This window comes from Balaenoptera acutorostrata, chromosome X (genome assembly GCF_949987535.1).
Source record: "Balaenoptera acutorostrata chromosome X, mBalAcu1.1, whole genome shotgun sequence".
In the NCBI taxonomy this organism is placed as follows: domain Eukaryota; kingdom Metazoa; phylum Chordata; class Mammalia; order Artiodactyla; family Balaenopteridae; genus Balaenoptera; species Balaenoptera acutorostrata.
The window spans coordinates 129,504,967-129,649,145 of record NC_080085.1 but is presented as its reverse complement, the minus strand read 5'-3'; the positions used below and the strand labels follow the sequence as shown (position 1 = coordinate 129,649,145).

The 144,179-nt window shown below is 45.1% G+C and overlaps 2 protein-coding genes and 1 non-coding gene across 5 annotated transcripts; 2 read left to right on the top strand and 1 right to left on the bottom strand.

Annotated features, from left to right (window-relative positions):
* Positions 1-11,490: 11,490 nt before the first annotated feature.
* TRNAK-UUU (transfer RNA lysine (anticodon UUU)) lies at positions 11,491-11,563 on the bottom strand. Its single transcript has one exon. It is a non-coding gene; the product is annotated as a tRNA-Lys (tRNA).
* Positions 11,564-24,361: 12,798 nt separating this feature from the next.
* Positions 24,362-24,745, top strand: LOC103004410 (translationally-controlled tumor protein-like). Its single transcript, XM_057538600.1, has one exon. It carries the CDS (start codon positions 24,362-24,364, stop codon positions 24,737-24,739), a length of 378 nt encoding a protein of 125 aa, XP_057394583.1. The 3' UTR covers positions 24,740-24,745.
* An 8,719-nt stretch (positions 24,746-33,464) lies between these two features.
* On the top strand, positions 33,465-143,557 carry CD99L2 (CD99 molecule like 2). 3 transcript variants are annotated; one of them, XM_007178959.3, is made up of 12 exons: positions 37,878-37,957; positions 38,264-38,419; positions 90,430-90,489; positions 100,066-100,134; positions 101,197-101,271; positions 117,191-117,259; positions 117,374-117,469; positions 119,824-119,889; positions 134,139-134,177; positions 134,640-134,759; positions 139,705-139,770; positions 140,929-143,557. In XM_007178959.3, the coding sequence occupies exons 2-12, from the start codon at positions 38,323-38,325 to the stop codon at positions 140,991-140,993; spliced, it is 822 nt and encodes a 273-aa protein (XP_007179021.1). In that variant the 5' UTR covers positions 37,878-37,957; positions 38,264-38,322; the 3' UTR covers positions 140,994-143,557. The 3 variants fall into 3 exon arrangements, with proteins under 3 accessions (XP_057395123.1, XP_007179022.1, XP_007179021.1); XM_057539140.1 differs by lacking the exons at positions 37,878-37,957; positions 38,264-38,419 and adding an exon at positions 33,465-33,742; XM_007178960.3 differs by lacking the exon at positions 117,191-117,259 and having other exon boundaries at positions 37,876-37,957.
* The last annotated feature ends 622 nt before the right edge of the window (positions 143,558-144,179 follow it).

Sequence of the window (144,179 nt, the reverse complement as noted above, 5' to 3'; positions counted from 1 at the left end):
TCGTGGTCACCTGCACGGAGGAGAGGGCGCTTAACGACTGCAGAATCCATGGGGTTGAATGGGGCCCATACGGATGAGCCTTCCTTCAGGTGACAGAGGGTTGGGATCTTCCTGCTGGATGATCTCCCGGGGGGGAGGGGGGGTTGGAATATTCACTGGAGTTAAAGGACAAGGGCCACTCTAGAGGCCCAGGATGGCTGAGACAGCCTCCTGTCTTGGGGATGGTGCGTCAAGGCTCCACGTGGGGATCTGGCTCAGCCTGGGCGCGTTGCTGTTCAGGGCGTGTCACACTCTCTCCTGTCCCCCCTCCTTCCCTCCCCGGGCTCTCCTTTGTCTGCCCCACGCTCCCACCACCCCAAAATGCAGGCCTTGACCTTGGGCCTCACACTATCTGGCCCTCAAAGAGCTCACCCCTTCCCATGGCCTTGGTGAACTGTCCCCGGTAGAGTGCCTCTTCTGTGTTCTGCATCCTCATCTGCGGTGCGGAGGCTTTACTTTGAAGTCCTGCTGTCGTCTCCAAATCAAAAGAGTCCTTCCTTTTCCCTCCCTCTGCCCTTCCCCTCCCCGCAGCCCTCCCTCCCAGTCCCAGGCTCTGACTGAGGCTTCACCATTCAGGTTGGCCTCTAAGTGCCACAGAAAGGAAAGGGTTTCCCTGAACTTGGCCATCCCTCTCGTTTGCTCCTCTTCTGCCATGGCCACTACCTTAGTTTCTACTTCCATTCCCTCTCCCTGGCCTCTTGCAGCAAACTTCTGACTGGTCTCTGCCTTCTGTCTTATCCCTCTCTCCCATCCGCTTGCCCCTTCCCCTCACACTCTCCCAGGACTGCCAGAGCCTCCAAAGAAAATACACATTTGATCTCCTCCCTCCAGCTCACACTTTTCCTTACTCCTCTGGAGCTGTCCAGCCCTCCCTCTCAGTCAGCAGCCGCCCTGGGGACTCTGTGAGGCCCAGTTTGAGAAGCGCTAACTCACATCTCTCATGCTCCAGCCTTTCCCTAAGCTCTAGCCCCACACATTGCTTGGAAGAGGCACAGATTTCTACCTGCCACTCCTGTTGCCTGGGTGAGATGAAGGGAGCGAAGAGAGGGGGCCAAGGTTCCACAGCACGTTGATGTCAGGTCCAGCGGCGTTGGGCAGGGCCAGGGCAGGGCCTCAGCAGGTCCAGCTGGCAGGCCCAGTGGACCACAGCTGAGACGGCCTTTGTGACCAGGACATTAGTGTCATATGGGGGAACCGAGTGAACAAGTTAATATGTTGAGAATAATAAGGACCAGGTTTCTCATTATTGGAAAAAGGAAATGAAGATATGGAAAAGTGGAGGGCAAGAATAAACTCTGGGTTGTTGGATTCGAAAGGCAGGAATTGGTGTGTATTCCCGGTTTGAGATACAGAGATATGGGTGTAGATGTGTGTGTGTGCGTACACGTGTGCGATTATAGACACATATATTTCCTTGCTCTGTCCGTTGAGAGGGCCTAGACACCATGACATCCCAGTAACAACGAGCACACCTAGCCCCTAGATCTTAGCTTCTAAATAATTTTAAATGAACCAGAGTTAGAGAAATTGTTGACTCCCTGGTGGCAGTAAAGTTGCCAGATGAGCCTAGAACATCTTGTATTGCCAAGAGTGTAAGGATGGACTCAAAGAATGATGGGGACAGGTTAAGAGGATGCAGAAGCCAGTTTGAAGGGGCTCCCATGGACCAAGTCTGGGACAATGTGAGTGTCAAAATAAAAAATGATAGTAATGAATGATATATTATCTGTTGAATAAAATAGGAATTCCCGAGCCCATACTGATATAAACAAACAAGTGGGAGAGGAGGGAAAGCACTTTCTATAGTAGAATGCCAATTAGTAAATGTAGAAGGAATGATGGAATTGGGAAAACCTCACTTGGCAACCATGATAATAATAATTGATTCTTCAGGCAAGAATTATGAACGGATGCTAAAACCAGTGGGTGAAAGTTTAATGAGGAACAGATATCTAATAATCTCGAAGTATTTCCCCCAATACCTATTAACTACTTATAAATTAATAAATATAAAATCCTTGCTAATTCAGCTTACAGAGGAAAAACCTGGCAAACAACACTTTAATCAAGTGATCAAAGTTAATTTTTTCAGTAATGGGACAAACCAAGATCCTATACCTCCTGATATGATGTCCTGAGGACACATCATTCCTCAGCTGTTCCTGAGGAGACATCAGCCAAACCCAAATGGAGAGACAATCTACGAAATAACTGGCCTGTGCTCTTCAAAAGTGGTCAAGGTCATAAAAAACAAGGAAAGACTGAGAAAGTATTCCAGATTGAAGGAGACTAAAGAGAAATGTCAACTAAATACAACATATGGTTGAGGATTGGATCTCAGACCAGAAAGGAAAGGGGAAAAACGAAAGGGTTTTTTGTCGGGGGTTGTTATTGTTGGTGGCCAAGGTGGGTTTTTGTTGTTGTTGTTGTTGGAGACCCATTTAATGTGGACGCTCAAGGCCTGGGCAGCGTGGGGAGTGTCCAGGAGTTGGGCGGGCAGGCAAGGTGGGTGGGTCGCTGGCCTACACCTGGCCGCAGGAGAGGATGCCCGGAGGAGGGGTGGGCCCAGGTACGCCAAGGGAAGTAGCAGAAGGGTGGCCTAGGCAGGCAGACCCCCCAGGAGATCTGTAGGCCAGCCCCTGAGAAGGTGTCTAAGCCAGGTGGTGAGCACTCAGGCCAGAGCCTGGCCCAGTGAGGCAGGGCTGGGGCCTGGCTGGGGGCTCCCAGAGCCAGGGGCTCGCATTGCGGGGGGCCTCCCCAAGCTGCTGCTGGAACTCAAGGTGCGTCTGCCGGTTGAATTCAAGCAGCTCCTGGAGGCGGGCGTGGAGGTGCTCGTCCTTCTCCTCTAGGTCGTCCAGACAAGAGCTGATCTGGTCCAACATGGAGTTGATGGCAGCGTATCCTGCTTCCCCAAAGCCGTCGTCCTCGCCTTCTGTGCCCGCCTCGCCTCCACCAGCATGCCCAGGTCCCCGGTGGGGCCCGTGTGGGCTCGGGCGCCGCCGCAAGGGCCGCGCGACAATGGAAGGTGGCGACAGTCGCACTGACAACCGGTGCGGGGCAGAAGGTGGAGGCGGTGGATGGAACTCGGGGCTGCAAGGATGGACCGCCGCGGCGGAACGCGCCCGGGAGGCCGGGACCCAAGTAGGTTTTTATTTGTTCGTTTGTTCTTTTGCTACAAAGAACATTGATGACTGGACAATCAGAGAAATTTCAATGGGGTCTATGGATCAGGTAGTAGTGTTGAATGTTAATTACCCGCTTCAGATGTGTATACTGTGATTATACAGGAGAGTGTCCTGGGTTTTAGAAAATGCACATTGAAGTGTTTAGGGGCAATGGAGCATCACATCAGCAACTTACCTTCCAATGGTTTGGGGAAAAATGACAACGAGCGTGTGTGTGTGTGTGTGTGTGTGTGTGTGTGTGTGTGTGTGTGAACACGTGCTGTCAGGCTGGGTCTCCCTGTCTGGAGTGTTCTCAGCTGGCCTACTTGGGTGGCACCCAAAGGGGCTGCTCAATTGAAGCCTTGTAGGGTGGACAGAATAATGACTCTCCAAGATGTCCACATACTAATTCTGGGAATGTTTGGATATCATACCTTACCTGGCAAAAGAAACTTAGCAGAGATGATAAGGATCTCGCGATAGGACAATTATCCTGGATTATTTGCGTGAGCCCAGTGTCCTTATAAGAGGGAGGCAGGAGGGTCAGGGTCAGAGAAGGAGATGTGACGACAGAAGCAGAGGTTGAGCAATGCGGTCCCAAGACAAAAAATGGGGGCAGCTCTAGAAGCCGGAAAAGGCAAGGAATTTGCCTGTCCCCTAGAGAGAAGGACTCTCTCTTCTGGAGAGAAGGAACATAGCCCTGCCAACACCTTGCCTTTACTCCAGGGAGACCCATTTCGGATTTCTGCCCTCCAGAACTGTAAGGTCGGAAATATGCGTTGTCTTAAGCCACTAAATGGTGACAGTTGGTTACAGCAGCGATAGGAAACTTATATACCCCGCTTCCTCTGCTGCGCAGAACGTGGGGCCCTCCAGGGCCTGAAATGTCCTGCTCACGTCCACATCCCTTGCGGGGCCTCCCCACCTGAGCCCTGGCCCTTAGTAGACGTTCAGAAAACATTTATTTGAATTCACTCAGCCAGGGGAGGCAGTGAGGGCCACAGGGGCAGGGCAAATGTGTGAGGCCGCCCAGGGGCCCCTCTGAAGGAATCAGCATTCCTAAAGATGCTTACACTCTGCTCTGCTTGCCCAAGATGGGCCACACCTCCAGCTGCAGGCACGGTAAGTGTGCCTGCGGTTGGGGAGGGGATCATTTTACTGCCTGGGGAAGGAGTCCCACACCCAAGCACTGTGCCCAGGAAGCCTCTGGAGCCTTCCATGCCCCTGCTCTGACCTGTGCAGGTGCCAGCTGGGCCCAGGTGCTAGGCTCTCGACCTGCAGGGTTCTGCAGCTCCCTCATGCCAGGGCAGAGATGCCCGCACGGTGCCGGAGCTGGAGGGCCCTCCGAGGGACAGCCACGTCCCCTCCCCAGTGCCATCTCGCCACCTTCCAGGAGGGAAAACTGGCCGGAGAGGGGAACGGCTTCTCCATGGTCACACAACCACTCAGTAGCAGAGCTGTGGGGAGGACCCGGGGGGCTGGCCCCCAGGTCACTGAGCATTCACCTCCAGGAGCTGGGAAGGGGAAGAAAGGGGACATTTTGCACCTCTGGGTTTATCAGAATACGGGGGCAACGTGGAGTTTAAAAGACATATTCAGTGATGGAAATGTTCTAAAAAGTGATTGTAGTGATGGTTGCACAACTATACAAACTTCCTAAAAATCACTGAATTGTACACCTCAGTTTACATTATCTATATTAAACCTCAATGAATCTGGGGAAAAAACAAAGACATAACACCTTTTTGGAAAACCCATAAAGAACCCTATTATTTTCCCAGCACAGACGACTGGAAGTAAAGGCTTGCATTAGTACTTTTGTCTAGTGTGGGGAGGGCTTTAAAAAGCGGGGCCCCTCGGCAGCCCTCCAGGGCCTCTCTGGGGCAGACACAAGCGATCGTCTGTCTGCAGCTGCCCCTCTCTGCCCTCCAGGAGCTCACGGTGGGCAGGGAGATAAGGTGCAAACAGCAGCATCAGGAATGCCAGGGGGAGCCGGGCGACAGGGATCAGTGTGACCTGGGGGAAGGGACCAGGTACCAGGGCCTCCAGAGTGGGAGTGCGGGGAGCCAGAGGTCCGGGACTTAGGCCCCAGTCCCCAGTGCCCAGTCTAGCACGGAGCGTGCCGGTCACCACATCGGCGTCCCACTTCCCAGCCCCCAGCTAGCTGCCTTGGGGGCCGTGCGGCCGGGCCTCCCGCGCTGCCTTCCCGCTAGCCCTCCTTCAACTCAATCCATTACCTCCTGTTTACAGCCTCTTCAGACAGTTTTTCTTGGCCCGATGCCAAGCCAATTTGAATTCATTTTCCAAGCATGACCCTGTGAGTCACTGTATTAAATGCCTTCCAGAGAGTTCTCACCGCTGTCTGCACACAGTGTGCTTGGCCAGCCATCTGCAATCAGATTGCGGCCGCCCGGCCCCGTGGTGCAGCCCCTAGCGCCAGTGACAACAGGCCCGAGAATGACGCCCATGCAGGCCAGGCACAGACAGACAGACCCATGGCATGCATTCCTCTGAGAGTTCTTGGAAATTTCAAAAGAGGTAAGTCAGCTAACAAAGGACTGCCTTTAAAAAAGGCTTTCTTTAAAAAAAAAAACCCAGCTTTACTGACATATGCCACATACCATACAATTCACCCATTCGAGGTGGACGATTCAATGATTTTTAGTAACTTCACAGATATGTGTAACCATCACCAGAGTCAATTCCTCTCACCCCCTAAAGACACCTCATACCCTCTCCATCCTGCCAGCTCCCCCGCAGCCACTCATCTACTTTCTGTCTCTATAGACTCCCCTAGTCTGGACTTTCATATGAATCTAATATGTGAACTTTATTTTTTAAAATATCTTTATTGGAGTATAATTGCTTTACAATGTTGTGATAGTTTCTGCTTTATAACAAAGTGAATCAGGTATACGTATACATATATCCCCATATCCCCTCCCCCTTGCATCTCCCTCCCACCCTCCCTATCCCACCCCTCTAGGTGGTCACAAAGCACCGCACTGATCTCCCTGTGCTATGCGGCTGCTTCTCACTAGCCATCTATTTTACATTTGGTAGTGTATATATGTCCATGCCACTCTCTCACTTTGTCCCAGCTTACCCTTCCCCCTCCCGTGTCCTCAAGTCCCTTCTCTACGTCTGCGTCTTTATTCCTGTCCTGCCCCTAGGTTCTTCATAACCTTTTTTTTGTTTTAGATTCCGTATATATGTGTTAGCATACGGTATTTGTTTTTCTCTTTCTGACTTACTTCACTCTGTATGACAGACTCTAGGTCCATCCACCTCACTACAAATAACTCCATTTCTTTTTATGGCTGAGTAATATTCCATTGTATATATGTGCCACATCTTCTTTATCCATTCATCCGATGATGGACACTTAGGTTGCTTCCATGTCCTGGCTATTGTAAATAGAGCTGCAATGAACATTGGGGTGCATGACTCTTTTTGAATTATGGTTTTCTCAGGGTATATGCCCAGTAGTGGGATTGCTGGGTCGTATGGTAGTTCTATTCCTTAGTTTTTTAAGGAACCTCCATACTGTTCTCCATAGTGGCTGTACCAAGGTACATTCCCACCAGCAGTGCAGGAGGGTTCCCTTTTCTCCACACCCTCTCCAGCATTTATTGTTTGTAGATATTTTGATGATGGACGTTCTGACTGGTGTGAGCTGATACCTCATTGTAGGTTTGATTTGCATTTCTCTAATGATTAGTGATGTTGCGCATCTTTTCATGTGTTTGTTGGCAATCTGTGTATCTTCTTTGGAGAAATGTCTATTTAGGTCTTCTGCCTATTATTGGATTGGCTTGTTGTTTTTGTTTTTGTTTTTCTGCATCTTGGTGGTCACATTTATTGAAAGGGTTGGAGAAAAATAAAATTGTTTTTTTGACATTGAGCTGCGCGAGCTGCTTGTATAGGCAGAGCACTCTATGACACAAATCACAGCAACATCTTTTTTGACCCACCTCCTAGAGTAATGGAAATAAAATCATAAATCAACAAACGGGACCTAATGAAACTTAAAAGCTTTTGCACAGGAAAGAAAACCATAAACAAGACGAAAAGACAACCCTCAGAATGGGAGAAAATATTTGTTAATGAAGCAACTAATGTGTGAACTTTAATAGTCAACTTTTCAACAGGAAACTTGCCCAAGGCTTGAGGAGCAGGATTTGGGGAATGGGGCTGGGTTCCTTGGTACTGAGGGCAGAACACGACTCCATCATTGGAGGAGCATTCAGAGGTAAGGCCTGAAGGCAACCCGCCTTCACTCGGGGGCGTGGACCAGCCCCACTCCGCCCCAGCCTCTCCCCCGGGGGAGGGGTCTGTCCCCGCAGACACCTACCCTTCCCTGCGTCCTCACCCCGCACCCCCCAGGCTGGCCTTCCCTGGAGCTGCGTCCCAAGAGAAGAGGAGAAGGAGGGCTACCTGTTTAATTCTCAGGAGGAGGCTGGAGCGAGCAGGGTTTTCTTTGTACCCCAGGAGGAGGGCCACACACGCTCAAGCATGCGGACAGCCATCTCCTTACAGAGTCTGTTTCCTGAACGGGGCCTGTCACCGCGTTATTTACTGTCGTTCTCCTCCAGGTCACGAGAGAGCGCCGTCCCCTGACTCACTGTGGAATCCCTAACATTGAGCTGCCCAAGGTTGTCTGGCTCAGACCGGCCCAGGACCCGTCCAGGCTCTGCTTGCACACCTCCAGCGACCTGCTCCTCACTACCTCTCAAGGCGGCCCACTGCCTCCTGGGTAAAGCCCTGTAGAAAATTCTCCCCAACATCTTTCAATGAATAGTTCCTCGTTTTACTGGTCAGGTCTCAGGGAGCAGAGACTGAAAGCAGACCTTTCAGCAAGCAGCTCAAGGGCACTGGCTAGGAAGGGAGGGAGTTGACATTTGAATCCGTGTCCCTCCGACTCTGAAGCCCATGCTCTTGACCCATGCACCCACCACACGCCCTCAGTGCGGCCCGTGCAGCTTATTTTTATTGAGCTAGAATTCACATACCATGACATTCACCCTTTTAAAGTGGTTTTTAGTGGATTTACAGGGTTGTGCAACCATCACTGCTATGTAATTCCAGAACATTTTCATCACCCCCAAATGAACCCTCATACCCGTTAAGCGGTCACTCCCCATTCTTCCCTCCCCCAGGTGCTGGCAACCACTAATCTATTGCTGTCTCTTATGGATTTGCCTATTTTGGACATTGTGTATGCGTGGAATCATACAATCTGTGGCCTTTTGGGTCTGGCTTCTTTCACTTAGCATGATGTTCTCAAGGTTCATTCATGTTGTAGCATGTATTATACTTCATTCCTTTTCGTGGCTGAATAATATTCCACTGAATGGATACACCACAATTTGTTTATCCATTCATCTATAGGTGGATACTTATGTGGTTTTCCACCTCTTGTGAATAGTGCTGTAATGAACATTTGTTTACAAAGTACTTGTTTGAACACCAGTTTGCAATTCTCTTAGATATATACTTAGAAGTAGAATTGCTGGGTCATACCTTCTATGTCTATTTTTTTGAGGAACTGCCAACCTGTTTTCCACCATGGCTGCACCATTTTACGATCCCACTAGCAATAGAGGAGGGTTCCAATCTTTCAATTTCTAGATAGTGTCCTTGAAGCACAAAAGTTTTAAATTTTGATGAAGTCCAATTTAACTACTTTTTCTCTGGTCACTTGTGCTTTGGGTGTCATATCTAAGAAACCACTGCCCGCTTAATCCAAGGTCATACAGATTGGCACCTATGTTTTCTTCTAAGAGTTTTATCATTTTAGCTCTTATATTTGGGTCTTTGATCCCTGTTGAGTTAATTTTCATATATGGTGACAAGTAGGGGATCCAAATTCACTCTTTTGCATGTGAATATCCAGTTTTCCCTGCACCATTTGTTGAAAAGACTATTCCTTCCCCCACTGAATTGTTGTGGCACAATTGTAGAAAATCAATTGACCATAAATGTGAGAGTTTATTTTTGGACTCTCAATTCTATTCCATTGATCTCTATGTCCATTCTTATGCCAGTATCATACCTATGCAATTTTAAATTCAGGGCTATCGAAACAATATAATGGCAAAGAAGTACCCTTGCCAGGATATATCCTTGCCAGGATGTATCCTTGAAACAGAAAAGATTTTAATTTTCAAGAAGTCCAATCTATCTTTTTTTTTTTTTTTTGGTAGCTTGTGCTTTTGGTGTTGTATCTAGGAAACCATTGCCAAGGTCATGACAATTTGCCTCTGTGTTTTCTTTTAAGAATTTTATACTTTTATAGCTGTAGCTCTCATATTTAAGCCTTAATCCATTTTGAGTTGATAGCAAGGATGGCTGGCCTGATTTACATCCTGTCTGGCTCAAAGTCTTACTCGCTAAGGCTGTTGTTTCATTTTGAGTTTCTAAAGGTGATGTTCAACCAGTGCTAAGTTCTGCTAGAAGTTGATCAGGAGGCTTGGGGAACAAAGCAAGACTCGTCAGCAGGGCCGGAGGAGCCTCTCACCCCTTTGGAGGGAGGGGCTGAGCCCTGGAATTTTCAACCACCTCCCACTCCCAGCCCCAGCCCCCTTTCAAATGAAGAGATAAGGCTCTGGAGGAGAGGTGGCTGGCTGAGGGTCACAGCCAACAGGTTCACGGCTGAACTCCAATTCATGTTTTCCGACTCCAAATCCCACGTTATTTCTATTCTGCTGTGATGCCTGCCTTCAGTGAAACAAATAGGAACCGGCAGGGGACAGAAACCCAGTGGGAAGAGATGGAAGGAAGGGGAGTTCACAGCAGACCACTCAGTGGGTATCTGTTAACAGTGAGAGATTGGACGTAGGAGAACTTCTGGGTCTTTTAGGAAAACTGGAGTAAAGCTTTTTGCAGTGTGGGTAATTCCTGAGAAAGAAGGCCCTGCACAGAAAGCAGAAAGGAGCTGAAATGATTTCACCTGCTCAAATGGCCTAAGTAAATTAGTGGTGCTTTCCCAGTCTGTGCATGCTCTGTTCGGAAGCGATCGTACACTTGCCTTAAGAACTACACAAAAGCAAAGTAAACTGGCTTCCATCGTGGTAGGAGAGATTTAAAATAGCTCCAGCAAAGAGCTTCCATGAGGGGAGTTGTTAACTGAGAAGTTTCCTTAGTGATGACCTTGAAACAGCCCATCAACCGGGACCCAGTCAGCCTTGAGCCAGCGGTTACCAAGCACCTAGTGTGTGCAAAGCGGTGTGGCCAGGACTCAAGGCAGCAATCCTTCAGTTGGTGGCGAGCCTGCACACGGGAAAGTAGATTTACCTCATGGCATTTCCAAATGGGAGAGGCATCTACAGAAGACGCAGAAGGACTTCACTGTGGTCAGCTGAGTAATGGCCTCACAAGATGTCCATTCCTAAGCCCCAGAATCTGTGACTATCTTATTATATGGCAAAAGGGACTTTGCAGATGTGGTTAAGTCATGGCTCTTGGGATGTGGAGGTTATTTTGGATTATTCAGGTGGGCCCAATGTAATCACAAGAGTTCTTGTAAAAAGGAGGCAGGAGGGTCAGAGTCAGAGAGAGACAGATTGGAAGATGCTGTTTCTAGCTTTGAAGGTAGAGGAAGGGGCCATGAGCCAAGGAATGCGGGTGACCTCTAAATGCTGGAAAAGGCCAGGGAACAGATTCTCCCCGAGAGCTTTCAGAAGGAATGCAGCCTTGTTGACACCTTGATTTTAAGACTTCTGATATCCAGAACTCCAAGATAATAAATTTGTGTCCTTTGAAGTCACTATGTTTGTGGGAATTTGCTACAGCAGCAATAAGAAACTAAAGCATTCACTAAGCTAAAGGCCAGCCTTAATACTATAGAACAGAACATAGTGCAGGTAAATACCAATTATCTTAAAGAACTAAGTGTAGGTGATTTAGTAAAATTAGATTTCTTTGTTGCATGTCAACTGAATCCAAGTGATAATTTTAAAATAAACCCAAATTAATTAAAGAAAACAACCATGTAATGACAAGAAAGTTGAGTCTGAGACCTTCATATAAGCATAACTGAATGGGAGCAATGTAATATATATATAGTACCTACTATGTACAGATAGCAAGAATTTGTAACGTATGTTTTTAAGCAGCTTTATTGAGATATAATTCACATATCATACAATCCACCTATTTAAAGTGTTCAATTCAATGGTTTTTAGTATATTCACAGAGTTGTGCAACAAACACCACAGTCAATTTTCAAGCTTTTTCTTTTTCTTTTTTTTTTTTTGGCCACACCCAGTGGCTTGCGGGATCTTAGCTCCCTGACCAGGGATTGAACCCGGGACCTCGGCAGTAAAAGTGCCGAGTCCTAACCACTGGACTGCCAAGGAATTCCTTGATTTTAGAGCATTTTCATCACCTTAAAAAAGAAACCCTGTACCCTTCAACTATCACTGTCTTTTACCTCCAGCCCATCCCCCCACCCAACCCTAAGCACCTACTACTCTACTTTCTGTCCCTATAGATTTCCAGTTCTGGACTTTCCTATGAATGGAATCATACAATATGTATGTGGTCTTCTGTGTCTGGCTTCTTTCCCTTAGCATGAAATTTTCAACGTTCATTCATGTTGTAGCACATATTAGTACTTCATTCCTTTTGATGGCTGAATAACATTCCATTGTATGGAGAGACCATAGTTTCTTTATCCAGTCATCTGTTCATGGGTATTTGGGTTGCTTCTACCCTTTGGCTATTATGAATTGTGCTGCTGTGAATATCAGTATACAGGTTTCACTTGATCTAAATTTGGGGCAGGGGAATAAGCACCATTGCTGACAGCCCCTCCTAGCTAGGCCTGCTTGATTGAAGCCAGCCAGGAGATTATGTTTAGAGCCCAGCCGGATAATCCAGGATAATCTCCCCATCCCAGGGCCCTTAATTAAATCACAGTCTGCAAAGTTTCTTTTGCTATATAAGGTAATGTTCACAGGTTCTCAGAGTTAGGATTCAGATATTTTTGTGGGCCATTATTCAGCCTCCCACAGAAATGGAGGTGAAAACGTCTGCCTGTGGGTTTAGAATCTACAATGACCAACCCAAACCTTCTCCCCTAAGTAGCAACGATAGAGACTCCAGGATCCCTCAGGAGGCTCCCTTTCTGCTGGTCTGAGTTACAATGACAGCAACTGTAACTCCCGTGTGGAAAGCGAGCAACCACCTGGTGGGCCTGAGTTGACTATAGATCTGCTCCACCCCTGGGGCCAACAGTGACCACCAGTCCCAGGCCTTGTGGATCCCCGAATGGTGAGTCAGCCCCACGTCCCCTGATTATTGTTTGTAAGCTGGTGCTTCTCATCAGAAGGCCACCTGCTTTTCTTGTCGATGTATCATTGCACTTTCCAGCCTTCATATATGTAACTGAGCCGTTACAGACACAGCAGAGCTGGGCACATCTATTCCCCCGAGGAAAGTCCTACTCTCAACACCTAAATTTCTTGCAAGGGCATAATGGCATGCCAGCCTGCCAACCGGTCTCTCTGATGAACACCCTGACCCCTCACCGCCCCAGCGTGAACTTGCTCACGCCCATGTCTCCCCACATCACACCTGAGAAGTCCTTCAGTGGCTCCCAATTGCTGACTGTGAGACCAAAATCGACGTCCCCACTTGGCTTCAAGGCATTCCATGATCAAGCCCTGCAAATGGGTCAGCCCCGTGTCTACCAACACCTCCCTTTACTACCTGCAGCCTTTACACCTGCCTCCCTGGACTACTTTTGTCTCCCATCAGGACTCAATTTTTTTTACTGAGATAAAATTCACATAAGATAAAATTTACCAGTTTAGAACTTTTGACACACGCTACAACATGGACGTACTCATCCACGACATGGATGAACCTTGAAAACATTATGCTCAGTGAAAGAAGCCAGACACAAAAGGAAAAATAGTCTGTGATTTCATTTCTATGAGGGACCTAAAACAGTGAAACCCATAGAGACAGAAAGTAGAATGGAGATGACCAAGGGCTGGAGGGAGGAGGTCATAGGGAGTTATTATTTGATGGGTATGGAGTTTCAATTTGGGGTGACAAAGAAGTTCCGGAGGTGACTAGTGGTGAAGGTTGAATACCAGTGTAAGTGTAATTAACACCATTGAATCGTACACTTAAAATGGCTACATTTTATGTTATGTGTATTTTGCCACAATAAAACAAAATTTTAAAGACAAAATTTACCACTTTAGCCATTTTAGAGTGTACTATGTCATTGGTTTTCAGTACAGTTGCAGAGTTGTGAAATCACCATCATAATCAATTTTAGAACATTTTCATCACTCCAAAAAGAAATCCCACCCTTATTATGCAGTCCTTGTTCATCCCTCCCCTTCCCTCTACTTTTTGTCTCTATGGGTTTGCCCATTTTGGACACTTCATAGAAACAGTTTCATGCAATATGTGACCTTCTGTGATTGGCTTATTTCTCTTGGCATAATGTTTCCAAGGTTCATCCATGTTGTAGCATGTATCAGTACTTCATTCCTTTTTATGGCTGAATAATATTCCATTCTCTGGATAGACCACATTTCGTTTATCTATTCATCAATTGATAGACATTTGATTTGTTTCCACTTTGTCTATTATGAATAATGCTGCTGTGAACACCCGTGTACACGTCTTTGTGTGGACAGATGTTTTTATTCCTCTTGCGTAGATACCTAGGAATGGAATTTCTGGGTCAGATGGTAACTCTAGGTTTATCAAGATGCACCTTGCAGTAGAATCCAGTGCCTCAACTCTGGATTTCTATGCTGATGGAGGATACAGACAGCCTAGAAAACAGAAAAACAAAGGTAATTGCAAGAATTTCCTTTTTTAGCTCCTACTTCCCTTTCTCTCCCCTTGGCAACCTGCTACTGGGGCTGTTATTGTGTTACAAAATTGACTAGTGTGCATCTTAGCTCCCCTCTTGAGCCATGAAATGACCCCCAAATCAGATTTCAGGTGTGGGGGAGGACAGGGGAGGGGCATCAACTGGTAAATCTGGAATTGACTTTGGCTATTATCTTTTTAAATCATTGCTTTAGACTAGAAAACCTTTACCTGCAGACCTCCTAGACCATAATCTAAGATCAACCTGTGAAAGGGCTGCCCCACAGATTCCCTATGTGGTGAGAATGTGTCCACATTGAATGCAGGAATAACTCTTTTGTTATTGACTGTTCCTCAACCTAAATCCATTCAAGTGAATCTCCTTGAAGACATACTACCTACAGGTCAGGGTAGTTCAACATCAGCTGAACTCTTTCCAAGTACAACCTGTGACAATTTCTTCGTGTTTACAAATTTACCCTTTGAAACAGGCCTTGAGCTTGTGCGTTGAAAGCGGGGAGTGGGATTTAACGAATGGCTAGCAAGCTAAATGGTTTGGCTTGGTTCATTCTGTTCAGTGCCCATGAATAGCACTTGATTCGTGGAGCGCAAGTAGACGCCGCACATGGGCTCATCGTGGGGCGCAGCAGAAGTAGACTCCGCACACTTTCCACACTTCTCTCTCTCTCTGAGCAGATGGGCAAGCCAAACCCAAAGTAGGCACAAATCCTCTGATAAAGGGTAGTATCGTTTGCACTTCCAAACTGTCCACAAGAAACGGCACTAAGAGAAACAGCATGACTTGTAAATTACAAGTGTTAACTTACTAACATTTAAATCAACGATGATCACCCCTTCAAACGCTGGGCCCCATTCGAGAGAGTCGAGTTGTTCCTCTGTCGGGTCAGTAGCTGGTCTCTTCTGTGGTTTATTTACAAGTGAAAACCCTGCTGCTGGTTAGAAACGATTCTGCTTGAGCTAAACTTGGCAGAAGAAGCTGGTACAAATGAAAGGCCTTAGAGCTGGGAGATCGGGGAGGCAGGTGTGGCCCCCAGGGTGCTGTTGAGCCGCCACAAGCCACAGCGCAGGAAGCCATGCCACCCACAACTCCACATGAAGGCAGGAGGCCTGGTTTACATTGCCGATGCCTCACCGTGTGACCGTGGACAAGTCGCTTCCCCTCTCTAGGCCTCCGTCTCTTCATCTGTAAATGAGGAGCTGCTGAACTAGGTGACACTGAAGGAAGGCACCTTCTTCACTATTGGGCTGTGTTCGGAAAGCATCCCATGTACCTTTCAACACCAATCTGAACGAAGAACTTTGTAAAAGACATGGATCACATTTAAACGCCAGGATTTCATTTTCAAGAGACGAAGGGGCGCATTGAGAAATGCACTTTAGAGTGGGGTTCTCTGGAAAGGATGGACCGGGCTAGCAGCTAGACACTGGCCTTGATCTAGATAGGATCCCAGGAATTATTTCCGTACATATGCTCTCCCCTTCACCCACTCATCCTGTATCTAAAGACAAGATGACAAGTAAAAGCTCCTGGCAGAAGCTCCCTCCCAGCCTCGCTCCCTCAGCTTGGGCTCACAGGGCAAGAACAGAAGGGCGGCGGGGGGATGGAGGTCAGGAAAAGCAGCTTATGTTCAGCTTGGCCACAGGTGGCACGTGGCAGAATCTCAAAGGTGTGTCTCAAATTCGGGCTTAGACTAAACAAAGGACCTGCCAAACCCTCTGTTTGCTTTGCTCTAGCGGTTCTGGAAACCAGCCCTTCACTTTTGTCTTGGCCCAAACCTGGTGGGGGAGGGGAGTGATCCACAGGGTCTCCAGGTTAGAAGAGGCATCCAAGGGGGACCAGAGAACCAGACCTAAGCATCCCCAGGAGGCCAGCCGGCTCTTCCATCTTCTAGAAGTTCCCAGAATCCATCGTCCCATAGCTTGTCCCCTTTATCCTTGTTTCCAAAAGTAGAGGACACACAGAACAGATCAAATCCTTCATGACTCCTCCCAGGATTCTCCGTCATCACTCTTCTCCCTTTCATCCCTTAAAGTCATCTTTTTCTCTTGCTTAAACACTCCCCAAGATGATTGCTTGGATGAGCATCCTGAGTTCCCGTTGACATCCTGATCACTGGTTCCTGAGGTAAATCCAGCTTGTTAACGTCTCTCAGCGAGGTTACTGGGAGCCAGAACAGGGCAGGCGGCCAGGCACTGTGACCGTCAGACTGTCACCTGCCTCCCTCTAGACCAGAATGAGGCCCGTCAAGAGGATATATGGAAAAAAGATGTCAAACTATTTCTGTGGTGATTCAGGAAGCATCTATAACCCAGATGTATCTCTTACTGTGTCTCCTTCCCTTCCCATCTGATTAGCCAAAATAATAACAGTTAAAACAAGATGAAACAAAAAGCTACTACTGTTGGGAGCATACGCTGTGCCAGGCACTGTTCTGTGCACTTTGCATGCGTGTGAATGTGTTTCCTCTCTATTTCATATATCCTGACACTGACGTCCAAAAAGGCAAGGTGACTTGCCCCAGGTCACACAGTATGTGCTAGTAAGTGGCAGAACCACAGCTGGAAGCCAGAGTTGGCTGGCTGCAGAGTCCACGCTTTCTACCTTTACCTCTCCGGCTGAATGCCATCCTCTATACACTGAGTGACCCCATGCCTTTCATCTCCCACTAGCAGCAAGCTGTGCCAGGCCCCAATATCGGCTTCAGGACCCCCTTTCCTTATGCCTCTGGTCCATGATGCAAGGTCCAGCACATACAGAGGCCGAGGCCCAGCCCTTGACATCAGGAAAGCCGAAGGCCAGTAATGCTCACCCTGGCTCTCTCCTGGCCCTCCAGAGCACGTCCCCTGGGATGACCAGCACCCCTGCTGGCTTGGCTTGCTCTACTGGCTCAAATTTCAAGGCTGAGGATGGATGGAGGGCAGCAGAAGCATATCTCTTTGTAAACAGGATCTGGGGGCTTATTCTGCCAGAACCCCCTGGGACAAGCAACTTTTAAGGGTTGGGAACCCCTTGAATCCCTCTTCTGGAGTGCAAAGGAGGAACCAATTCTTCCTTTTCTGACCATGAACCCCTAGTAGCACGTATCTGTCTACCTGAGAGGCAGTCAAGTGCAGGAGTTTGAAAGCCAGGCTGCCTGGGTTCACATCCTGGTGCTGCCCCTTATGGGCTGAGTGACACTGGGCAAGCTACTTTACTGTGCCTCAGTTTCTTCAGCAGTAAAATGGATATAAACATGGTACCTACCTGTCTTAGTCAGCTTGAGCTGCTATAACAAAATACCAAAGACTTTGTGGCTTAAACAACACATATTTATTTCTCACAGTTCTGGAGGCAGGAAAGTCCAAGATCAAGGTTCTGGCAATGTTCACTTTCTGGTGAGAGCTCTCTTCCTGGTTTGCAGACGGCTGGCTTATTGCTGTGCCCTCACATGGAAGAGAGAGAGAGAGCTGCAGTGTTTCTTCTCAAAAGGGCACTAATCCCATCATGGGGCTCCACCCTCATACCTCCTTTAAATCTAATTACCCCCAAAGGGTCCCAAGTCGTAATACCATGACATTGGGGATTAGGGCTTCAACATATGAAGTTAGCAGTGATTCATTCAGTCTATAACACTATCTCATAGGATTTTCTTTTTTTTAAAGAATTTATCTATTTATTTATTGGCTGCCTGGGGTCTTCATTGCAGTGCTCAGGCCTCTTATTGTGGTAGCTTCTCTTGTTGTGGAGCACGGGCTCTAGGTGCACGGGCTTCAGTAATTGTGGCACGCGGGCTCTAGAGCGCAGGCTCAGTAGTTATGGCGCATGGGCTTAGCTGCTCCACGGCATGTGGGATCTTCCCGGACCAGGGCTCAAACCCCTGTCCCCTGCATTGGCAGGCAGATTCTTAACCACTGCACCACCAGAGAAGCCCCTATCTCATAGGATTTTGATGAGAATTAGGGACTTAATGCCTGGAAAATACTTGCTCAGTGTTGGGCATGGAGTAACTGTTCAATATACACTTGCCAAGTGGTTTCTTTATTTTTTTTAACAGCTTTATTGACATATAATGCACACACTGTATAATTTCCTCCTTTAAAGTGTACAGTTCAGTGGTTTTTAGTATATGCACAAAGTTGTGCAACCATCAGCACTATCTAATTCCACAACATTTTCATCACACCCAAAGGAAACCCTGCCCCTCGGTGCCGTCACCTCCCACCTCCGCCCCACCCCCAGCCTCTGACAACCGCTCATCTTTTTGTCTCTATTGATTTGCCTATTCTGGACGTTTCATATATATGGAATCATATAATATGTGGTCTTTTTGGTCTGGCTTTTTTCACTTAGCATAATAATATTTTGAAGGCTCATCCATGTTGTAGCATGTACCCATACTTCATTCTTTTTTATTGCTTAACGGTATTCTATTGTATGACTACACTACATTTTGTTTCTTTATTCATCAACTGATGGACATTTGAGCTGTTTCCACTTTGGCTATTATGCATAATGCTGCTATGAACACTCATGTCCAAGTTTTGCATGGACATACGTTTTAATTTTTCTTGGGTATATACCTAGGAGTAGAATTGCTGGGTCATATAGTAAGTCTACGTTTAACTTGATGAGGATCTCTCAAATAGTTTTCCATAGCGTCAGCAACATTTTACATATGTCGTAGACTGAATGTGTCCCCCACCAAATTCACATGTTGAAATCCTAACCCTCAATGGAACCGTATTTGGAGGTGGGGCCTTTAGAGGTGATTAAGTCATGAGGGCAGAACCCTCATGAATGGAATTAGTGTCCTTATAAAAGAGACCCCAGAGAGATCCCTTGTCCCTTCTGCCATGTGAAGACACAGTGAGAAGACAGCCCTTTATAAAACAGGCTCTTACCAGACATCAAATCTGCTGGTGCCTTGATCTTGGACTTCCCAGCCTTCAGAACTGTGAAAAATAAATGTCTGTTTTTATAAGCCACCCAGTCTATGATATTCTGTTATAGCAGCCTGAACTAAGACAATGTTCCCAGCTGCAACGTAGGATGTGTCCAATTTCTTCATAACCTCAACGACACTTGTCATTATCTGCCTTTTCATTATAGTCTCCCTAGCGGGTATGAAGTGGGATCTCACTGTGGCCTAATTGCTTTTTTCAGAGACTATTTATTGGCTTCATACTGTAGCAAAGCCCCAAGGTGGGAGGAGAGCTGAGGAAATAGAGCTTAGAGAGGAGGTGAACCTTTCAGAATCTGTCTCAGATGGTCAGACGTTCCAGGAGGGGAGACTTGCCTGGACTGAGCACCAGAGGCATTGATATGTCCATTTCATTTTAGAAATAAACAAATTGTGACATAAGTGAAGTATCAGAATCATAGGAGTTATGACAGGGGATGCATCTTGGGGGTCAGATGGTCAGAGTGCCTGGAACCCCAGTCTCAGGATCTTGGCTTTTTTCTCGGAGACAAATTGCCATTTGTCAGCGGGGGAGTAAAAGGAAGAAATCTGTTTTAGGACAGCCACCCTGAGTGCCATGTGGAGCATCGGTTCATGGGGGCAGCGCTGGAGTCAGAGGGACCAGGGTGCAGCTGGTCCAACAATTCTGATGCAAGATGGTGACAGATGGAACCATGGCAGAGACAGCAGTGGCAGTGAGGAGGAAGCAGTCCCAGAAGACACAGTAAGGCGTCTGAGTGGGGTACTTTCATTCAGTTCTTTCACTGTTTTTCGCCACAGAAAGATAGTCTTGGAAAAATTCAAAGGTCAGAGTTTCTAAAGAAAAATTCCCACCGATGAAGGGTGGGGGGGACTACTGACCTCCCTATGTTCTGAGCCCAGGTCCCAACCCCCTGCTGGAGTCTGATGGAAAGTGTGAAGCTGGCACAGGAAGGAGGGACCGAAGTGCCAGGAGCACCAAATATTTAGAGGTACCCTCCTCTCCACCAAGTCTGCGTGGAAACAATGTTCATTTCATGTCAATGAAATGCAGGGCTCCCAGAGAGAAACACGAAATAAGATGTGTCCTTGGCTTCCACAAGCTTTCTCGATAGATAAAATCAACATCAGGGTATATTTGAAAATAACAAAAGATGGAAATGCCCACCCAAGGCAGTAACAAATGATTCCTTGTTAAATAGATAATATTTGGCCTCCCAAGGCTTCGAGAAAGAGGTTTATGTTGACCTTGCGCTTAGGGGCCATTAGCGTTTGGATATCAAGATAGAGGGGATAAGGGAAGGCATGATGGGCAACAGAAACCTCATAAGAAAAGGCAAGGAGGCAGGGAGGCATGAAGCCTCTTCAGGAGACGGTGAGGTCACCTGTTGAGCCAGATGCACTAAAGCGGGGCAGGCTGGGAATTGAATGCCAGGTCAAGGCATGCAGCTTGATCACATAAGCAACAGGGAAGCAGGGGAACGTTACATCCAAAGGAGGAGATGATTGGGGTGGTGGACGCTCTCAAAGACAAGCCACCACTCACCAGCAGCCAGAGCGTGTGGAGCAGCAAGATGGCAAACGTCACACTCAGGGCTCTGTCAGACTGGGGCAGGGGACCAAAGAGAAGTGACAGGAAGTGGGTATCTGTGATCACAAGTGGGCGGGATGTAGAGGACGATAAAGAGTGATGAGAATAAAAGAAGGAGATACAGGTACATGAAAACCTCTTTCTCCTAGGACTCTGCCTAAGCAGAAAAAAAAGGGTGAAACCCCAGGGAAAGAACCAGCTTCGGGGAACATTCACGGGAGGCAAGGCGAGGCGGCAGGAACTGTGCCCAGCTGGCTGTCATGCATTCGGAGAGCCTCGTGTTTTCTCTTCCAAAATGCTTTCCTTGAAGCTCATATGGTTTGTTTTCTTTTTAAACAGTCTTTTTTTGAAGAAAAAAATTGTGGTAAAATATAGTACATAATATTTATCATTTTAACCATCTGTAAATGCACAATTCAGTGACATTAATTACATTCACAATGTTGTGTAACCATCAACACTATTTATACCCAAAACTTTTCATCATCTCCAACATAAACTCTACCCAGTAAGTAATAACTTCCCTTTCCCCCAACCCCCAACTCATGGTAACCTCTATTCTATGTTCTGTCTCTATAAATTAGTCTTTTCCAGCTAGATACTTCCTGTAAGTGGAATCATACAATATTTGTCCTTCTGTATCCGGTTTATTTTGCTAAGCATAACTCTCCAAGGTCCATCCATGTTGTAGCATCTATCAAAATTTTGTTCCTTTTTATTTTTATCGAAGTGCAGTTGATTTACAATGTTGTGTTAGTTTCAGGTGTAGGAACTTTGTTCCTTTTTTGGCTGAATAGTATTCCATTGTGAGTATAGATCGCATTTTGTTTATCCATTCAACAGTCAATGGACACTTGGGTTTTTTTCCACCTCTTGGCTATTGTGAATAATGCTGCTATAATCATGGATACACAAGTAACTGAGTCTTTGCTTTCAGTTCTTCAGGATATATCTATATCTATATCTATCTATCTATATCTATCTATCTATCTATCTGTATGGAATTGCTGGATCATATGGTAATTCTATGTTTGATTTTTTGGAGGAACTGCCAGACCGTTTTCCATAATGGCTACACCATTTTGCATTCCCACCAGCAATGTACTAGTGTTCCATACCTTTGTCTACATTTATTATTTTCAGTTTTTTAAAAAAATTATAGTCATCCTAGTAGGTGTGAAGTGGTATCTCATTGTGGTTTGGACTTGCATTTCCCTAATAACAGTAGTGTTGAGCATCTTTTCATGTACTAATTGGCTTTGTATATCTTCTTTGGATAACTGTCTTTCCAAGGCCTTTGCCCATTTTTTAATTGGGTTGCTTGGTTTTTTTGTTCTTGAGCTGCAGGAGTTCTTTATATTAATCATTTGTCAGATATACAATTTGCAAATATTTTCTCCATTCTGTAGGTTGTTGCCTTTTCACTCTGTTGATAGTGTCCTTTGACACACAAAAGTTTTTAATTTTGATGAAGTCCAACTTATCTTTATTCTTTTGATACCTGTGCTTTTGGTGTCAGAGTCATGAAGTCATTTCTAAATCCAACATCATGAAGAATTTGACCAATGTTTTCTTCTAAGAGTTTTATAGTTTTTAGTTCTCAAGTCTAGGTCTTTGATCTAATTTGAGGTATTATTTGTATACAATGTAAGGTAAAGGTGATTTGGGTTTTTTGTATATCTTTTTTTTCCTGTCTATGAGAACTGAGGCATTAAAATAATACAGGACTGGGCATTGGTTCCTAAGTCACTAAGGAGCTAGCTAAGGGGGTAACTGCTCTCATGTCATGAGAGTGGGCTTCAGCTTTCTCAACTGTAGACTGAGAATAATATTTCCCCCTGTAGTGAGTTGAATTGTGTCCCCGCAAATTCATATCCACCAGGAACCTCAGAATGCAATCTTATTTGAAAATATGGTCTTTGCAAATGTAATTTAGCTAAGGATCTCCAGATGCACTCATACTGGATTTAGTGTGAGCCCTAAATGCAAGGACCGGTGTCTTTGTAAGAAGGCTGTGCAAAGACAGAGGCAGAGATTGGAGTGATGCACCTACAAGCGAAGAAACAGCAAAGATTGCCTGACAGCATCCAGAAGCTGGAAGAGGCAAGGAAGGAGTCTACCCCTTGACTTTGAACTTCTCACCACCAGAACTTGGAGAGAAGAAATTTGTGTTGTTTTACCAAATTACCAGAGTTTGTGGTAATTCATTACAGCAGCCACAGAAAAACTAATCCTCCCTCACGGAGTATTTAAATTAGTAAATATGATCCTAGTCAAGTACATATCACGGTGTTGGGCGCATTGCCCAAGGCCTCTCAAGAATTTATTCTTCTCATCTTGGGTCCCACTCACAGCTGCCCACATCCACAACATAGAGCCGAACCAGCCACCACCTGCCAGTGTGCCCTTCCCAGCAACCCCAAGTTCTCTGAGATCTCATCAGCTTAAACAATAGGCACTTGGTACATCCATCTTGCTAGACAGGGTGAGGTGGGCTGGAGTTGAGTTTGAAGGCCACAGACTTGCTGGGCAACCTGGCCAAAGTCACTTTTCCTCTCTGAAGATTTGTTGTGTCTTCTGTAAAATTGTGATAATGATAGAAATGGCGCCCTCCTCATTGGGTTGCTGGGAGAACTCGACAAGGTGATGCAGGTGACAGTGCTTGGCACTATGACCACCAGAGAACTCAGAACTGCAAGGGACCTCAGAGACAGGCTTGTCCAACCCAGAAGGAGAGTGAGCTGCCCAAAGCCTCCGAGTGATCTCCTAACACCTTCCCCTCACCCTCACACACACCCCCACCAGCGCCCACATGAGGGGTGGAAGTGGCCCAGCTCCCAAACACTGGGCACCCGGATCCACCCCCATGGGGCTTCCCCAAGCTCCAGAGAGGCAGCTCCAGGAGAGAGCGGGTTTCCAGCTGTCAAGTGAAGCAAGTATCTCAAGCAGTAGGGTGATCAACGGTGCCGACCGCTGCTGAAAGACCAAGTATGAGAGGACTGTGAATGGATGAAAGCAAACTTTTTCTGTAAAAGACCAGATAGTAAATATTTTCAGCTTGGTGGGCCACACGGTCTCTGTCACAACTACTTAACTCTGCCCTTGTCTATAACAAAAGCAGTTATAGACAATAGGTAAATGAATGGGTGTCACTATGTGCCAATAAAACTTTACTTATAGACATGGAAAGTTGAATGTTGCATCATTGCACGAGTCACAAAATATTCTTCTTTTTAATTTTTCTCAAGCATTCTTAGCTGGCAGCCCATGTGAACACAGGCAGTAGGCGACCCTTGGCCCCGGGGCCCTAGTTTGGCCGGTCATGGTCTCAGTCAGTGATTCTCAGCCTTTGCTGTGTATTAGAATCACCAGGGGAGGCTTTAGAAAAACACGAGTGCCTTACCCCACCCTGGCCAAGCACATCAAAATCTCAGAGTGGTGCCTGGCAGGGGATAATTTTAAAAGCTTCCCTGATACCTAGCAATTCAGTATAGACCCAAGAGAAGTGAAAACATACACCCACACAAAAACTTTTACATACATGTGCATGGCAGCATCACTCATAATAGCCCCCAACTGGAAATAACCCAATATCCATCTATTGATGACTGGATAAACAAAATGTGGTGCATCCCTTTTTCCGCCCTCTCCCCCCCCCCCCCGAGCACCGCTCCGGCTGCACCGCGCTCGCTCTGAGCTCCGGGCTCCTACTAAGCTAGCACCGCCATCGTCTCCGTCCAGTCGCCATCAGGATCATCCACCAGGACCTCATCAGCCATGAGGAGATGTTCTCCGACATCTACAAGATCCGGGAGGTCGAGGACGGCCTGTGTCTGGGGGTGGAGGGGAAGATGGTCTGTAGGACAGGGGGTAACATTGATGACTCATTCATTGGTGGAAACGCCTCCGCTGAAGGCCCCGAGGGAGAAGGTACCGAAAGCACAGTCATCACTGGTGTGGATATTGTCATGAACCATCACTTGCAGGAAACCAGCTTCACAAAAGAAGCCTACAAGAAGTACATCAAAGACTACATGAAGTCAATCAAAGGGAAGCTTGAAGAACAGAGACCAGAAAGAGTAAAACCTTTTATGACAGGGGCTGCAGAACAAATCAAGCACATCCTTGCTAATTTCAAAAAACGATCAGATCTTTATTGGTGAAAACATGAATCCAGATGGCGGGGCTGCTCTGCTGGACTGCAGTGGGGATGGTGTGACCCCGTGTATGATTTCCTTGAAGGATGGTTTAGAAATGGAAAAATGTCAACAGATTTGGCTGTTCCTTTGGATCTATCACCTGCTCGTCATAACTGGCTGTCTGCTGCCTTTCATCCACACAACACCAGGACTTAGACAAATGGGACTGATGTCGTCTTGACCTCTTCATTTTGATGTTGATTTGTTTGGAGCGGAGGCATTGTTTTTGAGAAAAAAAAAACATGTCATGTAGGTTGTCTAAAAATAAAATGCATTTAAAGTCAAAAAAAATGTGGTGCATCCATACAATGGAATATTATTCAGCCATAAAAAGGAACGAGATTCTAATACACTCTGCAGCATGGATAAGCCGAGAAAACATTATGCTGAGTGAAAGGAGCCAGACGCAAAATGTCACATATTATGTGATTTATTTGTATGAATTGTCCAGAATAGGCAAATCCACAGAGACAGAAAGGAGACTCATGGTTGCCAGGGGTTGGGGGAGGGGAACTAGGGAGTGAGTGCTAATGGGTTTGGGGTTTCCTTTGGGGATGATGGAAATATTCTGGAAGTATTGTAAATAGAGGTGATTGTCATGCAATATTGTGAATGTACTAAATGCCACTGAATTGTATACTTGAAGAGTGTGAAATTTACCTCAATTTAAAAAGAAAGAAGGCTTCCCTGATGATCCTATCGTGTCACTAGGGTTGAGAACCAGGGGACCAGTGGAAGGAGACAGTAAATTTCAAAGCAGCAAGCCGGAAGTGAGGTAGAGTCCAGCGCAGAGGCCTTGGGAGTAGAAAGAATGGGCCCTTAACCCTTCCTGGGCTGGGAGCGGCAGTACGTTCTAGTAAGGCCTGAGGGGTAAAGTGGAGCCAGCCAGAACGGGAGGAAGGTCACTGCCGACAGTGGCAACGTGTAGGAAAATCTGGGGGCACGGAGCAGTACAGCAGGCTCAGGCCAGCTCATGTAGGGCTTTGTAGGCCGTGGGCAGGAGCTTAGATTTGCTCTGATTGAGATGGAGAGCCCTTAACATGAGATTGACGGATTTGAAGCAAAGGAAAAACATGATTAGATTTACCTTTTAAGAGGCTCCCTCTGGCTGCTGGGTGGAGAACGGGCTGCAGTTATTCCCGACAGATACGGGTGCGCGCGTCCAAGGCTGGTTAGAGGGCAGAGTTTGCGGGCCTTAGTCATGGAGTGGGTGAGACTAGGAGAGGGGTCGACGCTGCTTCCTAGCTTTGGGGCCCCAGCAACTGGGAGATCGGTGGTGCCATTTCCTGAGGTGGGGACCACTCGAGGGGGTGGCAGGATGATTTCGGGGACAAGGCTGGACAGTCCTGTTTTGGACATTGCGGTGCCCTCTGAAAAGCCACTAGACAATGCAAAACAGGCCTTTGAATGGACATATCTGGGTTCACAGGAGGAGCAAGTGGGTGTGATCTGCCCGTACGTGTGGATGAGATGGCCCAGGGAGCGGGGATAGAGCAAGAGGAAGACGGGGCCTGGTAGACGGGGCAGTGTGAGCAAAAGCACAGAGGCAGGAAGGAACACCGAGCTTTGGGGAACAGGGAGTGTTCTGGTAAGGCTGGAACCTGGGGCCAGGAGTGGTGGGAGGGAGACCATTTGGAGAGGTCATCTGGGCCCAGGGCCTGCAGAGCCTTGAATGCCGAGCTCAGGAGCTCAGACCCATCCCAAGGACAATGGGACAAAGGCACTGCGGGGCTTGAGTGGGGGAGAGCAGGGAAAGAAGAAGGAAGGACCCCAGTTAAGATGCTCTGTTTCCACAGGTGTCCTTAGTGGGGATGGAGAGAAAGGGGAGCTTTGAGAAGTCTTGAAGACCTCAGTGGATACATGTTCATCATGTTTTTCTTCAAATTCACATAGTCTGTGAGAGGTAGATCCACACTGCCCTCATTTTTCCTTGCCTTAGTTTACCCAGGCCAGGTGAGAAAAGTCTGCACTCAAACAGAGCTTTGATGTTTGCATAGGAGTTAAGGGAATCATTCACTTGTTGGTTGGACTGGGATTGGGCTCCCATAATATCTGAATTCACATACACTAATGCTCCGTGTGTGTGCACGTGTGTGTCTGTGTATGTGTGTGTAGGGAGGTGTTTGATGTATTGGTGCCCCAAACGGGAGGCGACGCCTATTGAAAACCAACAAGAGGTATTTTTTTAATTTTTTTAACTTTTTATTTTGTTTTTTTTTAATTCGTTTTATTTATTTATTTTTGGCTGCGTTGGGTCTTTGTTGCTGCGCGTGGGCTTTCTCTAGTTGCGGCAAGTGGGAACTACTCTTCATTGCGGTGCGCGGGCTTCTCATTGCAGTGGCTTCTCTTGTTGCGGAGCACGGGCTCTAGGCGCGCGGGCTTCAGTAGTTGTGGCTCGTGGGCTCAGTAGTTGTGGCTCGCAGGCTCAGTAGTTGTGGCACACGGACTTAGTTGCTCCGTGGCATGTGGGATCTTCCCGGACCAGGGCTCGAACCCGTGTCCCCTGCATTGGCAGGCAGATTCTTAACCACTGCACCACCAGGGAAGTCCGACAAGAGGTATTTTTGAACACAATGTTATTACTATTAATCGGATGCTGTTTCCACACTTGCGTTCTGTAACTTTTTCCGGGAGGTTTCGTCAACTGCTTCGATGACATGCAAAGACATAAAGAGGCCAAACGCTGGTTTCTGTGGTTTGAGTCTCCCGAGTGCTTCAGGGAGACTTCACCGGGTGCGTTAAATAAGGTCCACGTTTGGGAGGCAAATGTTAAGTCCTAGTCCTTCAGAGGTCAGGGTTCAGAGTGGGAAATGCTACCTCACAAATATTACAGAGAGATAAGTTGTTTTTTGCCAAGTGCTTATGCAAATTCCATATTAACTCGACTGAGCCCTAGAAAGAAATTTACAGAACAGTCTCTCGAATTAGGAAAATATGCAGGTATAAGGCTTTGCCCTGCTTGACTTGGCACGCAGGCTTCCAGAAGACGGGTTGGTGTTCTGCATTTAGATTTCCAGAGCAGAGGACTCCTTCTCATGGTAATGAGCCTTGAAACTAGGTGGTGACCCACTGGCATTTTGCACCTATCTTCTTTTCCTTCTGGATTCTTGTCACCGTGACCATCATTGACATGATCGTCACTGTAGTATGGTCCTTGTTGTGTTAAGAAAACACTTCAAACACGCAGTGGGAATTCTAACAGGGATCAAAAAGGATGAGATGATTTGTGTCTCCTGGGAATTTGTTGCACTGGATTACAAAATGCTCCAGTCAAAGGGTCCCTTCCAGGAGTGAGCAACTGTCGCATGCAGTAGCCATGGGAATGAATGAGGGAGGGGGGTTCTGTGGAAACACGGGATGCAAATCTGCCCACTGTCTGTGAAGCTGAAGCTCCTGACCGGCCACACTGCCTTGTCTCTGGGCGACAGAGCTGGAGAGCGGAATCCCAGCCCGCCCCCTTCCTGAGCCCATCTCTCAGGACCCCTGCCCTGGCCTCCTCACTCTTCCCCCTGCCTCCATGTCCCTGCCCAGTCTCTTCCCCACTTCTCCTAGCTTTTCACTCTTCAATGGCTCTGGCGCCTAGAGCAGCATTTTCCAAGGCAGATGCTGGGTTCTGTACAACAGAGTCCTGAGTCTCCTGAAAGAAATGGAACCATGAAATACCAATCTGATCTCGTCACCCTGCAGCCTCACCCGAGCCCCACTTAAAACTCTTTGGGGTTCCCAGTTGCGTTTGGATAGAGTCCAAACCTCACCTGCTCTAGGAACCCTGCATGACCTGGCTCCAGGCAGTTCAAATTCAAAGGCTCATTTCTGGGCTTTTGCTTCAGCAGTTCTCTTGGAACTCACACGCCCCGCCATCTGCACGGTGAACTATTCCTTTTCCTTTAAGTCAGCTCGTCCATGCTCCCACAGTGCCCTGTGCTCCCCTCTCTAACTGCCTCTATCACCTGACTGCTTGTTGTCTGTTTCCTCCCCACAGGGCACCCTGGACATCCTTTGTTCCCTGAGAACAGGGCCAGGTGGACACAGCCATCCCCTCCTTTCTATGGCCACTGTTGCCTCTGCCACATACATAGCCTGAATCCAGACACTTCTCTTCAGCCCCAGGCTCCCAGCTTCTCTGCCGAGATGATGCCAGTAGCTATTCCTGTGGACCACTTTCTCTGCCCCTCACTTTCCCTGTCTTTCTGCTGCTTAATGCTTACAACCCTTCAGTGGCTTCCCTCTGTTCTCAGGATCAAAGCTCTGCTCATTAGCATGGCATTCAAGGCTCTGCCTGACCTTGCCTTACTAGAAAATCCAAGAGAGGAGAGAATACGAACATTGTGGAGAGGAGGAGGCAACGGAGGGATAATTTGCTTACAACTCAAAAAATATGAGAGGGAACATTGTTTTAGAATCCATTTTCAGGGCTTCTGTTTACATATGGGGTGTGTTCCAAAAAATCCCCATGTATCAGGGCCCTGGATGGGCTAAATATTGCTGGCATAGCCAGGGCTTCACAGACTTGTGAGTTTCACTGGTGAGTAGATTTCTTTATTTTAAATTTGGGGACGGGCAGGGTTGCCAACTTTTTATTTTGCAAAGCAGGCACATTGAACAAAACACTGCCATCTTTTTGTGAAATAAAGGACTTCTGTGTACCCAGAAAAGTCCACGATTTCAGGATAAAGGTCAGCCCTCTTGCTTTATGGGGGCGAATTACCGCAACAGTCTCACTTTCTTCTTTTGCCTGAGACTGGTAAAGACTCGCCCCTGCTATCAGGCATTTGGGGAACTGTTGTAGCCCCTGGTGCACCGGCTCCCACCGCTGGCTGTCCGCATTCCAGTGCTTCGCAGGGAGGCTATGTCTCTTAGTTGGCCTGCGTGGTGGGAAGCTGGGTGGGTGGGGAGAGTGCTGGCCCCTTTCCCACCTACTCTGGAGCCCATCCCGGCCCCTCAAACTACTTTGGTTAAAGGGATTAGGACCCAAGGCTGTGGGAGGAGAGGAAGCAGATAGAAGGGCTGCTGAAGCCCCGAGCACAAGCTGAGCTGCCTTGGGCCCCGGGGCCAAAGGGTGACCCTGAGTCGGGGCAAGTCCTTTGTCCCCGCCCCTGCCCTCATGTGGACTCCCTCTTCACTCTGGCGCCCCAAGGACCAGGAATCGGCACTGCCGACATGGAGAGTGGTGCTCTCCAGACGGGCACCTTCAACAGTGATGGGGCTGATGGCAAGGCCATTCCAGAGCCCTGGTGGGCAGATGCTACCAGGTGGGTCTAATTTTGGCCACAGGTGAGGGTGGCCCCCTTGGGGGACTTTGCAAGGAGTGGTTTGTGGCACTTGGGAGCAAGCACGGGAACTCTGCGCTAATAGTGAGAGAACAGCTGTTTTGGAATTTAGAACACATCTTCCTCAGGATATGGTGGGGTGTGACGGAAGACCAGGCTTGCCCTCAGAAGCCTACGTAACTCAGATTAGTGTAAGCCCTCCCAGCTCCATCTGTGCCTCTCCTGTACTCCCAGACTAGCCTGGTGGCCATTTGTCCATGTCACACTTCTCTGCCTAGGTCAGTGCTGAGGCAAGGTGGGCGTTTTAGGAGAGGAGCTCGTCAGGCCAAATGGCTTCCCAAGTGGTGAACATCTGCAGGATATGAGAAGTTCAGGAAGGGGTGAGGAGTAGCAAGAGGGTGAGGACAAGGAGGGTGATGTGGAGACAAGGCAGGCTTGGCCAGGAGTCAGTCCCAGCACCCACATGCAGTGGCAGTGGGGAGTGTGTGTATTCGGGGGGCACAGAATCATGGTTTCTAAGTGTAGAATTTCCTGTATGTAAATCAGCTCCACCATCAATTGCAGTTCAGCAGGGTAGCAGCTACTTGAGAGGCTCACCAAGTTCCAGGGAGGTCCTCAGCCTGGTAGGCTCAGGGCCTGATGTCATCGGTTCCCTCAGACTCACACTAACCTAACTTATAAGAGACTGAGAGACAAACCAGGCCTCAGATGAGTCATTTTACATAGGGAGAGTTATCTGGCAGGATAACTGACCTCGGACATTTGCAATATTTTGACTAAAGGCCTGTTTTTTTGTTCTTTGGGTTTTTTTGAGTGGGTGTCTTTTGGCACATGATAAACACGATCCTTTTCTGTTGCTTCTTGTTCCCGTGCCAGCTCCTGTGCTCATCCCCTGTTCTACAGGAGCACACTCTTTAGGCCCTGCACCATCGCCTGTTACTATTCATCCTTGCTATAGTTCAATCTGCTAGAATGGAGGCCAACACACTTTTTCTGTAAAGCGCTAGGTAGTAGATATTTTAGGCTGTGTGGGCTCCATGGTCTCTGTTGCAACTACTCAGTTCTGCTGTGGTAGCACAAAAACAGCCGTAGACAATACAGAAACGAATGCGCGTGGCTGTGTTCCCACCAGCTTCGTGGATCCTGACACGTGAATTTCGTCTAAATGTCCCCTGTCACAAAATAACCTTCTTTTGATTTTTTCAACCATTTAAAGGTACAAATACCATTCCTAGTTTGCAGGTCATACAAACGGGCGGGTGGGCTGGATTTGACCTGCAAGCCAGTGTGCCAACCACCCCTGAGCTAGAAAACAGTCTTCCTGCATGTTACACTGTGGCCAGTGTCTTGCTGCTGGGATTGAGGTATCTCTACTACACATTGACCAGTTAGAGCCCCAACTGCGGGTGACTGAGATGCCTCACTTAGAGGCTGCATTTTCCTCACCTCCTCAAGCCTCCTCAGTGTAGCTGAGTGTGTAGGTGCTGAGGTTCACCCATCAGAGCCTCAAGAGCTCTAAAAGAGCATGATGTCTAGTGCCCTCCTTACAGGTGGGACTCCTGAAGCCCGAGGGCAAGGGAATGGCACAGGGCACCCAGAGTTAGTGGGAAAGTTGGGGCATATTCGCATCCTGGAATACACAGCAACTGCCCAACCTCACAGTAGCCAGTATTTCTTTAGCTGTTATAAGAGTAACAAGTAATGCGTCTCCACTCACTGTGTCCGAGACCACTTGCTTTCCAGTATCTCATTTAATCCTTAGCACGACCTTATTGCGTCCAGCCAGGATCGCCACTCTGTCTGGCTCGGAAGCACATGTTCTTAGCCATTCACCTGCTGGGGTTCCTGGTGATCCCCGTGCCCCCCTTTGACACTATGGGACTGGACCTGGTTAACTCCCCAACCTCAAGGAATCTCCATTTTGCTCCTTTTCCCTCATTAATTATTGAGGTGATACATGAAGTTGTTGTGGGAATAAAAAATAAGAATAAAATGCCTGGAATATGCCATGTATATCGTGTGTGTTCAATAACCACTAGCTATTTCTGTTAATTCTCCTGCTAGTGTCATAGAATAAGCACTGCCCTGAAAATCAGAATATCCGCTCACTCCTTGTATGTTTTGGTTTTGCAGCCCCAAGATTCAGAGCAATGGATACAAGTCACAGAGGGAAAGATTTTGGCTCCATCTCAGGGAGACCCCCGCCCCCTACTATGGCTCAGAGGGTGGGGGAAGCCTCTGGGGGGGTATGGAGGTGTGGCCCTGTGGGAGACACAGGAAGCCTACCGAAGGGACACTGGGGGGAGATGGTAGTAGCTACCCTCAAGGAGGATGTGGCCCAGGGCAGCCTGTGTCGAATAATGGCAGGGACAGGCTCGACGACTCCGGGGAGCAGCGGCGCTTTCTCTTTGTCTTTGAAAGCCGGCTGCAGCCGGAGCCCTTCTTGAGAGCGTTCACGTCAAAGGCTGCAGCGGGCATTTTGCTGTTACAGTCAGTGTCGGAATCTGATTTCACCCGGTCCCGGAGATGGGCTCGGTTGGAGGGGTTCATGGGAAAGGACTGCAGCGCGTGTGTCGATCACTGAGCACGTTTACAGATCGACTCTGCAGATGTGAACTCGCGCTTTCAGCGCATTCATCAAAGCCTCGGGGGAGCTGACCCTGTCCCTCCTCCTTCCTCCCCCGGGCCCGCGGCGCTCGGCTCCAGGTCACCCCGCAACTTCCCTCTCGCCTGCCCCCCGCGCCCCCGGCCTCAGGCTCGTTTCCTCCAGACGTGCCGCTGTTTGCCAACCGCGGCCAGCCACGAAAATGGCCCTTTTCTTTCATCTCTGGGCAGGGCTCCACTGCAGGATCAGCTAAGTGGGAGGGCAGCCGGCGGTTCTGACAAACAAGTTCCGCCAAGGCGACGGGGGCAAGAGCGCGGGTGCCGGGTCCTGGAGCCGCAGCTGGAGGGACCCCTAGGGAACAGCCCTTTACCGGGAGGACACCAAGGCCAGAAGGGGAAGAGCCCTGTTCAAGGTCACCCGGCTGGCAGAACGCACCAGGTTTGTGCGCCGCCTTGGGTCCTGCTCCAGGCCCTAGAGGAGTCTGGCGCGCCGGGTGGAAATCACCGCATACCCTTGCTGCCAGCGCCTCCGGCTCCCCAGCCACTGTTGACTCAGTGCTCCGGGCCCGCAGGGCCCACCTCTGAGACTTCCCTTTCGAGGGCGGGGTGTGAAGGGGCCCGCGAGGCGCGGGCCGGCGCTGGCCGGGACCCAGACAGCCTAACCTGCTGGGTGCCCGCGGGCTCCGCCCCTCAAGCTCCAGCCCCGCCCGCAGGCTGCCGTCCCGCCCCTCGCGCATAGGCCCCGCCCCCGAGACTGCAGGCTCGCCCCGCCCCTCGCACCACAGTCGCAGTCCCACCCCACCTCACCTCGTCTCCGTCGGGCTCGCCCCGCCAGAGCTCGCGCGCGCCCCTCCCCCGCCCTCCCGGGGCCGCGCCGCGCGCGCGCCGGTTCTGGGCGAGGCCCTGCAGTAGCAGCAGGGTTCCTCCCTCTTCTGCTCCTCCTCCTCCTTCCCGGCTCCTCCCCGACCACCCCCTCGGGCGCTCTCGCGCTGTGCTCCTCTGGGCCCCGTCCGTCCGCTCCCAGCCATGGTGGCCTGGCACTCGGCGTTCCTCATCTGCCTCGCTTTCTCCTTGGCCACTGTGGTCCAGAGAGGTAAGGCGGGCGGGGGGCACGCGGGGACCCCGCCCTCTGGGCCCGTGGGGCGGGGGCCCTGCGCCCCGTGGGCCCGGTGGTGCGCATGAGCGGCTCGGCCCCCGCCCGAGGGCCTGCTGCCGAGGCTGCCGGCGGGCAGGCGGGGCCGTGCGGGAGGATGGGGCGGGGGTGCTAGCCCCGAGCCCGCGGGGGCTGACCGTGCCGCAGTCCATGTGGCCGGTGGGGAGGGACCGGGACCCCTCCTGGTGCTGGGCTAGAAACAGCGGGATACTCCCCCCTTAAAATCCTGAACAAGGTGTCTCCGCCGGTGACAACACCTGTCCCCGGGAGATTGCCGTTGGAAAAACCTTGAAGAGAGCGCTCATTCCCTGAGCAGGGCTTCTCAAAATGTGTTTCCAGGCCACCTGCAGCAGAAGCACCTGGGGAGCTTCCTGTGCTCACTCCTACTTTGTCAGGATCTCGGCGGGGATGGGGGGGTGGACGGGGGGTGGACGGGGAACGGCGGTGTGTAAGTCTAACCAGCTCCCCAGGAGCTTCTGGTACCCGCCCCAGTTTTCGAGCCATTGGTGATATTTTGCCAAGGAGGAGGAGAGAGAAATTCTACCAAATCAAGGAAGCAAGTTTCTTAGACCCTCGCTACTCAAAAGTGTGGTCCAAGGCCCGCAACGACATCTCTTGGGACTTGTTAGGAATGCAGCATCTCAGGCCCCGCCCCTGACCTACTGAGTCAGATTCTGCATTAACTAGATCCCCGGGTAATTCGCAGGCACACTTAAGTTTGAGAAGCATCTTCTTAGAATAAATGCAGTCTGTGGTTAAAAATAGGGTCGCCAAGGAGTCCCAGCAGAATCTTCTTACACTTACTTATCTCATCTCCACATCAGAAAAAGAGGTTGAGGAAAACAGTGCAGTGAGCACAGAATTGTGCTCTGAGCTTCCTGACACAAAGGCAGATTCAGCTAGTTAAAAACACATGAGCTCAGCAAAAACAAAACTGTGTCCTATAAGTGCGTTCTAGTGAGGGTTATGTTACTTATAAGGAACACTGGAAAACAGTAGACAGTCCAAAGCAGTTTTGCAAAAGATGTAGAAATGTTTCTCATGCGGGCAGCCCTCCTGGAGTCTGTACAAGAAGAGCCATTCAGCATTCTACAAAGGTGCCAGGCTCTGTTCTAGACACTGATGCTGCAGCAGTGAACAAAATTCAGGCTCTGTCCTCGTGGAGCTGACATCCTGATGCGGGAGAAAATAAGTGCAAACATCGCAATCTATATACAATTAGTGCAGTGAAGAATAATAAAGCAAGTTACAGGGTTGTTGAATTTTGTTTCATTTTTCCCTTCGGGGTTAAGATTTTTATTTTGTTTATGATGCATTTGTGGGGAAAAGTATGATCACTTGATTAACTTGCATCTAATGATATGGGACATTTGAAAGTGGAAGTGCAAAAAAGTTCGAAAAATGCTCCCTTCAAGGCTGTCTTCTGCAGGTCTTCAACATGGTAGGCACATTGAGAAGGTGAGGAATTTAAATGATGAGGTGTCAGGTTTTCATCATTACGGGTTACACTAGGTGATTTACAAAGTGGTGGGGGAAACTGCAAATGGGTGCAGCCATTTTACAGATGAGGAAACGGAGGCGCACAGAGGTGAAGTAACTTGCCTCAGGTGGCAAAGCTAAGATTTGATTCCAGGCTCGTCTGATTCCACTGTCCTTGCTTTTAAGTATTAGGCATAATGCCTTTACACCTGGAGGCTGCCCTCCTCCTACGCCTTACTGGCCAAGTGGCCTTGGGAAAGTGCTCTGAACTTGGTTCGGTTTGCTCATCTGTATAATGCCTAACAACTCATAAAGGTATCTCGAGGGAACCAGGCGTGTGTCACCCTCAGATTTGCAACCCTGCCACCAGCTACCATCTCCTGAGAGCTTGCTGTGTACCACTTCACATATATATTTTTTAATTGCCCCAGGAGTTTGGCTTGTTAGGTATAATCCCCGCCTTCCAGATGAGGGGTCCCTGGTCACATAACTCGGAAGGATAGAGCCAGGATCCCACCCATTTAAGATTGCTAGCCAGTGATCTTTTTAAATTTTAATTAACGCTGAACCAGAAGAAGCTTTTGCTTCAAGGTAGGGCCCCAGTTTCCTGGATCTTTTGTGCAGAACAACATGACAAATACGGGTTTTGCATTGGTGGTCCCCTCTGGGGATCCGGGCAGTTAGTTTCAGAGCTACTGTGTCAAAATGAACAAACACAAAGCAGGTCTCAGTTAGGTACCCACTGGCTCTCTGGGAGCCCCCAGGTGGTGGATCAGGTGGGTCTGCCCAAGAGCCACTTTCTTCTTGGTCCTGGTCCTCAGTAATGAGGTGTGACCTAGAAAGCCTGGCAGGCCTCAGGAGACGCTCAGAACCTCGAAGCACGATTGTGAAATCCGCACGGACTCAGGCAAGTTGAGACAGATTTTAGGCTCCCAGGAGTTTAAAAGGTGGTTAACAAGTCATTCCTGTTCTAATTACAGATGGGCTTTTAGTTCACTGTGTATTTTACTAGTTCTGAAAAATCGTCTGAGGACAGGTATGTCCCCTGTCTGCACCTACAGAAATGGAAGCTGCGCTTTTGACTTCCGGGGAGAAGAATCTCAGTGGTACGGGTGGGTAACGATCATACGAGGGCTCCACTTCCCCAGTGTCTTCCACGTGCCAGGCCCTCAGGGCCTCACACACATTTACACCTCCTAACTACCCTGAAAGCTTGGCACTGTGACCCATCTTGTCTCCTGATGTTCGTAATGGCTGTTTGCATACAGCCTTGAAAAGTAACTGAGCGGTAACCCATAACTCAGATGAAAAATGTGGTCCAGTGAGGTTTTGGACTTGAACTCAGGTTTATCTGAGTAACCAAAGGAGGGGTCATAAATGCAGATATATCCAGGGATGGGGCAGGTGACAGAAATGGGAGCCGTGGCCAAGAATGTGTGATGAGCGTGCTGGCAGATCTCCAAGTTCCTGCTCCTTTAAAGAGAGGCAGACTGGCCAAAAGAGGGAGAGTGCCAGCTGCGAAGCAGGCCTGCCCAGCGCGACCACGGTGCAGGGCAAGTCACTTAACTGCTTGTTGCCTCAGTTTTCTCATCTGGAAAATGGGGATAATACCACCATCTGCCTCATGGGGCTGTTACTAGGATTAAATGAGTGCAAATGGATAAAGTACTTAGCACAACACCTGGCTCCGAGTGAGCTCTGTGCTAGTAACTATTATTCCAAGCCACATTTAAAAAATACACAGTGCAAACCTTGAAAATATTATGCTAAGTGAAGGAAGCCAGACACAAAAGCCCACATATTGCATGATTCCGTTTATATGTAATGTCCAGAGTTGGCAAATCCATAGAGACAAAAAGTAGATTAGTGGATGCCAGGGTCTAAGGGGAATGAAGAGTGACTGCCTAATAGGTACCAGGTTTCCTTTTAGGGTGATGGAAATGTTCTGGAACTGGATAGAGGTGGTGGTTGTACAACCTCGTGAATGTACCAAGAACCACTAAATTGTATGCTTTGAAAGGGTGAGTTGTATGGTATGTGGATTATATCTCTGTTTAAAACATTCACTGCAGTCCAAGCAGAACAAATGAGGGAGGTGGCAGCATGTGACCCCTGGGTTGGGGTTGGTCTTCAGGGCCCCCGAGTTTGGTCGGGCCAGGGAGAGTGAGAGCAGGGGGGGCCCTGAGTGCTGGTGGCGCTGGGATCCAGGCAGAAGCCCTGTGGGCTGACTTGGGCTATTGGGTTTGAGCCAGACAGACCCCTGGGGCACCTGCAGGATTGGCTCGCCTGAGTGCAGCAGTGGCCCCTGCAAAGGTGCACCCTGGGCAGGGGGGACCTTCCCTGTCCTGCGTGGCTCAGGGTTGCCCTTATGCACCCCGGTCACTGCAGTGGACCGACAGGGTCTAGGGACTGTTTGCCTTTTAGTCTCACCTGTTTTGACTGGTTTGCAGCCCCTTCCTCACTGTCAAAGGTCACATCCCATCCCCTCCACCATTTTGGATACCAGGTAACAAAAATGTGTGTGTTTCTTAAACAGGCGCACACACACAGAAATCACCCAAGAGTCAGTGCCAGCAGGCACCGAGGAGGGGCCTCCAGCAGAGGTGACGGCGATGAGGGTGAAGAGGCTGTTGGCAGCTCGCAGGGGAGTGTGGGGAGCAGCTGATTTTGGTTTTCGTGAGTTCAGGAAAGATCCTTTCCAGGCGCACTGACTCCCGTTCTGGGTTCTTCCCCCACCTGGTGGTGGTGCTTTCCCTGCTGTGTGTCCACTCCTCCCCTTTGCACTTGGCATGTATTCCTCTGCTGCTCTTGGCGTGTGGGGGGAGGCCCGGCTCTGTCTGGAGGTTCCTGTTCCCCAGCCCAGGCTGGGCCCTCCCTGAGGCTGGCTCACAGGTCCACTGACTGGCCAATCTTGGTTTGCATGTAAAAGCCTAAAGTCATCCTAAACGCGTAATAGAAACAGGGGAGAAATCTTTCATGCAGGTCAGTGTTCCAAATGGCCCCCAAAGATGTCCATGCCCTAATCTCTGGAACCTGTGACTATGGGAGGTTACATAGTGATTTCGGCCGGCAAGAGGACCTCAGTCTTTGTCTTCTTTGAAGAGAGAATTCAGCAAAGAGACCAAGACTGCAAAGCAGGTACAGACTTTATTAGAAGCACAGTACGTGTGGGAGAGCACACAGGCAAACTCATGGAGTAGGGGTAGCAATGCCTTGCGCTCTGGGGTAGCTTAGGTAGTTAATATGGGGTTAGTCTTCTGGGGTTTAGATGAGGGTGACCCTCCTTTTTTCTCCCCTATGATCATGTCATCTGCAATTCCTTATTTGGGCTTCCACCAAGCACTATTTTTTTTTCTTTAATAAATTTATGTATTTATTTATTTATTTTTGGTACGTTGGGTGTTCGTTGCTGCGTGCTGGCTTCCTCTGGTTGCGGCGAGCGGGGGCTACTCTTCGGTGCGGTGCGAGGGCTTCTCATTGCGGTGGCTTCTCTTGTTGCGGAGCACGGGCTCTAGGCACATGGGCTTCAGTAGTTGTGGCTCGCGGGCTCAGGAGTTGTGGCTCGTGGGGTCTAGAGCGCAGGCTCAGTAGTCGTGGCACACAGGTTTAGTTGCTCCGCAGCACGTGGGATCTTCCTGGACCAGGGCTTGAACCCGTGTCCCCTGCATTGGCAGGCGGATTCTCAACCACTGCGCCACCAGGGAAGCCCCTCAAGCACTATTTTGAATCTTTCTCGTGAGCACCTAAGCAAAACCCAGGGGGAGAGGGGGAAGGGTCAAAACTGCAATGCTAATGATATTACAGTGTGGCCAAGGTTACTAGAGGATGACCTGGGACCCCTTCTGCACATGTGTCGGGCTGGGAAATCTTGACCACAAAAATGAGGAGGCTGTGGTGGGCTGCTTTGTCTTTCAGCCAATCACGGTGCTTAATTCTTGTAGTTCATCTCAAAGGGTCAGCATGAAACCAGTTGAAACCAGTTGCAGCAGGTTAACCCAGGGCCTATCTATCTCCTTCCTCAACAGTAGAGGGGAATTAAGGTAGCAGGTGGAATTAGGTTGCCAATCAGCTGGCCTGAAAATAAGATTCTCCTGGGTTATGCTGGCTAATTAAAGGATGAGGTTCCTTTAAATATCGAAGAGGAAGGTAGAGGAGTGAGGGTCAGAGTGATGCCACGTGAGAAAGAGTCCACTGCCTTTGCTGGCTCCGAAGATGGAAGGGGCCGGGAGCCAAGGAATACACAGACTCTGCCCTAGAGCTTCCAGAAGTAATGCAGCCCTGGCAATACCTTGATTTCAGCCCAGTGAGACCGCGTTGGACTTCTGACCTCCCAAACTGTAAGATAAAAGTGTGCGTTGCAGGGCACTACGTTGGCCATCATTTATTACAGCAGCAAGAGGAAGCTAGGAGAAGCTAAGGGGTGGATATTAGCGTCCGCTTCATTCTTTGAAAAAACTAGCTTGTGGTGTTTCTTTACATTGTTTCAATTTTGCCATTTTAAATCAACCCCCAATCTGCTCTCAGTTCAGGATTTTAAAATAAATGTGCAGAAAATTGGATTGTGGTGGTGGCCTTGGTACGGCAATGAATGCTTTGAAGCACCTCTGAGGGCCCTGGAAGGCAGCTGGATTTCTTTTGCCTGGGTTTGATCTTAAGCTACTCCTGAAGGAGACTGCAGAGTGCGCCCTGTGCAGTGGGCCACCTGTATCGGGGGCCCCCGGCTGTGTCCCAAAAGGCCTTTCCTACACCCGGCCCCCCCCCCCAGTCATGATGGCTGCATTTAAAGCAGGTGCAGTCTGGGTACAGCAGACAGGCTTTCTTCTTTGTCTGAGCTGTGCCTGCCCCTTTGCTGAGGAGGAAGAGTGGGCTGCCGGCTCACCTTTGTCCCCAGGTGGGTTGGGGGAAAGGACCAGAGCAGAAATGGGTGGGCCTGGACCGCCACTCCACCTTCAACTAGTTTTTTTTTAATGAATTTATTTATTTTTGGCTGCGTTGGGTCTTCGTTGCTGCGTGTGGGTTTTCTCTAGTTGCAGTGAGCGGGGGCTACTCTTCGTTGCAGTGCGCGGGCTTCTCATTGCGGTGGCTTCTCTCGTTGCGGAGCACGGGCTCTAGGCGCGTGGGCTTCAGTAGTTGTGGCACGCGGGCTCAGTAGTTGTGGCGCACGGGCTTTGTTTCTCCGCGGCACGTGGGATCTTCCCGGACCAGGGCTCGAACCCGTGTTCCCTGCATTGGCAAGCGGATTCTTAACCGCTGCGTCACCAAGTAAGCCCTCAAGTAGTTTTGAGCTCTGTTTTTGTTTGTTTTCTACATGGGGTTGCTCATCAGATGTCAGAGGGTTCTGCAACTTTAAAACAAAAACACTTTGAAAACTGTAGTGGAATCCCACAGCGAGGAGTGCCACAGCTCAGTGAACATCTGTTTAAAGGAGCGGCCAGACAGCCTCTGGCTGTCATTGCAAGGTGGTTCTGTTTGGGCCTGTTTTCCAATTTAGAGGGGGTACCCTCAGCAAGAAACATTGTTGCAGTGTGGAATTCATGACCCCCAAAATAGTGCCAAGGCACTCAGGGCTCATTTTGACCTTCTTTTTATTTTTATTGCTGCTTCAGCTAGCCTGGGATGATGGAATTAACACGGGCCTGCATTCCAGCGTGGCCCCACCGTTTGCTGGCCACAGTTGCCTTATCTGCACCAAGAGGCTGCTGACCTCTGCTTTGTCGGCCTCACAGAATTGTTGGAGTAGCCAATTAACTGCTAATGCAAATAGGCTGTGTTGTCCAGCTATTAGCCAAGTTAGGCTCCCCAGAGGGGAGGAGAATGGGAAAGAGGCCACCTGCCCAAGGGCTGCCTTCTTTGCTTGCTTGCATTGCTTCTAATGAGCATTCAGGGGCTTTCGTTTACAAAAGCCTTTATTGACCAGAACCAAAGTGCCCACCGAATTACTGAGCTGGGCTCAGAGTCCCAATGAGCTCAGAGGAAGAACTGTCCCGGGAGCAATTCTAATTTAGTTGCTCTTCATATCCCGTTGGCCTCCTGCAGAGTTCTGGGCTATCTTTCGGGAGCAATCCCTTTTACTTTCTCACCATTCATTCATTTGGCTCTGTCGTTCAGCTTAAAAAAAAAAAAAGCAAAAATCCAAAGTAGTGCCTAAAAAGAAACAAACAAGAACTATATTTTAATCTTTCATTCGTAAAATACAGTATACCATGTGGACTTGTAGAAGTTTGGGGCTCCCATTAATTTCCTCCCAACACTTGGCTTCCCACCCCTCCCCCGCAGCTGCTCCTGGCCAAGGTTAGTGGTGACCTCAGTGTGGCTGGGTCCAAGGGTCATCTGACACCCTCCTCTGGAAACACTTTCTCCCCTTGGCTTCTGGGAAGCCGCACTGGTCGTTCCTTGCCATTCTTCCTCACCTCTGACCTTAGGGCTTGTGGGGATGCCTTGGGCCTAGCCCACCTGCTTTACTTGCACTCGCTTCCCAGGTGCTTTCACCAGCCTCATGGCTTTAAATGAAATCCCATCTGCATACTTTTGACTCTTCAGTTTCTAGCCCCAGCTCTGATCTCTCTTGACCTCCAGGCTCCTGCATTCAGCATCCCCACGTGGTCCTCTGATGTCTTGCTGGTGTTAAGTTACTGAAATTCTTCCAATTCATCTGTTCTCCCCTCCCACCAACTGAGTCCTCACCCTTCCCTCAGGATTCCTGGACCTCCCCATAATCCAGCAACCAAAGGGTCCATGCCGTGCGCAGCCATGTTAAGTTATTTTGACTATTACCCTTGCTCATACGCGTCACAGAAGACCCAGTGCAAACCTGAGCTGCTGCTGGCTGCCTACCAGCCTGCCCCTCCCACCTGAGTAACTGGCAGCCGCATGCTGCTAGGGGCTCTGGCCACTCCTCCATGGCTTCCTAACCTCATGGCCCCCGTCTGATCTGTCAGCGGACCACGCCTGTGACCACCCTCAGAATCGTCCAGACTCCCACCTGTTTCACCTCCTCTCTGGCTACCTCCCTTGGCTGGGCCACTGTCCCCTCTCGTTGGAGCCCTGGCAGTGACCTCCCAACAGGTGTCTCAGAGTTCACTTCTGCCCCCTACGGTCCAATCTCTACATTGCAGCCAGACCATCTTTAGAGACCTAAATCGCATTGCATCCCTCTGCCCAGAACCCTCCAGTGGCTTCCAGTTGTAATGAAAATAAAACCTAAACCCCTCTGTGGCCTACAAGTTCCAGCAGAATGGGGCCTACGCATGCTCTGACCTTGGCTCCCACCCCTGCCCGGGGCTGGCTTGCTGCTCCTCCAGTATGTTAAGTCCAGTCCATCACCTTGGCATCTTCTTGTTTGCCCTCTCCTCTGGCTAGAAGTTCCTCCCCCAGGTAGTTGCATGGTGGGTCTCAAGGGCTTTGGAGTACCCCCATCAAGGTGGGACAGCTCGGGGCTTTGACTGTTTCTACTTGGAGAAGGGTCACAAAAGGTGGAGCAGTTTTACCCCAGGTAGAGGCTATTGAGCAGGGATTCTCAACAATGGCACCGTTGACATTTGGGGTGGGAGAATTCAGCGGGAGGGCTGTCCTGTGCATCATGAGATACTTAGCAGCATTCTTGGCTTCTCCCCACTAGGTGCCAGTAGTACCCCCTCCCAAGTCAGCCAGCCCCAAATGAGTGCAGACATTGCCCAATGGCCCCTGGGAGCAGAACCGCCCAGGTTGAGACCCGCTGCTGAACAGACAGACGTATTCTTTGTGATTCCACTCTCCATTTTCGGTTCCTCATGAGTCACTGGAGTTTTCTGTCACCGTCACATTGCCTCAGGATACACGTGTGAGAGTAAATCCGATCACAGCCAACCAGGAAAACACCGTAGGCTCCTTGGTGAGCTTTGAGCTCATCCTAGTTAGATCAGGTGCATCACCAATCTCCTTAGGTAGTTATTTTCTGCATAGAGTCCCACAGATGGCTTGTCCCATCTAGTTTGTGTTGATCCTTATTAGCTTCAGTTTTAGCTGACGACCTTGTCTTTTTAAATATGTTTTACCATTTTCTGAGAACCGGTGAAAAAGAATAAACAGAAAGATGAGCCAAAGACTTGACCAGGCAATTCATAAAAGAAGAAATCAAATTGGACAACAAACATATGAAAAGATGCTCAACCTCATTAGTAATTGGAGAGATGCAAATTAACCTGTAATAAGATAAAATTACATACCCTCCAGTAAGCTGAAAACTATAATGAAGTCTGACAATACCAGGTGTTTACATGGTTACATGAGTAATATGTGCTCTTTGTAGTAAACTTTGAAAATGTAGAAAGGTGTCGAGAAAATGCAAACCCCATAACCCAGGGTTAACCACTGTTAACACGTTGGAATACAATACTTTTTTTTTTTTTTTTTTGCCGCACTGCATGGCTTGCAGGATCTTAGTTCCCCTACCAGGGATTGAACCCGCGTCCTGGCAGTGACAGCGCTGAGTCCTAACCACTGGACCACCAGGGAATTCCCTGGAATACCGTATTTCAGTAGTAGTTTTTTTCTCTGTAGAAATATATATTTCACATTATTAGTATTGACCTGTGTATATAGCTTTTTCCCTTATTGTGAAATATGACATAGATATAGAAAAGTGTGCAAGGCCTTTAACAAATAAGTATAAAGTGAAGATCTGTGTCATCACCAATCAGGCCAAGCAATAGAATGTTGACAGCACCCAGGTGGACCTCTGTGTGCCCCTCCTGATCACAGACCCACCCTCCCCCCAGAGGTGACACTAGCCTGCCTTTTGTGCAGTCATTTTTTTTGCTTGATACTTCTAACACCTATGCATGTGGCCCTAAATAGTTTAGTTTGGCCTGTCCTGTAGCCTTGTAGAAATGGAATTACACTCTACGTAGGCTTTTGTGTTTTGCCTCTTTCCCCCACCATTGCTAATGATCTGTTGTGTGTATTTGTGGCTTATTCATCTTCATTGCTATGTATTACTCCACTGTTTGAATATACCACAAGTTTTTTTAAAAATTCATTTCTTCTTTATTTTTTTAAAATTTATTTATTTATTTATTTTTGGCTGCATTGGGTCTTTGTTGCTGTGCACGGGCTTTCTCTAGTTGCGGTGAGTGGGGGCTACTCTTCGTTGCGGTGCGCGGGCTTCTCATTGCCATGTCTTCTCTTGTTGTGGAGAGCAGGCTGTAGTGCACAGGCTTCAGTAGTTGTGGCACGTAGGCTCAGTAGTTGTGGCGCACAGGCTTAGTTGCCCCGTGTCATGTGGGATCTTCCCAGACCAGGGTTTGAACCCATGGCCCCTGCATTGGCAGGAGGATTATTAACCACTGTGCCACCAGGGAAGTTCCTTGTTCTCTTACTGATGGATGTTTGGGTTGTTTCCAGTTTTTGAATGTTTCAAGCAGTTCTGTCATAACCATTCTTATGTAGATATGTACAAGTTTCTCTAGGGTACTGGTTCTTTTTTTGTTTTTAACTTATTGAAGTATACTTGGTTTAGAATGTTGTTAATTTCTGCTGTACAGCAAAGTAATTCAATTATATATACATTCTTTTTCATATTCTTTTCCATTATGGTTTATCACAGGATACTGAATAGAGTTCCCTGTGCTCTACAGTAGGACCTTGTTGTTTGTCCATTCTATATATAACAGTTTGCAACTGTTAATCCCAAACTCCCAATCCAGCCCTCCCCCACCCCCCACCCCCTTGGCAATCACACGTCTGTTCTCTATGTCTGTGAGTCTGTTTCTGTTTTGTAGGTAAGTTTATTTGTGTCACATTTTAAATTCCACATATAAGTGATGTGATATTTGTCTTTCTGTGACTTACTTCACTTATGATAATCTCTAAGTTCATCCATGTTGCTGCAAGTGGCATTTCATTCTTTTTTATGGCTGAGTAGAGTTCCATTGTATATATATATCTAGGGTGCTGGTTCTTAAACTGTGGTCTGGGGACCCTTGGAGGGCCCCCAAAGTGTTTTCAGGAGTCCACAAGGTCAGGCTGTTCTCATAATAACACTAAGATATTAAATGCATTTCGCATTATTTTCTCATGAGTGTATCTTGTTTCCAGAGTTGATGTGATGTGTAACAACATTACTCTGATGGCTAATGGAATGTGGGCTTGCATCTTCCTGTGTTTTACATTTTTCTCAGTTTTAATTTCTAATATGATAAATGTCAATGGATATAACCCACATAAACAAAAGCTTTTTGAGATTCTCAAGTTTTGAGTGTATAAGGCCAAAAAGTTTGAACATTGCTGTCCTCGGATTCTACCTAGGAGTGGAGTTTCTGGGTTATGTAGTATTTGTAACTTCAGTCTTAGCAGGTGATGCCACACCGTCTTCCAAAGTGGTTGTGCCAACACTTGGCACTGTCAGACTTCTGTATAATTTTAGCTACTAGTGGGTGTGTAATTTTATATTTTTATGGTTTCGTTTGCATCTCTCTGGTTACTAATGAAGTTGGGCATCTTTCCATATGTTTATTGTCCAATTTGATTTCTTTATGAATTGCTTGGTCAAGTCTTGGCTCATTGATCTATTCTTTTCCTATGGTTCTCACACACGATGCTTTATTTCCTCATGTGCTTGGTTATTTTTGGCTGTGTACTACTCATTGCCCTTGAACTATATATGTGGGGATGCTTTGAAGTCTAGGATAAATGTACCTTCTTCCAGAGAAGATTTGTATTTGACTTTGTCAGGTGCCCTTAGGACATTATTAGCCTGGGACTACTTAAAACAAGTGTCTAATTTTTTCCCTTTGTTTCCACAGCACCAAGGCAGCCTTCCTTGCAGTCCTCTGGAGGTTGAATTGGGAAGGGGCAAGTTTGTTTCTGAGTCACCCTTACCCCAAGGGTATAGTCCTCTGGTGTCCCAGTTTAATGTGGGAAGAATTTTTCTATTAACTAGATTCCTCAATTTAGGTGGTCATGGTCCCAAACTACAGTCCCCTTTGCCTGTCTTGGAAGGTTGCCAAAATCAAAGGCAAAGTTTGTCCAGCTGGGTGTGCATGGGTTCCCGCATCTCCGGATTTCCTGCTGTCTCTTAGGTTTTGCCATGTTTGTTGTTGTTTTTTACCATTTTGTCAGTTCTTCAGTGTTTTTAAGGGTATGTTTTTTAAAATCACCCATTTTAGTTGTTCTTAATTGGAAGGTTGCTCCAAGTAATCTATCCTGCCATTACTAGAAACACAAATTGATATATCTTTATCCTGTTTATGTAACCTTACATTTTCTTGTGTAATTAAAATTGTTTTCAATACATGATTTCTGATGGCTATTAAGGTGGACTCCAGGTCTTTGCTGTTATAAATTACATTTCAGTAAACGTTTGTACATAATACTTGGCTGACGATAATGGTACCTAATGACAGGGTGGCTGGGAGAGGGCGGAGAGAGAGGGTGTGAACCGTAGTGCTCCATTCACGTCAACTGTTGCTCCTTTTCTTATCACCTACACACGTGAGGTGGCCAAGGGGGCCTGCGGACGAGGAGACAGTCTCGTGCCGAGCGTGTGGGGAGCCAGCTAGACACTTAAGGGTTAGAGGAGTAATGTCAGGTGACAAAGGGAGCCGATTAAGGAACGTGGATTGCCAAGGTACCCTGAGGGCCTGGCTCGAGTCACAAACCCTGAACTGGCAGCTGTGCCAATGCCAGTCAGCACAGGGGTGTGAGACCTGCTACTGCGGGGAGGCACCGCCCCACGGCGTGGCCAGGCTGGTGGTTGCTGGGCATATGGTCGGTCCCTTCCAGGAGGTGTTAATTAAGTGCCTCCAGGCACCCTGCTCGGTGCTGGGCCAACGGAGGTGACTCGGGCACTGGCCTTGCTTCCAGAAGGTCCCAGCGTAGTGGGGCTAGAGAGTGGGTTCTCCTCTCGAGGTTGGGGATTAGTAGGGTGAGAGCAGAACGTTGTGACATGGATTGCTGATGCTCACTCGGGTCTCTGCCATGACCACGCTGGGGCTGTACCCCAAGAAGAGCAGGAGGGGCCGCCAAAGGGCTGCCTGGCAGGCTCTGCAGGTCAGCTGGGGCAGGAGGTTCGGCCAGGAGTGGGAAGATGGGGCCAAGACCAGAGAGTGGGATTTCCAAGGTAGTGCAGTTTCTTGTGCAGAGTGGGGATGCAGTTGCCTTTAGCAGAGTGAGGTGGGTGAAGGGTTTTGGAGATGCGGAAGGTGGTGAAGGGGCCGAGGGCAGGATCTGGAGGATACCCAGGCCGCAGTTAGCATACTAGGTTGACTTGGGCTAGAGAGAGAACCCAGCCACTGCCGGGCGGCTCCACTCGCTGCATGACTCAGAGGGAATATGCTGGAAGTCAGGAGAGGATGGCCTTAAGGATAGGGGCAGCAGCTAGGTAGCTGCAGCCTCACAAGAGGAGGGAGGGCTGACTGAGGGTGAGGGTGGGTTTCTTGGAGGGCCTGATCTTCCCTAGAGAGGAGGAAACAGGCAAAATGTCGTAAAGGTACTTGCCCATGGTCACAGATGGTAACCTTTATAACCACTGCCTCTGAAGTGCAGAAGCCTTTGTGTAGCAGGTTGACTTCCCTTCTCCTCCCACAAGTTGAAATAGTTCTATTTTCACATACCGTACAATTCACCGACTGAAAGTGTAAAATTCGGTGGGTTTTAGTATATTCAGAGTGGGGCAACCATCACATTGCATTCTGGAGCATTTCTGTCACCCCAAAAAGAAGCCCCATGCCCTTCAGCAGCCCCTCTCCCAATCCACCCCCCTTCCTCCCTGGCAGCCACTAGTCTGCTTTGTTTCTGTGTATTTGCCTATTTTAGAGACTTCATAGGAGTGGAATCATGCAATGTGTAGCCTTTTGTATCTGGTTTCTTTCAATCAGCATAATGTTGACAAGGTTCATCCATATTGTAGCACGTGTCAGTACTTCATGCCTTTTTATGGCTCAGTAGTATTCCATTGTGTGGGTACAACACATTTTATTTACCCATTCCTCAGATGATGGACACTTGGGTTGTTTCTACTCTTTGCCTACTATGAATACTACTGTAAACATTCATGTACAGACTTTTGTGTGGATGTAAGTTTTCAGTTATCTTGGGTAGAATTGCTAGGTCATATGGTAATGCTCTGTTTTACTTCTCTAGGAACTGTCAGGCGGGTTTACAAAGCTGTTGCATCATTTTACAATCCCACCAGCAGCGTGTGAGGGTTCTAGTTTCTCCACATTCTTACCAATGCTTATTTTCTGTTGTTGTAGTATCTCATTGTGGTTTTGCTTTGCGTTTCCCTAGTGACTAATGAAGTTGAGCGTCCTTTCCTGTGCTTATTGGGTTATGTTCTTGAGTGAAAGTCTCTCCAATGCAGAGGGCACTAAAGTGGGAGCCAGGAGGCTTGGAGCTAACTCTAGCCGTGCTCTGTTTCACAGTGGGCGCTTCTAACATTGCTTGTTAGATTGATTGAGTCACAGGTCCTTTATGGTATATTGTTCCTGTTATAAATATATCCTACCATCCCCATCCCTTCTTGAGAGCAGGGACCTTGTTAATCAGATCCATCAGTTACTGTCTGTGTTTCAGTCAGCACCCTCTCCCTTTCCTTGGTTCTCTTCACTCACCTAAGAACATGCTTAAGTTTTCTTTCATCCTGCAAAATCTCTCCTTCCCTTGCCTCCCTTTTAAGCTAATACCCTATCCCTTCCTCCTCCAGATCTCCAGTCCCTGCCCTTCCTCTTCATCTCCCTTTTTTTTCTCAGTCAAACTGGAGTGTGGCTTCCGTCATTTGCCCCACTGGTCTACTCAGAGGTTTCACTGAGGCCATCAGGGCAAATGTATTTTTTAAGTAGATATTGAAGTAGCAGGTCCCAGATCATTGATACCGGTGACCTCACTGGGGTGTGGAATTGGAAGGAATGGGGTGATTCTCCCTTGTTACTGTAGGGTTATTTGGGAAGATGTATACAGGGAGCTTCTTGAATTAGTTTAGTAGAGAGCAGGCAGTGGAAGTAGGGGTGCATAGAACTGGTGGCAGGAAATGTCTAGACTAGTGATATTCAAATAGTGGGCCCCTGAGGCCTTTGAACTGACATTGGGGTCCAGTGTTGTCTGTAAACACAATCAGTGATGCAGCTGGGTCATTCATGTACTGGAGTTAAAAATGTATTTAGATGTTGCTCTGATGAAACAAATTGCAGAAATTTTAGAATCTGATAGGACAGGCTTTTCTTAAACTACTCTTTCTAAAACTTTCTGTTCCCATATGCAGACTATAGGGTCAAATTTTCAAGTTAAAAAAAAAAAGTCTGTTGGGATTTTGATTGGAATTGCGTTGACTAGGTCGATTTTTAAGAAAGCTGACTTTTTTTTTTTAACAACAGTATTAAAATTTCCCATCCAAACTGGTTTTTCAATTTAGTTCTGTGTTCTTCTTTCACATTTTGTATCTTTCTTCGTGTTCTACCTGACATTTCTTATTAGACTTATTCCCAAGTACTTTATATTCCTGTTATAAATGGGATGTTTTTCTCATTAAATTTTCTAAGTAATGATTGGTGTCTGAGAAAGCTACTGATTTTTGTACATATATGTAATTTTTTATTACTAACCACCTTACTAAACAATCTTTATTTCGTCTAGTTTTTCACTTGATTCTCTTGGCATTTCCAGGTATATGATCATATCATCTGCAAATAACAATGACTTTGCCTCTTTTCCAGTTTTTTTTTGCCCCTTAGTAGTCTCTTATCTGATTCTCCTGTCTACCACACCCAGGACTGTGTTAAATAACAGTAGTGGTGCTAAAGGACCTCCTTGCTTGTTTGTGACTTTGGTTTGTGATATATTGCTTTGTCTTATTAAGGGTAAATCCTCCCTCCTGTTTTACAAAGGATTGGGATTTTTGAAAAATCAGAATTAGACACTGAATTGTCTCTAGTGGTGGTTTGGTATCTCAAGATCTGTGTGTTCCCCTTTAACCCATGAATATAGTAAATCCTATCCCTAGGCCTCTCCTGGTGAGCATCCGGGTGATCCCACTGTGCTGTGGACGTATTCATTTTGAATATATGTTGGGTTCTATTTGTGCACACTTTTTTTTTTTTTTTAAGATTTTTAGAAATTTCATGTAATGTCTGAAACATTTATATTAACATATTTCCATACAAATAACCCAATGAAAGTTTAGTATTAGTTGTTTTGTTTGTTTTTTTATACTGCAGGTTCTTATTAGGCATCAGTTTTGTACACATCAGTGTACACATGTCAATCCCAATCGCCCAATTCAGCACACCACCATCCCCACCTCACCGCAGTTTTCCCCCCTTGGTGTCCATATGACCATTCTCTACATCTGTGTCTCAACTTCTGCCCTGCAAACTGGCTCATCTGTAGCATTTTTCTAGGTTCCACATACATGCATTAATATACGATATTTGTTTTTCTCTTTCTGACTTACTTCACTCTGTATGACAGTCTCTAGATCCATCCACGTCTCAACAAATGACTCAATTTCATTCCTTTTTATAGCTGAGTAATATTCCATTGTATATATGTACCACAACTTCTTTATCCATTCGTCTGTTGATGGGCATTTAGGTTGCTTCCATGACCTGGCTATTGTAAATAGTGCTGCAATGAACATTCGGATGCATGTGTCTTTTTGAATTACGGTTTTCTCTGGGTATATGCCCAGTAGTGGGATTGCTGGGTCATATGGTAATTCTATTTTTAGTTTTTTAGGGAACCTCCATATTGTTCTCCATAGTGGCTGTATCAATTTACATTCCCACCAACAGTGCAAGAGGGTCCCCTTTTCTCCACACCCTCTCCAGCATTTGTTGTTTGTAGATTTTCTGATGATGCCCATTCTAACAGGAGTGAGGTGATACCTCATTGTAGTTTTGATTTGCATTTCTCTAATAATTAGTGATGTTGAGCATCTTTTCATGTGCTTCGTGGCCGTCTGTATGTCTTCTTTGGAGAAATGTCTATTTAGGTCTTCTGCCCATTTTTGGATTGGGGTGTTTGTTTCTTTGATATTGAGCTGAATGAGCTGTTTATATATTTTGGAGATTAATCCTTTGTCCGTTGATTCATTTGCAAATATTTTCTCCCATTCTGAGGGTTGTCTTTTCGTCTTGTTTATGGTTTCCTTTGCTGTGCAAAAGCTTTGAAGTTTCATTAGGTCCCACTTGTTTATTTTTGTTTTTATTTCCATTACTCTAGGAGGTGGATCGAAAAAGATCTTGCTGTGATTTATGTCAAAGAGTGTTCTTCCTATGTTTTCCTCTAAGAGTTTTATAGTGTCCAGTCTTATATTTAGGTCTCTAATCCATTTTGAGTTTATTTTTGTGTATGGTGTTAGGGAGTATTCTAATTTCATTCTTTTACATGTGGCTGTCCAGTTTTCCCAGCACCACTTATTGAAGAGACTGTCTTTTCTCCATTGTATATCTTTGCCTCCTTTGTCATAGATTAGTTGACCATAGGTGCGTGGGTTAATCTCTGGGCTTTCTATCTTGTTCCATTGATCTATGTTTCTGTTTTTGTGCCAGTACCATATTGTCTTGATTACTGTAGCTTTGTAGTATAGTCTGAAGTCAGGGAGTCTGATTCCTCCAGCTCCATTTTTTTGCCTCAAGACTGCTTTGGCTATTCGGGGTCTTTTGTGTCTCCATACAAATTTTAAGATGATTTGTTCTAGCTCCGTAAAAAATGCCATTGGTAATTTGATAGGGATTGCATTGAATCTGTAGATTGCTTTGGGTAGTATACTCATTTTCACAATGTTGATTCTTCCAATCCAAGAACATGGTATATCTCTCCATCTGTTGGTATCATCTTTAATTTCTTTCATCAGTGTCTTATAGTTTTCTGCATACAGGTCTTTTGTCTCCCTAGGTAGGTTTATTCCTAGGTATTTTATTCTTTTTGTTGCAATGGTAAATGGGAGTGTTTCCATAATTTCTCTTTCAGATTTTTCATCATTAGTGTATAGGAATGCAAGAGATTTCTGTGCATTAATTTTGTAACCTGCAACTTTACCATATTCATTAATTAGCTCTAGCAGTTTTCTGGTGGCAGTTTTAGGATTCTCTATGTATAGTATCATGTCATCCGCAAACAGTGACAGTTTTACTTCTTCTTTTCCAATTTGTATTCCTTTTATTTCTTTTTCTTCTCTGATTGCCGTGGCTAGGACTTCCAGAACTATGTTGAATAATAGTGGTGAGAGTGGACATCCTTGTCTCGTTCCTGATCTTAGAGGAAATGCTTTCAGTTTTTCACCATTGAGAATGATGTTTGCTGTGGGTTTGTCATATATGGCCTTTATTATGTTGAGGTAGGTTCCCTCTATGCCCACTTTCTGGAGAGTTTTTATCATAAATGGGTGTTGAATTTTGTCAAAAGCTTTTTCTGCATCTATTGAGATGATCATATGGTTTTTATTCTTCAATTTGTTAATATGGTGTATCACATTGATTGATTTGCGTATATTGAAGAATCCTTGCATCCCTGGGATAAATCCCACTTGATCGTGGTGTATGATCCTTTTAATGTGTTGTTGGATTCTGTTTGCTAGTATTTTGTTGAGGATTTTTGCATCTATATTCATCAGTGATATTGGTCTGTAATTTTCTTTTTTTGTAGTGTCTTTGTCTGGTTTTGGTATCAGGGTGATGGTGGCCTCATAGAATGAGTTTGGGAGAGTTCCTTCCTCTGCAATTTTTTGGAAGAGTTTGAGAAGGATGGGTGTTAGCTCTTCTCTAAATGTTTGATAGAATTCACCTGTGAAGCCATCTGGTCCTGGACTTTTGTTTGTTGGAAGATTTTTAATCACAGTTTCAATTTCATTACTTGTGATTGGTCTGTTCATATTTTCTGTTTCTTCCTGGTTCAGTCTTGGAAGGTTATACCTTTCTAAGAATTTGTCCATTTCTTCCAGGTTGTCCATTTTATTGGCATAAAGTTGCTTGTAGTAGTCTCTTAGGATGTTTTGTATTTCTGCGGTGTCTGTTGTAACTTCTCCTTTTTCATTTCTGATTTTATTGATTTGAGTCCTCTCCCTCTTTTTCTTGATGAGTCTGGCTAATGGCTTATCAATTTTGTTTATCTTCTCAAAGAACCAACTTTTAGTTTTATTGATCTTTGCTATTGTTTTCTTTGTTTCTATTTCATTTATTTCTGCTCTGATCTTTATGATTTCTTTCCTTCTGCTAACTTTGGGTTTTGTTTGTTCTTCTTTCTCTAGTTTCTTTAGGTGTAAGGTTAGATTGTTTACTTGAGATTTTTCTTGTTTCTTTAGGTAGGCTTGTATAGCTATAAACTTCCCTCTTAGAACCGCTTTTGCTGCATCCCATAGGTTTTGGGTCGTCGTGTTTTCATTGTCATTTGTCTCTAGGTATTTTTTTATTTCCTGTTTGATTTCTTCAGTGATCTCTTGGTTATTTAGTAACGTATTGTTTAGCCTCCATGTGTTTGTCTTTTTTACGTCTTTTTCCCTGTAATTCATTTCTAATCTCATAGCGTTGTGGTCGGAAAAGATGCTTGATATGATTTCAATTTTCTTAAATTTACTGAGGCTTGATTTGTGACCCAAGATGTGATCTATCCTGGAGAATGTTCCGTGCGCACTTGAGAAGAACGTGTAATCTGCCGTTTTTGGATGGAATGTCCTATATATATCAATTAAATCTATCTGGTCTATTGTGTCATTTAAAGCTTCTGTTTCCTTATTTATTTTCATTTTGGATGATCTGTCCATTGGTGTAAGTGAGGTGTTAAAGTCCCCCACTATTATTGTGTTACTGTCGATTTCCTCTTTTATAGCTGTTAGCAGCTGCCTTATGTATTGAGGTGCTCCTATGTTGGGTGCATATATATTTATAATTGTTATATCTTCTTCTTGGATTGATCCCTGGATCATTATGTAGTGTCCTCCCTTGTCTCTTGTAACATTCTTTATTTTAAAGTCTGTTTTATCTGATATGAGTATAGCTACTCCAGCTTTCTTTTGATTTCCATTTGCATGGAATATCTTTTTCCATCCCCTCACTTTCAGTCTGTATGTGTCCCTAGGTCTGAAGTGGGTCTCTTGTAGACAGCATATATATGGGTCTTGTTTTTGTATCCATTCAGCCAGTCTATGTCTTTTGGTTGGGGCATTTAATCCATTCACGTTTAAGGTAATTATCGATGTGTATGTTCCTATGACCATTTTCTTAATTGTTTTGGGTTTGTTTTTGTAGGTCCTTTTCTTCTCTTGTGTTTCCCACTTAGAGAAGTTCCTTTAGCATTTGTTGTAGAGCTGGTTTGGTGGTGCTGAATTCTCTTAGCTTTTGCTTGTCTGTAAAGCTTTTGATTTCTCCATCAAATCTAAATGAGATCCTTGCTGGGTAGAGTAATCTTGGTTGTAGGTTCTTCCCTTTCATCACTTTAAGTATATCATGCCACTCCCTTCTGGCTTGCAGAGTTTCTGCTGAGAAATCAGCTGTTAACCTTATGGGAGTTCCCTTGTATGTTATTTGTCGTTTTTCCCTTGCTGCTTTCAGTAATTTTTCTTTGTCTTTAATTTTTGCCACTTTGATTACTATGTGTCTCGGCGTGTTTCTCCTTGGGTTTATCCTGCCTGGGACTCTCTGCGCTTCCTGGACTTGGGTGGCTATTTCCTTTCCCATGTTAGGGAAGTTTTTGACTATAATCTCTTCAAATATTTTCTCTGGTCCTTTCTCTCTCTCTTCTCCTTCTGGGACCCCTATAATGCGAATGTTGTTGCGTTTAATGTTGTCCCAGAGGTCTCTTAGGCTGTCTTCATTTCTTTTCATTCTTTTTTCTTTAGTCTGTTCCGCAGCAGTGAATTCCACCATTCTGTCTTCCAGGTCACTTATCCGTTCTTCGGCCTCAGTTATTCTGCTATTGATTCCTTCTAGTGTAGTTTTCATTTCAGTTATTGTATTGTTCATCTCTGTTTGTTTGTTCTTTAATTCTTCTAGGTCTTTGTTAATCATTTCTTGCATCTTCTCAATCTTTGCCTCCATTCTTATTCCGAGGTCCTGGATCATCTTCACTATCATTATTCTGAATTCTTTTTCTGGAAGGTTGCCTATCTCCACTTCATTTAGTTGTTTTTCTGGGGTTTTTTCTTGTTCCTTCATCTGGTACATAGCCCTCTGCCTTTTCATCTTCTCTGTCTTTCTGTAACTGTGGTTTTTGGTCCACAGGCTGCGGGATTGTAGTTTTTCTTGCTTCTGTTCTGTGCACACTTTTTAAAATTTTTTTAATTTTTATTTTATTTATTTTTGGCTGTGTTCGGTTTTTGCTGCTGCGTGCGGACCTTCTCTAGTTGCGGCGAGGGGGGGCTACTCTTCCTTGCCGTGCATGGGCTTCTCATTGCTGTGGCTTCTCGTTGCAGAACACGGGCTCTAGGCGCACAGGCTTCAGCAGTTGCAGCACGCGGGCTCAGTAGTTGTGGCTCGCGGGCTCTGGAGTGCAGGCTCAGTAGTTGTGGCGCACGGGGTTAGTTGCTCCGCAGCATGTGGGATCCTCCCGGACCAGGGCTCAAACCCGTGTCCCCTGCATTGGCAGGCGGATTCTTAACCACTGTGCCACCAGGGAAGTCCCAATGCACACTTTATTTTTATATCAATATTCAAAATGAGATTGGTCTATAGTGTGCTTTTTCTATGCTACCTTTTCCAGGTGTCACTAAAAGATGGGAAGTTTTTCTCATTTCTCTGCTCTAGAAAATTTGAACAGTTGAGAAATCATCTGTCTTTTGAGGATTGAAATAATTCTCATGTGGATTGAGCCTGGTTGATTCTTCTAGAGCAGTATTCATACACAGCTTTCACAGTTTTTTCCTCATGGTGCTCTATTTAGGTTTTCTCTATTATATATATTTATTCTGTCTATATGTTAGGTTTTCTTTCTTCTTAACTAAATTTTTAAAATTTATGTAATTCTAGAATAATATCCATTTAATCTAGTTGAATATAAGCTCCATAAAGGCAGGATTTTTTTGTCTGTTCACTGGTGTATCCTTAGGACCTAGAACAAGGCAGGGCACATAGTAGGTATTTATAAATATTTGTATTATTATTTTGATTTCCTTTGTATTTTTTCTCACTCCTAATTTGGGTATCAGTTCTTTTTTTTTTTTCCATGATTACCTTGGTGAGTGATTTAGCGCTTTTGGTGATGATTTTTTTAAAGAAACCTAGGCAGAAGGAGCAAGTCGCCTATTAGAGGAAAGAAAAATAAGTCCAGTTCACTTCACCCTGCTTCATGACAGTATTTGATGCTGGAAGACATGGGGTTAATACCTCTACACAGTTTTGAGGGGAAAAGTTTGGATCAAGTTGTCATTCTCATGGAGAGGCAATACAAAGGCATTCTGAAAAATGTAAGGCTTCCTATACCCCGGTGTTGATAGCTTTATTTGTAATTAGCAAATACTGGAATCAGCCCAAATGCCCTTTGATGGGTGAATGGATGAACTGTGGTACACCTACCCTGTGGAATACTACTCAGCAATGAAAAAGGAACGAACTGTTGATACACACAACAACCTGGATGAATCTCAGATGTAGTATGCTGTGTGAAAGAAGCCAGTCTCAAAAGAATACATACTGCATTATTCCATTTCTATGACATTCTTGAAATAACATCAATATAGAGATGGAGAACAGATTAGTGGTGGTCACAGGTAGGGGAGGTGAAGAGGAAAGGTGGGAGAGAAGTGGGTCTGCTTATAAAAAGGCAGCATAAGGGATACTTGTGCCAATGGAACTCTTCTTTATCTTGACTGTGGTGGTCACAATCTACACATGTGATAAAACTGTATGGTAGTTAATAAACGCACAAATGAGTGCAAGTAAAACCGGGGAAATTTGAATAAGATGTGTGGGTTGTATCAATGTCAGTATCCTGATTGTGATAGTATACTATTTTGCATAATATGACCTTTGGGGAAACTAGGCAAAGTATATGAGGGATACAAGGGATCTCTTTATATTATTTCTCTTTTTTAACATTTTATTTTTTGTAGTTAAATATACAATATTTATTAATGTAATACTAACAGAGAATTAGGTTAATAGGTGTGGATAACAGTATTTTTATTCTTTTGACTATTTAAATTAATTTTTTAAATTGAAGTATAGTTGATTTACAGTGTTTGTTTCAGGTGTATAGCAAAGTGAATCAGTTATACATACATACATACATAGATTCTTTTTCCGATTCTTTTCCCTTATAGGTTATTATGGGATATTGAGTAGAGTTCCCTGTGCTATACAGTAGGTCCTTGTTGGTTATCTATTTTATATTTGGTAGTGTGTATATGTTAATCGCAAACTCCTAATTTATCCCTCCCCCCGTATTATTTCTGATAATTGTATGGGAATCTATAATTATCTCAATAAAAATTTCAGTTAAAAAATGGAATGCTTTGGAAGCTATATGTCACTCAGCAACCCTCCTGGAGACATCTACTTAATAATACAAAACAGCTAAGCAAGAGGTGATTCAAAATAATGATTCTGAACAGGGGACACACAGGGAGAGAGAGGTGTCTGGCAGGAAACCCTGGGCCCAGAGCTCAGAGCCACTTTGCCCGTGGGGATTTCTGTTTGGTGTGGTGGGCATTAAGAGCTGCAGTCACAGGAGGAGGTGGGATCTGGCTGGGAGACTGGGTGAGCGTGAGCGGTAGCTATCTGGGGAGCCCCAGAATTGAAGAGGGGGACAGAGCAGGACCAGCTTCAGGACACAGATTTCAGGGGAGGTTGCTCAGTGGTGTCAGAGCTGGTGGAGCGTCAGGAGGAGCCCTGAAGTCCACCACATGTGAACCTGGACATGGTGTTTCTCCCCCAGGCTGACCTCTCCCCCCGTGCTCCCCAGCTGGGCGGATGGTGTCGCCATTCTCGTCCATATGCCAAGGGATACACGTAGGTCATCCTTGCACTCCTCTCCCCCGCGAAACCCCTCTTAAGTCTCCCCACTGCCCTTCCCCAGCCTGGCCTTCCTCATCTGTTGCCGCCTTCTCTGACCACTCCCTGCCGCATACTCTGTTCCAGCCCTCCTGACTTCCCCCTGCTCTCTGCGAATGGCCGGCCCCTGCACCCCTGAGGCTTGACTCGGGAGGCTGCCTATGCCCCAAGGCCCTCTCCCTCTGCTCCCCTTTCCGACCTGAGCTCAGCTGCCGCCCCCTCCCTGAAGCCTGCCACACAATCACAGCAGCCGTCACCAGCTCCGCCTGGCACACGCAGCTGTCATAACCCCATTTGTTTAAATATCTCCACCCCTGGACTGAGGTCAAGAACTCTGCTTTTCTCATCTTTCTCTCTCTCCCAGTCCCTGGTCCCTGGTGTTTGGTGACTGAATAGTCCTGCGCTAACTTTTTGGTTCTATAATCCCATGAAAAGCATTCACCGAAGGATTGCCTTCAAACGAAAACTACTTAGGTCATTGACGATATGATTTGGATTTGCAGAAATTTGAATCAGACTTGTGTTATGTCTGAGCAAACCCTAGCAGCCCCTGGAAGTACGCCCTGTTTCGTGTTTGGGCAGTCAGGCTCCGAGCCTGGGTAGGGGCCAGGTGTATTTATAGAGAGCAAGACATCTGCCCTCTCCTCCCCCTCACGCCCGTCCTCCCACTCCCCATCCTGTGGGCTGGCTCCGCCTGGTTCCCTGTAGTCTCTGACTCAAACCATCTTTCCACTGGCTTCCCTGTGAATGTCATCCTGAAATGCAGGTTTCCTTTTTTTTTTTTTAAATGGCTTAAGAAATTGATATATAATTCACGTAACATAAAATTCACCCCTTTAAAGCGTACAACTCAGTGGCATGTAGGACATTCACCAAGTTGTATGACCGTCACCTCTGTCTAGCTTCAAGACATTTTCATCGCCCAAAGAGGAAACCTCATACCCATTAAGCAGTCAGTCTACATTCTCCCCTCCCGCAGCCCCTGGCAACCACTCATCAGCTTTCTGTCTCTGTGGATGTATGTATTCTGGATGTTTCATATAAATGGAATCATGCACTATGTGGCCTTTTGTGTCTGGCTTCTTTCACTTCGTATAAGGTTTTCAAGGCTCATGCAGGTTGTAGCCTGGCTCAGTCCTTCTTTTCCTTTTTATCACCAAATAATGTCATGGCACGGATAGACCGCTCCCAGTAGAATTCTGTGCTGTGAGGCCACCGTTTGTAGCTGCCTTTTTCGTGGACGTTTCCCAGGGCCGAGATCAGAGCTGAGCACCCCGTCCTGCCCATCAGGAACTATTTGTTGGGTGAATGAATGGAGCTTCCTGTTCAGTGATTCTGGGGGTCTGCTTGTATTTGTCAGTGGAGACGCAGCCGGGATCTCCTCGCCCGGGGCTCGGCGGTGGGCTGCAGCCCGGTGGATGGGAGCTCGCGGTGTGGAGAGGGGAAGGCTGTGGGTAGGGACGGGACCAGTGAGCAGGCTGGGGCTAGCCTGAACAGGACCCTCTTCCAGGTCCCAGGCCCGTTTGGGCCGCCGGCTCCTCCTCGCCAGCTTGCTCAGTTTCTTTGGAGGGAAGATGTGCAGCTTCTCTTGTCGTGAGGGGGCTGCACAGGAGGCCGAGGGGAGAAGCAGGTCTGCACACGGTTCCCTAGGCTCCGCCCCTCCCCTCCCCTCCCCCGCTGTCTTCCACCCAGCTTCCACGTCTCCTTCTGGACAGGGAATGTGCTCCTGAGCTTGGCGCCTTCCCACATTTGTTGTCATTCCCATTTTTACTGGAAACATGTCATAGTTAGAAATTTGGGAGAATTAGCACCTGTATGATATCGCATCTTCCTATCCACAACCTAGTCTTTTCATTTGTTCAAGTCGTCTTTTGTGTTTTTCAGTACGGTTGACCCTTGAACGATACGGGTTTGAACTGCGCAGGTCCAGTTATACACGGATATTTTTCAGTAGTAAATGCTACGGTACCAGACAGTCTGTGGCTGGTTGAATCCGTGGATGCACAGGGCTGACCGTAAGTTGCATGCGGATTAACCCCTGCATTGTTTGAGGGTCAACTGTACTGGTTTCATTTTTTTCCTTCACTTAGTTCTAGTATACGTCTTAAGTATCTTTTTAAATTGAGGTATAATTTACATACCTCAGATGTTAAGATTTTCAGGAATGTTCTTCAGTAGCGTTTTAAAAATTTGTGTGCACTTGGTTCTAGTAAGGCTCTTAAGTATTTTTTATTGAGGTATGATTTACATATAGTTAAATGCTAAGGTATTAAGATCCTTAAGTTCAATCAGTTTTGACGAACGCATGTCAAGACAGAACATTTTCATCATCCCAGAAAGTTCCTTCATATCACTTCCCAGCATCCCTCACCCAAGCAACCACTGAGCTGATTTTTACACCGCAGGTTAGTTTTGTCTCTTCTAGAATTTCATAGAAATAAACCATATCATATTTACCCTTTTGTGTCCAGCTTTTCTCATGCAGTATAATATTTCCAAGGTTCATCCATGTTATAATACGTGTCAGCTGTTCCTTTTCCACGTCTCTTCAGCTCCTCTGACTTTGATTTATCTGTTGTTCTGATATCATCCACCTTTGCTCTTCTGGAAGCTCGTCTCCCCACCCCCTTGTTCCTAGCGCTCGTCTGCATGTACTCACTTGTGCGCTCCTTTCCTGATACTCCCCAGTGGTTTTGAGAGACAGGGGTATAAATGTGCTTGGTGTCCACCGTCCGGAACGGAAAATCTGGGCAGATTTTTCGTTATCCGAGGAGTCTCTAGTGTGGCATTACATCTTGAAGGTCTCTGTGAGAAAGGACCAACTGTTCTCCCGTTTTGTATTCTTCCTCTTTTCCACATTTGTTTTCAAAGCAGCAAAGAACAAAAGTGATGATGTCTGTTTCCTCCAAGCCTTCTGATAAAGGAGTATTAACCTTTCAGCCTAAACTTTACTGCAGGTCCAAGAATAACTTATTTAAGAGGAAATGGGACTGTTGACATTTTACATGATTTTAAATGTTAAAGATCTTTTCATGGGTAGGATTGAATGGAAAATCTCTGTATGAGACGGAGGTCGAAGGCAAGGGGTAGGAATTGTTTCGCTAGGTTCTGGGAATACTCAGCCCCCAGCCTGCTTGTCACATGGGCGACTGGTACCATCTCCTGGCTTTTCTCCCCCTTTTTAGGAGTAGAAGTGCGCATGGTCCTGCTTGTAATGTCTTCAGAAAAGTAACTGATGCTTTTCCTTCCCTCCCGGGGTAATGCAAGCTCTCCCCAGAGGGTTAGGGACTCTAGGGCTGGTAGGGAGGGGATGCAGTGGAGTGAGGCAGTGGCTCTGGCTGTCACAGCCCCTGTAAGACAGTGGTAGGAGGTGGGGCCTTGTGGTAGCAACGCCTGGGCCTGGGCTGGCGGGAGCCTGTGACCAGACATTAAAACGTGTCATCAACAAAACTCTAAGTTTGGGGTTTGAGGTATTGCTGAGGTTGTTATGGTTTCAAGAATAGAGTATGATGGACGTATAGACACTACCAAACGTAAAACCGATAGCTAGTGGGAAGCAGCCGCATAGCACAGGGAGACCAGCTCGGTGCTTTGTGACCACCTAGAGGGGTGGGATAGGGAGGGTGGGAGGGAGGGAGACGCAAGAGGGAAGAGATATGGGGATATATGTATACGTATAGCTGATTCACTTTGTTATACCGCAGAAACTAGCACACCATTGTAAAGCAATTATACTGCAATAAAGATGTTTTAAGAAAAAAAAAGCAGCAGCAGAATAGAGTATGCTACGTCTTCAGAGCGGGATGAACAAGTTTGCACGGCGCTAAACTGCCAGGAAGCAGCTCCAGAAGCTGGAGGTGTTGCTACTTTTTTTGCCCCCAGCTCTGCAAGGGCGGCTCAAAATCTCCGCCCTCTGTCGTTTGTCCGCCTGTCTTTGGCTGTCTGTTAGTCCATCAGGGATGTGTTGGAGAAATGGGAACATGCTCTTGGAAAGGAGTACTCCAGCCCGGGAGGGAAGCGCACGGTGTCAGCCCAGGTTGTCGGCCTGCCGACTCCACACGCCTCCCTTCAATAGAACCTCTCACAGCCCGAGAGGCTGGGGATGGGAGTGGAGAGCAGGGGAGAAACCTAATTATGCAAATTTTGATCTTAAAGCTTTATTCGTCTGTTTCCTGGCAGGCTGTTCTTTAATCTCAAGAGCAGGATTGCTCAGAATTACCATATATTCCCGTTAATTGCATTAAAATTATAGCAAAGGTTGTTTTTGCTATAATCAAGAGTGATTTTGATTAATACTCATGAAATCAAATGCCTCGCCAGCGGTGGGGAAGAGAGCAGCCTTCTCAGTCCGCTGGGCCTTCTCTTCGCTTCCACCCATTTTTCCAGAGGCCAGAGATGCAAACACATCTGAAAGGTTTTTCTCTTTTAAACCAACTTGCTTACACGGATAGTCATTTTTCAAGACAATCTCTCAAAGAGGGGACCTGATTATTTGCCTCTGTCCTTAGTGCAAAGGTTATAGGATAGCTCTTTATTGAGGGAGGCAAGGAAAGGGCCCGAGCAGAGGTCTCAGCTGGTGACAAGAGCACCTGCCATCTCATGGTGGGCTCTGTGTGACCTGGCAGAGATTCAGACCGTCTAAAGAGTGTCTTCTGTTGGGTCATTGAGCACCTCGGGAAGATGTGCAAGAAGCCTGACCACACGTATGGACAAGGCATTAGACTCACATACAGATGAGACAGACACAAAATGCAAGGTAACTCTAGAGCATGGTGGTGACGGTGGGCATGGAAGAAATGGCTAGATTCCAGAGATTTCTTTTCAGGTGAATTGACTGACCTCATTGATGGGTGGGAGGGGGAGGGGAAGGGGTCAAGGGCAAAATGATGCCCACATTTCCGGCTTGGGCAGCAGTAAGTGGTGGTTCCGGTTACTCAGTTGGCGGTCATTGGGGGAGGGAAAGAGGACGTCTGCTTTTAGCCCCACACGGAGGCTCTGGAGTCATGCCAGGCTGTGCGCTTTCACCCCAGGGCTATGCCTGTGCCTCTCTTAGCCTTGTCACTCCCCAGTAAGGGCTGGGATAAGGCCCACTTGGCAGGGGTAGTCACGAGAGCATTTTGGGACATTATGGATGATGCAGAACACCTCACACGGTGCCTGGTATGGAGGAGGCCCTCAAACACCAATGAGAAGCCTCTTCCAGAGCCTTCCATCTGCAGTAACAACCCTCAGAGGGAAGACAGCCCGTCTTCCCCATCAGCAGAGAGGTTTAGAGTTGGAGTTGGCAAGGAGGCCCAGAAAGTGTTAGCCCAGTGGAACGATTTGCCAATACTGACAGACTGATAACCTCGAGATGCTTTGTGTTTCAGAGCCCTTTTACTTCCTAAGTATTTTAGCACATGCTGTCTGATTTTTGCACCTAGGGCTACTGTCCTGAGTACCATGTCCTTGAGACGTGGCGAACTCGAGGGAGAAAGAGGTTGAGGGCCTGCAGAGGGTCACACGGCACATTAGGTCAGAGCTTTGGAGTCAGCACCTGCTGTGTGCCAGGCACAACAGCAGCTCTGGCATTACCGTTGCCAGTGTATTGAGGAGGAGACCAAGTCTCAGCAATGACTGTGCTTGTGGGAGAGGTGATGGTGGCCTGGGCTAGGGCTGGAAACAGGAGTCTGGAGGTCTCAACATGAGGTGGAAACCAAGTCATGGGCCTGGACCACATCACCCAGGGAGTGAGTGGAGAAAGAAGGAAGGATGGATGGAGAGGGTGACAGCACAGGTTAAGGCTGAGGAAGAGTTGCCAGTCAGGAGCCAGGGTAGGGATGGCCACAGAGGCGGAAAGAAAATCAGAAGAAAAAGAAGCCATGTCCGAGTTCCAGCTCACATTCCTGAGAACGGTTTCCAGGAGCGGTGGGCAAAGCCAGCCTGCAGGGGGTGATGGAGTGAGGCCACCCTAGGGAAGGAGGCCCAGAGTCCCTACTCCTGCCACCTGTGAGGGGCAGGATGGAGAGGGTAGCAGCCAAGGGGCAGGAGGGGCTGGGAGGCTTGAGCATTTCACAGGCTGCAGAGAACGAGCTGCCGGAGCTGGAGGTTGGGGGGAGGGTAACGTCGCCGGACGGGGTGCCCCCTGCATGCCAGGCGCACTCACATCCCTGTCCACGATCTCGTTTTGTCTTCCCAGTAGCCTCAGGGACCTACAGTGATGAGCCTCAAAGGAGGAAACGGAGGTTCTGGGAGACGCATGAAACCCACCCAAAGTCCCGTAGCTAGTGAGTGGCAGGGCTGGGTTTGGATGCACTTGGCCTAGCACTTTGGCCTTTGACCGGGCTGCCAGCAGGCACTTGGACAGGGCCCCCAGTCTGTCTGTCCTGCACAGGGGACACACTCCCCATCCCCTTGGTTGGGCTGCCTCCCCCTTCCCGATCGGGTGAGTGTGGCAGCTGTGGGATTAGTTATCCCTCTGTCGGTTCATGTTAGTTACAAAGATGAGGGAACCACAGGGCTGGGCTCTGGGCCTGGGTGACCACTGTTGGGGGTGGGGACTCGTGGCTCCCAGGCTGCTTCTGGGGACCTGTGTGTCAAAGACAGTTCAACTCCAAAACTGGGTCCTGAGCCTAGCAGGTCCCCTGTGCCTCTTCTGCCGGTCACCCCAACCAAAGCCCCTAAAGCTAGCTACTAGATTCATGTCAGGCCTACTGGTAATGACCTGACGTACACAGGGAAGCCCAGATGCTACTCAGATCCCCAGGGGTCCAGTGAAATGTATTACAGGGGAGCTCTGTAAGTGAGCTAGAAACTTCCACATCCTCTCGTATCACCTTGCCTCTTCACTCTCTCATCCTTGTCCCCAAGTAACCTTCCCAGTTTCATTGCTCAAGTTCACCCATGCATCTGTTGTTTTTCTTTGAGTTATAATTCACATACCGTACAGTTGACCCTTTAAAGTATACAATTCCGTGGATTTTTTTAGTACGTTCACAATTGTGTAACCATCGCCACTGCTAATTGCAGAACATTTTCATCACCCCAACCTGAAACCTGTACCCGTTAAGCGGTCACTCCGCATTTCTCCCCTCCTCCTCCCAGCCCCTGTTACCCACTAAGCTGACTTCTGTCTCTATGGACTTGCCCATTCTAGACATCTCACATCAATGGAATCATACGATATGTGGATTTGGGGGTTTGGCTTCTTTAATTTAGCATCACGTTTCCAAGGGCCATCCATGTTGTAGCATGGATCAGTACATCATGCCTTTGTATGCTGGAATAATATTCTGTTGTAGGGATGTACCACTTTTTTTTTCTCCATCGTCTGTTGATGGATGGGTTTTTTAAAATTTTTATTGGAGTATAGTTGATTTTACATTAATGCCATTATACTCTGTGTATCACTGCTCCACTCAGTTGTATGTCTTGAGGATCTTGCCATGTAGATCTCTGTCATTCATATACACTGCTGGCTCACGTCCACACTATTGCTGTACCTGATTAGATGGAGGTACTGCTCCGTTGATACTCAGCTGGGCTGTTTCCAGCGCTTCTGTGTAGCGGTGCTGCAGCAGGCATCCCTGTAGAAACCTCCCTGTGCCAAGTACTGCAAAGACAGTGTCTCCCCTGGAGTTGATGCTTTCGGTAACTGCTGTTAGTTAGGTTCTTTTTTTTCCTGTATGTTTTTCCTGTTTTGACCTGACTTCTGAGGGTAGGGCAGCCCTCTCTGAGCGGAATCAGAGCTGCTGATCACCACAACTGAGGCTGGCGATGAGCCTGGGTGAATTGTCTGTGTGGTGGAGGCAGAGTCTAAAATATCTGCAAGAGCTTAGACCCTGCCTGAGACAAACGAAAGAACATTTCAAGGAGGTTTCTTAGGCTGGACACGGAACCCAATTCAAGGCCTCCAGGCTTTCCTGCTTGTGACAGCCTCCTCGAGGACCCAAGGAGAAGCGCAGGGACCATCAGGACCCACGTCAGGACAGGCTCATTCCCAGAACCTTTCAACTGATCATCCAGGAAAGTCCCATTCATTTGCCTTGACCGTGAGAGAGCCTATAGAAGAACGGAAAAGCCAGCAGACTACAGAAGAAATCATAGAAGTCCAACCACTTATTGATTCGGTTTTAATTATCTTCTGTAATGAGACCTTTGCAAATATGCTTCCATGGGCTCTATTCAAAGGAATTAAGTCTCCATAGGAAGCCACCTACGTCCTTGAGCTTCTGTCCTCCTTTAAAGTTGGGGTGAGAAGTGGGATGAAGTAAGTCTAGGGCCCTGCCTGGACCTTTTTTTTTTTTTTTTTTTTAATACTTTTTAGACCAGTTTTAGATTTACAGAAAAACTTCAAAGATAGCGTGGAGAGTTCCCATATGCCCCACACCCAGTTTCCCCTATTATTGACGTCTTACATTAGTATGGTACATTGGTCACAATTAATGAGTCAATATTGATACATTATTATTAAAGTCCAAGCTTTTATTCAGATTTCCTTAGTTTTTCCCTTATGTCTCTTTTTTGTTCCAGGATCTAATCCCCTACCTGGCATTTTGCCTCTGAGAATTACTGGGCCAAATAGTCAAGAATTCCAAGATTGGAGTTCCCAATGCCTTTGGGTCCTCCACAGTCTGAATGGTTGAAGGTTTCCTAAATTGGGTTTTTAAAAACACTACTACCCAAACTTCAATGTAGGTTTCATCTTCTTTTTCTTGTTGCTGTTACAGTTGATGGAGTTCAAGGTTACTCCGGTTGCCGTTTCCGGAGGACCTCTTGTGCACCAGTCACTGAGATGGGCCAAGGTCATCTTTGCCTCGTTAGTCTTTCTCTCTCGGCTCTCTAGTGAGGAGAATGGAGTTCCTCTCGCTCCAGGGTCCTGGCCCACTGTCACCATGGGGGCCTTGCGAGGACCTCTTTCAGTTCATAGTTTCTATGCCCCTTCATCTCCCATCCCCACTTTCTTTCTCTTCCCCTCATTAAGCACTTATTCTTGATATGTGTCATTAAGTATGCACATGTCCCTTTGAAATATGTAGAGAGAGTGTGGGATTTGCATAAATTGTACCGTGCCCTTCTGTTTCCTGTTTGCATTCAGTATGGTGTTCTCAAGACCTCTTCGTGTTGCTACGTTGGGTGTGTTGCTTCCAGCTGCCCTAGGGTATGGATTTTTTTTGTAAGCATCACCATGTGTACCTCCGTGCTCTGCCAGTCATGGACCCCCACCCAAGTTGTACCCAGTTTCCCACCTTGTGCTCAGCACTGCAGCAGGCACCCTCCTCTGTGTCTGTGGGCCCTGTGCACAAGACCCTCCCTGGGATTCGTGCCCAGGAGTAGGGCTGTGGGTCATGGGGTGCACACATGTGGATTCGCCCAAGTGCTGCCAGCTTGTTTCTACAATGGCTGTGCTGGTTCATACCCCTACCAGCAGGACCCAGAGGTTCCCGTGTTCCCACGTTCTTTCCAGATCTCAGCTTTATCCGTCATTCTCACTCTTGCCTTCACCATAGGTATAAAGTGGTATCTCATTGTGCTGAGCAGCTCTGATAAAGATTTCACCTCTGTGGTCCTACCCATAGTGCTTCATGCACGCCTGTGCAGATGTCTTGTTATCTCCTGGCTGGGGAGGGAGTCTGTATTCTGGTTGAATGTCCTTTGTCCCCTGTCCTTCTCCTTCCCAAGCTATGTTCTTCCTACTGTTAGAAGCTTCTCTTAAGGTTACAGCTTCCAGGAAGTCTTACCAGATTAACCCTACCTTCTCTACTCCTGACTCTGAATTATTCTAGAATGCTTAGGTAATGTGTGCTTATATTGCTTTCCTAAGGCTGCTCTAACAAAGTACCACAAACTGGATGACTAAAAACACCACCAGTTTATTTTCTCAGAATTTTCAAGGTCTGAATCAAGGTGTTGGCAAGACTGTGCTCCTTTGCTGCATCTCAGACTCTGGGTAGAATCCTGTCTCTTCCTAGCTTCTCTCGGTGGCTGGCAATCCTTGGCATTCCTTGGCTTGCAGCTGCACCGCTCCAGTCTCTCCCTCCATCTTCATACGGAGCTCTTCCCTGTGTCTGTGTCCAAATTTCTCTCTTCTTATAGGAATACCAGTCATTGGATTAAGGGCCACTCTAATCTAGTATGACCTCGTTTTAACTTGATTACATCTGCAAAGACCCTGTTTCCAAACAAGGCACATTCACATGAATTTTGGAGGGACACTATTCAACCCAGTACAGTGTTATAGGTAGACTTCATTACAGCAAAGAGAAGTACAGTTGACCCTTGAACAACACGGGGGTTGGGGACACCGACCTCTCTCGCAGTTGAATATCAAAGTATAACTTATAGTCAGCCCTTGGTATCCGTGGTTCCTCCACACCTGTGGATCATGTAGTCCTTTAATATTTACTATTGGAAAATATTCATGTGTAAGTGGACCCACACAGTTCAAACCCATGTTGTTCAAGGGTCAACTGTGTACAAAAACCACCAAAAGAAGACTGTTCATGTCCTGATGGAAAGGAAGTCCACATGGCTGCTCATGTTGAGCCCGTACTGCAAGATCTACATGGAAATGTGAGACAGGTACCCGCTGAATTCTCATTTCTTAACTTGCTGCCTTTGACTGGTTTGTGCTTTGGTCTTCTCACCTGAAAATGGGAATATAGTCAGCCTGCCTTTACATGAGTATTGTGATAATTCACAAGATTAGCAAATCAAGTTCCTTGTGGATAGTTGATCCCCACTGAAAGCCTGTGTGTTTTGGGTTAGAGTCACCAAAAGATGTTTTTCTCAGGTAAATGAAAGGCTCTGGTAGTTGGACCACTGTCCATTGTTTTTCACCTTGTATTGCACTAATGCCCTGCAAGTACAATAATTGGAGAAAGCTGCACAAATGACAGACCAATGGTGTAATGCTCACAAATGCCAACTTGTAGCAAGGGTCTAATAATATACTAAGTGTGAATTATGGACCATAATTAAGGCCTTTGTCAGTCATATTACCCAATTAGAATATACATAATTGTAAGTAGGACTTTTTTTTTTTAAAGAATAATTGCCTGTTGAAATAACGACATTACAGGGTTAGCAGAATAGGATCTGGAAAGATTTCCAAGTGAATACTGCATGATGGTTACAAACAAAGGTGGACACTTGGCTTCTTTTGAACAGATGCCGGCTGTTCTGGTGACTTTTCTGGGCAGGTATTCCCCAGGCCTAGGATGATATCTGACACAAGTAGAAGCTCAGCAAAGTTTTGTTGGCAGAAGAGAGAAACCTGTACATAGAAGAAAGGAAGGGACTCTTAGTCTCCTGTAGCTGCTGTAACAACTTACCACCAACTTGGAGGCTTAAAGCAGCACAAATATATTCTCTTACATTCTGGTGGTTGGAAGGCTGACTTGGGTCTTGCTGGGCTAAAATGAATGTGTCGACAGGGCTGTGTTCTTTCTGGAAGCTCTAGGGGAGAATCTGTTTCCTTGGCTTTTCCAGCGTCTGGAGGTCACCTGCATTCCTTCTCTCATGGCCTCCTTCCTCCCATCACATTGACTTTGACCCTCCCTCATCCCTCTTTTTACTTATAGGGGCCTGTGTGATTACCTTGGGCCAACCCAGATACTCCAGGATAATCTCCTCATCTCAGTATCCTTCATCCCTTTTGCCATATAAGATGACATATTCACATGTTCCAGGGGTTAGGATGTGGACATCCTTGAGGGGTCCTGCCTGCCACAAAGGGTATTGGTTGTTATGACATTAACTTTGCATTATGTTACATTGCTTTTAAAAAAATAGTTTTGTTTTTGAATGTAGAATTAATAGATTCTCAGAAAATAGGCATCATCTGTGGATAACTACAGTTAACATTTTGGTATATATTATTCCAGACTTCATGAAAACAAGAAATGAAAAAACCTAGAAGAAGAGGTTCATAAGCAGGGGCTTATTGTGAGGACTTAGGCACATACATTTTTCCTCACAAGGGATGTATATCTCATTGTTTTTAAAATTTAAAGTGTACAGTTTGATCAGTTCTGGCATATGTGTACACCTGTGAAACCATCAGTACAGTCGAGATCATGACTGTCTGCATCAGCTCCAGAAGTTTCCTTGTACCCCTAGTAATCCTTCTCTGCCCTTATTCCCATCCCCAAGTATTGCTTGCTGTCACCACAGGTTTCCATTTCCTAGCATTTTATAGAAATGGGGTCATACAGCACTTACTCTTTCTTTTTGGTCTGGCTTCTGTCACTCAGCATAATTATCCTGAAATTTATCCATGTTGGTGTGTATATCATTCATTCCTTTTCCTCCCTCAAATGAGGCAAGTCTCCTTTTTGAAGGTTTGGTGTTAATAAAAAAAATATATATATATATATAATATATTTATATTATACATATAATATATATATATATATATTATATATATACAGGCTAGGTGACCTCATGCGAAAAATGTGCTGAGTACCCAGTGGACCTGTGCCACGCCCAGCCTTGCCTCAGACCTTCCAGACCCCCTTTCTGTGGAGAACATGGCCATGAACAGAGTTAGAATTCAACTTGCTGAATCTGTTCCTTTGTCTGGCAAAGCTGCCAAGACAGTTCAGCCAGTAGCACTGTGTTGCAACATTGATTGCTACATAGATGTCTGCTGTCTGCTGTCTGCTGGTTGCTGGTTGCTGGTTGCTGGTTGCTGGCTGCTTGCCTGTACTGGTTGGGGATGCAAAGTACGTTTCTAACTGTGGGCGATCCATGTCAGGTGCAGTTGGGGAATAAACATAGTCTAAGTTGCTGAGGTTCTTAAAGGTGAGCATGCCTGCTGCTGAGCCTGGGTGGTTCATGTTTCAAGGGACGCACTTGGGCTGGAAAGAAGCTTAGAAAGTGGATAAGTTGGATTCTGCTCCGTGGTGCACGTCTATATTCCTAGCACCCACCACCAGCTTGTGTGCAGAGGCACAAGCACAGAGTGGTAAAAAGGGGAAAGGTCAGCTGAACAGCTGTGATTTTATTTTGCATAGTATTAATTCACTTATTTGATTTATACTCCCCCATAGAACTGGCTGATTTAGGGATTTGGTTGGCCAAATCAAGCAAACACAGGCTTGGATAAGTTCTTGGGAGTTGCTGGGTAACCCAGGACAGCAATCTCTCTTTTTCCACAGATGTGAAAAATGGCAGCCATGGGGGTGGGGGACCTCACTCCTTCTGAGAATTCGTGTTGAAGGATGAGCCAGATTGATTGCCTGCTCCAGTGGTAAGCTAGCCCCAGAAGGAGGTTACGGAGCGGGATGTATTTATACCCACAGGCTGACTCGTTCTGTGTTTTGACACTGCTCCTCGGATTGCTTAGTCACTTTTTACAGAGCACCACACAAGTGCCAAGGGCTGTTGATAGAAGCAGCAATCTGCCGTTGGGTATATCAGGGAAAGAATTAGGGCAAGCCATTTCCTGCAAATATGATGCACGTGGACAAGTTCATGGAGAAAAGTCGTACAAGTCAAAGGGGGAAGGTGTTGAGGAAGAAGCGAGGAGTATAGTAGGATTCAGATGTCTGAAGGACTGTCATGGGTAACAGGGGATGGGCTTATTCTTTATAATGCCAGGGGATCAGGGCCAGTTTTGAGGTGAACACAAAGAAGAAGTTTCCAACAACCTGACTCTTCCAACGAATGACCTTCAACAGCACCTGCCTGGTCCCCCAACCCAGGTGATTCTGGGAGGGAAGAGGTTCCTAAACTTAACCTGTCCCTCCTGGCTGAGAACCTCCGAGTTACACAGGGAGATGAGTTCGCTGCATTTTAAGGGACGGTTGATTAGATGACATTACAGATTCTGCCCAAAGTTAATATGCCCGAGGTGGTTGTCTTTGTGAAGTTTCTTTTTAAGAAACCATCACTTGCTGTTATTTCTTTATTTTTAAGTGTGGTAAAAAACCCCACATAACCTTAAGTTACCATCTCAATCACTTCTGAGGGTACAGCTCGGTGGTATTAAACATGTTCACGTTGTTGTGCAACCAGTCTCCAGAACCTTTTCATCTTGTAAAACTAACAACTAATGTTGTTCCCATTAAACATCGACTCCCCCTCCCCCACCCCAGCCCCTGGCAACCATCATTTTACTTTCTGTCTGTATGAATCTGACTACTCTAAAGTACCTCGTGCAAGTGGAATCATACAGTATCTGTCCTTTTGTGATTGGCTTCTTTCACTTAGCATGATGTCCTCAAGATTCATCTGTGTTATAATCACTTGCTTGTATTTTTTTTCTTTTCTACATTTTCTAATGTTTCCACAATGGACATACCTTACTTGAAAACAAGTAACAAAAATCACATGACAGTGAGAGGCGTAGTACAAGAGAGGCTTACAGAGAGAGTTAGGCGGGGCCACATTGGGCTGGGCCTCGCAGGCTGTAATCAGGCATGTGGAGTGTATACTCCTTGTAGTGAGGAGGTCTTGGAGAGTTTTGAGCAAGGAAATGATGTGCTGTGATATTTGTTTAAAAAAATAAAAAAGCTTGTCTCCCTGGCTGCTGTGCGGAGAATGGGTTGGGATGGGGAGCAGACCTGGGAGCACCAGGTAGGTGGCTCCTGTGGTTGTCTAGGTAAGAGATGATGGCTGCAGCGGAGATGTGGAGAAGTGGATGCAGATGGCCGAGGGCATGCGGTAGAATTGACCGTGCTTCATGGTGTGGCTGTGGGGCATGAGAAGGGAGCTGTCCAGGATGATGTGCAGGTTTCTGGCATGGACAGTGGAGCGTGTAGCTGTACCATTCAGTGAAACAGGTGAACCCAGAAAGGGGTCTAGGTCGGAGGGCCAAGGGCAGGCGTTTGGTTTTGCACCTGCTGAGTGTGAGGTGGCTGTGAGACATTGAGGAGTGATTGAAAGGGGAGGGGGTTGGAAGCATCGAGTATAAACAGCCACTTTATAAGTTTGGTTATGAACAGGAGGAGAGAGAAGGCAGTATCGGGCTAGGGATGTACAGTCAAAAGAGAGATTTGAGCATGTTTAAAAATAGACGGGATAATACTTCCCAAGTTGATTTACAGATTCAAGGCAATCCCAGTCAAAATCCCAGCTGCCTCTTTTGCAGAAAATGACAAATAGATCCTAAAATTCATTTGGAAATTCAAGGGGCCTAGAATAGCTAAACAGTCTTGAAAAGCAAGAATGAAGTTGGTGGATTCACACTTACTGATTTCGAAACTTATTACAACACAGCAGAATTCAAGACTGGATGGTACTGGCACAAGAATAACCATATAGATCAATGGAATAGAATTGAGAGTTGGAATATAAACCCTCAAATTTACGATCAGTAGAACTTTGCCAAAAGTGCGAAAACAATTCAGTGGGAGAAAGAATCTTTTCAATAAATGGTTCAGGTGCAACTGTATTTCCATATGCAAAAAAAAAAAAGGTGTAGTTAGACCTCTACCTCGCACCATACACAAAATTAACTCAAAATGGGTCATAGGTCTAAACGTAACAACTGAAACTATAAAACTCTTAGAAGAAAATATAAGAGTAAATCTTCATTACCTTGGTTAGGCAAGGCCTTTTTAGATATGCCACAAAAGCATATGTGATAAAAGAAAAAAAATTAATTGGACTTCAAAATAAAAAATGTTTGTGCTTCACCAGAAACCATCCAAAAAGTGAAAAGACAAACCACACAATGGGAGAGAACTTTTACAAATCACGTATTTGGTAAGAGACTTGTATCCAGATTATATAAAAGAACCCTTACAACTCAACAAGAAAATACAACGCGATTGAAAAATGAGCAAATAATCTACATATTTCTCTTCATGGACCTTTTTCTCTTTTCTTCTCACTTGCCCTATGGCATAGAGGACTCTTTGGTAAGAGAAGTTTTCACATCTTTTAGGCCACTAATCAGGGGAGTATTTTCCCTGAAAGTGACTTCTGTTTTCTGACTGATCCAAAAGGTTGCCATTTGATTCAAAGACTTATCATCAGGAACAGATGGATTAGTAAGGAAGCATTTCAGAATTGAGGTTTGACAAAAGATAAGCCAAGCCTGAAGTTCAAAAGTGTTCCCAGGATCCTGTCAAATATTACCATTTAAAACAAAAAATCTGAATAAATATTTTAAATTGTTGAACTTTAGTAATAAAGAATGTTTTCAGCAACCAAGAAGGGGTAGATAACGTTTAAAGAAACACCCCCCCCCCAAAAAAATTGAAGTTTGAGGCCTATACGTTCACTGTCTTCCTAAGTTGCAGACACCAGCTTGTTATAAAGTTATTTATCAAAACTTCAGTGCTTACAGGAGAAACTATGGATTTCCTTGGCAGAAGATCTGTCTGTTCACTAATTTAAAGAATAAGTTGTAAGTGTTGGTTCCCTGAACGTAGATGGTCTTGGGTTTCTGATCTAAGCATGTGCTAGAAGAGTAGGAGTTGATTTGGGGCAGTGAACTGAGTGATATTATAGGACAAGTCCTTGTGCTTTTCTCCTGTCTTCAAAGAGGTTACAGTCAAATGTGAGGGTGACAGGCCCAGATGTATCTGATACAGTTAGAGTGAAAGATGGATGACCCATGTGACAAGTTTTACTTGGCAAAGGGGGCGGGCATCAATGGGCTCCATGGAATGGGCACCTCTGAGGATGCTGACGGCATCTATAGGAAGAGAAGGGGGTTTGGGAAAAGAGAGCAGTGGGCGGGGAGGTAGAAAAGTGCAGAGAATGTTTGGGTTTTGAATGATATGCAAGGAGTTTGGACTTGTTCTTTAGGCAAGAATGGAGAGAAATTGGTAATTTTTGAGTAACAAGGGTTACCCAACTAGATCTTTTGATGTAGCATATTTTTCTGGCAGCAGAATAGAAGGCTCAAGCTAAGGAGGGCACTTAGAGGTCAGTTATAATAATTGAGGTGAGAAATTAAGGGAGTGACCACAAAAGTGGAGGTGATGGAATGGGTATGAGAAATATTTGGTGGTAAAATAGATAAAATTTGGTCTTGGATGAATCATAAATGAGGAAGGAAGAGCCAAGAATATATATAGACTAATACGTATAAAATGGATAACTAATAAGAACCTGCTGTTTAAAAAAATAAATAAAATTCTAAAAAAAAGAATAATGGCCATGCTTCTGACTTGGTGCCTAGGTAGGTGGTGATGTGTTCACTTGAGCTCTTCTGTGCAAAAGGAGGAAGCCAGGCTAGGAAGACAAGGGAAGACAGAGGCCAGTTTGGGCACGTTTCTTTGGAGTTGTGGAAATCTCCCCTGGGTAGCGTGACCTGCAGGACTGGATTTCAGGAGAAAGATCTGGGCTGTGGATGTACAGGAGCCGCCTTGGGCTGGCGGCGCCTCTCTCCCGTTGTGCTGGCCTGGCCAGGTGGTAAGGCCGAAATCTTGATGGGCCTCTTAAGCGTAGACTCAGATTCCACCGCCGATCCTACTCATGAACACGGACAGGGAAGCCCCTAGCTTAGTGCCGTACCTCATGACATGATTGCTTGGCTTTGCCCTTGAAGTTGACTGGGTAGATCAGGCTCTCGGTCCAGGTGGGCTCTTTGAGGGCCCATGATGCAACCCGGGCTTCATCAGAACGCATGTGTACTGCATAATGAGCTGTATTATAATGAGATTCTCCTGTTTTTGTTTAACCAACTTGAAACAACCCACCCCCTCAACTCTATCAACCTTTTAATGGATTCTCTTTACCTCAGAAATGAGTGGGTTGGACTAGACGATCTCTGAGGTCTTGTTCAGCGCTGCCTGGCTCTGATTAGGAAATTTCCATCTATGCAACATCCTCACTTAAGGAATTACACAGGATTAAAAAAAATTTTAATTACACCAATATCCACTTGTGTTTATGTTTACGTTGGCTAAAGGGGAAGGAAATGCCATGCGCATTGATGATTATTAGTCAAGAGCCTGTGACTTCCAAGTGTTTCGGGATGGCCTTGTGATGTTCTTGTGCCTCGATTTCCCAGGCTTATATCACTTCAGTAGGATCTAGAGGTTCATCAGACACTGGGTAAGTTCAGATCAGAATGTGACTTTGTTCTGTCTGCATCTATTAAGCTTTTGAACATTTTAATACTCTCCTGTAAGCTATTTACTCATACATATTTTTTGAGGGCCTTCTACTTGCAGATCTACCAGGCGATTCTACTTTACTTAGTACCAAATATAGTAATAGTAGCTGATAATTGAGAGATTCCTATGTGTCAGATAGTGGGCTAATCACTTTATATATAATGATCAATTTATTCCTCGCTTCAGCCCACTGCAGTAGAATCTCTTGTTATCTCCATTTTACAGATGAGGAAACTGAGGCACAGAGCTGTCGAGGCTCTTGTCCAAGGTGTCTCTGCTGGTGAATGGCAGAAAGGGACCTGACCCCAGGCTCTTTAACTCCAAAGCTGGTCATCAGCGTTGATATCCTCATGTGTTGTCTTGAAATGGCCTTGGACCAGAGTCGGGAAGCCTTAGGCTCCAGTTTTTGATGTGACACCAGCAGGGTTGCTTTTGGCAAGGCACTTAGTATCTCACATTGCTTCTCAGAAACTGTGACCCCAAGAGCAGTGTGCTCTTGTCGTAGGGCTATCCTGAGACCCCTAGCCTCCTGGTACATCATCTTGGCACTTTATTTATTTGTCCATGGTGACTTTGTTTCCATCATGCCATCCACCTTATTGCTTTGGGGGTTGAGCAACCAGATGTGGTAGCTTCAGTTTACGTATGGGAAGCAGGTCCCTTCTACAAGGTCAAGTGAACACTGCAGGACCCCCAGTCAGTGAGTGGCAGAGCTGTGACGAGACATCGTATCTGCTGGCTCCAGGACCATTTCTGTTTCTGCTGCCGAATGATTAACTGCTGTGGTCCTCACCTCCCCACCCTGATCTCTAAGGTCCCAGGGTACCCCCTTGCAGAGCTGAATGTTGGGGATAATACCTGGTGACAGCTACTGCATTTTTAAATCGAGATATAATTCGCATAACATAAAATTCACCAACTGGAAGTCTACAATTCAGCGGTTTGTAGTATATTCACTAGGTTGTGCAACAATCACTACTATCTACCTCTAGGATATTCCCATCACCCCAGAAAGAAACCCCATACTTATTAGCAGTCAGTCCTCAGTCCCCCAGCCCCTGGTATCCAGTGCAGTTTTCTTTAGCTGAGGAGTCCCCTAGCTGTTAGCTCCGACTTCTGTGGAAAAGGTTATCCTTGCAGGCTTTCCGAGAACCTTTGGAATTTCCTCTGAACAGCCATCATAGGCATGTACCTTTCTTTGTGGAAAGGAAGAAACTGTCCTTTCTTTTTTCTTAATTATTTTTTGAAACTGTCCTTTCAATCAGCAAAGTGACTTATGCAATTTGTAAAACAAACAAAAATCCTCCCCCGACATTGAAAATCAAGCTACCTGCCATGTATGTAGGACACTTAGATGCTTCCTGGAAATACGTAAAAAGACTTTTAGCCACGTCACCCGCATCTACATACTTCCCTGCGTTACCAAGTTCCCCTTTACACAGCAGGTGCCTGGCAAGAGGTGTGCCCTGTGAATACGGGCAGCCAGCTGCCTGGGTTGGACACTGCGGATGTGTTGATGGTGGTGGCTGTTGGGGACTGAAATGCTGATCCCTGCCTTCTGGTGAACTGCTGCCTTTGCGCTATTATTGTCCTCTCCGGGACTGCTTTAAATTTATTCATGAAACTGGTGCGAGCTCAGGTGGCAGTAGCTAAATCCGTTTAGTAATCGGAATCAGAGGAAAGCCATTTTCATGTTCCCTTGCAAGGCTGCAGCGTCTAGCTAACCCAGAGGATATTAATTGCTCAGCATGCTTGGAGGTGTAAAAGCATAAATTTATCAAGACACATGCGTTTGAATCTAGGTTGAGGCAACGAGAGTTAAAATGGTGCAGAAATTCGGGGAAATCGGGGACGAGCCTAACAGCGTTTTCAGTTTGCTCCCACCCTCTCTAGCACGAGGCGGGAGACAGAGAAAGTGTGTTCAAAGAGACGCTTGTAAAATTGACCATGCGTGCCGATGAGTTTGTTGCGGAGGTTCCCCACAGGCAGTTTTCAGGAGCATCTCCGTGGTCGGCAGGGAGCCCCTGCAGCAGAGGGGCGGGAAGTTGTTTTTCTGACCTGCAGGTTTGCTTTTTATTACTCGCGGCCCAGTGGTCCCCGGCCAGAGGGCTGGGGAAATGCATGGCTTTACAAGCAGCCGTGTCAGCCGAGGTCTTTATCATATTAAAGTGTAGAACATCCTTATTCCATGGTTCATTTCAGCTTCAATCAAGCTGTCCCCCCACCCCTACGTCAGGAGGTTCAGTCTTCTGGGGCTGATTTTAGTCTTATTCCCCAAACTCAGATGATCAAGGGGCTTGTGCCGCGGTTATATTTACTGGGTTATGATTTGACCCCTCCAGCGTGAATTTCATTTTGACCCGTCTTCTGGTGTGGATCTTCTCTGTATTTGTTAACAGCCTTGCTGTTGACCGAGTCAGTTTCCTCTTGGATAAATAACTCTATTCCTTTGCAGTTGTGGCATAGATGCAGGCACTAGCCCCGATGCCAGGCAGGTGGGTGTTGTCCTGGCTTTCTCGGACAAACTTAAATGTAGTTTCAGTATTTATGGAAGCTTCACTCGGACAGACAAATGGGAAATCCTAAGATGAGGCATCTACAATTTACTAGTCTCAGATGTCCCTTGGGTTCTTTTTTTTTTTTTAAACATCTTTATTGGAGTATGATTGCTTTACAATTGTGTGTTAGTTTCTACTTTATAACAAAGTGAATCAGCTATACATATACATATATCCCCTATCCCCTCCCTCTTGCGTCTCCCTCCCCCCTTCCCTATCCCACCCCTCTAGGTGGTCACAAAGCACCGAGCTGATCTCCCTGTGCTATGCGGCTGCTTCCCACTAGCTAGCTATTTTACATTTGGTAGTGTCTATATGTCCATGCCACTCTCTCCCTTGGGTTCTTATTCAGTCACAGAAAAAGGACAACATTTGAAAATTTGAGAACCAAAGCAGTTTGGGTGAATATTTATTCATTTAGGATTTGTACCGGACCCATTCCCCAAAACTTGAAAACTGCTTATACGTACAAAAGAAAAAGGTGGAAAAGAAACCATCCTCAGAGAGCAGGGCGATGGATGTGACTGGGCACTCGAGAGGCACGCATCTCCCTGGCCGGGTTGTGACTTTGCCTCTGAAATCCTCAGTAAGCAGAGATCCGGCTGCCCCTGCAGTTCTGAGTCCAGCAGAGAGAGCAGTCTCTCCCTCTGCAGAGATGACTTTGCTCTTGGCATGAAACCCAAATGGATCTGTTACAAAGTCATATCAGGTGCGATCTACTGGTAGCCCTCTCACAGCACGGGGACAGAGTTTGGATGGTCACAGGGAACACACCTTGAGGGAGGGCCTTCTCGCTGCCAGGCCTCATCCCTGCTTCCAGCAGCTCACCGTCTAGAGCGGCGATGATGGGTGGTTCTCTGTCGGCCTGTCCAACACAGTCGCCAGCAGCCACTCGTGGCTGTTGAGCACTTGAAGGTGGCTAGTGTGACTAAGGAACTCAATTTTTAAATTTTTTATTGAATTTTATTTAATTTAAATAGCAGCATGTGGCTAGGAGCTACCATGTTGGACAGGGCAGGTCTAGAGAGGATGAACATAACACCTGACGGGGGTGGGTGTGCTTTCAGGATGAGCTCAGTAGAAGGGTGGGAGGACGACAGGGGAGAGAGGGAGGGAGGGAGGGAGGGAGCAAATCCATGTGAAAGGTACTTAAGGGGCGCATCAGATGGGCTCTCTCGTGGATGAGATGTTTCAGTCAAGGCTTGGGCAGGTGCTGGATCTCAGCCACTTCATGGCAGAAACCTCTAACAAGGGCCTGCTGTGCCTGGTTTTATAGCCCTCATTAAATGTGCCCTTACCCTCAGACACCAGTCACCCAGGCACGGTGGGTCAGGTTGCAATATAAGGTCAAGTTTGTGTTCCCTCCCAAAGGGACACAATCCACTTCAGGACAGACTCAGGCTGCCGGGGCATCTGTGGATAGAACCGGCACTTTCCTTATTAGATGTATCTTCTCAAGGACACACACAAGCCTGTGGGTACGATTTCCAAAGTTCTGCCATATGTTTTCAGATAGGTGTGACCAGCTCACTACATGCTTTTTCCATTAAAAGAAATTTGTAGCCCTCTGCAGTGGAACGAGATAACTTTTCTGCTGGATGCCGGAACACTGGCCCCCCAGGTACAGTGATTTGGGCCTTGTAAATTGAGCCTCCGATGAGTCAGCTGCTTTCTAGGGTGTGCCTTGTGCCAGGGGGTGAATCTGTCCCTAAGGCACAGGATTCCTGTCTGCTATGCCCAAACTGAGTCGTTGAGTTATACGTTACATAGAAGAGCTGTGGGATACAACCCTTTTTTATTTCTCTTTTTCTGATATGGAGCTATCTCCCTGGTACAGTTTTATTTTTTTATTGAAGTATAACTGACCTACAACTCTGTTAGTTCCAGGTGCACAACATAGCAATTTGATATTTCTGTACTTTACAAAATGATGACCACAATACAACCCTATTTTAGACCATTTGAGGTGTGGTATCTCTCATAAGAATATTTGTTCCCATCTTGATTTTAGCAGCTGTGCTTGGTTATAGACTCTGAAGTCTTAATAGCTCAGGATGTAGATTGAGATTTTGAATGGTTTTGTCCACAGATGGTTTGGGTCCATTGAATCCAAGGTCAACGAGGGATTAATAAATACTGCAGAATTGTGTTATTGCTCTTTTTTTAAAATTGAGGTATAGTTGATGTACAATATTTTATACGTTACAGGTGTGCAACATAGTAATTCACAATTTTTAAATGTTATATTCTGTTTATAGGTACTACGAAATATTGGCTATATTCTCGGTGTTGTACAATATATCCTTGTAGCTTATTTATTTTATTCATACTAGTTCGTACCTCTTAATCCCCTACCCCTATCTGGCCCCTCCCCTGTTTCTTTTTTCCCCACTGGTAACCAGGATTTTGTTCTCTATATCTACGAGTCTATTTCTTTTTTGTTATATTCACTAATTTGTTGTATTTTTTAGATTCCACATATAAGTGGTATCATACGGTATTTGTCTTTCTCTGTCTGACTTATTTCAGTTAGCATAATACCCTCCAAGTCCTTCCATGTTGTTGCAAATGGCAAAATGTCATTCTTTTTTATGGCTGAGTAGTATTCCATTGTGTGTGTGTGTGTGTGTGTGTGTGTGTGTGTGTACACCACATCTTCTATCTTCTTTATCCATTCATCTGTTGATGGACACTTAGGTTGCCTCCATATCTTGGCAACTGTAAATAATGCTGCTCTGAACATTGGGGGGTGCCTGTACCTTATTGAATTAGTGTTTTCATTTTTGGGGGATATGTACCCAGGAGTGGAATTGCTGTGTCATATGGTAGCTCTATTTTTAGTTTTTTAAGAAACCTCCATTCTGTTTTCCACAGTGGCTGCATCAGTTTACATTCCCACCAACAGTGTAGGAGGGTTCCCTTTTCTCCACACCCTCGCCAACGTTTGTTATTTGTGTTCTTGTTGATGGTAGCCATTCTGACAGGCGTGAGGTGATCTCATCGTGGATTTAATTTGCATTTTCCTGTGATTAACAATGTTGAGCGTCCTTTTATGTGCCCACTGGCTATCTTCATGTCTTCTTTGGAAAAATGTGTGTTGTATTGCTCTTAACTCTTAATGACATATAGCAGGATATATCAGCAAACAGTAGGGGAATGGCTGAGGCTAAAAACATTATTACTTGTACAAGGTGTTATTTGGAAGAACCTACTCTCTCACTTCTGGGGTGAAAAAGTAGGGATAGAGTTTTGTAGGATGATTGGCTTATGATTTTGGACGGGTTGATACAGAACTTTAAAAATTATTTATAATAATAATAATATAAATACTTATACATGATTAAAAACAAAAAAAGAGAAGGGTTTTAATTAATAGTACAGTGCTCCTCCCTGACCACTTTTCTCATTCCCTGAACATAACCACTGTTACCAATTACTGTGTGTAAGCTACCTTCCAGAAGATTTTTACAGCTATAAATGTAGATACACACTCATGGAAAAATACTTCTCTGCACTTTGCTTTATTTAGTTAATACTGTATCTTGGAGCTTTCTCCCATGTCAGTATATAGGCTTATGCCATTCTTTTGTTCAAAATAGACTTAAGTTTTTTATATCAGTTTTAGGTTCACAGCAATATTGAACAGAAGGTATAGAGTTTTCTCATATACCTCCTGCCCCGACACATGCACAGCCTCCCTCATTACCAACACCCCCCCCCCCCGCCACGAGAATGCTACCTTCGTTACAATTGATTAACCTGTATTGAAAATATTATTATCACCCAAAGTCCATAGTTTACATTACGGTTCACTTTTGGTGGTGTACGTTCTGTGGGTTTAGGCAAATGTATAATGACATGCATCCACCATCAGAGTATCATACAGAGTAGTTTCACTGCCCTAAGAATCCTCTGTGCTCCACCTAGTCATTCCACCCCATACAGGCTGTGGCAACCACTGATCCTTTTACTGTCTTAATGTTTGTCTTTCTAGAATGTCAGATAGTTGGAATCATACACTGTGTTACTTTTACAATTGGCTTCACTGAATATGGGCATTGAAGGTTCCTCTGTGTCTTTTCATGGCTTGATTGCTTATTTATTTTTAGCACTGAATAATATTCCATTGTCTTGGATGTAACACAGTTTATTTATCCACTCACTTACTGAAGGACATCTTGGTTGCTTCCAAGCTTTGGCAATTATGAATGAAGAAATTATAAACATCCTTGTGTAAGTTTTTGTTTGGACATAAGTTTTTAACTCCTTTGGGTAAACATGAAGGAGCAGAATTGCTGGATCATATGGTATGTATGTTTTGTTAGAAACCACCAAACTGTCTTCCAAAGTGACTGTACCATTTTGTATTCCTAGCAGTAATGTGATTTCCTTTTGTTCCACATCCTTGTCAGTGCTTGCTGTTGTCTGCGTTCTGGATTTTTGGCCATTTGGATGTTTTAATTCGATTTTCCCTAATGACAGGATGTGTAACATGTTTTCATATGCTTATTTGCCATCTGTCTATCTTCTTTGGTGACGTGTATGTTAAGGTCTTTGGCCCCGTTGTGTTTTTCTTGGTCAGCTTTTGTTTATGTGTATAGTTTTACAGAAACATTCCAACAAGGCATACACCAACTCTGACTCACATGGTTCATATCTTTAATTTTTCTTTATCTCTTTTTTCCCCAGCATTATTGATATAATTGACAATGTGATGATTTGGTACACATATATATTGTGAAATGATTACCATGATAAGATTAGTTAACACCTCCTCACCTAATTACCATTTTTTGTGTGTGTCTGGTGAGAACATTTAAGATCTACCCTCTTAGCAATAGTGTATTATATACCTGAAAATTGCTAATTATTGTCACCTATATTACTGTCTAATAATACTGTATTAGATCCCTAGAACTGATTCATCTTATAACTGGAAGTTTATACCCTATGACCAACATCTCCCCATTTCCCCCACCCCTGCAGCCCCTGGTAACCACCATTCTACTCTGTTTCTATGAGTTTGGCTTTTTTAGACTCCACATGCAGGTGAGATCATACAGTATTTGTCTTTCTCTGTCTGACTTATTTCACTTAGCATAATACCTTCTTAGATATATCAATGTGTTGAAAAGGCAGAATCTCCTTCTTTTTAATGGCAAATAAGATTCTATGGTGTGTATTTATATACCACATTTTCTTTATCCATTCATCTGTCAATGGTAGTTTCCGTGTCTTGGCTATCGTGAATAATGCTGCAATGAGCATGGTGTGGGGGGGTGCAGATATCTCTTTGAGATAGTGATTTCATTTCCTTTGGCTGTATACCCAGAAGTGGGATTTGCTGGATCATAATTCTCTTTTTCATTTTTTGAAGACCCACTGTTTTCCATAGTGGCTGAACCAACTTACCTCCCACCAGCGGTGCGTAAGGATTCCTTTTTCTCCACATCCTCACCAACACTTAGCTCTTGTTTTTTTTCACTCTAGCCATTCTGACAGGTGTGAGGTGATAACTCATTGTGGTTTCAATATGCATTTCCCTGATGATTAGTGTTGTTGAGCATCTTTTCATATACCTGTTGGCCATTTGTATATCTTCTTTGGAAAACATCTTTTCATATACCTGGGCCTGGATCCCAGGTCTGCAGGAGAAGACTAGTCACCAGGGACCCTTGGGATGTGGCCCATTTTTAATGGGGTTCTTTGTTTTCTTATTGTTAAGTTTTAAATGTTCTTTGTATATTTTGGATAACAGTCCTTTATTAAATGTGTCTTTGGTAAATATTTTCTCCCAGTCTGTGGCTTGTCTTTTCATTTTTTGGCAGTGTCTTTTGCAGAGCAGAATATTTTAATTTAAATGAAATCCAGCTTATCAATTTTTTCTTTCGTGGATCGTGCCTTTGGTTGTATCTAACAAGTCATCACCAAACCCAAGTCATCTATATTTACTGCTGTGTTAACCTTCTAGGAGTTTTATCACTTTGTGTTTTATATTTAGGTCTGTGATCCATTTTGACACTGATGCAAGAAATTGAAGACTACACAAAGAGATGGAAAGATACACTGTGTTCTGGGTATCAGTATTCTGTTTAATAGTATTATTAAAATGATGATACTACCCAAGGCAATCTACCAATTCAGTGCAATCCCTATCAAAATACCAATGGCATTTTTCACAGAACTAGAACAAATAATTTTAAAATTTGTATGGAAACACAAAAGACCCCAAGTAGCCAAAACAATCTTGAGAAAGAAGAACAGAGCTGGAGGAATCATGCTTCCTGGCTTCAGACTATACTACAAAGCTACAGTAATCAAAACAGTATGGTGCTGGCACAAAAGCAGACACATAGATCAATGGGAGAGAATAGAGAGTCCAGAAATAAACCCATACACTTATGGTCAATTAATCTATGGCAAAGGAAACATGAATATATGATGGAGAAAAGACAGTCTCTTCAATAAGTGGTGCTGGGAAAACTGGACATCTGCATGTAAAAGAATGAAATTAGAACATTCTCTAATGCTATATTCAAAAATAAACTCAAAATGGATTAAAGACCTAAATGGAAGACCATATACTATAAAACTCCTAGAGGAAAACATAGGCAGAACACTCCTTCTCATAAATCGCAGGAATATTTTTTTGGATCCGTCTACTAAAGTAAAGGAAATAAAAGCAAAAATAAATGGAACCTAATTCAGCTTAGTTCCCTTTGCTGTGCAAAAGCTTTTATCAACAAAACAAAAAGACAATGTACTATGATCCATTTTGAGTTAATGTTTGTGAAGGGTGTAAGGTCTGTGTCTAGATTTTTCCCATGTGGTTGTCCAGTTGTTCTAGCACCATTTGTTAAAAAGACTGTCTTTTCTCCATTGTATTGCCTTTGCTCCTTTGTCAAAGATCAGTTGACTATATTTATGTCGGTCTATTTCTGGGCTCTGTATTCTGTTCCACTGATCTGTTTGTCTGTTGCTAATACCACACTATCTTGATTACTATAACTTTATAGTAAGTCTTGAGGCTGTGTAGTTGTCAGTCCTCCAACTTTGTTCTTTTCATTCAATATTGTATTGGCTATTCTGGGTTTTTTCCTCTCCATATAAACTTGATCAGTTTGTCAGTCACAAGATCATTTGCTGACATTTTGATTGTGATTGCACTGAATTTATAAATCAAATTAGGAAGAACGGAAATCTTGACAGTATTGAGTCTTCCTATCCATGGAATATCTCTCCATTTATTTAGTTCTCTTCTGATTTCTTTCATCAGAGTTCTGTAGTTTTCTTTATATAGATCTTGTGCAAATTTTGTTAGATTTATATCAGGCGTTTATTTGGGGGGGCCGCTAATGTAAATGGTGTTGTGTTATTTATTTCAAATTCCATTTGTTCATTGCTGGTACATAGGAAATTGATTGACTTTTGTATTAACCTTATATCCTGCACCCTTGCTGTAGTTACTTATTAGTTCCAGGAGTTTTTTGTTTTGGGTTTTTTTTTGGGGGGGTGGTGGATTATTTTGTATGATCATGTCCTCTGCAAACAAAGACAGTTTTATTTCTTCCTTCCCAATCTTTATACCTTTTTTTCCTTTTCTTATTGAAGTAGCTGGGACTGCCAGTATGATGTTGAAAAGCAGTGGTGAGAAGGGACATCATTGCTTTGATCCCGATCTTCTAAAGCTTTGGTTTCTCACCCTTAAATATCATGTTAGCTGTAGGTTTTTTGTAGATATTCATTATCAAGTTGAGGAAATTGCCTTCTAGTCCTAGTTTACTGAGAGTATCCCATTCTTTTAAACAGCTACAGAACATTTCATTGTATTGAAGAACCATATTTACCATATTTAATTCAACTATTCTTCTTTGAACACTTGGTCTGTTTCCATTTCTTTTTGCTGTTGTAAGCAGTGCTGCTATGAACATCCTGTACATAACTCTTTGGGCACATGTATAAGTATTTTTCTGTAACACGTACCTGGAAGTACAATTACTGGATTAAGAAATATGCATATTTAAATTATTTTAATTCTTTAAATGTTTAAACAGTTACAGACCTGCAGGAAACTTGCAAGTACAGTACACGGAACTTTTTTCCCCCCAATAATTTAAGAATGTGTTACAATGCCCTATCATCTTTTCTCCCACAGCATACTTTCGAGTCCATTTCCTACAAACATCCTTTTGTATATCATCAATGTAACCATCTGAATCAGAAAATTAACATTGATCCGTTAATACTACCTAATCCTAAGACTTCATTCAAGTTTCACCAGTTGTTCCAGTAATATCTAATACAAGGAATTCCCATTTACTATTCACCTAGATTTCCCAGTTTTACCACATTTGCTCTGGTGTGTATATGTATCTCCAAATACTTTTCTTCTGAACAATTTCAGAATCAGTCCCAAACATGATGCCCATTACCTCTTGATACTTCAGTGTGCATTTCTTAAAAACAAGGACACCCTCCTCCACAACCAGAGTACGTCCATCAAGATCAGGAAATTGACAGTGATCCAGTATTACCATCTAGTCCACAGACCTCATTCAGATTTCACTGATTGTCCCAATGATGATCTTTATAGGTTCAGGATCCAATCCAGGAACACCTGTTGGATTTAGCTGTCATGATTTCCCTGATCTCAGGGACTGCGGTCTCTCAGTGCTTATTCAATGCTGAAAGCTGTTGCCTCGTGTTTTGTCTATTTTATGGTCGTTTATGATGGGAAAGCTAATCTGATACCAATTATTTCATCATAGCAAGAAGCAGAAGTCTACTTTAGAATCTTAGAAGCTAGGTTATTAAGTGTAGGACTTTTATTTTATTGGTGGATTATATGCTTTATTCCCATAAAATATTGCTCTTTTCCTGTTTAGAGGTTTAGGTCTTAAATTTTATCTTTGTCTTATATTAATATTGTTTCCTTCCTGTTAGCATTTGCCTGATATATTTCTCTATTTTATATACATATATATATGTTTATATATATGCTTATATATATGTTTATATATATATGTTTTGTTTTAGGTGTATATTTTGTCAACAGCATATAGTAATTTTTTATCCCATTTATCTTTTTTTAAAAAATTTATTTGGCCGCGTTGGGTCTTCTTTGCTGCGTGCGGGCTTCCTCTAGTTGTGGCGAGCAGGTGCTACTCTTCATTGTGGTGTGCAGGCTTCTCATTGCGGTGGCTTCTCTTGTTGCAGAGCATGGACTCCAGGCACGCGGGCTTCAGTAGTTGTGGCACACAGGCTCGGTAGTTGTGGTGCATGGGCTTAGTTGCTCCGCGGCATGTGGGATCTTCCTGGACCAGGGCTTGAACCCGTGTCCCCTGCATTGGCAGGCAGATTCTTAACCGCTGTGCCACCAGGGAAGTCCGCATTTATCTTTTGATAGGAGATTTACTCTATTTACACTCACTTTTTACTGATATGATTGTACATATTATGTTAAAGTCCATGTTTTCTATTTAACATGTTTTTGTTTCTTTTTTCTGTGTGGTGACTTTTGTTGAATTGAATTTTAGTTGTTGGTGTTGACCTTTCTTTTTTTTTCTTGAGTAAGTTAGAGGTTATATATCATATAACTCTTCTTTTAGTGATTACCCCTTTTTTTTGCTGTAGAAAATATATTTTTAAAAATAAACTTTTTAAGAACAGTTTTAGATTTACAATGCAAAGCTAGTACAAAGAGTTCTAATGTGCTCTTCACCCAGTTTCCCTCATTATTAACATTTTATATTAGCATGGTACGTTTGTCACAATTAATGAACCAACATTGATACACTATTATTAACTAAAGTCCATACTCTATTCATACTTCCTTAGTTTTTACTTAAAGTCCTTTTTTTGTTCTAGGATCCAATCAAGGGTACCACATGACTTTCCATCATTACATCTCCTTAGGCTCTTCAGGCTATGCCAGTTTCTCAAACTTTGTTTTTGACAACCTTGACAGTTTTGAGGAGTATTAGTCAGGTATTTTGTAGGATGCCCCTCAACTGGAATTTCTCTGATGTTTTCCTTATGATTATACTGGGGTTATAGAGTTACACTTCCTTGAGAGGAAGACCACACAGGTATAGTGCCCTTGTCATCACATCATATCAAGGGAATATAGTATCATTATGACTCATCACTGTTAAAGTTAACCTTGATCGCCTGGCTGATGTAGCGTTTGTCAGGTTTCTCCACTCTAAAGTTACTATCTCTTCCCCCCACCTTCTCATACTGTAATCTTGGAAGGAAGTCAACACTTACGGAGAGGAGAAATATCTATATAAATTAATTTGAATTCTTCTATTCCCTCCTTTTTATGTTTTTGTTGAATTATTTATATCAGCCTGGACTCATGGAAATTTATTTTATACTTAGGGTCATAATCCAATACCACTTTATTTTGCTGCTTAAAATTGTTCCAGCTTTAGCCATTGAGAACTCTTTCAGTCGGCCCTGTGGTCCTTTGACATATACCAACCAATATCAATATATTTTAAAGTACTTCCTAGCACTGTAAGGTGCTCCAAACTCATCTAGATATTTCCTGCCCCAATTCTAGAATCAGCCATATCTCCAAGGAGCTCTGGTTCCATTTACTGGAGAATGGTATTTAGAAACCAGGATCTGGGTGCTCGGTGTGTTCATTGCTACTGGGGTGTTGTTGCTTCTAGGTCTTTTCACCTGACAGAGCGAGGGAATATATATCTGCATACTAACCCATGTATATACACATGTTTATGAATATTTCTGTATGTAACCATCTGTATATATATTAAGCTAAATGTGGTTCATACTGAGGTCTCCAACTCCGATCCACTATCACATAGATCATTCTAGCCTTCTCTTCTTATCTGTAACCTCCCTCTCCAACAGTGAGAAACCTGGCTTTTATAATCCACTGTCCATTTACTTATTTGTTCAACTTCAGTATACATGCATAGTGGTTTGCTTGAGAGTTAATGTATATACTCCCGTGGGAAACTACATGCCCATCTAGAGGGAATGAAAGCTGTCAAGTTCAATAGCAGTCAGGGTTGGGCAGATGGGTCCACTTCGGAGGACAAATTCTCTTGTGAAAAACTCTTCCCCAGTGCCTTTTTAGTTATGTGTAATTAGTCAGAGATACTAGTCTAGGTGTAGTTGCTGGGATCAGGGGGGAAGGTGCCCTGGGTTGCCAAAATGCAGAGCAGCCTTTGTGTGAGAGACGGGATGGGGTGGAAGAACTTGTCCATCATCAGTGGAGTTTTGGGGCTCTGATACTCCCTGTTGCGAAAGTCATACTATAAAGTTTTTTTTTAGTAAGATTGTACTTCATGTTTCATACAGTTGAGCCTTCAGCCTTCAAGTAGACTGAAGACTTTTGTTGTTGTTGTTTTGGTAGCAGTAGGTTACTTGTCAAAAGATATCAATTCAATATATCTTTGGGTGGTTTCAACTGATTTCCTTTTGTGGCATTATCTTCATGACACTGTCTAAAGGGAAGTGACCATTACAAGAGTATTTCAGTATTATTTTGTGTCTTGCAAAGGCAGTTACATTTAAAAATCTTTTTTTTTTTTTTTAATTTTTAGGATCTGGGGACGTTGGTTTCAGTCTGGAGGATGCATTGGAAGAAACTTCCTCAGTAAAGCGTGAGTAGTAAATCAAACTATTAATAGCAAATAATAATGCTTAATAGGCATTACCCATTCAGAATACACATTCAGGGAAAACAATAGGTGGCCTGTATTTCACTTGATCAGATATAACATGGTTATCATAAATTGCATTATTTAAAGAAAATCTGAATATTTAAAATCCTTTGTTTCCTTTGTGGAGAATACCAAAAATGTGCAATAACTGATACAGGATTTTCTCTGGCTCAAGTCATAGCCTTTACTGGTGTGACACCTCAGCAGTGGCCTCCAAGGACTATCTTTTTCTAGCTCAGAAAAAGATACTTGGAAATGGATAAAGGATTTGTTTCTCCTTTTAGATCTTTTTATAACAGGTATTCTTAGAACGGTAGCTACAGGTAATCTCTCAAATGCTAAGCTTTGTCATCAGTTTCTCTTTACATTTTTTTGAGAAAAAAATTTAAACCATTCTTTTAAAAAAATGCATGAATGCTTAGAAAGTAAAGTTGATATTTCCATAGATCCCTCCCCATCCTACAACACCCACTCCCATCCCAAGAGGGAGCTTCCTAAGTCAGTTTGAGATATGCTGGTCCCAACTAGTTTTCTCTGCTGTTGTGAACATCTGTACTCATAGATTATTCAGTGATTTTGTTTTACATAACATGTGTAGGGCTTTTTTTCATTTCAGTTATATGTATTTCACAACTTTTAAAAAAACTGAATATGTATTGAAGACCTGAGTGAATATAGCTATCTATGTTAGTTTCCTTTCTTACAGGCAGCTGTAACAAAGTACTATAGACTGGGTGGCTTAAAACCACAGAAATTTATTCACTCACAGTTCTTGAGGCCAGAAGTCCAAAATCAAGGTGTCAGTAGGACCATACGCCTACTTGAAGGCTCTAGGGGAAGAATGCTGCCTTGCCTAGCCTAGCTTCTGGCGGCTCCAGGTGATCCTCGGCTTGCAGTTGCATGGCTCCAGTCTCTGCCCCCGTCTTCACTTGGCCTTCTCCTTGTGTGTGTGTCTTCTCCTCTTCAGTCTCTTATAAGGACACTTTTTGTTGGTTTTAGAGCCCATCTGGATAATCTTGAATGATCTCATCTCAAGATCTTTACTTAATTACATCTGCAAAGACCCTTTTTCCAAATAAGGCCACATTCATAAGTTCTGGAGCTTAGGACTTGACTATATATTTTGGGGGGCACTATTCAACACACTATATTATCTGTATATCTATATTTTTATACCTATATCTCATTCACAAACGTATGCTTCATGGAGCTGGCATTCCAGTGGTGTGGCTTTGGCCATGGCCAGCGATGCCACTTCTTACTGGCAGGCACGTGCTTTGCTTCTGTTTTGCACAATTACAAATGGGACTTCAGTGAACATTCTGGTCTATTTCCTTTGTGTCCAAGTATAATGAAACTATCAGGCCAAAGGGTATATGTATTTTATATTTTAATAGATTTTGACAAATTGTTTCCACAATGCATGTGCCATCGTCTACTCCCACTGATACTGTTACAAGAGTACCTTTTTCCCCCAGACCCGTACCATCACCAGATTTTACCAATCAAAAACATTTTACCAGTATCATGGACAAAAAAAATCATATATTTTTTTGCCATTTGCATTTTCCTCTTGGTGAATTGTCTGTTCATATCCTTTCCCCATTTTTCTGCCAGGTTGCTTGTATTTTTTTTTTAATGAGTTTGAGAGGTCTCTTTGTACATTCAGGACTGAGAAAGGCATGGGCTCTGCAGTTAGACTGCCTGTGTCTGAACCCTGCCTCTGCCACTTATTAACTGTTACCTTGGGTGAGTTATCTGACTTCTTTGCACCTCAGTTTCCTCATCTGTTGCATGAGGTTAATAATAATAAATTAATAATAATTGTAAGGGTTAGATAAGATGGCCCCTGTGAAGTGTTCAGCAGAGGACTCGGTACAAGGTGAGTGCTCAGTGTCAGCCATTATTATTGTTCTTTAACTGATTTCATTGGAAGGACTTACTGTGGCTGGGTCTCTGGTGTAAGAGTCAGGCATACATGAGGAATGCTCACCTGCTTACATTGATCAACAAATTCAACATAATTCCCGTCAAACTTCCAGATAGAATTTTTGCAGACAAGCTGATCCTAAAATACATATGGAAATTCATGGAACCCAGAATAGTCAAAACAATCTTGTAAGAGAAGAAAAAGTTGGAGGACTCGCACTTCTAAATTTCAGAACTTACTACAAACCTGCAGTAATCAAGATAGTGTGGTACTTACCATAAAGATAGACATAGAGCTCAATGGAATCGAATTGAGAGTCTAGAAATGAACCATTACATCTATGGCCAGTTGACTTTTGACCAAGATGCCAAGACTATTCAATGGGGAAAGAATGGTGTCTTTAATAAATGGTGCTGAGACAATTGGATATCCACATGCAAAAAATGAATTTGGATCCCTGCCTTATACATTATACAAAAATTAACTCAAAATGGATCATATACCTAAAAATGAACTTATAAGAGCTTTATAGTTTTGTGTGTGGTGTGAGGTGAGAGCCTTGAGCATTCTCAGGTCTTTCCTGAGCATGTCCACAGTCCTATACATGCAGGTGGCCTTTTAGCTTCTCAGGAAAATAAATATACTTAATTTATTAGCAGTGATGGTTTTAATGGAATTGTTTAACATTTCCAAAACCAAACATGACCAAACAACAAAACAAACACAGTAAGTATAAACAGACCCCTGACTAGTAAATTTGTTAATTTCCTGATGGAGGACTTTTTAATATTTATATCCCTTTGTCAGTTGTGCACCGGCTTTTCTGATCTTCATCAGCACCCATCAGCCAGTGTGTCTGGGACCTGTAGGACCACCAGCACATGGTGTCTTCGGTTGAATGACATCCTTCAAGACCACATCACTCTGCCATCCTTTTTTTCTATTTTGGCTTGCATTTCATGCAACTGAGGTTTCAAAGAGATAGGCCCGTCCATCTCTCCTTGGCTCAGTTGTTTTTCTGGTTGGAGAACATTCTACTTTGTACATTGTACATTTCTTGTTGAAAAAGTCCCTGACACCTTGCTCAGGATATTTGTACATGACATTCATTCATCCATTCAACAGTGTTTGTTGAGTGCTTGTTTGTTGCCAGGCAGTTCTCCAGTTGCTGGGCATACCATGTGGACTAGGTCATTGCCCTCATGGAGCTGTTCTCTCCAGAAGGACTCAGACAGTACATAAAATCATTTCAGATATTATAGAGTACTCTGGAGCAGATACAGTAGGGTGATGGGGCAGGGAGGGCCCCAAAAGGGTTTGGCTACTTTAGATCAAGCAGTAGAGACCTCTCTGAGGAAAGGTGACATGCAAGAGCAGGGAAAGAGCCTTCAAGGCCAAGGGATCAAGTGTAAGAGCCCTGAGGCAGAAAAGAACTGGGTTGACTCAGGCCTGGAAGGTGGCCTGTGTGGCCAGAGTGTGGAGAATGTTGGAGAAAAGGAGAAGTTGGCAGGGGCTGGATCATATAGGGTGTTATTGGGCATAGTGACCACTTTATTCTAAGTACAAGGGGAAGCTCCTGCAATATTTTTTTAAAAGCTTTTATTTAGAGATAATTCCCATACCATACAACTCACCTATTTAAAATGTACAGTTCAGTGGCTTTTAGTATATTCACACGGTTGTGCAACCATCACTATAGCCAATTTTAGAACATTTCTATCACCTTAAAAGAAACATTGTACCCTTCACTTATTACCCTCTGGTCCCCTGATTCTTCACCTCCCCACCCCCAGCCCCTGGCAACCACTGATCTCCTTTCTGTCTCTCTGGATTTCCCTGTTCTGGGACATGTCAGTGGAGTCATATAACATGTGGACTTACTTTTGGCTGCCTTCACTTAGCATAACGCTTTCAAGGTTCACCATGTTGCTTTCAGAATTTTGCCCCTCCCTCTCCCCTGCCTTCACTCCCCGCTTCCCTCCATCTCTCCTGTCATCTCTCCCTTTTTCTCTCTGTGTGCAATCATCTCACAGGGGGAACCCACTTCTGCTTTTGCTGAATCAAGCTTCGTATGAGTGCCCCGATTTTCTCCAAATGCCGTGGCACTGTCGTTAAGCCACACCCAGGGGTGCGGCACACCTTGCAAAGAGGCGCTCCGGGCAGGGGTGCAGTGTTGCTGGCAGCATTTGCTGAGCATCAGAGAATCCTTTCTCAGTTTGTCGTTTTGAGCAAGGCTTCACAGAAACAGATGTCTTTATTTTAGCAGCTCTTTGCTTTGATGACGGTGACCTACTATTCTAATTCCTTGATAAGTAGCTAGACTTTGCTCATCTCAATTATGGATGATAATAAATCCCATTCAAAGGCTCACAACAAGAAAATCTGTAGTTAATGGTATATTAAAAGTGCACAAATCCAAGGTCATGCTCTGTATCACTGCAGGCTCAGGCTCTGGCAGAGCATCGGGTTCCCTAGACATGTAAGGAGCACTCTCTCTTGAACTGGCACCTGCAGATCTTCCGAGAAACCAGGCTCCTCAGAAGCTGTGAGTAGTAGGGCAGAGCTCCACAAAGCTATCGTGATCAGGACAGTGGGGCACAGCATAAGGACAGAACAGAAATCAGAGTCCCCCAAGTAAACCCTTCACATCTACGTTCAGTTGATTTTTTTTTTTAAGCTGGAAAAAGAAATATTTTTACACAAGCACTGCATGAAGCATACGGATTTTAAGCTAATATCATATAAGTGGCAATTGCTTGTCTGAAAGTTGCACAAATAATGGTTTCAGTGATGTCATTTCTCTTTCCTAAGTGTACATATCACCATAATATAAGGTATACATAAGGAGCCTTATTTAGACAGGTAAGCTGTACTTCTTCGTATTATAGGTGAAAAGTCAAATGGAAATTATAGATATAAAACTATCTCTAAACTGATGATCTAGATTTTAAAAAATACATAATGACAACAGATTATCACTTGTGGTTCCCTTACCGTAAAAATCCATCCACTGGTGTGGCCTCCACATTGAAGTAGGCATTCGTGTACCCAAAGCCTTCGCAAAGAGTGAAGGAAGTATGATCATTTTAAGAGAAAGACTTTCCATATTCTCAACTTCCCTATATACTTTTACTAAAACTGAATTGTGGTAGAATGCACATGCAGTTGTGATGATGTTCTCCTTTCCCACCCTTCCCTCTTTGTAAATAATCTATTGAAGTAAAATTTACGTAACATAAAATTAACCATTTTAAAGCGAACAATTCAGTAGAATTTTAAGACATTTCACCGTGGTGCAACCACCACCTCTATCCAGTCCTAAAACATTTCCATTACTCCAGAGTAAGAACCCTTACCCATTAAGCAGTTTCTCCTCATTTCTACCTCCCCCTAGCCCCAGACAATCATCAGTCTACTTTCTGTATCAGTTGACTGGTCTCTCCAAGATATTTCATATAAATAGTATCATATAATGTGGGACCTTTTGTCTTTGGCTTCTCTCACATAGCATAATGTTTTGGAGGTTCATCCACCTTATAGCATGTATCAGTGTTTCATTCCTTTTTATGTCTGAGTAATATTCCATTGTATGGATAGACCACAGTTTTATCTATTCATCAGTTGATGGACATTTGACTGTTTCCATCTTTTGGCTATTATGAAGAATGCTGCTATGAACATGCATGTACATGTTTTTGTTTGCATGTACATGTTCTTGTTTGAATACCTGCTTTTAATTCTTTAGGGTATATACCCTGGGAGTGGAATCACAAGGTCATATGGTCATTCTGTGTTTAACTTGTGGAGGAACTGCCAAACTTTTTTCCACAGTCGCTGTACCATTTTACATTCCTACCAGCAGTGTATGAGGATTCCAATTTTTCCACATCCTCACCAGCTTATTTTCCTTTTTCCCCCCAGACTTTTGTACCCTTTGACTGACACCTCCTCCATTTCCCTCTCTCCCAAGCCCCTGGTGACCACCATTCTACTCTCTATGAATCTGACTATTTTAGATTCCTCATAAAAGTAGAGTCATGTAGTATTTGTTCTTTTGTGTCTGGCTTACTTAATTTAGCATGATGTCCTCCAAGTCCATCCATGTTGTCCCAAAGGGCAGGATTTTCTTATTTTTTAAGGATGAATAATATTCCATTGCATGTATATGCCACGTTTTCATTATCCAGTCATCCATCAATGGACACTTGAGTTGTTTCCATATTGTGGCTATTGAGATTAATGCTACAGTGAACTTGGACATGTTGATACCTCTTTGAGATCCTGATTTCATTTCTTTTGGATATATACCCAAAAGTAGGATTGCTGGATCAAATGATAGTTTGTTGTTTTTTTTTTTTGATAGTTTTTTTTTTAAATAAATTTACTTATTTTTTATTTATTTATTTTTGGCTGCATTGGGTCTTCATTGCTGCGCGGGCTTTCTCTAGTTGCAGAGAGCAGGGGCTACTGTTCGTTGTGGTGCGCAGGCTTCTCTTGCAGAGCACGGGCTCTAGGCACGTGTGCTTCAGTAGTTGTGGCTCACGGGCTCCAGTAGTTGCGGCTCATGGGCTCTAGAGCTCAGGCTCAGTAGTTGTGGCGCACAGGCTTAGTTGCTCCGTGGCAAGTGGGATCTTCCCAGACTAGGGCTCGAACCCGTGTCCCCTGCATTGGCAGGCAGATTCTTAACCACTGCACCACCAGGGAAGTCCCCAAATGATAGTTCTGTTTTTCATTTTTTTGAGGAACCTCCATACTGTTTTCCATCGTGGGTGTACCATTTTACATTCCCACTGACAGTGTAGGAGGGGCTCCTTTTTCTCCACAACCTCATCAACACATTATCTTTTGTTTTTTTGATAGTAGTCATCCCAACAGGTATGAGATGATGTCTCATTGTGGTTTTGGTTTGCATATCCCTGATGATTAGTGATGCTGAGCATCTTTTCGTGTACCTGATGGCCATTTGTATGTTTTCTTTGGAGAAATGTCTAAGTCCTTTGCCCATTTTTTAAAATTGAAGTATAGTAGTTGATGTACAATATTATGTAAGTTACAGGTGTACAGTTTAGTGCTTCACAATTTTTAAAGGTTATACTCCATTTATAGTTATTATAGAATATTGGCTGTATTCCCTGTGTTGTACAATATATCCTTGTAGCACATTTTATATATAATAGTTTGCACCTCTTAGTCCCCTACCCCTATCTTGCCCCTCCCCCCTTCCTTCTCCCCACTGGTAACTACTCGTTTATTTTCTATATCTGTGAGTCTGTTTCTTTTTTAAGTATTCACTAGTTTGTTTTATTTTTTAGATTCCACACATAAGTGCTATGATACAGTATTTGTCTTTCAGTTAGCATAATACCCTCCAAGTCTTTCCATGTTGTTGCAGATGGCAAAACTCCATTCTTTTTTATGGCTGAGTAGTATTCCATTGTGAGTGTGTGTGTATGTATGTGTGTGTGTGTATATACACATCACTTCTTTTTCCATTCATCTGTTGATGGACACTTAGTTTGCTTGCATATCTTGGCAATTGTAAATAATACTGCTGTGAACATTGTGGTGCATGTATCTTTTTGAATTAGTGTTTTGGGGGGTTTTTTGGATATATACCCAAGAGTGCAATTGTTGGGCCATATGGAAGTTCTATTTTTAGTTTTTTAAGAAACCTCCATACTGTTTTCCACAGTGGCTGGACCAATTTACATCCCTACCAACAGTGTAGGAGGATTCCCTTTTCTCCACATTGTTGCCACCATTTTTTGTGTGTGGTCTTTTTGATGATAGCCATTCTGACAGGTGTGAGGTAATATCTCATTGTGGTTTTGATTGGCATTTCCCTGATGATAAGTAATGTTGAGCCTCTTTTCATGTGTCTGTTGGCCATCTGCATTTCCTCTTTGGAAAAATGTCTATTCAGTTCTTCCCATTTTTTAATCGGGTTGTTTGTTTTTTTGATGTTGAGTTGTATGAGCTGTTTGTATGTGTTGGATGTTAATGCCTTATTGATCAGTGATTTGCAAATATTTTCTCCCATTCAGTAGGTTGTCTTTTCGTTTTGTCAGTGGTTTCCTTTGCTGTGACAGAAGTTTTAATATGTTGTGTTTTTATTTTCATTCATCTCAGTTTATTTTATGATTTCCCTTGTGATTTCTTCTTTGAACCATTGGTTATTAGGAGTGTGTTGTGTAATTGCCATATAGCTGGAAATTTTTCAAATGCCCTTCTGTTAATGATTTCTATTTCCATTCCATGGTGGTTGGAGAACACAATTTGTATGATTTCAGACTTTTAAAATATATTGAGATATGTTTTGTAGCCTAGCATGTGGTCTTTCTTGGAGAATGTTCCATGTGTAATTGAGTAGAATGTGTTTCCTATTTTGAGGGCATGCGTTCTATAGATGTCTGGTAGATCTAGTTGGTTTATAGTGTCGTTCAAATCTTGTATTTCCCTTTTGTTCTATTTATGATTGAAAGGATTGTATTGAGATCTCCAACTATTGTTGAATTGTCTATCCTTCCCTTCAGTTTTGTTACGTTTTGCTTCATATATTTTGGGGGTTCTGTTGTTAGGTGCTCATGTTTAAAATTTTATATCTTACTGCTGGGTTTATCCTTTTATTATTATAAAATGTCACTCTTTGACTCCTATGACAATTTTTGTCTTAAAGACTATTTTATCTGATAATAGTGTAGCTACCCCAGCTCTCTTATGGTTGCTATTTGCATAGTATACCTTTATCCATCCTTTTACTTTCAACCAATTTCTATTTTTGCTGTTTTTTTCTGAGTAGTTGATTAATTATTGAATGGTTGCTGTGCATAAAGCCAAACCTGTTTCATCTCTGCCTCTCCCATTACTTAAATTTCATTTCCCTCTTCTACCTCTAATTGTAGGAACAGTTACAGCATAGTCTTTTTTTGGGGGGCTTCATTATTTTTATTTTTATTTTTTTAACAACATAGTCTTGATGTTTAAGGAAAGAAACTATTGGAAAACTCATGGCATGCTACGTAATTGATGTGCAAGAAGTCCACAATTTTAAAGGAATATGGTTGAGCTGAAAGACCTAGTATTAGCAGCAGTAACCACACTTATATAAAATATTTTGTTGGTGTTGTAACCACTTTCAGTTTATGAGACACTCCCATACTCTACTGGGAACATAACGTCACTTCATCCCTGGGCAGTATTATCTGTGATTACGGTGCCAGGTTGAGAGTGGTGACAACCAAGGCTTGGAGCTCTCAGGGGTTGTGCTCAAGCTCTGGAACCCCCTGAAGCATGTGGTCATCTCCTGTCGATCTGGGCTCAAGTCCCAGCTCCACTAATCACCAGATCAAATGTGGGATGTCCACCTCACCACCCATCCTGTGAAGAAAAGCAAGCAGAACTCGTCTCATGTAAACCTTCTTACATCTCTTTGTCATCCTCAAGGTGATTCTTCAGAGGCATTAGAGGGGCCTTAAGGACCAGGACAGGAGTGCTGTACTCAGGCTGTGACTTCCCTGAGCCGTGCAGTGTCTGCTGTGTGTTGTTACTAATGGTGCTCCCCTTGCTGTCCCCCTTCCTCCTTTTAGAGAGATGGGACCATGTCACCACCACAACCAGAAGACCGGGAGCGACCAGAGCTCCAGCAAAGCCTGCAGGTAACACGGCTGTTCGGAGGAGAGCACTAAGGAGGGACCCCATGGAGCTCCCTCTGGGGTAGTATCCAGTTGAACTACCCATAGTTTTAAGTCCTGTGTGTGCAATGCCAACCAAGACCTTCATCTGAACACTGGGTTTAACTTAATAGAGTATGACCAGTCACTATGACTTCTGTGTGTTTTATGAAAAGTCCTGCTTGGGAGAATTTCAAGAGAAAAATGCATTTGGACTTCCTCCCCTTTTCAACCATTTTACACTCTAAAATCAGGGAAGATATACTTGTTTAGGTTTTATGAAGCCCATCAAACATTTTCTTTAGGCAGATGGAGCATTTTGAAATGGCATTTGCTTTACAGTGTCATCTTTCACTGAAGGATTTTGGAACTTGTTGCTTCTTTGTGACTCTTTCCTGGAGCTGTTTTAACTTTTCTCCAGATGGGCCATTTTACTATTCAGATATCTTCACTGATATAAAGAGAAACGTAGCCTCGGGGTGGGGAGCGCAGACATTGCTTCCATCTGGCAACTTGTTACTAGTACTTAAGGAGCATGCTACCATGTTCCTTGAAGTGGATAGCTACCTTTCTTCTGAAGAGACAGTCATGACCCAAAAGAGTGAGTGCTGCTTTACAGTTTGCCCTCACGTCTTCACATCTGCACCCTCAAAGAGGTGCATTGTGACCACGTAGCCTCCCTCTTGATTGTCCAGTTTCTGACTCTATGCAGCTGGTTTTGAATCTTGGGTTAATACCTATAATCAGTGAGTTTACTGTTAAAATGGTCTGACTGCTGGCCTAAGCAAAGCATGTGTGGGAATATAAAGTAGTGGAAAATTGGTAATATATTGCAAAGGCAGAAAGCAGTAACTTGCTCCATCCTGTTGGTATTTTCATTATCAGTGTCTGTAGAAGGAGTCAGACCCCAATTTAAGTTTCTTTGTCTTAACTCATTGATTTTGCTGATCAGCAGAGCCCATGAATGTTGACTTGTTTTTTTGGAATCTTGTACCCAGTTGTTAATCAGTTGGCTGTTTTTTTTTTATGTTTTGGGGCTCACTGAAGGTAGTAAATTTGACTTGGCTGATGCTTTGGATGATCAAGATCATGGCCACAGGAAGCCGAGTGCAGGAGGAGGAGGTAAGTCATAGCTGGTTGAAGGCACAGGCCAGTGCTGCAGCTCCCTGGTCAGGGTGTAACTCATTAACTACAACAGCCCACAGAGCCACTCCTGGCCTGGCAGAGCTGGGGGCACTTCAAGGCCCAGGAGAACCCTACAACAGTGGTTCTCAAACGTTTTGGTCTCAGGACTCCTCAAATTATGGAGGATCTCTATTGAGGTGTTGGTCACGTCTATCAATATTTATCATCTTTGAACTTAAAACTGAAAAAAAATTTTTAAATATTTTTATTAATTTTAAATGAACAATAATACAGCCATATCTGTTAACATAAATAGCATATTTTTATGGTAAATGACTATGCTTTGCAAGACAAAAACAGAATTTAGTGGGAAGATTTTTTTTGTATATTTTTGAAAATTTCTGTGATCTCTGTCCTAGTGGAAGAGCTGGACTCTCACATCTGCTTCTAGATTCAATTGTTGTGATATATTGTTATGGTTGAAGTATATGAAGGAAATCTGGCTTCCTATAAATATGCAGCTGGAAAAGGAGGAATATTTCAATAGACTATTCATGTAATTATGGACATTCTTCTTTGATACGAGACAAAAATTCAGCCATTGGTTGGTTGTTTCTTACAGGTTAAGGGCAGTGTGGAGTATGAAACCGTATTAATGAATCTTCCATCCTTGACCCCATTGAACCCCCTCTCTTATCCTTTGAGTGGATCTTTTACTGGTCGTGGTTTGGGAGCATCGTGCACTGGTCCCTGGGAAAATGTCGGTGCCCTGCCTTATGCAGACCTACCCTCTGTTGACGCATTTCATTCTACATCAGAAGATCACATTTGTTACTATCACCACCCATCTCATTGGAAAAAGTCTTTAAGTATCGGGAAGCTGTCAAGCTCACAGTAGTAGTTTTTCAAAATTCTTAATGTTGCTTGAAATCTTAAATTTTACCATTGGCAAAAAATACTGTTAGTTGTTTCCCTTGAAGTGATAGGCTCACTTCATTCATTTTCAAGAAAATGTCTGTCAGATCTTCAAGTCAGTATAACCGTAGTCGTACTACTGAATCTTCAAGGAAGAATCTTGTATGAGAGAAGTGGCTAGCACTGCTTAGAACTGATACAGTCGCGCAGATGCTTTTCCTGTGTCAACCTCTGTATTTTGAGGTGGCACAGAAACGCTTTAAACATACTTGCTGTTTTATCAGAATATTAAAAGGGCACACTTTCATAAAAGTAATAGTTTTTCTGCTCATATTCGTTTTCCAGTGCTGCCTAACATATTACCACAAACTTGCTGGTTTAAAACAATTTTCAATTATTGGGTTGGCCAAAAAGTTCGTTGGGGGTTTTTGGTTTTTTTTTTTTTTTTTTGCCAATCCTATATTTTCTTTTTTTTTTTTTTAGCATCTTTATTGGAGTATAATTGCTTTACAATGTTGTGTTAGTTTCTGCTTTATAACAAAGTGAATCAGGTATACGTATACATATATCCCCATATCCCCTCCCTCTTGCGTCTCCCTCCCACCCTCCCTATCCCACCCCTCTAGGTGGTCACAAAGCACTGAGCTGATCTCCCTGATCTCCCTGTGCTATGTGGCTGCTTCCCACTAGCTATCTATTTTACATTGGTAGTATTTATAAGTCCATGCCACTCTCTCATTTCGTCCCAGCTTACCCTTCCCCCTCCCCTCAAGTCCATTCTCTACGTCTGCATCTTTATTCCTGTCCTGCCCCTAGGTTCTTCAGAACCTTTTTTTTAGATTCCATATATATGTGTTAGCATACGGTATTTTTTTTTTCTCTTTCTGACTTACTTCACTCTGTATGACAGACTCTAGGTCCATCCACCTCACTACAAATAACTCAATTTCATTTCTTTTTATGGCTGAGTAATATTCCATTGTATATATGTGCCACATCTTCTTTATCCATTCATCTGTCGATGGACACGTAGGTTGCTTCCATGTCCTGGCTATTGTAAATAGAGCTGCAATGAACATTGTGGTACGTGACTTTTTTTTTTTTTTTCATACATGACTCTTTTTGAATTATGGTTTTCTCAGGGTATATGCCCAGTAGTGGGATTGCTGGGTCATATGGTAGTTCTATTTTCTGTTTTTTAAGGAACCTCCATACTGTTCTCCATAGTGGCTGTATCAGTTTACATTCCCACCAACAGTGGAAGAGTCCAACCCTATATTTTCTAAGTTTCTCTGTGCTGCTGAAGTCCAGATGTTTAACTGTCAAACCTTTTTTGACAAAATGACCTTGATTCTCAACTTTCCCTTTGCCTACTTTTATTTTTTATTTTTTGTACTTTATTTATTTTTATTTATTTATTTTTGGCTGTGTTGGGTCTTCGTTGCTGCGCGCGGGCTTTCTCTAGTTGTGGTGAGCGGGGGCTACTCTTCATGGCGGTGTGCGGGCTTCTCACTGCGGTGGCTTCTCTTGTTGTGGAGCACAGGCTCTAGGCACGCGGGCTTCAGTAGTTTTGGCACATGGGCTCAGTAGTTGTGGCACACGGGCTTAGTTGCTCTGCGGCATGTGGGATCTTCCCGGACCAGGGCTCGAACCCCTGTCCCCTGCATTGGCAGGCGGATTCTTAACCACTGCGCCACCAGGGAAGTCCCCTTTGCCTACTTTTAAGAAATTTATTTTTAGATAATTACAGATTTACATGTAGTTGTAGGAAATACTACAGAAAGAGCCGTTATTCCCTTCACCTAGTTTTCCCCAGTGGTAACATGTTGCAAATTGTACTATAATATCACAAACATTTTTTTTGTTTGTTTTTTAAAAAAACTCATATGTACTTTTAAAAATTTGGTTTTTATTGAGGCAACATTGGCTTATAACATTATATAAGTTTCATGTGTACAACCTTATATTTCTACTTCTGTATACACTACAGGGTGCTCACCACCAAAAATTTAGTTTCCTCCATCACCATATAGTTGATCCCCTTTACCCATTTCACACCCCCCCCCCAGCTCTGGTAATGACTATTCTGTTCTCTGTATCTGTGTGTTTGTTTTTGTTTGTCACAACCATTTTATTCAGATTTCCCAGTTTTTACTTGTACTCACTTCTGTGTGCGTGTGTGCTTAGTTGTTTGCAGTTTTATCACATGTGCAGGTTTGTGTATTTGCCATGATAGTCAGGCACAGAACAGTTTCATCATTATAACTACTGTTGTTGGGTGGACTGTTCTCTATATGTCACTTAGATCCTGATGGTTGGTTGTGTTTACTGGTTCTTCTACATCCTTGATGATTTTTTGTCTAGTTGTTCTGTCAATTGCTGTGAGTAGGGTGTTGAATTCCCCAACTGTAGTTGTGGATTTGTATCTCCTCTTAGCTCTCTGTTTCTGCTTCATATATTTTGAGTCTGATTTTTTGGTGCATACAAATTTAGGATCATTATGTCTTCCTGATAGGTTTATCCTCTTATCATTATGTCCCTTTCTTTTTCTCTAGCACTTTCCTTGCTCTGAAGTTTCCCTTATCCACTATTAATATAGCCACTCCTGCTTATTCTTTTTTTTTATTAATGTTCACATGCACATTTAGACACCAGGACTGGAGAAGCTGTGGTTTCTTAAGGCTAAGTGGCATATCAGTAAACTTTCCTTATTTGTTTTCATTGAACCTCGTTGGACTTTCTTACCCTTTGAATGAATCTTTTGCCCATTCATGATTTTGTAACATCCTACATACGTTATCTGGAAAACATTAGTGTCCTGAGTTGTGTTGAGCTTTTAAATGATGACACCTTTCCTTATGCAATATTCAAAAGTCATATTTGTTAATATCACCCGTGATCTGATAGGAAAAATCTTTATTGGGAAGCTGACAGGCTCATTGTGCCAGTTACACATTTTCCAAAGTTGTGTATATTTTTTTGAAAGCTGAATTTTCTTATTGTCAGCTAATACTGTCGGTTGATTTCCTTGAATTGACAGGCTCATTTAATTCATTTTCAAAAAAATTTTGCCAAATGTTCAAATATGAATAGACACAGTTTGCTGTAATTTACTCTTTGAAATAAATTTGTTCTCCCATGAGAAAAGCAGCTAATTCAGCTGAAAACCTAAACAATCACACAAGTGACCTTCCTCAAGTCACCTGTGATGCTTTGGTGTGCAACAGAAATGCTTTAACAATCCTTCCCATTTCATAACACAGAATGTTAAAAAGTTGATATACTCAAGGTTGAGCGCTAATGAAATATTTTTGCTACTCCCTCCTATTAATTTTATATTGCCTCATAATCAGTTACCATAAATTATTGAATTAAAACAATTTCCATTCATTCTCTTATTTCCCTGGGCCAGGAGTTTGGGTTCTATTTAGCTAGCTGGGTCCTCTGCTCTGTATCTCCTACGAGGCTGCCATGCAGGTGTCAGCTGGGGCTAGAGTCTCATCTGAGGTTTGAGGTTGTGTTAGTTTCCTGTTGCTGCACTAACGAATTACTGGCAACTTGGTGGCTTAAAAAACACACATTTATTAGCTTATAATTATTGAGGTCAGAAATCCATGTGTCAGCAGGGCTGGTTTTTTTCTGGAGACTCTACAGAATTAGTAGAGTCTGTAGAGTCTCTTGTTTCCTTGCCTTTTCCAGCGTCTTCAGGATGCCTGTATTCTTTGGCTCATGGCCCTCTCTCTCCATCTTCAGAGCCAGCAGTGTAGGGTAGCATGTTCAGATCTTTCTCTCTCTCACCCCTACTTCTGTCATCACATCTTTACTTTGACTGTGACCCTCCTGCTTCTCTATTTCTCTTTTAAGGACTGCTGTGATTACACCAGACCCACCCAGATAATCCAGGATAGTCTCCCCATCTCAGTGTCCTTGATTTAAAAACATCTGCAAAACCTTTTGCCACATAAGGTAACATATTCACAGGTTCTGGGAATTAGAACATTGACATCTTGGGGGCGACATTTTAATGCTAACACATCTGCCGTCTGGCTCATAAATCTTCATGTCCCTTCCACCTGCAAAATACATTGTCCATTCCAACTTCTTTAAAAGTTTCATCCCATTACATCGTCAACTCAGATTGCAAAATCTCATCGTAATTTCATAAGCAGAAACGTCCCAAATCTCATCATCTAAATTATATAAGTCAGGCATGGGTGAAGCTTTGGCTATAACACTTCTCCATCTACAAACCTATGAAAGTCAAGAAACAAGTTATCTGCTCCCCAAAATACAACGGACAGGCATAAAATAATGGTTATAGGCATTCCATTTACAAAAGTGAGAAAACATCAGGCAAAAAGATTTCAAGCTTTAAGTGAAAAAAAAAAAAAAAAAAAGACTTCACCAGTCTCAAGAAATTCCCAAATCCAAGTCCTTTAGGTTCCAGGCCTAGGGATGAGGCACTGTGTTTCACAGCTCTACGTTCTGAGTTTGCAGCTCTGCCCTCAGAATCAGCCTCCCTTTTTCAGGAAAACTAGCACATGTTTGCAGCTGAGTAGTTATATCAGCCTATTTTCTGCCTGTAGAATTTGGGGCGTCTAACAGCCTTCTTACATTTTTTTCTGTTTCTGTCCCTTTTAATTCCAGGCTGGCAGTGTTCCTGCTGTTGTAAAATTCTCAAGAACTCTGGGGGTTTCCCATGTATATAGTGGTGATCACCCACTGGGAAAGAGGCTCCCCCACAGATCTTTCTTGGATAATGCCATCTATACTTCCGGCTTCTGCTGAGCTGGCAAAGGGGATCCGTGAATAATCTTATGTTTAATCTGACCTTTTGACCCTTCCAAGGTACTCGTATAATGTTTTCCAGCCACACCATTGACTTTCTCCCCAGAGCATGCTTTCTTGACAGTGAGTCCCCTAATTTTAGCATTTTGTGGCAATTAGGATAGGTTGAAAAATTTTCCAGATCATCAAGTCCTGGTTCCTTTTTGCTCAAGAGTTCTTCCTTCAATCTCTTCCTTTCCTCTTGCATTTTACTATGAGCAGCAAGAAGAAAATAGGTCATACCCCTAACACTTTACTTGAAAATCTCCTCAGCTAAAACATCCAAGTTCATTGTTTAGAAGTTCTGCTTTCCGCGTAACTACAGGATGCACAATTCAGCCAAGTTTTCTGCCACTACATGGTAAGGATCTTCTTTCCTCTAGCGTCCAATAACATTTTCCTTGGTTCCATCTGAGACCTCACTGGCAAAGCCTTTAACATCCACATTTCTGTCAACAGTCTGTTCGTGATGATCTAGGTGTTCCCTAGTATGATACAGGTCTCCTCTACCATGTTCCTGACCTCCTTCTGAATCTTCACCAGCTGGTACTAGTTGTTAACACCCGTATTTCTACTAAGTTGGCTCAAGGCAGTCAGGCTTCTTCTATCATGCTTCTCAAAATTCTTCCAGCTTTTGTCTATTACTCGATTCCAAAGTTGCTTCCACAGTTTTAGGTATTTATTTAGGTATTTCCTATTGCTGTTGTAATAAATTGCAACAATGTGCTGGCTTAAAACAGCACAAACTGATTATCTCATAGTTCTAGAGGTGAGAAATATGACTTGCGTTTCACTGGGCTACAGTGAAGGTACGGGCAGGGCTGTCTTCCTTTTGGAAGCTCTAGCCTGTTTCCTCGCCTTTGCCTGCAGTTTTGCCTTGTTGGATGCCTCCTCCATCTTCAAAGCCAACAGAATAGCAAGCTCAGATTTCTCTCTCACTCTCACCCCTGCTTCCATCATCACATCTCCTTCCTTGACTCTCCTGCTGGTCTCGTTCTCTTACTAGTATTCCTGTAATCACACTGGGCCTGCCTAGATGATCCAGACCAGTCTCCTCATCTCAGGGTGCTTAGCTTACTCACATCTGCCAAGTCCCTTTTCCCACATAAGGTGACATATTCACAGGTCGGGATTGTTGGCAGAATTCCATTCTGTGCAGCTATAGAACTCATGGCCACTTGCTTCTTCAAGGTCAGCAAAAGAATGAGAGTCTGCTACCTCTAATGTTAGCTCAGGGAAGGCCTACAGCCCTCTTTTCAAGGGCTCACTTGATTATGTCCAAATCACCCAGAATATTCTGCCTTTTGAGTAATTCAGTTATATGGATTGGGCATCTTAATTGTATCTGCAAAATCCCTTCACCTCTGCCATGTCATAACCTGGTCATGGAAGTAACTCAGTCCCTCCCACACTCAGCAGGCTGGGATTATACATGGTGTGTACACCAGGGGGCGGGAGTCTCGGCAGCTATCTTCGAGTTCTGCCTACCGTGTTCATCTAGGACACTAGTGAAACTGGCCTTCTCTTTCAACTGTTATTGTATAGCGAAGGATCTAATGACTTCTCATAGCGTTTGGTGCTCCTTACTTCCTTGGTTCAGGCAAAGGGCCGGGAGGTTTACTCACCATTGCATTTGTATCACAGTGCAAATGTCAACCCTGTAAAAAGGGCAAAGGACATTTGAGGATGATTATGAAAATAGTTATGACCTGACAGACCCCTGGGGTCCGTGGAACACTCTTTGTGAACTACTGACTGAGAAGATGCCCTTACATATTTATGTGGCATCAGTGTGTTTTCGTTCGAATCTATGATCTCGTCAATGTTAATGTGCAGTGAACATGTATTTGTGGAGTTGGGGCGAGCAGGAAGATCATTTTATATGTCTTCTGTTGTATTGAGCTATACCTTTACAGTTTCACTTCTCTAGACAGTTGTATAAATTAGTTCAACCTTTTGAGAGGGCAATTTGATAAAATCTTTGAGCAGTTCTACTTCAAAGCATTTTCCGTCTGGGTACAGTTATGCATGCATGCAGAGGTACATTTGAAATGGTGTTTGCAGCTTTCTTGTGTTTTGTATCGGCCCAAAATTAAAACACTCTTAAATAACACAGTTGAATACATAAATTCTAAACCATTCATAGTCTGCAGCCATTTCAAAGAATAAGATAGATCTCTGGAACTGGCATGAGAAAAGCAAGTTACAGAACAGGATATATGTAATATGAATCGATTTCTATCAAATTTAAGTGTATGTGAACACAGACATACAGACACGCACGCAGAAAGACACGGACATGCAGAGAGACATATGGGCAGAGAGAGACACAGAAAGACATGCACAGAGAGACACACAGAGAGAGATGCGAACAGCGACATGGACACACACAAAGATGGGGAGAGAGACACAGGGAGAGAAAGACAGGGAGACACAGACAGACATGGAGAGAGACATGAAAGAGAGAGAGACATAGAGGGGCACACACACACAGAGACATGGAGAGAGAGCGAGACAGACACATACAGATCTGAAAAGATTGAGAGTAGCTACCTGTGGGGATAGATTTGGCTGCCTTTTATATTTTCTTTCTTAGGATTCTACACCACTGGATTCGTTTTTCTACTGAGCATATATTACATTTATAATAAGCCAGCAGTGTAGCTGGCCTGGGCCCAGGCATCCTGGCTTCACCCCAAGGGCCTCTTCCTCTGTGTGCGTGGCTCTTGGAAGTGTTTGCCCAGGAAGGTGGTGATGACCTGAAGGTGAGTGTAGGGTCAGCTCGTGCACCTGGCCGCAGGGGCGCTGGCACAGGCCTCCTCGTCTGCAGGCCGGCCTGCCCCCGAGGCCTGTCACGCTGGTCTGCTGGGCCGTTTCCTAGTCCGTGGAAGATTCGCTCCAGTGATCCAGAAAGCTGAAAAGGGGGCTGGTCTTTAAGAGGTAAGCACAGTGTGATAACAGAAAGATAGTGACCCGGGCCCTCTAGGAAGTGTGTACGTTGTATCTTCATTTCAAAGAGAAAAAGAGCTGTGCTGTTTGCTCTGTAAAGATATTCTCTCTGGAAGATTTTCAGTGTTGTATGAACCATTGGGATCAGGAAGGAATCGGCTTCATTTGTCTGGAAAACGTCCTTGTATGTACCGCCTCCCTTCTAGATGTTCTTACCTACTGCTCTTTTCCCTTAAGGTGAGGTCTACACGATTTGCTCCTTAGTTTTTAAGGTCGATAATGGACATTTGTGCACCCCTGAAGACCAGCCATTTACATGTCAGACCTTTTTTTTTTCCCTGTCAGAAATGACTACGATGCTCAAATCAATCTTTAACTATTTTTTGATTGACATTTTCTTTGGAGCTAACTGTAAAATTCACATGAAGGTGTAAGAAATACTCCAGAGAGATCCCGTCACACTATACCAGTTCCCCAATGGTAACACCTGAAAAATTATAGTACAATGTCACAACCAGGATATTGATGTTGGTATAATCTAGTGATCTTATTCAGATGTTCCATTTTACTTGTACTCGTGTCTGTGTGTGTGTGTCTTCACATCTATGCAGTTTTATCACCTGTGTAGATTCATATATCCACCATGGTGGTCCAGACAGAGAACAGTTCCATGATCATAAAGACCCTCTTGCTGTGCTTTATAAAAACAACTATCTCCCTTCTGCTGTGCCCACCCCCATTTCCTGTCCCTAAGTGCCAATCTTTTCTCCATCTATAGAATTTGGCAATTTAGAAAATGTTATGTAAATGGAATCATGTAGTATGTAATGTTCGGGGATTGGCTTTTTTTCACTCAACATAATTCCCTTGGGGTCCATCCAAGGCATTGCATGTATCAATAGTTTGTTGCTTTTCCTTGCTGAATAGTATTCCATGATGTAGATGTACTACAGTTTATTTATGAAGGTCACCTGGGTTGTTTCCAGTTTTGGGCTCTAGGTTTTTGTATGAACATGAGTTTTCATTTCTCTGGGATAAATGCCCAGGTGGGTAATTGCTGGGTTCTATGGTAGTCATAGGGTTAGTTTTTTAAGAATATTGCAATCCTGTGTCCCAGACTAGCTGTACCATTTTATATTCCCACCAGCAATAAATGAGTGATCCACTTTCTCTGCATCCTTGTCAGCACTTAGTGTTATCACTATTTTTTTTTAGTCATTCTGATTTGTGTGTAGTGATACCTCATTGTGGTTTTAGTTTGCATTTCCCTGATTGCATGTGCTTATTGGCCATTCGTGTAAACCCTTCAGTGAAATGTCTCTTCATGTCTTTTGCCCATTTTAATTGGATTGTTTGATTTTACTGTTCAATTTTGAGAGCTCTTCATATATTCTAGACACTAGTCCTTAGATGGGTATGTGTGTTGCAGATATTTTCTTTTACTCTATAGCTTGTCTTTTCATCTTCTTAATAGAGTCTTTCACAAAAGGAAATTTTTAATTTTGATGACGTCTGGTTTATCCATTTTTTTCTTTTGTGGATCATGGTTTTATTGTCAAGTCTATGAACTCTTCATCAAGCCCTTAGTCCTGAAGATTTTTCTCATATCATTCCTTCTGAAAGTTCTATAGATTTATATTTAAGACCCAAAAAAGTCATCAATTTTGAGTTAGGGTTTGTATGAGGTGTGTGAGGATGAGATCAAGGTTCATTATTTTTGCCTATAGATGCCTTGTTGCTCCAGCACCTTTTGTTGGAAAGGCTGTCCTTCCTCCATTGAGCTGCTTTTGCACCTTTAACAGAAATCTCTTGAGCATATTTGGGCAGGTCTTTCTAGGTAGTTCATTCTGTTGTACTGCTCTGTGTGTCTACCCTTCTGCCACTGTCTTGATTACTGTAACTATAAAGTAAGCCTTAATACTGGGTAGGCTGATTTCCCCCCCAACTTTATTCTTCTTTCTCAAGGTTGTTTTAGCTATTCTAGGGCCTGTGCTTTTCTATACAAGTTTTAGGATAAGTTTATTTATGTCTAGAGAAAACTGGCTGGGATTTTGATAGGACTTGTGTTAAATATGTAGATGAATTTGGGGACAGTTGATGTCTTTAAGGGAGTCTTCAAATCCATGAACACAGTATGTCTCTCCATTTATTTATGTCTTCTTTGATTTTGCTCATAAGCATATTGTAATTTTCAGCCTGCAGGTCCTGTACATGTTTTTCAAGTGTACAGCTAAGTATTTCATTTTCTTTGGAACAATTTAAAATGGTTATGTGTTTTAATTTTAGATTCCGTATGTTCATTGCTATTATATGATTGATTTTGATATTTGTTGCTCCTATATTGTGAGACCTTGCTGAAGTCACTTACTGATTCTAGGAATCGTTTTTTGTAGGTTCCTTGGAATTTTCTATGTAGATGATCATGTCATCGGCAAATAGGGATAGGTTTATTTCTTCCTTCCCAATCTGTATGTCTTTTATTTCTCGTTGCAATGTTGAACCTCCCACGCTATGTTAAATAAGAGTGGTGAGAACAATGGCCTTGGCCTGTTCCGGATCTTCAGGAGAGAGTGTTCAGTCTTTCACCATTAAGTCTGACAAGAGCTATGGGTGTTTTCTAGATGCTCTCTATGAAGTTGAGGTACTTCCCTCTATTCCTAATTTGCTGAATTTTTTTCATAAATGGGTATTGGATTTTCCATGTTGATAAGATTACAGGCAGACCTTGTTTTATTGCGCTTCACTTTATTGCACTTTGCAGATATTGCGTTTTTACAAATTGAAGTTTTATGGTGACGCTGCGTTGAGCCAGTCTATCGGTGCCATTTTTCCAACAGCATTTGCTTACTTCGTGTCTCTGTGTCACATGTTGGTAATTCAAAACTATTTGAAACTTTTTCATTATTATTATATTTGCTGCGGTCTGTGATAAGTGACCTTTGATGTTCCTGTTGCAAAAAGATTACTACTCCCTGAAGGCTCAGATTATGGATAGCATTTTTTAGTAATAAAATATTTTTTAATTAAGGTACATACATTTTTGGGGGGACATAATGCTGTTACACTTCAATAGACTACAGTATAGTGTAAACATAATTTTATGTGCACTGGGAAACCAAAAAAAATCATGTGACTTGCTTTATTAATATTCACTTTATTTCAGTGGTCTGGAACTATCCCCACAATATCTCCGAGGTATGCCTGTATATGATTTTTTCTTCTTTAGGCTGCTGATATTGTAGGGCACATTGTTTTTCAAATGTTGATCCAGCCTTGCATAACTAGAACAAGTCCCATTTGTTCATGATGTATAATTCTTTCTATACATTCTGTTTAGTTTGCTAATATTTTGTTGAGGATTTTATATATTAGTTCATGAGAGAGATTGGGCTGTAGTTTTTTTCTTAATACAGTCTTTTTCTGTGTTTATTATCAGGTTAATGCTGGCCTCATAAAATAAGTTGGGAAATATCCCTCTTTATTTTCTGGAAGAGGTTTTATAAAATTGGTGTTAATTCCTCTTTAAATGCTTGGTAAAATTTACCAGTGAAACCATCAAAAAGCCTGGAAATTTCTTTTTTTAGGAGCTTTTAAATTAAAAATTCTGTTTCATTAATGGTTATAGAAATATTCAGATTGTGTTTTCATCTAGGTTGAATTACTTTTTTTATTGTGGTAAACATACTAACATAGAATTTACCATTTTAACCATTTTAAATGTACAGTTCATCGGCATTAAGTACATTCCCAGTGTTGTACAACCATCACCACTATCCATTTCCAGAACTTTCTCCTCATCCCAAACAGAAACTCTGTACCCAATAAACAGTAACTCCTCATTTTCCTCTACCCTGAACCCCTGCTAACCTCTGTTCTGCTTTCTGTCTCTAAGAATTTTCCCATTCTAGGTACCTCAAATAAGTGGAATCATACAAGATATGTCCTTTTGTGTATGGCTTATTTCACTTAGCATAATGTTTTCAAAGTTTATCCATGTTGTTGCATGTATCAGAATTTCATTCCTTTATAAGGCTGAGTAATATTCCATTGTGTGTATATACCATATTTTATCTGTTTATAAATTGGCAGACGTTTGAGTTGTTTCTACCTTTTGTCTGTTGTGAATAGTGCTGTATTGAACATTGTGCAGGTATCCGTTTGAGTTCCTGCTTTCAGTCCTTTTGGGCTTATACCTAGAGGTGGAATCGAAGGATCATATAGTAATTCTACGTTTAAATTTTTGAGTAATCACCAAAGTGTTTTCCACAGCAGCTGCACCATTTTATACATTCCCACCAGCAACATACCAGGGTTCCAATTTCTCCACATCCTCACCAACATTTGTTATTTTTCATTTTTCTTTTGATAATAGCCATCCTAATGAGTGTGAAGTGGTATCTCCTCATGGATTTGATTTGTATTTCCCTAATGACCAATGACTTTGAGCATTTTTCATGAGCTTATTGACCATTTGTATATCTTCTTTGAAGATATGTGTATTCAAGTTCTTTGCCCATCTTTAAATCTCATTTTATTAATTGTTGTAGGAGTCCTTTATATAGTCTGGATTTTAATCTCTTAGTGGATATATGATTTATGAATATATTCTCTCATTCTGAGATTGTTTTTTTATTCTCTTGACAGTGTCCTTTGCACAAAAGGCTTTACTTTTGATGAGGGCCAATTTATCTATTATTCCTTTTGTTGCCTATGCTTTTGGTGTCATATCCAAGAAGTCATTACCAAATCCAATATCATGAAGATTTTCCCCTGTGTTTTTTCCTAAGAGTTTTATAGTTTTAGCTCTTATGTTTAAGACTTTGATCCATTTTGAATTAATATTTATATATGGTGTAAGGTAAGGGTCCAACTTCATTCTTTGGCATGTGGATATTCAGTTTCTTGGTACCCTTGTCAAGAATCTATTGACCATAGAGTTATGTCTGGGCTTTCTGTTCTGTTCCATTAGTCTATATGTCTGTTCTTATGCCAGTACCACACTGTTTTGATTACTGTAGCTTTGTAGTAAGTTTTGAAATCAGGAAAGTGAGTTCTTCTTTTTCAAGATTCTTTTGTCTATTTGGGGTCTCTTGAGACTCCATATGAATTTTAGGATGGGGTTTTCTAAGTCTGCCCAAAAAACTGTTTTGGATTTTGGTAGAGATTGCACTGAATCTGTAGATCACTTTGGGTAGTATTGTCATCTTAACAATATTAGTCTTACATTACGTGAACACGGGATTGAGTTGAGTTGTGATAGTTTGTGGGTTTTGAGGAATTGGTCCATTTCTTCTCAGTTGTCAAATACATAAAGTTGTTCATAGCGTTTTCTTATTATCCTTTTAATAGTGCAGAATCTATAATGATATCTGCTGTTTCATTCCTTATATTAGTATTTTGGGGTTTTTTTCTTCAATTATATTTGTTAGTAAGGCTAGAGGTATATCAATTTTACTGACTTTTTCAAAGAACAAGCCGTTTGGTTGATCTATTTTACTTTCCTATTTTCAATTTCATTGATTTCTGCTCTTACATTATTTCCTTCTGTCTTCTTGCTTTGGATTTGTTTTTCTAGTATCTAGCTCTTCATTTTCTAGTATCTTGGGTTAGGAACTTGGATTATTGATTTGAGACCTTTCTTTGTTTCTAATTTAAGCATTTAGTGCTATAAACTTCCCTCTCAGCATTACTTTAGCTACATCTCCCATATTTTGATATGCCGTATTTTCATTTTCATTAGGGCTATTTATTCTTAAAATTTCATTTTGAGACTTTCTCATTGACCCTTGTTTTATTTAGAAGTGTGTTGTTTATTTCCAAGTGTTTAGAGATTTTCTTGTTTTCTCTTATTTGTTTTTGGTTTGGTTGTTTCTAGTTTGATTCCATTATAGTCAGAGATGCCACTCTCTATCGCTTCAATACTTTTAAATTTGTTGAGGTTTACTTTCTGGTTGAGGGTGTGATCTGTTGGTGAATATTCCATGGGTGCTTAAACAGTTACTTACTCTGCTGCGATTGGGTAGTGTCCATTATGCCAGTTACATCCTGTTAGTTGATTGTGTTGTTTAGTTCTTCTATATTCTTGCTGGTTTTCATTCTAGTAGTTCTGTCAGTTGCTGAGAGTAGAGTATTGATGTCCCCAACTATACTTGTGGATTTGTTTATTTCTTTTTTCAGCTCTGTGAGTTTTAGCTTCATGTGTTTTGAGACTCTGTTGTTTGGTGCATACACATTTATGATTGTTATGTGTTCTTGGTGGATTGATCCTTTATCATTATGTGACATCCCCCTTTATTGCTAGTGAGAACTGGCAGGTCATGTCTTACTGTGTTTTTAACACTCTTTCCAGAAGATTCAGACTTGTAATTCTTTGATCCATAGACAACCCCAAGGCTCTATCCAAAAAAGATAGGTAATGCATTGTAAATTACCTGGGCAGTTTGAGGATTATGTTATTGATCTGTAAAAGTCATTGAGGTTTTTTTCCCCAAAAACATTGCTGTTTCTATTCTAAGTGCTTACTGTATACAGTACTGTCTATGCCTTTCCCTTCCCTTAAATTTCCTGTCCCTCTGCTACCTCCAATTATAGGAACAGTTATGGGAGTCTTGAAGTTCAAGAAAAACTATTGGAAAACTCATGTGTGGCATGCTATGTAATTGATGTGCAAGAAGTCCACAATTTTAAAGGAATATGGTTGAGCTGAAAGACCTAGTATGAACAGCAGTAACCACACTTATATAAGATATTTTGTTGATGTTGTAACCACTTTCAGTTTATGAGACACTCCCATACTCTACTGGGAACATAACGTCACTTCATCCCTGGGCAGTATTATCTGTGATTACGGTGCCAGGTTGAGAGTGGTGACAACCAAGGCTTGGAGCTCTCAGGGGTTGTGCTCAAGCTCTGGAGCCCCCTGAAGCATGTGGTCATCTCCTGTCGATCTGGGCTCAAGTCCCAGCTCCACTAATCACCAGATCAAATGTGGGATCATGTCCACCTCACCACCCATCCTGTGAAGAAAAGCAAGCAGAACTCGTCTCATGTAAACCTTCTTACATCTCTTTGTCATCCTCAAGGTGATTCTTCAGAGGCATTAGAGGGACCTCAAGGACCAGGACAGGAGTGCTGTACTCATGCTGTGACTTCCCTGAGCCGTGCAGTGTCTGCTGTGTGTTGTTACTAATGGTGCTCCCCTTGCTATCCCCCTTCCTCCTTTTAGAGAGATGGGACCATGTCACCACCACAACCAGGAGACCGGGAGCGACCAGAGCTCCAGCAAAGCCTGCAGGTAACACGGCTGTTCAGAGGAGGGCACTAAGGAAGACTCCGTGGAGCTCTCTGGGGCCATGTCCAAATGAGCTACCTGTAATTTAACCAACTGACTTTGTCTTTTATGTTTTAGGGCCCCCTGAAGAAAAAGAATTTGACTTGGCCGATGCCTTGGATGATCGAAATGATCAAGATCATGGCCACAGGAAGCCGAATGCAGGAGGAGGAGGTAAGTCATAGCTGGTTGAAGGCACAGGCCAGTGCTGCAGCTCCCTGGTCAGGGTGTAGCTCATTAACTACAACAGCCCGCAGAGCCACTCCTGGCCTGGCAGAGCTGGGGGCACTTCAAGGCCCAGGAGAACCCTACAACAGTGGTTCTCAAGCGTTTTGGTCTCAGGACTCCCCAAATTATTGAGAATCTCTACTGAGATGTGGGTCACATCTACTGATATTTATCATCTTCGAGTTCTAAAACTGGAAAAAAATTTAAATGAACAACAGTAAACACACACATGTTAATAACATAAATAGCATATTTTATGAGAAATAACTATGGCAAGATAAAGACAATTTAGTGAGAAAAGTGGTATCATTGTACATTTTTGCAAATTTCTATAATGTCTATCTTAGTAGGAAAGCTAGGGGACTTCCCTGGCGGTCCAGTGGTTAAGACTCCGCACTTCCTGGCTGGGGAACTAAGATCCTGCATGCTGTGGTGCGGCCAAAAAAAGAAGAGCTAGACTCTCACATCTCCATCTCCTTCTGGGCTCAAGTTGTGATATGTTGTTACAGTTGATGTATATGAAGGAGATCTGGCCTTATAAGAGATACGCCATTGCAAAGGGGAAGAATATTTTAATAGACTTTTCAGATCATTGATTCACATCATTTTTCTTTGGTAAGACACCCAAACTCGACCACTGGTTGTTTCTTATAGGTTAAGTGCAGTGTAGAATGTGAAACCATATCAACGAATTTTCCATAGTTGATTTCATTAAACTCCCCAGGGATTCTCTTGTACTTTTTAGTGGAACTTTTACCCATTCATGGTTTTGTGCATTACGCAGTGGTCATTTGGAAAATATTGATGTTCTTAAGTCTTTTGACCTTCCAAATAATGCCATATTTCATTATGCAGTGCCCCAAATTCACATTTGTTAATATCGCCACCATCTCATTAGAAAAAGTCTTTAAGTATTGGAAAGTTGTTAAGCTCGCAGTGGTAGATATAGATTTTCCAAAATTCTCTTTTTTGTTTGAAATATTATCACTGGCAACAAGTACTGCCAGTGGTTTTCTTTAAAGTGACAGCCCCATTTCATTCATTTTCAAGAAAACAGCTGCCAAATCCTCAAGCTGCCATAACCATAGTTAGCCCATCATTCTTTCTTTCTAGTAAAAGTAGTCTTTCATGGCAGAAAGCAGCTAATACAAAGCAGAATTGAAACAGTCACACATGTGCTTTTTTGAGTCAACTATAGGACTTTGGAGTGGAACAGAAATGCTGTAAGCGTGCTTCCCATTTCATCACAGAATATTAAAAGGTGTGTACTCAATGGTTGAGCTATAATAAAATTAATTTTTCGGTTTCCTTGTATTAGTTTTCTGTTGCCACCATAACAAATGATCACAAGCTGTTTCTTTTGGTGAGGAGTTCAGGAATGGCTCCGCTGAGTTCTTCTCTTCAGAACCTCATACACCTTCAGTCACAGTGTCATCCAGGTCTGGGGTCTCAGCTGAGGTTGGGTTGTCTTCCAAGCTCGTGTGCTCGTTGGCAGAGAACCGTTTCCTTGCAGTTCTAGAACCAAGTGGCTGCTTGCTTCTTTAAGACCACCAGGAGATAGTGGGAAGCAGCCGCATAGCACAGGGAGATCAGCTCGGTGCTTTGTGACCACCTAGAGGGGTGGGAGAGGGAGGGTGGGAGGGAGGGAGACGCAAGAGGGAAGAGATATGGGAACATATGTATATGTATAACTGATTCACTTTGTTATAAAGCAGAAGCTAACACACCATTGTAAAGCAATTATACTCCAATAAAGATGTTAAAAAAAAAAAAGAAATAAAGACCACCAGGAGGAAAACAGAGACTAGATGGAAGGGGAGAGAAGGGAGGTGGGGGGAGGGGGAGGGGGAGTAGAGAAGAGTGGGGAGGGGGAGAGGAAGGCTAAGTCTGTTGCTTCTAGTGTTTGAGCTCAGGAGGGCCTCAACCCTGTTTTAAAGGGCTCACTTGATTAAGTTCAGGCTCACCCAGGAAAATCTGCCTTTTGATTAATGCCAAGTCAAACTGATGTGGTAACTTAATTACATCTGCAAAGTCCGTTCACCTCAGCATGTAATATAACCTAATCACGGGTTGATAGCCATCCTATGCATGGTTTCACTCGCACCCAGTCATGGGATGCTGGGGTGTGTACACTGGTGGGCGGGAATCTTGGGGGCCCCTTTAGAGTTTTGCCTACGCATTCATCAGGGATCCTCTTAAGTGGCAGTCACTTTCTGGGGATATTGGACAACATTAAGTAACAAATTTCTTGTCTCTGAACAATGTGTTTGACATTGAGATGTGTGTTTCATTTTCTCCAGGTTTTTCAGACAAGGATCTTGAAGACCTATTAGGGGGTGGTGAATACAAACCTGACAAGGGTAAAGGTAGGAGCACCGATTTGTCCAGATGCCTTATTCTCGTTAAAGACAGGATTATACAGCAGCCAGGTTGATTGGAGCTGTTCTTACTCAGACTCTGGGAAATCAAAGGTAGTTAGTTCCTAGACATCCCTGCTTGCAGTTTGGGGTTGACTTGGAATGATACAGAGACTGTGCAGCTCAAGGGGGGGATTTATGAGCCAGTTTGGAAAAGCCACACATTTTCCCTGATGTTCCTTAAGTCAAGGTGCTGCATGGGTTAATGTGTCCATACTAGCAGAAGCTGTTTGCCAAGGCAGCACCAGTTACAGTAACTGAAGGTCAGAGGACTCATTGGGAACAGCCTTCCCAACCTGGGGGGCCTGTCACTCTTGGGATGGGGGGAGCAAAACCCATCATGACAAGAACTTTTTTAAGACACCCGTAGCGAGTCAGATATCTTTTTTAAATATCTTTTTATTTTGCAATAGTTTGAGTCACAAGAAGTTGTAAAAATAAATTGTTCAGGAAAATTCCTGTGTACCCTTCACCCAGCTTCCCCTGATATCTTAACAAAACTATAGTTACATTGTCAAAACCAGGAAGCTGACACTGGTACAATATTGTTATTAAGTCACATACAGACCTTATTCAGATTTCATCAGATTTTGCATGCACTTGTGTGTGTGTGTGTGTGTGTGTGTGTGTGTGTGTACACATGGACACATGCACTCGTGGGTCTGGGTTGATGAAATTGTATCAGATGTGTCAGCCCTTCATAGTCACACCCTCCCCCAAGGCCAGGTAGTTTTAGTCTCCCCGCAAATCACCCAAAGATTTAAACCTTTTATCTTAATATGTTGGCAAGATCTGATCCTAGTATGGAGACAATGTTAGCCAGACTTGATGTGGCAAAATAAGTTAGGGTTGTAATTTGTGGTTGGTACTTGTGGTTGTAACCTGTTCTGATGGTATGTTGTGATTATAACTTTAGTTCTGGTGGTAAGATTTTATGATTGTAACTATTGTGATGGTAACCTGTTGTGATGCTAAGTTGTGGGTATAGCATTTTGTGGTGATTCCCTGTTGTGGTTGTGATTTGTGGTTATGAGTGTAACAACAAGTTCTGAGTGTAACATGTCATGATTGTATCCGGTGTCAGCCTGCTATACTCCCCACAATCTAGGCTGTGGCAGTAGCATCTGCTGCTTTCTTGTAGGAATTGTGTGCCTTTCGTATGGGAACAGTGTTGTCTTCTGATCAAAGGATACTGTAGTCAAATCTGTCCTTCAAACCACCTTTCCAAACAGTGTCATTTTGAGTAAAAAGCTCCAAAAACCTCTAAATGAAACTCACAGGTGTCAGGAGAACATGGAACATTTAAAGGGCAAACCCAGCAAATTAGCCAATTACTCCCAGGTGACAAATGGTATTTCCAGATGGTGAGAAGAGAGGGGTTTCCTTATTAAAAGTACATGTTTTAACAAGGAAGAAGTGTTAGGAAATTCTTTAATTAGGCTCATATTTGAATTTCTCTTGTAAAGAATAATCAATTGTTAGCGTAAGATATACTCTCTGTCATTATAGGTGTCAGTAAAAGAAAGTAGAGAGTCCCGGCAAAAAATACGAGTGTGAAACTGAAACTCAGGTTATGATAAGCACACGATGAAGTTCTCAGACAGTCTCCTCTATGCAAACGTGCTAATGCCATGTATGAAGATAAAACACCACATTTAAATAAATGATGATCTTCAGCATAAAAACAATCCTAATTAATGCATTTTCTAACTGGGTTTTAGGCACACAGACTCAACTATAGTTTTGGAGTGTATTTCTGAGATAGTATGTTATCTGTTGTATATTTTTTCTCAAGAAAACATTTCTAATGGCCCTGTAGGTGCCCCATATTTTGTCTGTAGGTAGTAGTGACTGCCTCTCGTCAACAGGTCCCGTCAGCCTCCTCCATTCCTTAGCATTTTCACTGACTGAGAAGCTTGAGCCAATCAGTTTCATCTCCTCATTGTCCCCTCTGTGGTCTACACCTTAGTGTATGTAAGCCTCTACTCCCATTCCCCTGGAGTTGCTATTTGGTCCCCAGTCATTTCTTGGTGGTCACAGCCCTCTGTCCCATGTGACCTCTGCAGCATTTTACTTTGATGACCACCACCTCCTTCACATTCTTTCCTCCTGGGCCCTACCTGGCACTCTCCCACTTTCTTGTTCTCATTCACTTCTTCTTCCTAAACACTGTTGCCTGGTGGGTCTCTTTCCTTGGGCGTCCAGTTCGGTATGTCATTCTCTTCCCCACTGAAAGGGAAGGGTATTAGAAACCAAAATCTGGGTGTTGAGTGTATTCATTAGTGGGATGTTGCTACTTCTAAACCCTTTAAGTGGGCAGAACTAGGAAACAGGAAGTACATGGGTGTATTTTATTAATAAACCGTGTATATATATGTATCTATAATTATTTCTGTATCTATTCATCAGCATCTGTATTAACCTAAACATGAGTTCATACTTAAGCCTTCTGGCAGTAGACTACAGTTGGAGACATATTTTAGTATTCTTTTCTTGCTGATCTTTAACTTCTCTCTCTGACAATGAGAAACCTACCATCCATCAACTGTTTGCTTACTTGCTCAATTCTGGTATTATACGTGTATAGTACAATCGTAATTGTTAACCCATACCCCTATGAGACGCAGCTTTACCAACTGCAGTCCAGTGTTTGTTTTTCGTCTTTTGTCTTTACCTTACAGTTTCAGTCAAAATACCATTTTTTTAAAGTTACTTGCATAGCTCCTATATTACCCCTCCATTCAGTGCAGTTCTGACATACATTTATAATGCAGATACATTCATTTGTCACAGTCTACATTCCATCCTGGGATCCCCCACCAACCTGGTTGATGTTTTGCTTGCATACATTAAAGGTCACTCCTTGTGGTATACATTTGTATGGGTTTTTACAAATGCATATAGTCATGTGTCCACCACCCAAGTACCATACAGAACAGTCTGTCACCATAAAAGTTCTTCTGTATACCCCTTTGGTACTCAGCCACTCTCTCTTTCCTCAGCCCTAATCCATTCTCTCTTAGTGCAACTACTAATCTGTTTATCATCTCCATAGCTTTTGCCGTTTGCAGAATGTCATATGGTTAGAACCATACAGTACGTAGCCTTTCCAGACTGGCTTCTTTCACTTAGCAATGTGCATTAAAGGTTCCTATATGTTTTTTCATGGCTTGATAACTCATTTCTTTATAATATTATTTCATTGTCTAGATGTACCACAGTTTGTCCATTCACCTATTGAAGGACATCTTGGTTGCATTTAGCTTTTGATGATTATAAATAAAGCTGCTATAAATATTTACATACAGGTTTTTGTACAGACATAAGTTTTCAATCCACGTGGGTAAATACCTAGGTATATAATTTCTGGGTCATATGGTAAATCTGTGTTTAGCTTTACAGTAAACTTCCCAGCTGTCTTCTAAAGTGGCTGTACCATTATATTGGGTTGGCCAAAAAGTTCGTTTGAGAAAACCCAACCTCTTACATCTTATGGGAATAGCCGAATGAACTTTTTGGCCAACCCAATACTTTTCCATGAGCAATGAATGAGAGTTCCAGTTGCTCTACATCCTTATAAGCAATTGATATTGTCAGGGTTTTAAAAAAAATTTTTTTTGAAGTATATGTGATTTACAATGTTGTATTAATTTCTGCTGTATAGCAAAGTAACTCAGTTATACATATATATATATATATATATATATATATATATATATATACTTTTCCATTATGGTTTATCTCAGGATATTGAATATAGTTCCCCATGCTACAGCAGTAGGACCTTGTTGTTTATCCATCCTATATATACTAGTTTGCATCTGCTAACCCCCAACTCCCAATCCTTCCCTCCCCCACCCCCCCCACCTTGGCAACCACAAGTCTATTCTCTGTGTCTGTGAGTCTGTTTCATAGATAAGTTCATTTGTGTCATATTTTAGATTGCGCATGTAAGTGTTATCATATGGTATTTTTCTTTCTCTGTCTGACTTACTTTGCTTAGTATGATAATCTCTAGGTCCATCCATGTAGCTGCAGATGGCATTATTTCATTCTTTTTATGGCTGAGTAATACTCCATTGTATATATGTACCACAACTTCTTTATCCATTCATCTTTCAGTGAACACTTAGGTTGGTTCCAAGTCTTGGCTTTTGTAAATAGTGCTGCAGTGAACATTGGGGTGCATGTATCTTTTTGAATTGTAGTTTTGTCTGTATATATGCCCAGGAGCGGGATTGCTGGATCATATAGTTCTATTTTTAGTTTTCTGAGGAACCTCCATACTGTTTTCCATGATGGCTGCACCAATTTACATTCCCACCAACAGTGTAAGAGGGTTCTGTCAGGGTTTGTTTTTTGTTTTTTTTTCATTTTAGGCATTCTAATACTTGTGTAGGGGTATCTAATTGTTTTTTCATTGTATTTCCCTAATGGGAAGTGATGTTGAGCATCTTTTTATATTCTTATTTTATACTGTCCTTTGAAGTCTGTTCAGATTTTTTGCCCATGTGAAAAATTCAGTTTGCTTTTATTAGTTCTATTTTTAACCTAGATACAAATCCTTTTTCAGGTATATGATTTTAAAAATATTTTTTCCCAGTCTGTGGCTTGTCTCTTCCTTTTCTTCATAGTGTTGTTTATCAAATAATAAAATTTATTTTTTTTATAAATTTTGATTTATCAATTTTTTTTCTTTTACAGATCATGCTTTGGTGTTTTAAGAACAACTAAGTTCATGAAGATTTTTTCTTATGTCCTCTTCTAAGAGTTTTATTGTTTTAGCTTTTACATTTATGCCTTTGTTCCATCTTTTAGTTCATCTGTATATGGTGTGAAATAGGAGTCCAACTTTATTCTTTTGCATGTGGATATCCAATTGTCCTGGCACCACTTGTTGACAAGATTATCCTTTCCCTACTAAACTGTCTTGGCTCCTTTGGTGAAAATCAATTGACCACAGATGTAAGAGTTTGTTTCTGGACTCTCAGTTCTGCTCCATTGTTGTCTGTAGCTGGCCTTCAGCCAATACCAGTACTGTCTCTGCTGGGCATGTCCTCAGCTTCGGGGCAACGTGGAGAGTGTATCAAGCCCCCTATGGTTGTCTCACGTCTCTGTTAAATCCCTGGCTAGTTGACTGGTTAGCTCTCCCTGTTCACTTGCCACTGAGACTGCTACATTAACCGACGGTGCTCCGAGTCATGTGGGCCCCGTCTGGCAGCTGCAGTGCAGTTGCTGATTTCCATGGCCTGTCCACCTCTCCCCAGTTAAACTAGCTGCTGAAAGACCTGGGAGAAGGGGAAATGAGAGCAACCCTGGGGGAAAAGGCCTCAGATTCCAGCTGTTCTCACAGGAACTAAATCTGTTTCCTGAAATGGCTGTCTTTGATTGTCCAGGGTTATAGTTGCTTTTTGAGAAGAGGATTTGTTGACCTCCTCAACCCCTCATGCCAGACATCCTCTCCGCTAGTATCTTTTGAATTTGGAATATTCTTTCTCTTTGCCTCCCCTCAAGCCCAGGCCCATATCAGCTACCCTTGGGTCATTACCTTAATCTCTTAACTGGTCTCCTGGCTCCAGCCTGTCCTCCATGCAGCTGCCAGAGAGAATCACCAGGAACATGATCTTGTTAGTCCTCTGTTTAAAACTATTGTGTAATAATGAAAAGACAAACAGCCCAATTAAAAAAACGAGCCTAAGAGACACTTCATAAAAGAAGTGATATGAAGATGCTCAAAATCTTTATTGGGGAAATGCAAATGAAAACCATGATGAGTTATCACAACACAGCCACCAGAATGGCTAAAATCAGAAAGACTGACAGATACCGAATGTTAGTGCGTAAGTGGAGCAACTGGAATGCTCGTACGTTGTTGGTGTGAATGTAAAGTTTCTTATAAAACTGAACTTAGACCTCCCCAATAACCCAGCAATTTCACTTATTTTTAAGAAAAATGAGAACTTATGTCCAAAAAAGACTTATAACAGAATTCTAAAAGCGACTTTATTTATAATAGCAAAACAACAACAAAAGAAACTGTAAACAGCCTAATTATCAATAGGAGAATGGATAGACAAATTGTGGTATATATTCATACAATGGAATGACTTACTGATACACAGAATAACATGAATAAATGTCAAAAATATTATGCTGAGTGAAAGAAGCCAGTGAAAGAAACAGTACATACTATATGAGCCCAAACATGTGAAGTTCTAATATTTGCAAAACTAATTTCTAATGTTACAAATGAGATCCACGGCTGCTGTGGATTGGGGTGAGAATGGGGATTAATTGGACAGGGACATGAGAGAACTTTCTGGACTGATGTTAATTCTGTATCTCAGTGGGGGTATGGGTTTCACAGGTGTATGCATCTGCGAAAACTTACGAAATGGTACATGTAAGATTAGTATTTTATTATATGTAAATTTTACCTTAAAAAAAGAATCACAAGCAAACATGGAACTCTAGGTTATAATATGTGTACAGGTGAAGCGTACAGATGTCTGAGACTTACTTTGAAATGCATCACAAAAATAAGATTGGATGGCTAGAGGGATGGATGGACATATGATAAAGTGAACAATGTAAACTGTTAATTATAGAATCCAGATGGTGGGTATATGAGTGTTCACTGTACAGTGTTTTCAACTTTTTTGAACATTTGAACTTTTTCTTAATTGTTGGGAAAAATTTTTTAAGCCAAAACAACAACAACAAAAAGTCTCTTTAATGGCTCCCTAATGCCTATAAGATAAGTTCAAGCCCCTTATCCTGCTGACATATCTTTCTGCCCTAGACCGTCAACTTCATTTCGCCTCCAAACATGTGAACGAGCTGGTCTGTGCCTATCTTTGTGCCTTCACATGCTGTTCCTCTGATTAAATGCCTTTCTTCCACCAGATGAATTCCCACTCATGTCCAGCGAATGCTCAGCCACTGATCCCTTAAGGGATACCTCAAAGATCCCCTCCTCTCTGGAGGCTCCTCCCCTCTGTGGCCCTGTGGCCCTGTGGCCCAGCACCCATCTCGTGCCTTTGGTTCTCGTAGAACTTCTGTCATCCTGCTGGTACAGCATAGCCCGTATCATTACTGAGTCACACCGAGTCACGTGTAGCTTTTTCACTCCTGCTAGATTGGGCTTCCTGAAGGCAGGCACCTTTTTCCTTGTGTATCCCTGGCACCCCCAATAAAAGTTTCCTGAAATGAAGGGGACCAGGACAGACCAAACACCTGGCTTTGCTCTCTACCCTCCCACCCACGCTTTCCCATGAAGAGAAGAGTGACACATTTGATTGGCTAGGCTGACGACCTTCTGGGCCACATGAGTGATGGCATCATGGCATGAAATGCTTTCTTTTGGACCCCAAAGGGAGCGATGAGGGAGGCCGTGCCCCTCATGTAACTGGGGGGTAAGTGTGCACTCTTACGGGAGGTGAGCTCTATAAATCTGATCTGTGAACCCAGCTCTCCCCCAGGTGGTTGTGTGAGGGGCAGGGGGGTAGCGGAGAAGTACTCGGAAGCCCCGTTCATGAAGCGAACGCCTTACCTGATCTTCCTCTGGCTCCTGGTGTCTGTCCTCAGTTGGGAAAGAGCATGGAGGGGAGCAGGGATGTCATTAGCAGAAAATACTGCATCATTGTTTTTAGTCAAAAAAGAAAATTTCATATTAGAACCAGCTTGAGCACTCTTTTTACTCCCAGATGGTAGTTTTTAAGGCCAAAGCATGTAGTTCTTAAAACCAGAGGCAAGAGCCAAAATCCATACCTCTAAAGAGATGTTGACATTCTCCTCCAGGTGTGTGCAGGTGTCCCCACGTGTGAAGCGGGAACCCATCACCTTTACTTCCCAGGGTTAAATGAGAAGCTGTTTTTGGCGGTGGTCAGTTAACTGACTGTAGCTTCCAGTGCCCTTTCCCTCCAGCTGCAGCCTTCCGGGGCCCAGGAGCCTCGGTCCTGGATTACCTTCCAGGGCTTTGCACAGACGGCTTCCTCTGCTCTCCCCTCTTGTCTCACGGGTGCCTGGACAGACTCAGCAGACTGCTTCCTGCCTTTGAATTTTCATTCCATGTGTTTCTCTTCTAATACCACGCATGGGAAGCCTTGCTGAGGCCTCTGCTTGCTCCCCACCTGGAACCTCCAGTCTTCTAGAGTCTTCCAGGCCCCCAGGGTTCCTGACTGAGTTTAAATTTTTTTTACTGTAGTAAGACATACATAACATTTACTATTTTAATCACTGAAAGTGTACAATTCAGTGGCATTAAGTATGTTCACAATATTGTACAACCATCACCACCATCCATCTCCAGAACCTTCCCAAAGGGAAACTGTACCTATTAAGCAGTTATGCCCCATTCTCCCCTCCCCACAGTCCCTAATAGCCACTAGTCTACCTTCTGCCTCTGTGAATGTCACTACTTTAGGTACCTCATTTAAGTGGAATCGTATAGCATTTGCCCTTTTGTGTCTGGCTTCTTTTACTTGGCATGTATTCAAGGTTCATCCACATTATAGCATGGCTCAGTACTTCATTTCCTCTTACGGCTGAATAATACTCCATTGTATAGATATACCACGTTGTGTTTATCTACTTTCCCTCCCAAGTCTAAAGAAATCGTTCCTCTTCCATTTTTACTGTATTTACAGTCACTGACTCGAAATATCTGGGCCCTGTCATGGTCCCTTCCAAGCCATTAAGTTGATCTCATGCAACAGGGAATTGGGTCTCAATGGGAACATAATCATGGCAAAAGAGCTTAAGTGGAAGGGCTTACCCCAGAAACATTGCCTTCTATTGGGAGCTGAAAAAAGTTAGGGACTTGCCCCCAGACAGCCCTTTCCATGTCTCTCTATGGACCCATTTCTGTATTTTTTTCAGCTTTCATAACATGAAGAAATAGGATGTTTCAGATGTGAAGAACAGCTCTCTGGTTCTAGTGTTCTAGAATGTGAAAAAACCCACATGCTCCCTCAGAGCCCCTGCCCCCAACACACATGCACGTGCACGTACACACACACACACACGCATGCACGCACGAGCGCAGCGTGAACACAGGGCTTTTCTCTGAGATAACTTCTGGTGCCTTGGGAGCTTGCCATAGGTAGGTGGGGTGTACAGCTCAGTGTTGGGTTGGGGCACCTGTCACGGTATCTAGAGGGTAGGGTGACCGTTCTCTTCCCTGAGGAGGGGGATGGAGGAGGTCTGGGCCTTGGAGACTTTCTGGAACAGTGAGGAATGGCATCCCCACTGGTTAGCCTAGGGAGCCGTGTTCTGGCTGACTCTTTTCAGTTCGATTTGACTTTGTAACCATGGGTCATTTGAAGCAAGTGTTTGTCCCTCTTTGTTTATTCATTTTTCAGTTTTTTAAAATTTTACTTTGCATTTCTGCTGCCACTTTTTTAATAATGAAGATAATTTTTTAAAAAATTTAAAACTCCTAGCTGTGGCTGCTGGAAGTCTAGCATACTTACAAAGGTCCTGAAACACTTGAACGTCCCCCCTCGGCCGTTCTAGCTGTTATCTACCACTGTCACGTGGCTCTCCATGCCCGTAGCAAATCAGACGTGTCAGGCACTGGCTGTGAGCCTGGAATTGCACTGTTGTCAGTGAGGGACACGTCGGTGCATTGCATCCCTGTCTGACAGGCATGCGGCTGTTGCGACTCAAGATTGATATGTCTGTATGTATCAATATGTGTGTATTGTTCTTTTATGTTGGAAGATGCTGAGGTAACATTTCTGTTGACAACAGGGTAATGCCTCCTGTTCTACAGTGTTCTCTGTAGCTACAGTGGTCACTATAGCTATAGGCGCCCTTATAGCTATGGTGGGCACTATAGCTATGGGGTCCCTTGAGCTATGGTGGCAGTCCCTACAGCTATGGCAGTCACTATCGCATCGCTATGACAGTGGTCCCTAGAGCCCTGGCATTCTATAACTATCTACATGTATAGGTGTCTATACTCAAAGCAAATTGTAATCTGAGATATGCTGTACCGGGGAACTTCTAGTACAATAGAAGGTGACTCTAGACTCTTTGGTATGTAGTTGTGATGTATAATTGTGAACTCAGAAGGCAGGTGAGGATACAAAACATATTGTCCATGAAAATGAAGGTCCTGCCAGTGACCTGTGAAATAACCTCTTTGAACTATTTCTCCAGTTGTGGGGAAGTAGATGTAGATAAATTTGCATGTGGCTTGCATATTTTAAACATTCTTTGAAAAATTCTATGAAAAATAGTTGTTTATTGTTTTACCATCTAGGGAGAATCACTAGTAATAATTGGGAGTATATGCTCACAGTACTTTTTCTATGCATAAAGTATATATTCGTAAATATTTTTACAAAAATGGGATCGTGTTGTCTTTTTAAAACCAGTATTTTAAATTCAATAATACCCTGAATATCTTTTTCTGTATTAGGGAGTCCTTTAAAAAATCATGTCAACCACTGCATAATATTGTGTTTCACTGTGACTTCTTTAACCAGGGCCTATATTTGTACAGAGAGGGTTTTTCCTCCAGCTTTTTACTACTGTACACAGCGCTGGGATGAACTTCCTCATCGCCAAATGTATGAAACCTTAATTGTCTGTCAGACAAATTCCTAGAACTTGAACTGCTGAGTCACAGGAGGTGTACATTTTTAAAGATGCAGCTCTTCGAGTGTACTGCCACATGGCATTCCATTACAATTGTACCAGCTGCCATTTCCACCACTAGGAAGGAAACAGCTGCCTGTCTGCTCATATACTCAACCTTCACTGGGTATTTTAGTTTTGTACTCTTCGCAGATTTGATCGGTACAAAATGCTATCCTGTTTAAATTTTCCATTTCTTTGCATCCAAGAAGTGAAACACTTTTCACCTCTGTCTTATTAGACACTCTTAATACATTGTGTGAATTACCTATTCATGCCCATTGTCCCATTTTCTACTCATTTATGTGTAAGGGCTCCTTTTACATTAGGGATTATTAATCTCTTTTCATACCTTCCAAAGACATTTTATTTACCCATTCATCAATTGATGAACCTTTAGGTGGTTTCCACTTTTTGGCTTTTACGACTAATGCTGCAATGAAATCAGTGTACCAGTTTTTGTGTGGTCAGGTGTTTTCAATTCTCTTGGGTATATATATCTAGAAGTGGAATTGTTCAGTCTTGTGGAAACTCTGTGTGTTTACCTTTGAGAGTAACCACCAACCTGTCTTCCATAGCAGCTGTAGCATTTTACATTCTCATCAGCATTGTCTGAAAGATCCAATTTCTTCACATCCTCACTAACAGCTATTTACCTTTTTTTGGATTCTAGCCATCTTAATGCGTGTGAAGTGGTATCTCATCGTGGGTTTGATTTGCATTTCCCTGGTGACTAATGATGCTGAGCTCTTTTCGTGTGCTTATTGGCCATTTGTATATCTCTCTGGAGAAATGTCTTCCTATCCTTTGTCCATTTTAAAATTGAATTATTTGCCTTTTTATTGAGTAGTAGAAGTTCTTTATTCTCAATACTCATCCCTTGTCAGATATAGAATTTGCCAATGTTTTCTTCCATTCTGTGGGCTGTCTTTCCACTTTCTTGATGATGTCCTATGAAGCACAAAGGTTTTTAATTTTGACAGAGTCCGATTTATCCATTTTTCCCTTTCCTATCTTGTGCTTTTAGTATGGAAGTTTTGACTTTTGATATAATCTTTTCCATTTCAGGCTCCTGGCTTGAGGGCCAGGTTTAGAAAGTCATTCGTTACCCCAAGACAATATAAATGTTGTCCTACATTTTCTCATAGTGCTTTTATGGCTTCATCCATTTTATATTTATTGGAAACTTACTTCCATTGGTGGTGTTGGTTTGGATAAATTTGTTATGCCAGTGGGTCATCAGTTGTCCCAATACCACTTTTTGCATGGCATGCATTTCGTAAAGGAACTGGGTTCAGCCTGTGCTCAGGGGAAGTGAATGGAGCTCAGTAGCCAAATAGGGATCAAAACCGTGACATTGGCTTGGCTAACTACAATGGCAAGCCTTGGTGGCCAACTTTACTTCAGGCTCATGCAACTAGAAGGGATGGAAGGATCTAGAATGAGTGGAGTCTTATTTTCCAATTGTTCTTTAACCTCTTAGTATCTCAGCCCACGTGCCCATCTGAGCAGTGAGTAACCCACAGGATGGGATCACATTTTTTTTTGAGGAGGGAGTAACATTTATTTGTCATCTTCTTAGAAAAACGCTTTTGTCCAATCACAGATGGTCAGATAGTCAGGGATTCCTAGAGACTGAAGAATTGAGCATTTGAATATTTTTGACAGCCAGGGGAAGCCAGAACTTTCCAGATGCCCCTGGAGATCAGGGGGCCTTCCTGTTTACATTTCATGTAACACCCTCGTAGCTCCTGGCCATACAGATTGTGAGGTTCAAGTTGTTGTGAATCCTCATGATCAAGAATTAATCAGGAAAGGGAGACTTGGGAACACTCAGCTTCATTCCAGCTCAAGGTGAACCAAAGAGTGGGTTGAATTGCTCATTCCTATCTGGAAATCTAGTGACACGAACACGTCAGCAGAGGACGCCTGTGAGGGGGCTCGCCGCTACCCTTGACAACAGCCACCTCCGGCGCAGCAGAAGGGACCAGTGATGGGCCAGCGCAGCCGGACTCCAAGTCCTCACAGGTGACCTCGCTGCTCACACGTTAACGCACAGGGTGACTCATGTCCTCCTCTCTGCTCTGCTTCCTCCAACAGCAGTGACTGTGTTTTTGAAAATGCCAGTGTTCCTTGTTTTGTAAATAACCATTCATTTCCAATCATGGATGTCTGTAAAATGCATTTAACTCAAGGACTCAGTCCCAGGTGGGAACATAGCAAACCTCATTTTCTCCCCCAAGACTCTTATTTTTAAAAAAAGACTTTATTTTTTAGAGCAATTTTAGGTTCACAGCAAAATTGAGCACATTGTACGGAGAGTTCCCCGCGACCCCAGCCTCCCCATTAGCAGCATGCCCCACCGGAGGGGGTACATTTGTTACAATTCATGCACCTACATCCCCCTCCAGCATACTAGAGCAGTTTCCCCCAAGAACCCTGGGCTCTGGGCACACGGGCTCCCTCCATTAATGAGCATTATGTCCTGAGAAGAAGAGGGCACCGGTTGCTTGTTAGGGAGCTGCTGTCTGGGCAGGGTGTGTGTGTGTGTGAGAGAGACAGTGTCTGTTTCGTTCTATGAAATTGTATCACATGTAGGTTTGTGTGACCACCACTGCAGTCAAGAAAAGAACACTTCTGTCACCACAAGGATCCTTCCTGTTTTCCTCTCTTCATCACAGCCAACTCCCTCCGTCTTCACCCTCCCTAACCCCTGTCAACCACTAATCTGTTCTCCATCTCTGTGATATTTCAGAGCCTTTTGAATTTCAAAATCCTAGATAGGCGATTGTCAGCCTGCATTGGTTTATGTTCCAAGAACAACTCAAACTATAAGCCAAGCCAGAAGTGGATGGCCCTTAAAAAACTCCTGATTATCACTTAGTCCTGTAGCATGTCGTAAGGGCACCGTATGTGTACCTAAGTTACATGAGCAGAAGCATCTGGATTTGAAGAAAACCAGGTAAAGGGCAAAGGACAGGAGGAAAAGAAATTGAAATATTAACTGTAAATCTCTTTGGGTAGTAGGATGATGAAATATTTTTATGCTAGTTTTTCGTCCTTTTTTAAAACAAAGTTTTACATAACCGTGTTTCTATAATCAGGTAAACGATAAATATATTTTACAGGGGACACTAGATGCATGGGACCCACGCGGTGCTATCCTTCAGAGTCAGGCTCCCTGGCGTGGGCTCAGCTCCGCCACCTGCCGGCAGGTCCCCCGCCTGCGCACCTCTGCTCCCTGCGCTATTGTTGGGGATGGTTGCTGGGCGCACCTGCGCCAGCGGACTGCGTGTGAAGAGCCAGGATGTAACACGTTCTCAGTGCACAGTCGCTGTCATTTCAAAAATAAAACGTCCCACCTGGGCTTTGGCAGGTGACAGGCATAAGGAAGCAGGTCTTGCTACAGTCAGGGCAGAGCCCACGGGGGCTGTGCTGGCGGGGCCGGGGGCAGAGGTGGACCCGGAAGGCTCAGCCAGTCGGGAAGGGGCTGTCCCTCCCGACCCCGAGCTGGTGGTCACGGAGGACACTGACGGCTTTTGTCCTTTCTGCAGGTGATGGCCAGTACGGCAGCGGCGAAGACTCAGGATCCGGTGAGTTTGAGTCCCGAGGTTTCTGCTGGAAACCACAAACTGGCCCGCTTTCTCTCAGAGCGGGTCTTCCCGACCCTCCCGTGACGGTTCCTGGTAGAGACCCGTCCGTGAGGCCACCAGCAGAGGAATGCAGCCCTTTAAAGGAATTAAGCGTGAAGCTCTGGATCCCAGGGGAGTGGCCTGTCTGGGCCTCAGCTGGCGGGGTGGAGGCTGCAGCACCTCCACGGCCACCTTTCAAGCCGCTCAACATGGGAGTCCTTGCGGCAAACGGGAAGTACTTGGTAGACACATGGGCACGCTGTGTCATTTTACGCCCTTCGGTATAAATGGCACAGCCCCGCACGCTAGCTTGGGGGTCACGGGCCCTAGAACAAGCTTAGCTCGCTGGCTAGAGGAGAGCCAGGTGCCTGAGCCGATCCCCGTGGCGTCGTGGGCTTGACCCCGCCTCTCTCCATTCCCCAGGCATGTCCGCAGAGACCGGCACCATCGCCGGCGTGGCCAGTGCTCTGGCCATGGCCCTGATCGGCGCTGTCTCCAGCTATATCTCCTACCAGCAGAAGAAGTTCTGCTTCAGCATTCAGCGTAAGTGGACCTGCCCTGCGGCCGCCCGTGGCTGCACCCTCCCGCTGCTCGACGTGAACAGAGGGGCCAGGGCTTTGGAGGGGAAGGGGCAGAACCCCGAGCAAGTTAAGATTCAGGAACCTTCCACAGCCTGCCCGAGACACCTCCCCAGCAGATCTCCCCGGGCTGAGGTGGAGGTGGTGCTGCACATTTTAAAACCCTTGGGGACAGACCTCGGCCAAACTGAAGTGTAAAGCGGCCTGGAAGAGAGGACTGGGCTGGGCCCAATGACCTTCATCTTCCAAGGGTGAGCCGTGGGCTTCTCGTAGAACAGGAGAGCCCCTGAATATCCACGTGGCTTCGGACCTCACCCAAGGGGATGTGGGCCCTTCGGAGGCAGAAGGCAGGCGTCCCCGGGACCTCGGAGGTCCTGGCAGCCCTCCCCTCCCTCTCAGATCCCAAGGAGCCGCTGCCCGCTGCCTGGGTGCCCCCGCTCTTCCCCGTGAGCCAGAGAATCATGAATTGTTTTAAAGGAAGGAGGAGAGTGTGGTCCCTGCCCCCCCTTACACACCAGCTTCGTAACATAGGCGGCTTTCATTTTCGGCTGTAGCTGTGACTCTATCCGAGGTGTGTGAACTGAACAGTTACAGATGGAATGTGTCTGAGAAGCCCAGCCACGGGACCCCCGTGTCGGGGGAGCCCCGTGGGGATGCCATTGTTCACGGTTTCATAAGCACAGTGTCGATGTGTCGCTGTTTGCCGAGAGTGTCTCTGGTTGAAGACAGGCGATTTTTAGTTCAAGTGAGGGACCCTGACTCAGCCATAGTTTTCCTCTTTCCTGCAGCTCAGGACCATCCCCTGTGAGGCTTCCCCCTCCCTTTCTGTGGGCCTCTGCACTTAATTCTAGCCTGGACCTGAGCTTCCCAGGAAACGACTTGGGTCCCAGAATGCTTTGTGTGCGGATATTGCCGCCGTCTCCATTGTGTTTGGTGCTCCACAGGCTGTGCATAGCACACAACCTGCACAGCTGTTCATGGCTGCCCTGCTTGAGTTCCCACCCACTTGCTATCGTGCCCAAAGCTTGGCTGTAGAGTGGTGTGAACAGGAAGAGTGAGAGGGAGTGCAGAGCTGGAGGCTGGGTTGGCCTTAGGGCTATCACTTGTCCCAGCTCAAAAGACTTAAAACAACAGATCTATTCTCTCATGGTTCTGGAGGCCAGAAATCCAAGATCAAGGTGGCAGCAGTGCTGGTTCCTTCTGGAGGCTCTAGGGGAGGATCCTTCCTTCCTCTTCCAGCTTTTGGTGGCCCCGAGCATCCCTGGGCTTATGGCTGCATCACTCCAATCTCTGCGTCTGTCTTCAGGTGGCCTTTTCCTCTGTGTCTGTGTCATCTTCTGTCTCTTAAAGGGCACTTGTCATTTAGGTGTGGGCCCCACCCTAAATCCAGGATGATCCCATCTTGAGATCCTTAACTTTGTCACATCTGCAAAGACCCTTTTTCCAAATAAGGTCACATCCACAGGTTCCAGGGGTGAGGACATGAACATAGCCTTTAGGGGCCACCATTCACCCCAGTTCAGCATTGTAACCCTAACAGTGAGATGAGTGCAATCCACGGCTGTCAAATACATGGCCACTGCAGAGCTGGGCCAGGTGGCTCGTGTGCCACGGGATGGCTTTTGAGACTTTAAAATGCATGTTGGGTAAACGAGAAACTAAAAGCTGGGCCTAAACTTATAGTAAGCATGGCTTCCCAGACGCTCCACGCTCGCCAGCGCCTGACACTGCCCGGCACTGAGTGTGGGTCACCGCCCTGAGCGCTCCCACAGCCCAATGGTGCAGCAGTGCCGGGCACCCTCATTTTATAGCTGAGGAGACAGAGGCTGAGGGGGTTGTTGAAGGAACTCACTCAAGACGGGAAGCGGTGAATGTAGAAGGGAAGGGGTGCCAGTAGATGGGAACAAGGAGGGGGAAAGAGGTTGATGTCCAGAGCCAAGAATAGATGTCTGGATTGTGTCTGTCTGTCCCGGTGGGGGCACTCAGGTGAAAGTACATTATTTTCACACTTCTTTCCTGAAACAAACAGACGTGAGGTTTTGCAAACTGGATTAGCGGGCAAAACCCAATAAAATGTGAGAACATGAAGGCCTTGGTACATAGAGTTGAGCGATTGGATGTGACCTCTCTCTCTGGAGGGTGGCCTGGAGGTGAGGGTGTTATGTTGCTGGGCTGGGTGCCGCGGGGCCCAGGCCAGGGGGGCCAGCGTGCTTGCAGGGCTGACGGGGGCTCCCAGGGGCTCCCAGGAAGCTCACGGAACCTGCGGGCCTCCCCCAGCCCCCCATTCCATCTGAGGGTGGGTGGCCCTCCCCCCGGTCCTCTCCCCTTAGTCTGTCGGTGATGTCCTTGTCATTGCTAAACCCACACTGTCCTGAGCCCCTCAGCTGGACACTCGTGCGAGTACCACCATCACCCCCAGTTTCCTTAGAAGGGAACTGAGAGCGGCGCATCCCCACATTTGAAGAAGCCCCCCGTTGCTTCTGTGTCTGCCCGCTGTGCTACCAACATTTTTTTCCAAGTGTGTAAGTTGTATCCACTCCTGCCTCCCCTTATGAATCCCACCAGCCCTCCTGGGTCCTCCATCCCCTGACATGACATCAGCGGGGTCCCCGTTCCTGGGGCTCGTGTGCAGCTCTGCTCTCGGGCCGCACCTCTCCACCGCCACCGCCCTGGTCCTCCATCTGGATGGTTCCATCAGCGACCCCCCCTGCCCCAGTCTCCCCCACCCTTCTCCCTGCTCTGAGCAGCCGGCGGGATCCACTTCAAATGCACACTTCCTCCCGGCCCAGCCCCTGAGCTTCACATTCACAGCCCTTCATGGTTTGGCTCCAGCCGCATCCCTTCTCTTCCCCGCCTGTGGCCCCGTCCCCAGAAGCCTCTCCACAGCCGCACTGACTTACCCGAGTGGGCGCCGCTTGCTCCAGCATCCCGCCCGGCGTCCTGTTCACTCCCCTAGCAGCCCTCTTCCTTCAGGCCTGGGACACCCTCCCAGGCAGCCTTCCCGCCCTCCCAGCCTGTGGGCCAGCAGAGATGTCTGCCTTGCACGCCGCCACAGCGCCCCCTGCTGCCCCGCCGTGCGGCCGCTGGGGTGGGACGGGGCTTGTGGGCTTGTGTCCGCGGCTGCTGCCCCACCCCCCAGCCCATCGCTCTCCGTGGGGGACTGCGTGTGTTTCAGCCACTGATGTGTCCCTGGCACCTAGGCTGGGCTGGCATCAGGAGGAGCCCCATGGATGTCCGTTGGGTGGTTAATCCCCTGAGAAGCTGGGGGACAGGACTCTCATGCCCATGCTTTCTGTTAAGCGCCTGCCCAGAGTGGCCTCAGCCATCTCCTCGGGGAAGTAAGTCAGGGAAGGCAGGGCAGAAGCTGCTCTGCACCCGGCGCACGGGGACGCCCTGGGGGATGGCACTGACTGCTAGGAGGGCCTGACCCCGCAGTGGTGCTCAGGGGCTCGCGGTATCGACTGCCACCAAAGGGGTCCCAGCCTTGGGGACCCTCTGCTCCCCATGTCTCTGCCCTCAGTGCCAAGGGTCGGCGTGTCGCGTGGAAAGCCCACGTGTCTTGTTGCCGGGGGCTGAGTTCTTGCTCCAGGGTCCTAAGCTTTGTGTCTTGCCTTCAGATGCAGCAGAAGGTCAAGGTAACGACGTGCTTTGACTTACTCATCTTCCTCTTCTGCTTTGGCCTCTACACTTCATCGTCCTCCCCTCCCCTCCCCTCCCCCCACCCCCCACTGCTCTCGTTCCTTGTCGCCACTCTCCACCCTGCGCCCGTCCCCTTCCCTGGTGCTCACCGACTTGGCTGAAACCAGGACCATCTTTAGTTTTCCACGTGCGTTTCAGGGTGCTGGGGCGGGCGTGGAGGTCCTGTTCAGGACTCAGATGCCCACTGGCGGTCATCCCCGTGGAGCAACCAGAGGCCTGCCCATGGGCAGAAGGCAGTCTGGCGCATGCTAGCTTGGCAGCTGCGCAGAGATGAGGAGGCTCAGGGCGCATCTCCTGGCCCTGGCCCATCCGCTGGGAACAGCTTGCACCGGCTCCGTCACCCATCCCGCCCCACACCTGCCGACAAGCGACACCCGCATTTTTCCTGGGCCCATCTGGTGCCTGCCTTGAGCCCAGCGAGCACCAGGGCAGGCAGGTGTCCCTTCTACGTGAGGAGCCTGAACGCAGCCCGGGATGGCGGAGGGACTTACGCTGGCGCCTGCTCAGTCGGTTGGTTAGAACTGTGGCCTGCGTTTCCCACAGGCCCAGGGCTCTGAGGAGGTTTCCAGTCCCCGGCTTATCCAGGGACAAGACATGGCCTCTTGAGTCTCCCCAAGCAGCGGCCTGAGTGCTGGCCTGTAGAGGATGCTTTGTAGAGTCCCCAGGTCCCTCTTGGACGCAGGTGGGGAGGAAGCCCAAATAACCCACTAGACCGGAGCAGCCGTCCGTGGGTCCTGGGCCCTCCACTCTGGGACCCAGACAGCCGCCTTCCTGCTGCCCGGCGGAGCCCATCCAGCCATCTGCCCCGCCCCGTCTCCATCAGTCACTCACGCAGTGCTTGCCTCCCTCTTTGCCTCCCTGGCTCCTGGGCCAGCACGTGGACCCAGGGGTGGCGCTGAGCCCTGCCATCGGGTGCCCGCAGTCCACAGCGTGGTGGCACCTGCCAACGGGGATGGGTGTCGGGGCCTTTGCCGCACGTCACATCTGAGGAGGAGGGTGAGAAGTCCAGGGCAGGGCAACGCGTTGCCAGCCGCTCTCCGCCCAGATGAGGGGACAGAGACGTTTGGGGGGCCCAGGCTGCAGGGGTCTGCGTTCGTCAAGGGGGCTGGGCTTTTTCACCACGACGGAGGGCCTGGTCAGGAGTGCCCCCTCATGGCCGGGGACCCTTCGCTTCCGCATCAGTCACCAACTCCGCCCTTTGCCTTTTGCAGAGGGTCTCAGTGCGGACTACGTGAAGGGGGAGCACCTGGAGGCCGTTGTGTGTGAGGAGCCCCAAGGTGAGGACTTGCAGGCCACCGTCCCCCGCCGAAGGCCGCCTGGCGGGTGGGTGCAGCCCTGAGCAGGACCGGGCTAGGAAAGCGGGACGCTCAGAGGCGTCCATTTCTAGAACTTCCAGCCAGAACGATGGGCTGACGCCAGGGACACGGGGGCCACAGCCAGGGCGTCTGCTCCCCGCCAGCGGAAACAGACTCGCGCCGGCCAGATGCCGACGGAAGCTGTGGGGACCTTTAGACCTAGACCCGGGCCCTTTCCATCTGAAAACTGCCACAGGCAAGAGGGAGGCCCACCCCCGCCGTCCTGTGATCGTCAGGCACTTGCCGGGTGCGGTGAGCGATTACAGGCTGCGTGACGTCAGGCTGCCGGCCTGCAGTGGCCAACCTCTCAAGGCAGATGCAGCCTGTGGCCCCAGAATGCCAGCGAGGCGACCGGGAAAGGCTTCACGGAGAAGGGGAGGAGGACGCTTGGCATCAGCCGAGGCCGGGGAAGGGCTTCCAGGCCGGGGTGGGCGGGAGAGACCGGAGCCCAGGTGTGCCTTTGCTGGGCTGGGCGCTGAGGCTGCGGCCGGAGGGACCGCCCAGGGCTGCAATGGGTGCAGGGCCCCATCCGGTCACTTAGGATAGAATGCCGGATGGACTCGATAGCGCTGGATTTCAAACGTGGGGAAAGGGACTCTACAGCTGCAGTCACTGTACTCATGTTTTCAATTCTTGGCCACCACGGTGTTGGTACCTACCATGGGCCAGTTGCTGTGTTACGTGCTTTATTTAAAGTACTCCTCCCTTGGGAATTCCCTGGCGGTCCAGTGGTTAGGACTCGGTGCTTTCACTGCCCGGGCCCGGGTTCAATCCCTGGTCAGGAAACGGAGATCCCACAAGCCACGTGGCGTGGCCAAAAAAAAAATCGAAAAAACTCCTCCCAGTCACTCCGCCGGGACCATTCCCACTTTACAGATGAGAAAGTGGAGGCCGAGCTGGTCACAGGGTCCATTTGCTCCCTCCTCGTCTCCAGGGCCACAGCGGGCGCCAGGGGCCAGTTGTCTGGGACAGACAGACGGGGAACCGGATTTCTGTGCCCAGGGAAGGACATGATTGTGTCTCTGTGTCTTCGTGTGGGCTGGACATGACTCCCTGCTGACGGGTTTCTCCTGTCCCTAGTGAAATACTCAGCGCTGCAGACGCAGTCCGTGGAGCCGCCGCCGCCGGAGCCGCCCCGGATCTGAGGGGCTGACGTGAGGCCCCGCTCCGCCTGGCAGGCTGTGGGCACACAGGGCTGCTGCTTGGGACCCAGCTCCTTGTTTCGTTTGGACCCACGGCTGCCATGCTGCTCCTTCGATGTCATTGGCTTCTTGTCGTTCTCAGTTTCCGGACGAGCTCTGGGTGTTTGTGAGTTTGGCTCGTGCACCCGCCCTGCCACACGGCCTCTGGAGAGCCTTTCTGCGGAAATCCTTAGTGAGCTGGGAAGGGGGAGACCGAGCGGAGGGCGGCCAGAGGCCACGCGTGCTGCAGGGCAAGAGTCTGAACCTGGGGCCCTGCCATCCCCTCCGCTGCACTGCCTTGCTGGGTGGGTTTCTGCCGGGAGGCAGTCCTGGCGGTGACCTGGAAGGGCTGTCGGCAGGGGTGCGGCCGCGAGGAGCACGCCGGTGAGCGGTGAGCGCCGGGTGACACCGCTCACGTGCCACACCCAGGGGTGTTTTTATTTCCATCTTTCTTTCCAGCTGCAGCCCTTATGCCGCTGGGCTTCCCAAGAGCTGGCACAAGTGGTGGCCTTTCATTTAAGTGAAAACGTGCATGTCACAGTATCCCTGCCTTGAGAGTTCAGGAATCTTCTGGATGTGTAGGAGGCTGTGGCTCTCAGGCCTAATTCCCGTATGATGCCGTGGGACCGGACGTGGTCTCCAGGCTGACGCGATTAGTTTGAGGGATCATTTATGCTGTGGCAGTGAGTTTTCTACTGAGGCTGGGGGCATGTGTGTGCTTATTTTGGTAGCAAAAGCTACAGACCTCAAGAACGAGCGTCAGAGCCTGAAGCATGCCCGTTGTTTGCCTGAAGATGTACGTAGTGGGGAGGGGAGGGGAGAGGGGCGTTGGCTTGGTGTGGGAGCTCACCGGACTCGGTGAGTCTCTAGTCACCCTGCCTGCCCTCTGACGGACAGCGCGTGGGGGCCCGCGGGCACCCGGACCTGTGGCCGCTGTCGTGTTTGGCTGGAGCAGAGCTGCCTTCCTGGAACATTTGTCAGGCCCACGTGTGGTCCCGATCCTGGGAGCGCTGCTGTCCGGCTGAGCTAGAGTCTAGAGCCACCGTCTATGGATAATGAGTTTGCGGTGTCAGAGAGCATCGTGTGAGTCAGCAGGAAGGCGGGGTCCTATTAACCCAGCTTCACGTGCTGCAGGACTGCTGTGTCAGCCCCTTCACGTCCGCTAGGTTGGGATGAGGCAACTCCGACTTCTTAGGGAGACGGTTGACATCTGAACAGACCCCACAGCTTAGATGGCCTCGTGTGTTCGTGTTATACAGGGCGTGCCGGGGGCCCCCCGACGCCCCCGCCTGCAGGCTCATGCCAGGCAGGCTGGATCGTGTGCGGCCCCCGAGCTCCAGGAAGTGAGCAGCAGAGCAGTCGCTGGTGAGGTCTGCCTGTTTCCAGGACCTCCCCGCCCTGCCCTCATGGGACAGGCTGTTGTCAGCTTTGCCAGGCTCGTCCCTCTCCAGGCTGGCCAGGGCTGATGTCCCCACCCCCGTGCTGCTGGGCTGGAGGCGGCTCTGAGGGACTTTAGGTGACAGCAAGCTATGAATGCAAAACAGGGTGACCTCAGGGCCCAGGGAGGGCCCGTGTCCTGAGTAACAGGAGTTGGGGAGGGTTCAGGGCAGCGCTCGGAAGCTCATCGCGTTAGGAGGGCTGCTCACCAACGTTCCCAGGCATTTTAAAGAAGGAGACGAGGCAGCACTTGCGTGTGGTAAGATGCTTCTCTCCCAGCCACTGGGAAGGTGGACATTTATAGAGAAGTCAGTCACGGCAGTGACTAGGAAGTGACGTGGCCCATGTGATTCTGGGCATGGCCAGGCACGGCGCCCCCGGTGGGCCACCTTAGCTCTGCGGCGAGGCTCATCTGATGGTGAAGACCCTGAAATCCTATCTGTGATGTGAAGTCAGCGCCCTCTGCAAATCCATTTTCTCAGTAGCACTGACTTTGGTTAAGAGAGACCCATCGCGCTCTTCTTGTCTATCTCGGTGCCCTGTGTGGCAAGCCCAGAGCCCAGCACCCAGCCCTGTGCCAGTGACCGGAGAGGCCTTGAAAGTCACTCACCCACCCGTTTGCAGGGCTCACATCCTGGGGATGGGGGGGTGGGGGACCAATGCTGGCTGATGCCCGGGGGCTCTTGTAGCTGTGTCCACCTGGAGGCTGCATCGACTGGCTTGGGCCCGTCCCAGGTGGTAGTGGAGACGGTGAGTGAGCTAGAAAGGCCAGCTGACAGTATCTGATCACTGTCAGCTTAACTGGGGACGGGGAGAGGGGGCTCAGTGTTTACAGTAGCAACTCCGAGCCCCTGGGGGAAGGAGGCAGGACTGCCTAGCCGGCTTGGGCACCCTCCCCCCATGGCACCCAGAGAGCAGCGCCAGGCCCAGCGCCTCGGCTGCTTGGGGTGGGGGTCAGTACCAGTTCTCTGAGGAAGAAGAGGTGGACACTGACCTCAGGATCCCCGATACTTTCTCTGTGCTCGTGTTTAATTGTGAATTGTAAGCTCTCTCGTGTTCGCATTAAAAACGGAACCTAACAGATCCCTGTATTCTGATGGTGTGAAGGCACTCCCTTTGTTAAGTGATGCTGGTTTTTCCTAATTAATTATATGGAGGCGACCTCCTTCCCCTCCCCGCCAGCCAAGGGCCTTTCTCAAGAGGGTTAGGGCTCTTGCACTTGCCCTCTTGCTGTGCGGCTTCGTGTCGGGCTTCCCGGGGGCGGTCCCCTGCGTGGCACAGGGAGCTGAGGCCGTGCCCCATGTCACGGGGGTAGGGAGGGGCAGAGGCAGGCCCCCAACTCGCGACTCCTAAGCCCACTGCTCTGCCTTCTTCAAAGAAAGCCAGTAGCCGGGGTCGACTCGGGTGACGTGTGGCTGTTTGAGCCCGAGAAAGCGGAGCGGGGCCGGGGCCGCGCGTGCAGCGTGCTCTGCTGCGGACGAGGTGTGCGCTTGTCACACGGTGCGCCTTGCAAACTGAGAAGAGAGCGTGAGGAAGATGCGGGGGCCGCTGGCAGGGCTTCACAGTGCGCTGGGTGGCGCCTTCCTGCCATAGCGGCCTTGTAGTAAAATAGCACCGAGTCCTCAAACCCAGCCCCCTCGTGACTCTGCCGGGCAGCAGTTGTGGCCCTCCCGGCCTTGCCACTCCGCTGTCGCTGCCGGGTCCCACGGCTGC

Bases quoted from the DNA above. Each gene is read 5' to 3' on its own strand.
- LOC103004410 (XM_057538600.1), top strand. From the start codon at position 24,362: ATGTTCTCCGACATCTACAAGATCCGGGAGGTCGAGGACGGCCTGTGT.
- CD99L2 (XM_007178959.3), top strand. From the start codon at position 38,323: ATGGGAGGTTACATAGTGATTTCGGCCGGCAAGAGGACCTCAGTCTTT. The intron at 90,490-100,065 runs GTGAGTAGTAAA...TCCTCCTTTTAG, and splicing joins AGAAACTTCCTCAGTAAAGC to AGAGATGGGACCATGTCACC. The intron at 139,771-140,928 runs GTGAGGACTTGC...TCCTGTCCCTAG, and splicing joins TGTGTGTGAGGAGCCCCAAG to TGAAATACTCAGCGCTGCAG.